This window comes from Megascapheus bottae, chromosome 6 (assembly GCF_031878675.1).
Source record: "Megascapheus bottae isolate mThoBot1 chromosome 6, mThoBot2.hap1, whole genome shotgun sequence".
In the NCBI taxonomy this organism is placed as follows: Eukaryota; Metazoa; Chordata; class Mammalia; order Rodentia; family Geomyidae; genus Megascapheus; species Megascapheus bottae.
This window is the reverse complement of record NC_143514.1, coordinates 54,506,805-54,628,700: the sequence shown is the minus strand read 5'-3', so window position 1 is coordinate 54,628,700 and position 121,896 is coordinate 54,506,805. Positions and strand designations below refer to the sequence as shown.

At 47.2% G+C, this 121,896-nt stretch overlaps 6 protein-coding genes across 10 annotated transcripts; 5 read left to right on the top strand and 1 right to left on the bottom strand.

Annotated features, from left to right (window-relative positions):
* The first annotated feature begins 448 nt into the window (after nucleotides 1-448).
* Nucleotides 449-19,525, top strand: Rad54l (RAD54 like). The gene is made up of 18 exons (XM_090334931.1): nucleotides 449-555; nucleotides 655-741; nucleotides 1,587-1,706; nucleotides 3,147-3,207; nucleotides 3,840-3,975; nucleotides 4,621-4,690; nucleotides 4,791-5,079; nucleotides 5,725-5,849; nucleotides 9,317-9,467; nucleotides 10,931-11,057; nucleotides 12,606-12,680; nucleotides 12,820-12,950; nucleotides 13,470-13,580; nucleotides 14,151-14,274; nucleotides 14,593-14,671; nucleotides 14,967-15,146; nucleotides 19,024-19,187; nucleotides 19,279-19,525. The coding sequence occupies exons 1-18, from the start codon at nucleotides 553-555 to the stop codon at nucleotides 19,487-19,489; spliced, it is 2,244 nt and encodes a 747-aa protein (XP_090191057.1). The 5' UTR covers nucleotides 449-552; the 3' UTR covers nucleotides 19,490-19,525.
* Nucleotides 19,526-19,609: 84 nt separating this feature from the next.
* On the bottom strand, nucleotides 19,610-40,728 carry Lrrc41 (leucine rich repeat containing 41). 3 transcript variants are annotated; one of them, XM_090334927.1, is made up of 10 exons: nucleotides 40,233-40,728; nucleotides 34,115-34,201; nucleotides 32,756-32,826; nucleotides 28,206-29,349; nucleotides 23,263-23,523; nucleotides 21,902-22,066; nucleotides 21,719-21,817; nucleotides 20,674-20,796; nucleotides 20,409-20,484; nucleotides 19,610-20,296 (listed from the first exon to the last, which is right to left on the bottom strand). In XM_090334927.1, the coding sequence occupies exons 1-10, from the start codon at nucleotides 40,429-40,431 to the stop codon at nucleotides 20,077-20,079; spliced, it is 2,445 nt and encodes an 814-aa protein (XP_090191053.1). In that variant the 5' UTR covers nucleotides 40,432-40,728; the 3' UTR covers nucleotides 19,610-20,076. The 3 variants fall into 3 exon arrangements, with proteins under 3 accessions (XP_090191053.1, XP_090191056.1, XP_090191054.1); XM_090334930.1 differs by lacking the exon at nucleotides 40,233-40,728 and adding an exon at nucleotides 39,795-40,116; XM_090334928.1 differs by lacking the exon at nucleotides 40,233-40,728 and adding an exon at nucleotides 38,186-38,724.
* A 37-nt stretch (nucleotides 40,729-40,765) lies between these two features.
* On the top strand, nucleotides 40,766-52,294 carry Uqcrh (ubiquinol-cytochrome c reductase hinge protein). Its single transcript, XM_090334932.1, has 4 exons — nucleotides 40,766-40,926; nucleotides 45,321-45,347; nucleotides 47,235-47,393; nucleotides 52,091-52,294. The coding sequence occupies exons 1-4, from the start codon at nucleotides 40,873-40,875 to the stop codon at nucleotides 52,121-52,123; spliced, it is 273 nt and encodes a 90-aa protein (XP_090191058.1). The 5' UTR covers nucleotides 40,766-40,872; the 3' UTR covers nucleotides 52,124-52,294.
* Nucleotides 52,295-56,830: 4,536 nt separating this feature from the next.
* Nsun4 (NOP2/Sun RNA methyltransferase 4) lies at nucleotides 56,831-75,112 on the top strand. 3 transcript variants are annotated; one of them, XM_090334924.1, is made up of 6 exons: nucleotides 56,831-56,959; nucleotides 62,581-62,915; nucleotides 66,145-66,299; nucleotides 68,741-68,901; nucleotides 72,471-72,595; nucleotides 74,500-75,112. In XM_090334924.1, the coding sequence occupies exons 1-6, from the start codon at nucleotides 56,867-56,869 to the stop codon at nucleotides 74,774-74,776; spliced, it is 1,146 nt and encodes a 381-aa protein (XP_090191050.1). In that variant the 5' UTR covers nucleotides 56,831-56,866; the 3' UTR covers nucleotides 74,777-75,112. The 3 variants fall into 3 exon arrangements, with proteins under 3 accessions (XP_090191050.1, XP_090191052.1, XP_090191051.1); XM_090334926.1 differs by lacking the exon at nucleotides 56,831-56,959 and adding an exon at nucleotides 58,031-58,111; XM_090334925.1 differs by lacking the exon at nucleotides 56,831-56,959 and adding an exon at nucleotides 60,713-60,801.
* Nucleotides 57,762-60,622, top strand: LOC150061893 (sperm head and tail associated protein-like). Its single transcript, XM_090333642.1, has one exon. It carries the CDS (start codon nucleotides 57,762-57,764, stop codon nucleotides 60,612-60,614), a length of 2,853 nt encoding a protein of 950 aa, XP_090189768.1. The 3' UTR covers nucleotides 60,615-60,622.
* A 13,068-nt stretch (nucleotides 75,113-88,180) lies between the features above and the next one.
* Nucleotides 88,181-102,798, top strand: Faah (fatty acid amide hydrolase). Its single transcript, XM_090334923.1, has 15 exons — nucleotides 88,181-88,436; nucleotides 93,866-93,979; nucleotides 95,220-95,354; nucleotides 95,545-95,678; nucleotides 95,781-95,987; nucleotides 96,207-96,247; nucleotides 96,458-96,582; nucleotides 97,978-98,103; nucleotides 98,545-98,642; nucleotides 99,968-100,067; nucleotides 100,356-100,396; nucleotides 101,113-101,152; nucleotides 101,596-101,704; nucleotides 102,122-102,267; nucleotides 102,415-102,798. The coding sequence occupies exons 1-15, from the start codon at nucleotides 88,245-88,247 to the stop codon at nucleotides 102,607-102,609; spliced, it is 1,803 nt and encodes a 600-aa protein (XP_090191049.1). The 5' UTR covers nucleotides 88,181-88,244; the 3' UTR covers nucleotides 102,610-102,798.
* The last annotated feature ends 19,098 nt before the right edge of the window (nucleotides 102,799-121,896 follow it).

Genomic DNA, 121,896 nt, shown 5'->3' with positions numbered 1-121,896 from the left:
GCTGTTAACGCGCGCTCTGGGACCTGGAAGGTCGGGCCACCTGCGCGGCTCCTCGCCCACCTCGCCGTTCTCTTCAGTCTCCGCGGAGTGTCTTCTTCCAGCTCGGGTCTCGCACTGGTTCTTGCTGGGTCTCGGCGTCACCCCTTTCTGTGCAGGCCTGCCATCCTGCCCTCCGCACTCCTGCCCAAGGTAGTCTCATTCCTCTCTGGGTGGCACCGCTCCGCCCTCCGCCCCGCCGTTCCCCTGGCCCTCCCGTTCGTCCTGGCGGCGCCCCTCCCCGCCCCGGATGTGTTCGCCCCTCTTCTCAGACCCTTCCTCTGTTCCCGGGCTTCTCTGACAGTGAAAGGGCCACTGAGATCCCCACAGTTGGAACCCAAACTCCAGTCCCCGGCGGAGTCCCCTCCTCTCAAGTCCCCCTCTTTCTTTAGGCCGCCGTCTCACGAGTAGAGCAGGTCCCGCCCTGTCAGGCCCTGCTCCCGCCTTCCCCGCTGCTGTGTGCGCCTTTCACGCTTGGCTGATGGGTACTTGACATCTTATGTTCCCGGGCCCAGGATGGTAAGAGTGGGTGAGACCGGGAGTAGCCCCGGGCCTATGGATGATGGAACCCGGCTGCAGGAATTCCGCGATACTCAGGCTCCACTTTCTTCTTTGCAGAGGAGGAGCTTAGCTCCTAGCCGACTGGCCAGGAGGAAACCGGACGGCAGGTCCTCTGATGATGAAGACTGGCATCCTGAAGTAGCGGTGAGGACCTGAGGCCGGAAGGAAGGGTGGATATAGAGTTATTGGGTAACAGCTCTTTGTTATGTTCAGTGTACCTTTACTCATTGGTTTATTTTTATATTCAGTCGGGGTCTCCCTGGATAACGCAGGCCAGCCTGGGCCTCCCCTGTGATGGAATTACAGGTGTACATGACTGATTAATTGGAGATAAGAGTCTCTTGGCTTTGTATTGCCCAGCCTGGCTTTGAACCACGACCCTCAGATCTCAGTCTCCTTGAGTAGCTAGGATTACAGGTGTGAGCTACTGTTCCCGGCTTAGTTTCTTTACTTAAATTTTATTGCAAAGGTGATGTACTGAGGGGTTATAGTTACATAAGTCAGGTAATGAGCACATTTCTTTGTGAACAGTATCACCCCCGTCTGGCCCCCCCCCCAGGTTGTATAATTAATTTCCAACATAGTGTCTAGTGAATTGGTTCGCCCTTTATCCTACTGTTTCTGTGCTTCCCCTAGTCCTCCTATAAACTTAAACACAAGACAGAGGGTACAGAAATAAAAACAGTGACAGGGCCCTAGAGTGTGGCTTAGTGGTAAAGTGCTCGCCTAGCATGCATGAAGCCCCGGGTTCAATTCCTTGGTCCCACATATTCAGAAAAACTGGAACTGGTTCTGTGGCTTAAGTGGTACAGCACTAGCCTTGAGAATGCTCAAAGACAGTGCCTAAGCCCTGAGTTCAAGCCCCAGGACTGGCAAAAAAAATAAATAGAGCCAGTAACTAACAGTAATAATCTAAAGGGGGAAAAAATAGCAGCAAGCCTCTGTGGTTTTCCAGATGTATTGTTGAAACGTACCCATTTTTCTCCTAGACTCCTAAGAAACGGAAATCCAGCAGTGAGGCCCAGATTCAAGAATGTTTCCTGTCCCCTTATCGGAAACCGTTAACTCAGCTAGCCAATCGACCACCCTATCTGGACAGCAGTCAGCATGTAAGTGAGAACCACGTGTAGGTCCTGTTCTCCTGCTTTGGTGGACTTCCTAGAGGCTCTATTTTCTCATAGTTACTAGCTCATTAACATCTGCTGTGATTGCTGGGAGATGTATCTCTCTTGTCTCTCCCCTGAAGCTCTCCCTTCTTTGTCTCTGTGTGGGTACCAGGTCTAAGAAAAATATGGTAGAGGAAAGAGGAGGCCACGGCAGGATGTTAGAACGAAGATCCTCATGCCAGCTCTGTCTGTCTCTGTTTTTGGCTTTATGGAGTGCTAGTGTTCCATAGTTTTCCTGTGTTTCCTCTAGTTACCATGATAGGTTCTGTGTGCTATATTATCTCCTACTCTTTTTTTTTTTTTCCTGTATGAGGGCTTGGTATTAGGGCCTTCAACTCATGGCTTGGTCTTTTCCCATATAACTGGTACTCTATTACTTGAACCATACCACTGACTCCGGTTCTGTGTGGCTTAACTGGAGATTCTACCCAGACTGGCTCCAAACCACAATTCTCAGATTTCAGCCTCCTGAACATCTTGGATTACAGGTTTGAGACACTGGTACCCAGTATACTCCAAAGATTTTCCACCAAATTTTCCTTTTTTTTTTCTTTTTTATGGCCAGTCCTGGGGCTTGAACTAAGGGCATGAGTACTGTCCTTGGGGGCTTTCTCAAGGCTAGAGCTCTACCACTTGGGCCACAGTACCATTTCCAGCTTTTTCTATGTATGTGGTACCAAGGAATTGAACCCGGGTCTTCGTGCATGCTAGGCAAGCACTCTATCACTAGGCCAACCCCCTGGCCTGTCCTTTTTTCTTTTTTTAGTTGGTTGTGGGGTTTGAACTCTTCAGCTCAAGGCTAGCTCTCTACTACTTAAGCCACAGCACCACTTCCAGTTTTCTGGTGGTTAATTGGAGATAAGAGTCTCATGAGGCCGGGAGTTTTGAGGTATGTTCAGGAGATGTAGTTCTACAGGGTGGTTGAACTCAGACATCAGCATTTCCTGTTAATACTGATTGAGTAGGTAAAAATGGCATCTTTGATTTTTTTTTTTTTAAATATTTGTGGGGCTTGAACTCAGGGCCTGAGCATTGTCGTTGGGTTTTCTCATGGCTAGAGCTCTCCCACTTGAGCCATAGCACCACTTCTGGCTTTTGCCAGAACCCAGGTCTTCGTACATGCTATGTAAGTACTCTACCAGTAGGCCAAACTCCCAGCCCTGGTCCTTGATTCTTAAGGTGTTGTAGGGAAAAGCTAGATGTCCTCATTGCCAAGGTCTTCATGAGCAAATGATTTCTAGGCCTTGTGATTGACTATGGCTGTGCACTTCTGAGCTTAGGTATTATAGAAGAAAGCTTGTATAAAACCTAATGTGGATGGATAAGAACATAGTTCTATAATATCTCTGATCAGTCCTGAATTCTGTTTCTTTTTCTTTTTAGGAAGCATTTATTCGCAGCATTTTGTCAAAGCCTTTCAAAGTTCCTATCCCAAATTATCAAGGTAAAATGGAAACTTCAGTTTTTGAATCAGTAATGTGAGTATGCCTGGATATAGACCTCTGCTTTTTATAAAGACAAGTTAGCTTGGAATTCAAGATCTCTGTCCAGTGTGGCTGTGCTGGAGGTGACCCTTCTGAGATGTAATATATATATATATATATTTTTTTTTTCTGTGTATGTGGTACTGAGGAATCGAACCCAGGGCTTCATGCATGCTAAGGTAAACACTCTACCACACGCTTCCAGCCCTATATTAATCTTAAGAGTTACCAAGACGCGGGTCTGGAGTTTGGTCTAGTGGTAGCGTGCTTGCCTTAGCATGCATGATGACCCAGGTTCAATTCCTCAGTACCACATACATAGAAAAAGCTGGAAGTGGTTCTGTGGCTCAAGTGGTAGAGCTCTAGCCTTGAGGAAAACCCAAGGACAGTGTTCAGGCCCTGAGTTCAATCCCCAGGACGAGGGTAGGTGTGGGGGAAGAGTTACCAAGACAAGCTATTCATTATGTTGGTGGAGTGTTCTAAGAGGGAAGGTCACATGGGAGCTCAGGGTATGTGAAGGATAGGCGTATGAACTTCCTGCTGGAGCTCCAAAAAACAGAGACTTCTTTGATAATTGGTTGCTGATTTCCAGGTCCCCTGGGTTCTCGAGCATTGGGCCTGAAAAGAGCTGGGGTCCGCCGGGCCCTCCATGACCCTCTGGAGGAAGGGGCCTTGGTTCTGTATGAGCCTCCCGCACTGAGTGCCCATGACCAGTTGAAGCTTGACAAGTATGTACACTGGATTTTTCCTGGGCTGCGCCTTAGAGAAATGAGGGTATTTGGTATTTGGTAGGATTTCTCTTTGGGTAGGTATAATAAGTTGCTGTGATATGAGCAAGAGTAGGTGGTTAGGAAGCGTATGTAGTAATGTCAAGTTTGTGGGTTTCCTAGCCCCCTCCTACTGTGCTCGTTTGGGTGGGGGAAATGGTTGAGGGGGAATCTGTCACCCTTACCTAATTCTTCTTTTTTGGGTCTGTTCTGGGGCTTGAACTTAGGGCCTGGGTGCTGTCCCTGACCTCTTTTTGCTCAAGGCTAGCTCTCTACCTCTTTAAGTCACAACACTGCTTCTGGTTTTCTAGTAATTAGTTGGAGATGTGTCTCGCAGATTTTCCTGTGTAGACTGTCTTTGAACTGCAAACTTCAGATCTTAGCATCTTGAGTAGCTAGGATTACAGGCATGAGCCACCAGCACCCAGAACCCTTACCTAATTCTTAGAACAGGGTCATGCTGTGGTTTGATTACTAGGCTAAGAAGATTCTGTTTGGGGGCAGCTACCTCTGTAAGCTCTGGATCAGCAAGACACTGCTTACTGAAGTTATAATCTCGCCCTATCTAAGTAATATGGGTTTTGTCCTTTTGCTGTGTTTTCTCAGGGAAAAACTCCCTGTCCATGTGGTTGTTGATCCTATTCTCAGTAAGGTTTTGCGACCGCATCAGAGAGAGGTGAGAGTCAGGGGAATGAGGTTGGCTTGGGCTAAGTGTGGGAACTGCCATTCTTGAGGCAGTGAAGGGCCAAAGTAGAGTGAATGCTGTTCCTCCGCAGGGAGTGAAGTTCCTGTGGGAGTGTGTCACCAGTCGGCGTATCCCTGGCAGTCATGGCTGCATCATGGCTGATGAGATGGGCCTGGGGAAGACGCTGCAGTGCATCACGTTGATGTGGACACTTCTGCGCCAGAGTCCAGATTGCAAGCCAGAAATTGACAAAGCAGTGGTGGTCTCACCCTCCAGCCTGGTGAAGAACTGGTACAATGAGGTTGGGAAATGGCTTGGAGGGAGGATCCAACCTCTGGCCATTGATGGAGGATCCAAAGATGAGATAGATCGAAAGCTGGGTATGTAACTTTAACAAAGATGGCTACACTTCCTCCTCTCCCCTCTCCCCCTCTCTCCTTTTCCCTTGCCCCTCCCCATTTCTAATTCTTCTTCTTCTGCCTCCTCCTCCTCTTCCTCTTCCTCTTCTCCTTCCCCTCCTCCTCCTTCTCCTTCTCCTTCTCCTCCTCCTCCTCCTCCTCCTCCTCTTCCTTCTCCTCCTTTTCCTTCTCCTCCTTCTCCTCCTTCTCCTCCTTCTCCTTCTTCTCCTCCTTCATCTCCTTCTGGGGGGGGGTGTAGGGGGATGGGTCATAGGGCTTGAATTCCGAATGGGTGCTGTCCCTAAGCTCTTCAGCTCAAGGCTACTGCCCTACCTTTCAGCCAAGCCCTACTTCTGGTTAATTGGAGATAAGATTCTCATGGACTTCAGTGCCTGGGCTGGCTTTGAACTGAGATCCTCAGATCTCATCCTTCTGAGTAGCTAGGATTAGTCATGAGCCACCTATCCCGGCTTTGGCCTGTTATTTATATTCTTAGTTAGTGTCAAGGTAATTCAGGAATAAAAGAAAATTCCCATTGAAAATATACTTTCAGACTATCTTAAAGAGTTGTCAAACTTTTTTTTTTTTTTGGTAAGTTGTTCTGACTTTGCCACTTTTCTTTTGTAGAAGGATTTATGAACCAGCGTGGAGCTAAAGTTCCTTCTCCCATCCTCATCATTTCCTATGAGACCTTTCGCCTTCACGTCGGAGTCCTTCAGAAAGGCAATGTTGGACTGGTCATATGTGATGAGGTACTTGGCTGAGCACAGGCTGTTAGATTTGTCAGTCATTGAGCATGACCATCACAGGGCTATGCTAGTCACTGGGCAATGTTGAAGGCAGAGCAGGCTGTCTTGGAGTATATAGTAAAGAGTACTTCCACAAAGTCTGCCAAAGAGAATTGAAAGTAGAACTCTGAGGAGAATGGGGTGCTGTGAGCCTAATGGTTTCATCCTTCTAGGTAGTATTCCCTAAACCAAAGAAGGAACTTGAAGGATGGGAGGGATTTGAATGTGTGAAGAGACATGGCACCTGTTTAGTCTGTGCCACTTACCAGTAGTATAATATTGGAAATAGGTTCTTTAACCACTTGAGCTTAAGCCTCTTATACATGAGGAAGTGAGTGATAATCCTTACCTCACAAGATTATTGTGGGGTTCAGTGAAGTAATTGGGGAAAGTTCTTATCCCAGTGCCTGATGTATCATAAGTCTTGGTAAGTTAGTGCTGGCTGGAGGTATTTGCTTGAACAAGAGCCCGTTACCTAGATGGTGGGGGTACCTTTGTAGATCCCAACTTTTGGGAGGCTCAGGTAGGAGAATTTTGGGTTCAGGCCAGCCTAGGCTACAAAGGGAGATCCAGTCTTAGAACAAAAGAAAAGCTACAAATTGTCCTTTGTTTTTCTTTCTGGGATGAAGGGAAAGGGTGGTATTTACATTAGGGCCTTTTCTGTTGTGTATGAATGATAGTATAGATACTAGTTACTTTAAAAGTAGTGAGTGAGGATGGCTGGGGAAAAGATAGGATCTTAGAGCCAGGTGGTGTTGGCTCATGCCTTGAATCCTAGCTACTGGGGATCTTTGATCTGAGATCACAGTTCAAAGCCAGCCTGGGCAGGAAAGTTGGTGAGACTTTTCTCCAGTTAACTAATAAAAAACTGGGAGTGGGGGGTCCAGGAGTTTGGCCTAGTGGTAGAGTGCTTGCCTAGCATGCACAAAGACCCAGGTTCGATTCCTCAGTATCATATACATAGAAAAAAGCCAGAAGTGGTGTTGTGGCCCAAGTGATAGAGCTCTAGCCTTGAGAAAGCTTAGCCCTGAGTTTAAGACTCAGATTTAGCACCCCCTTCTCTCCCCACCCTCCTCCGTAAAAAAGTCTCATGGTCTTTTCTACTTAGGCAAATTTTAACCATGATCCACAGATCTCAGCCTTTTGAGTAGCTAATATTCCAGCTGTCAGCCTCCAGAACCCTGTTTATGACAGCTTATTTCCTGGCCACATTTGATTTGCTGAAATGTAAGTTTGTGTTTTAAGTCTGTGAAGAGTGGTGGCACAAACTGTTTAGAACCATATTCACTGGTCAAAGCTATGGTTGGCTTACCCTTCCAGAAAGGCTCGTGGGGATAGTGTAGCTTCCTGGTTCATTCACAAAATTATTCCTCAAACACCTGCTAGGTGTCACACCCTCAGGGTTCTGTGGTTCTTTTCTTTCAAGGAACTTCCATTTAAAGGACCCAAAATTTTGATGACCACTAAAAGTTAAAATTCTGTATTTTGTTGATTAATCTTTAGTAGCAACCTTTAGATGAACTTCTATTTAGCTTCCATTCATCTACTATTCACTGAGCACTGAAATTATAAAGGACAGTCTAATATGGTCTCTGCTTTAATAAGTTCATATCAGGTAGGTGCTAGTGACTCACTCCTGTAATCCTATCTACTCAGGAGGTTGAGATTTGAGATTTGAGGATTGCGGTTCAAAGCCAGCCTGTGCAGGAAAGTCTGTAAGACTCTTTATTTCCAATTAACCACCAAAAAACTGAAAGTGGAGCTGTGGCTGTAAGTGGTAAAACTCTAGCCTTGAGCACAAAGAGCTTAAGGACAGTGCCCTGGGTCTGAGTTCAAGCCCCATAACAATAAAAAAAATTAAAACAACAACAACAACAAAAAAAACCCCAGTTCATACCTAGTTGAGGTAAAGCACAGTTGAAGATGATTAGTATGCATAGCAGTGGGTGAGAGGCAGAATAGAAAGGCAACCAGATTTCCAAGTCTACAGTTCAAATGATGAGTTCAAATGATGTCTCTGCTGACTCTCTACCAGTATGATTTTAGTTTCTTGTTTATCCCTCCCAGTCTCAGTTTCTCTATCTTTTAAATGAGCATTGTAATTCTCCATTTGTTGTGTGAATTTCATACAAGAGTCTGTAAGTAAAGTACTTATTATTATAGCACCTGCCACATTAAATGATTCACTAAGTAGCGGCATTATGCATCATATGTACATAGTACTGTAGGAGCACAGAGGTGAATGGCCAGCAGCCTAGGATCATTGAAGAAGGCTTTGCAGTGTGGGAGGGGGACACGTTTGAAGAATCTGCCTGTGAAAGAGGACACTAGGCAGAAGAATGGCCTGGAGTGCTCAGAGACAGGGCCCAGGCCCAGAGCACAAGCCCCATGACTGACAAAGAAAGAAAGGAAGAAAGAAAGGAAGGAAGGAAGGAAGAAATTGGTGAGAAAGTAATAGTTTACTGTGATCATCTGAACTTAGCAAGGATTTAGTTGACCTAATGAGATGGGGCGAGGTTATGAAGCGTCTGTGTTTAACTGCTTTGTCAAAGGCTGTCCTGGGGGAGCAAGGTTTATTTGTTTGTTCATAGTCTCACTGGTGGCTAGGTTTTGTGTGGCTTATCTAATACAGAGTTAGGCAGAACTGGATGTAGAAAGGACACAGGCCTGACTGTCCATGTATTTTTGTTGTTGTTTGTTTGTTTGTTTTTGCCAGTCCTGGGGCTTGAGCTCAGGGCCTAGCATTGTCCTTGGGCTTTCTCAAGGCTAGTGGTCTGTCATTTGAGCCACAGCACCACTTCCAGCTTTTTCTGTGTATGTGATACCAAGGAATTGAACTTTGGTCTTCGTGCATGCTAGGCAAACACTCTACCACTAGGCCAAATTCCTGGCCTTTCATGTAGTTTTTCTAGGAAAGAGGGGAGGAGATAGATTACCTGAACATTTTGAGAGAAGTCACAGAGAAATGTGAGCCAAAAGGGTATGGGGAGAAGAGGTAGTAGAGAAGAGAAGAGAGCGCTTTAGACACACTGGCTGTGTGGATTCTGGTGGACTGAGATGCCTAGCTAGTCTCATTTATACTGATGGCTTAGGAAAGGCCTGTGAATTTAAGAAGGTACCTGGGTCAGAAGGTGTTGGCTAGTAGAGAGGCGAAGACTCCTGAAAACCCAAATCTGTAACAGGCTAGGTGAGCTACTAAGGCTGTAGCAGTTGAGGAGAAAAAGAGTGCTTTATAGATACAGCACTGGTCTGGAAATTTAAGGTCTATCTTGTGACTCTGCTATTTCTCTTCAAGCAAATGGGTGAGTATGCTTCCCCCTCCCTGACTAGGTCCCAAGGCTTCAGGACCTGTAATGTTCTATCTATATCAGACCTTATGGCCACTTAAAGATGTCACATAATATCCTGAGTGAGATTTCATTCCCTTACAGGGACACAGGCTCAAGAACTCTGAGAATCAAACTTACCAGGCTTTGGATAGCTTGAATACTAGTAGGCGGGTGCTCATCTCTGGAACCCCTATCCAGAATGATTTGCTTGAATATTTCAGCTTGGTACATTTTGTAAATTCTGGCATCCTAGGTAAGAATCTAGTCTGCCTGCTTCCTGCTTGCCTGTCTGCTTGCCTACCTTCCCCTTCCTCTCTCTCCCTTTCTGTTTGTCTGTTCGCTTTATTTTATTTTTTGTTCGGACCTGAACCATGATCCTCAATCTCAGCCTCCTGAGTAGCAAGGATTATAGGCCTGAGGCACCATGCCCAGCAGGAGAGTTTTGAATTTGGGGTCACTTGGGCCACATAGGCATTATAGCAAGACTGTCTCAAAGCCATTAAAATCTAGCCTAACTTTATTTTATTTTGATCTTTTATTTTTTTATTTTTTACCAGTCCTGAGGTTTGAACCCAGGGTCTTGGAACTGTCATTGGGCACTAGAACTCTACCATTTGAGCCACACACCACTTCTGGCTTTTTCTAAGGAATTGAACCTAGAGCTTCCTGAAACTAGGCAAGTACTCTACCACTAGGCCACACTCCTGGCCCTCTAGTTTATTTTTCTGTGCTACCACTGGAACTTGAATCAAGACATTTTGCTCTCACTTGGCTTTTTTTTGGGGGGGGGTCAGGGTGGAGGTGGTGCAGCTTGAACTTTGGGCCTGGGCATTGTCCCTGAGCTCTTCAGCTCAAGGCTAGCACTCTGCCACTTGAGCCACAGCACCACTTCTGGTTTTTTGGAGGTTAATTGGAGATAAGAGACTTTTTGAGCCCGGGCTAGCTTTGAATCGAGATCCTCAGATCTCAGCCTCCTGAGTAGCTAGGATTACGGGGCGTGAGCCACTGGCACCTGGCTTGAACTCAGGGCCTGTGTGCTGACCTTGAGTTTTTTTTGTGGATCATGGGGGTTGAACTTGGCCTGAGCACTGTCCCTGAGCTCTTCAGCTCAAGGCTACCTACCTACCCTTGAGCCACAGCCCCACTTCCTATTTTTCTGAAGGTTAATTGGAGATAAGACCTTTGTAATGCCCAGGCTGGTTTTGAAATGCGATGCTTAGATCTCAAGCTTCCTGAGTAGCTAGGGTAACAGGCCTGCCTGCGTGCGTGCGTGACCTCACTGAGCAAGCTTCATTTATCTTTTTTGCTTACAGCAGATGCTCTAATTTTGGAGACAAGATCTCACTGTGTGGCTCAGGCTGTCCTTCAACACATGATTCAGTCATCTGAGCCATTTGAGTGCTCTGATCAGAGGCATATGCCACCAGGTCCATGACCACCAGCATTTTTTATCTTTTTGATTGGATTATTTGCTTCATTTATATTTCTTGTTATTGTTTTTATATTTTGGCTTTAATCTACGTTTCACTATATTGCCTTTCAAACTTTCACTACTTTGACATGTTTCTGATCCTTTACACAGAATTACCTGTATTTTGTTCAGCTTTATAGTTTTGGGGAGAAAAGTTTGTCTGTGACAAGATGGTCTATATTACTAGCAGTGGGAAAATCCTTCCTTTTCACATGCTTTAATGTCCTGTTCTGTGCTGTGTTCAGGGACTGCCCATGAGTTCAAGAAGCACTTCGAGTTGCCAATACTGAAGAGTCGAGATGCAGCTGCCAGTGAGGCAGACAGGCAGCTGGGAGAGGAGCGGCTTCGGGAGCTTATTGGCATTGTGAATAGGTAATAGCCCTGAGTAAAATCATTTGAATTGCCTCATGTGAGACCAGCCCTTTCAGGGATGAATCTGTCTTGAATCTTCCAAGACTGGAGTTCTAGGGGAAGGAAGAAGTCTTGGAGGCAAAGTCCCCACTTTCTGACGTGGGCCCTGTGTTTTGGTTTTAGTCTGTTTACCAATCTGCTGAAGAACCTCCTGTCTGGTGAGTTAGATTGTCCCAGTAAATATTCGATGGAACATTATTCGAGTCCTGCTGCCCTTCCCAACTTCTTAGCTCTATCATCGTCCTCCTCCTAATTTTAGATGGCAAGAAGGGATTTAGTGTGTTCTTAGAAATTACTTTATCGGGTCCTCCATATCTTTCCTGCCCACCTAGGAGGTCAGGGTTTACTATCATTGAGCCTGGTTGCCCTGTGGTGGCAGGGATCTGTGGAACGTTCCTCAGGACCTAGTACTTTTTTATTTTGGGGGGCTTGAATTCTGGACCTGGACGCTGTTCCTGAGCTCTTCAGCTCAAGGCTAGTCTACCACCTGAGCCACTAAATTGGAGATAATAGTCTCACTGATTTTTGTGCTTGGGATGGCTTTGAAATGTGATCCTCTGATCTCAGCTTCCTGAGTAGCTAGGTTATAGAGGTGAGCCACTGCTCCTGGCCTAGGACGTAGTACTTTGTAGAGTACTTTTCTGAGCTTCAGGTTCACTGGAACATCTCAGCCTTCTCTTGAAGACTGCTAGCCTGTTGAAGGGAGAGAAAAGTTGTCAATCTAAACTAGATTGTTTGGAAGGTCTTCATTCCCATAATTAAAATCCTGATGAAGATACTTTTGCCATAGGGATGAGGGGTCTCTGACATTTTGTTGTGTTGTGTTGTGTTGAATTTTATTTCATTTTATTTTTATGTCAGTGGTGTGTCTTAAACTCAGGGCCTGGACAATGTCCCTGAGCCTTTTCACTTAAGGCTGAAGCTCTGCCACTTGAGCCACATCTCCACTTCCAACTTTTTGTTGGTTAATTAGAGATAAGAATCTCAGACTTTCCTGTCTGGGCTGACTTTGAAATAGAATCCTTAAATCTCAGCTTTCTGAGTCACTAGGATTGCAGGTGTGAGCCACTGATGCCCAACTCAAGGGTCTCTGGCCTTTTACTAACAAGCCAATCTCTTCTCTCTTCTCTTCTCTTCTCTTCTCTTCTCTTCTCTTCTCTTCTCTTCTCTTCCTCCCTCCCTCCTTCCCCCCCCCCCCCCCCTTTTTAAACTGCTTTTGAGCTTGAACTCTGGGCCTGGGTGCTGCCCCTGAGCTTCTTTTACTCAAGGCCTAGTGTTCTGTCACTTAATCTACAGCACCACTTCTGGCTTTTTCTGAGTGGTTCATTGGAGATAAGAGTCTCATGGACTTTCCTGACTGGGCTGGCTTTGAATTGCAATCCTCAGATCTCAGCCTCCTGAGTAACGAGATGAGCCAATCATAAGTCCTTTCAATTATAGTTTATTTGTTTTTTTCCCCCCAATAGGAAGGACAGCAGTTTTACTAGCCTTTTGTTCCATTTTCTCTAGGTGTCTCATACGGAGGACATCTGATATACTTTCTAAATATCTGCCAGTGAAGATTGAACAAGTGGTTTGTTGCAGGTACAGAGCTCAACTGAAGGGTGTGTAGTAAGTAGAGAGAAGTTTAGTTCCTGAAGCATAGCTGTATTTCAAGATATTCTCGGTGGAAAAAGAAGTATGGTCCAGCTTTCTCATTGACCCAGCTGCCTTTTGTTTTCAGATTGACACCCCTTCAAGCTGAATTATACAAGAGATTTTTGAGACAAGCTAAGCCGGCAGAAGAACTGCATGAGGGCAAGATGAATGTATCTTCACTTTCTTCCATTACCTCATTGAAGAAGCTTTGTAATCGTGAGTTGGACCCATATCCTGGTATCCTCCAGGAGAGTGAACAAGGGAGGGTAGGGTTCTCTGGATAGTTCAGTGACCTTCATTTGAATGTGGCTAGAGATTCATGAAGACCACATGTAATTCCAGCTCTCACCAAGGCAGGAATTCTGCATTTAGACTATAAATTAGATACTTGGCTTTGGAAAATTTGTCTTGTCCTCTCCTCAGCCTATTCTTGATGCTTAGACTATATAGGGACTGTGAATGTAATTCCTTGCATTGCTCACCTGCTTATATTGTTGGGCAGGAGGGAACGTCCCAAACATTGACTCTGGTATAGCTTCCTTGTTGGGAGAACAAGATTGTCCATTCATGTTCCCAGAAGGACTTGGTTGCATTGTTTTGGAACTCTGGAGGGAGGAAGCCAAGTGAGTCTGGTGCTGAGGAATGCTTTCTGAGCCAGGCGTCTGGAGATAGTTCTAGTGAGCATTGAAGGGTCAACTTCAGAAGTAAACTAATGTTTGCTGTTTTTCCCCCCAGACCCAGCTCTAATCTATGACAAGTGTGTGGCAGAGGAGGATGGCTTTGAGGGTGCATTGGACATCTTCCCCCCTGGTTATAGCTCTAAGGCTGTAGAGCCACAGCTGTCAGGTGAGTCCTCCCCACCAGTATTAGGTGTCCTCTAAAGGAACAATGAGAGGAGGGTATGAAATGACATTTTTGTGTGCTAAAGCTACTCTGTATCAAGACAATTTGCTAGATGTTGATGGCATAATCTTAGCTATTCAGGAGGTGGTTTAAAACCCACCTAAGAGCCCATGAAACTCCTGTTTCCAGTTAATTAGCAAAAAGCATGGCTGGGGGCTGGTAGTTTGGCCTAGTGGTAGAATGCTTGCTTAGCATGCATGGAGACCCGGGGTTTAATTCCTTGGTACCATAAACACAGAAAAAGCCAGAAAGTGGTACTATGGCTCACGAAGGTACTAGGGCGCTAGCCTTGACCCTAAGGACAGTGCTCAGGCCCTGAGTTCAAGCCCCAGGGCTGTCAAAAAAAAAAAAGGACTGGAGGTATGGCTCAAGTGGTAGAGTCCCAGTTGTGGGCAAGAAAGCCAAGTGAGAGCACAAAGCACTGTGCTCAAACCCATGAAATGGAAATAGCAAAGAGCCCCAAAACAACAGCAACAAAACCACAAAGAGACTGGTGACGGCTGTTCTTCCCAGGTAAGATGCTCGTTCTGGATTACATTCTGGCAGTGACCCGAAGCTGCGGCAGTGACAAAGTAGTGCTGGTGTCTAATTATACCCAGACATTGGATCTCTTTGAGAAGCTCTGCCGGGTCCGAAGGTAAGGAAGAGCCTAACCCTGCCAGCAAAGGGATGTGCCTCCAGTAGTACTGTAGGAAGATTAGCTATTCTGCTTGCCAAGCTATGGATACATGAAAGACTTTTGTGAAGAGGCCTCTTTCCTTATTGCTGTCATTGTCCTAGATCCGTCTTTAAGCATGGTGCCTCCTAGTCCTTCAGGTACTCTCACAGGACAGAGTTCTGGACCTTAGCTCCTGGATCTTTCCTTAGGGCTCAGGCATTATCTATCTGGTTCCTTCAATAGACTTGACTCCAGCTGGTCCTTTCTTCTTGGATCTTGATCTTTTGTCTTCTTCAGGTATCTGTATGTCCGCCTGGATGGCACAATGTCCATTAAGAAGCGAGCTAAAGTTGTGGAGCGCTTCAACAGTCCATCGGTAAATATATATCCTGGCCCCCCCACCACAAGTAGAGTCACATCAGCATTAAGGATCGGCAGACTCTGTGAGGGGACTCTGCTTCAGTTTTATTTTTTGGGTGTGATGTGGTGAGGTAGGCTGGTTGATGATGGTTGTGGGAATTTGGCAATTTGGCGTGTAGTTAGACAAACCATGGTCCTCACAATTGGTCTGAGTGTGGTATAGTAGGATGAGAAAGGAGGTGGCTAAGTTGAGCAAGAGCCAGTTTGGGCTGTAACATAGGTTCTTTTTCTTCTCCTTCCTTTCTTTCCAGAGCCCTGATTTTGTATTCATGCTAAGCAGCAAAGCTGGAGGCTGTGGCCTTAATCTCATCGGGGCTAACCGGCTGGTCATGTTTGACCCTGACTGGAACCCAGCTAATGATGAACAGGCCATGGCCAGGGTTTGGCGTGATGGTCAAAAGAAGACTTGCTATATTTACCGCCTACTGAGTGTAAGGATGGTGAAGTGGTCAAATGGAATGGGTCTCTTCTGGACTACCTTGAACTATTTTTCACTATTTCCTTTGAGCTTATCTGCTTTTATCAGTGACCACACTGTGGGCCTATTCTTGAGCTGTTTCTCCTGTTCTCCCTGCTCCCTCCACCAGATTCTTCCAAATGCTCTTATTGTGCTGTCTAAATGCTTGTTCAAATTCTTTTCACTTTGTACCTACTTTCCTTTTGTATCCAATTTCTGCTGTACATTTCTCACATCCATGTCCTGTGGAACTAAGAAATGGAAGTGGCATGCTTGAGACCATGTATTGTGTGTGTGTGTGTGTGTGTGTGTGTGTGTGTGTGTGTGTGTGTGTGTGTGTGTGTGTGTGTGTGATTTTGTAGCTGCTGTCTTCTTTCATTTCTTTTTTTTTTTTTTTTCTATTTTTTTAAAATGTCTATTGTGGGGCTTGAACTTAGGGCCTGGGCACTATTCCTGAGCTTTTTTGTTCAAACCTAGCACTCTGGGTCAGGAGTGTGGCCTAGTGGTAGAATGCTTGCCTAACATGCATGAAACCCTGGGTTCAATTTCTGTTATTTTTTATTTTTATTTTTTTATTTTTGTGGGTTATGGGGCTTGAACTAGGCTGGGTGCTGTCCCTGAGCTCTTCAGCTCAATAGTACCACTCTATCCTTGAGCCAAGCCCCACTTCCCTTTTCTAGAGGTTAATTGGAGATAAGAGTCTCAGGTCCTTTTTGTGCCTGGCTGGCTTTGAACCTTGATCCTCAGATCTCAGCCTGCTGAGTAGCTAGGATTGCAGGCATGAGCCACCGCTCCCGGTCCTGGGTTCAATTTCTTGGTACCACATATGGAGAAGTGGTGCTGTGCTCATGCTAGCCTTGAGAAAGCCCAACAACAATGCCCAGGCACTGGGTGTGGCCAAAAAAAAAAAAAAAAAAAAGCGAGCACTCTACTGCTTTGAGCTGTCTGGTAAGTTAAGTGGAGACAAAAATTCTCATGAACTTTTCTGCCCAACCTGGGTTTGAACCATGATCCTCAGATCTCAACTTTCTGAGTAGCTAGGATTATAGGCATGAGCCACCGGTGCTCAGCTTTTTTTTTCTCTTTAAAGCTGATAGCAAAGCTTGAACTCAAGGACTCTCATGTCCTCGCTCAGTTTTTTCACTCATGACTATTCCTTTACCACGTGGAGCCACATTGCCAGTTTGGGAGTTTTGCTGGTTAATTGGAGATGGAGTCTCAGACATTGTGCTTAGCTTGGCTTTGAACTATAGTCTTCATAGCCAATGAGTTGGGCAGTAACTGTTTTCATTTCTTTCCCAAATCTGTGAATGGAATTGATGGAGGCCTATGCCATTTTTCTAACACTTGTAACTTTCATGCTAATGACCTAACTTCTCCTCATCCAATTTTTACTCTGAAAGCTATGCTGTGGAACTTATTGGTCTACCAAACTTAAACTATTATTCTATTTCTATAGGATAATACCCCTGATTTTCCTTTCCTATCTCAGAGGATGAGAAATCTGTTTTTCTCTGAGGCTTATTCTTCTAGGTCTCTCAATCCCTTCCCATTTTTTGGTTTTTTTTTTGTGGGGGTAAGGGTGTCAGTCATGGAGCTTGAACTCAGGGCCTGGGTGGGCGTTGTTCCTGAGCTTTTCACTCAAGGCTAGTGCTCTACCATTTTGAGCCACAGCTCCACCTCTGGTTTTCTGGTGGCTAATTGGATATGAGCCTCATGAATTTTACTGCCTGGGCTGGCTCTGAACTACAGTCTTCAGTTCTCAGTCTCTTGAGTAGCTAGAATTATAGGCATGAGCCACCAGGGCCTGGCCCATCTTTTGTTTTAGCTGATCAACTTCTCATTTGTTCAAGTTGCTCCCATCTTAAAAATAAAAGAATTATTTTGTTCTTTTGGTAGTATTAGAGTTTGAAGTTATGGCCTATGCTTGCTAGGCAGGCATTCTGCCATGAAGCCACACATAATCAAAAACAAAACAAATTTTCAACTCTTCATTCTATTGCTTTCTTTTGTGTGTGTGTGTGTGTGTGTGTGTATTGCCAGTTTTGGGGCTCTAACTCAGAGCCTAGGCACTGTCCTTGGATACTTTTTGCTCAAGGCTAGTTCCTTGCCACCTGAGGCACAGGTCTACTTCTGGCTTTTTCTGAGTATGTGGTACCAAGGAATCAGACCCATGGTGTTGTGCTTGCTAGGCAAGGACTCTACCACTAGGCTATGTTCCTGGCTCCTGATATGTCCTTAATGTAACTCTCTTCTCCATCTCCTAAGGTCACAGTCATATTTCATTTGACTATTATAAGCAGCTACTTAATTCTATATCTTTTTTTTTTTTTTTTGCCAGTTCTGGGGCTTGAACTCAGGGCCTCAGCACTGTTCTTGTTTTCCCTCAAGGCTAGCACTCTACCACTTCCAGCTTTTGTGTGTGTGTGGGGGGGGTCATGGGGCTTGAACTCAGCCTGGGAGCTTTCCCTGACTCTTCGCTCAAGGATACTGCCCTACCTCTGGGCCTGGGCATTGTTCTTGAGCTCTTCAGCTCAAGGCTCTACCACCCTACCCTTGAGCCAACCCCCACTTACTGTTTTCTAGGTATTAATTGGAGAGAAGAGTCTCAGAAACTTTTGTGCCTGGGCTGGCTATGAACCTTGATCCTCAGATCTCAGTATTCCTCTATTCTTTAGTTAGCTTGAACTTCATTTCTTATTTCTTGGGGTGCATGTGGGGGGAATGATATTTCATTATGTTGTCCAGGTTGGCCTCAAGTTCCACGCGTGCACACGCACATGTGTGTGTGCTTGTGCATGTTCACGCCAGAGCCGGTTCTGGGGCTTGAACTTGGCCTTGGAGCTATCCTTAAGCTTCTTTTTCTCAAGGCTAATGCTCTACTACTTGAGCCACAGGGCCACTTCTGGCTTTTTCTGTGGATGTGGTACCCGAGGAATTGAACCCAGGGCTTCTTGCATGCTAAGGCAAGCACTCTACCACTAAGCCACACTAGCTCCCTGTTCTGAGCCCTACCCCTGGACCTGGATGTTGGTCCCTGAGCTCTTGATAAGATTCTCATGTTCTTGTTCTTTAGTACCCAGGCTGGCTTTGAACTGTGATCCTCAGATCTCAGCCTCCTGAGTAGCTAGGATTATAGGCGTGAGCCACCACCCAGCTCTCTTCTGGCTTTTTCTATGTATGTGGCACTGAGGAATTGAACCCTGGACTTGGTGCCTGCTAGGCAAGCACGCACTCTACCTCTGGACCAAACTCCCAGCCCTGCTCTGAAATTCTTGATCTCAAGCAAGTCTCAATTGTTTCATCCTCCTGAATAATTTAACTTTTCATAGTCCTCAAAAATAAACTTGACTTTTGTTCCTATGCTGGGAATGCTTTTAAGAATGAGCTCACGAATAATTTACTTTTAGGCTTTCACCACTATTCTACTCTAAATTCTGTTTGTGGGCTCCTAGATATCCTGTGCAAAATTTTCTCATTGTTTCTTTTATTTTGCGTATATATCTATTTTCCACTCGTATGTGACTTCAAGGATGAGGGGTCATATTTGATTTTTCCTTGCATCCTAATGCATCAAGTAGATAATCAAATGATTATTAAGGGAAGAAGATTTAGACTTGGTAAGAGGGTCTGAAGATATTGATGACAACCTCAGTTCATCTTAAGAGAGTAAGCCAGGTCTTGAGATTCTTCACTGGTAAATAGCCTAGGTGGGCAGACATGCCCGTCATGTTTCTAGGATCCAGATGGGGAATGGGCCTTAGCTGTGTGGTTGTAGTCAACTCCTGGGTTACCCTAGACTGCCTGTATGGGGATTATGAATGCTAGATCCCTCTACCCAACTCCCCTAGGCAGGAACAATTGAGGAGAAGATCCTCCAACGGCAGAGTCACAAGAAGGCACTGAGCAGCTGTGTGGTGGATGAAGAACAGGATGTAGAGCGCCACTTCTCTCTGGGTGAATTGAAGGAGCTGTTTACTCTGGATGAGGCCAGCCTCAGTGACACACATGACAGGTGGGGAGTGCCATGCCATTCATTATCTTTGAGCTACTTGGCACAATGCTGAAATGGGATCAGTAGTGACCAATCTGTCCTCTAACTCCAGGCTGCACTGCCGACGATGTGTCAACAACCGCCAGGTCTGGCCACCCCCTGATGGTTCTGACTGCACTTCAGACCTGGCTCAGTGGAACCATAGTACAGACAAGCGGGGGCTCCAGGACGAGGTACTCAAGGCTGCCTGGGATGCTGCCTCCACTGCCATCACTTTTGTCTTTCACCAGCGATCTCATGAGGAGCAGCGGGGCCTCCACTGATAACCAGCGGGTCTCTGGTGTCGCTTGTTAGAAGATGGATACAGTGAAAAGGGGCTTTCAACCCTACACAGCCCTGCTGGATTTTGTTCTCTGGGAGAAAAACCATCAGGAAGGGCTGCATGATGTTTGCCCAAAATTTATTTTATAAGAAAACTTTTTTGGTTAAAAAAAAAGAAAAGAATAAAGGTATGAAAGGAACTGAGACCTGGGAGCAGAGTGGTAAGCCCAAGAGGAAAGAGGCCTGGCAGCACTCCTACACTGTCTAAAGCGTGGGTCCTTGCTTGAGGAGGAAAAGCAGGAACCCTAGGGCAGGGGGAGGGGATTGTCCTCGGTGAAAGTGATGATGACCAACGTCCTGGCCCAGGGTTCCCAGAGTATTGAATAAGGGGCCCAAAGGCTCCAAACCCAGGTGTGGGAATGCCTCTGCAGGGCCCCATCAAGGCATCCAGGACCTCAGTGCAAGGGAAGATGAAAAAAAGACAAAAAGTGACAGAAAGAACGATAGGCAGTTGGGGATTCTGGGCAGCCCATGCCTCAGCTCCTGCAAGCTGATGGTACTGAGCATGGTTCTATGAGGTATGGGCCCCTCACATGGTGCTGACATAATCTGCAAAGGCCTGGGATGAGTCCCATGAGTCGCTAACCACGTGGCATGTAGCCCGAAGCCGCCGGATTGCTTCCCTGGCTGTGACTGCATCCTGGTCCAGCCAGTTCTGGAAAAGACGCAGGTGACCAAAGGCTCCTCGGCCCCAGCGCTCCAGCCGCTTGGCAAATTCCAGAAGCCCATCTGGCTTGATACAATTGGAACTAAGTAGGAGTGAGATAGATCATTAGATAGGCAAGTCGCCACTTATATATCCCTCTAGTTCCATCCCTTGTCCACCTTCCCTCCCCGCTCCACCTCTATCTCCCAATGTACCTGATGTCCAACTGACAGAGAGAAGAGGAAGAGTCTTCTGAGAAAACATCTGCCAGGGCCAGTAGACCAGCATTCCCTGGAGAGAAGGGGCGAGTGTCCATTACCTTCACTCAAGGAACAACACTGAGAAGAAGCCCTCAGGTCCTGGAGCCCTAGTCCACTATATTCCAGCCCCCAAGTCCCCAAAGGAGAGGTCTTTACCCACTAAGTTTCTATGTCAAATGCCTGGCTCCTTCCCTCTCCCTCCCCAGGGTCTGGCCCCCACCCAGGCGGTTCCCTGGCAGCCGAAGGCCTTTCAGTGTGGAGTTGCCCTTCATAGCAGCAACCATCTCAGGCAGGAATTGGGCTGGGCGCTTCTCAAACAGACGGCAGAAGGAAAAGGTAATCTCTGTCAAGAGAAATAAGAGTAAGTGCTGATGGCTGCCTTATGATTACTCTTACCTCATCTGACCTAGGAGACCCTAGCAAGGTATGTGAGCATTTTGTAGAGGCTCAAAAGAAAAGAGCAATCTGTTCAAGATGAACTAAATCAGTTCAAACGAGGAAGCTGAGTGCTGGTGACTCACACCTGTAATCATTAATCAGTAGGCTGAGATCTGAGGATTGAGGTTCAAAGGCAGCCCAGGCAGGAAAGAGCATGAGACTCTTCTCCAATAAACCACCAGAAAACTGGAAGTAGTGCTGTGGCTGAAAAGTGGTAGAACACTAGCCTTAAGTGAAAGAACTCAGGGACAGCTCCCAGCCCTTGAGTTCAAGCCCTATAATTGAGCACACTTCTTCCGCCGCCCCCCGCCAAGGGGGAGGAAAAAAAGTTCAAATGAGGAATTGAGCCCTGAATGCTCACTGGGAAGTGGACAATTTTCATTAAATTCTCTCCATTGATAAAATCTGACCCCTGCCACATCCTGGTAGAAAAGACTTATGGCTCAAGGCTCAAGTAGCAGAACTCACTTGCACTCTGAAAACTTAAGAAAATAGGACATTTAGAAGGAAGGTTGCATGGGGCCGGGAGTTTGGCCTAGTGGTAGAGTGCTTGCCTAGCATGCACGAAGACCCGGGTTCGATTCCTCAGTACCACATGCATAGAAAAAAGCCAGAAATGGTGCTGAGGCTCAAGTGGTAGAGTTCTAACCTTGAGAAAGTCCAAGGACAGTGCTCAGGCCCTGAGCTCAAGCCACGACTGACCAAAAAAAAAAAAAAAAAAAGAAGGAAGGTTGCTGAAGTCCTATCTTTTGTAGATGATACAAGGACCAAGAAAAGCAGTAGTTTGCTCTCTTGGTGGCAGAGGAGGTTCTGGATTGGGAACTTACCTTGAAGAGTCAGATTCTGTAGCAAAAAGAGCACCTCACTCTGACAGTCAGCCAAGTTCATGTCATGGAAGCTCAGCCTTTTCAGGGCTACGTTATACTCTGAAAAGAAGGTAGATGCCCCTTAGTTTTCTCCCAGAAAGGAATGCTAGATCCATATGTACCCTTCTTCATCTAGTTCCTTACCTTTGAGTGTCTGCAACACAAGCCCAAAATCCTGGGGGGAAGCAAAGGTGGCACTATCCAGAGACAGCTGCTGCAGAGAACCTGAGGCCTTCAGAACAGAGCAGAGCAGAGGGGCTGGCTGGGCTCCTCGTGGAAATCCCATCTCCAGCTGTTCCAGGCAGTTCTCTGAACAGGCAGAAAATCTTTTAGCTGGCCCATAATAGGTTTCAGCCTCAGGGGTACACTTAGAAAATCATTTAAAGAGTTGAGAATGTAGCTCAATGGTATAGTGCTTTCATGGGATATTTAAGGCCCTAGGTTCAATACCCAGCCTTATCAAAAAGAAGAGATTATTTCTTCTGAGTTTTTTTGTTTGTTTTTTGGGGGTTGGGGTGGGGTAATGAGGCTAGAACTCTGGCCTGGGCGCTGTCCCTGAGCTCTTCAGCTCAAGGCTACCACCCTACCCTTGAGCCACAGCCCCACTTCCTGTTTTCTAGAGATTAATTGGATATAAGAGTCTCCGGGCTTTGTATTGCCCAGGCTGGCTTTGAGCCTTGATACTCAGATCTCAGTCTCCTGAATAGCTAGGATTACAGGCATGAGTCACTGCGCCTGGCTTTGTTTTTTCTTTTTGCCAGTCCTCAGGCTTGAATTCAGGGCCTGGGCACTGTCCTGGGACTTTCTCACTTTCTCTATCACTTAAGCCACAGCACAACTTCCAGCTTTTTCTGTGTATGTGGTACCAGGCAATCAAACTCAGGATTTTGTGCATGCTAGGCAAGCACTCTACCAGTAGGCCACACTCTTGGCCACTCTTTAAAGAGTTTTTAAACAAGACATTATCAAATCTAATAGGGTGTGCATAGTGGTAGGATATAAGATGTAGGAAATAGGACATGCACCAAGGATTGAATCTAAAGTGTGTGTGTGTGCCTGCTGGTACTGGGGCTTGAACTCTGGGCCTGAGCACTATCCTGAGCTGTTCACTCAAGGCTGGTGCTCTACCGCTTGAGGCATAGCTCTACTGGTTTTCTGTTGGTTAATTAGAGATAAGAAACTCACAGACTTTCCAGTCTGGGCTGGATCCTAAGAACTCAGCCTGAATAGCCAGGATTACAGGTGAGTTACTGGCACCTGGCTTGTTCTTTGACTTGAGTGATACCCCACATCTCAGCCCCAGTGCCATTCTTGATTTAGACTCTTTTTCTGGAGACTAAGCTGCCATGACCACTCTACTGAGTTGGCAATCTGTTCAGTCCAGGATTATTCTAACAGTCTAAAGGGGGAACATAATACAGATTAGCCCATTAATGTAAAGTAGTCCCCTACTTGGTTCACAATTGTACTGTAGTATGTATATGTGCACACAGTGCTTCCCTCACCTGGTATCTCCTCATCCCCAATTATGTGGCTAGGGGACCCAGCATTCCCCGGCACAGCAGGGTTGTCTCTCTGGCTTGGGTGGTCAACACGAATAGAGAGGACCCGCAGCAGGGGCAGGGCTCGAACAATGGCACGTGTCAGTTCCAGGATGGGCAATGGTGAGAACAGGTCGCTGAGATGCAGGGCACGGAGACGGCATCCAACCTGGCCTGACAGGGCCCGCAGGCTATCTAACAGGCGGAAGATGTTAGAGCCCAAGCCTATGGCAAACAAAAGTTTAAATCAGTCACGAGCAAGTTTTTAGCAGGGGTAACATTGAGAAAGAACTTCAGATGTTTGTACTGACTACTATTAAGTAAAGCTTTAGATCTGACTTTTTTTTTTATATGATTTGACTTCTTATTCATTTATGTTTTACTCATTTGTTTTGTCCTCGAGTAACCAGCAAATTGACACCTACATACTGGGCTATGCCCTCAAGAAGCATCAGTCAAGGCATAGCTATAGGATGTGGCAGGCAGCATGCTATTAGTAGCAGAATGCTAGGCACAGAGAGCAGTTCTGTTTACTTTCCAAAAGAGGTAGAGCCTTGAAGGAAATGTCAGATAATAAAGGGTAGGGTAACAGAACCAAAGTTCTGAAAGTTAGTTTGAAGAGCTTAATTTTGTAAGTCATGTGGATAACCTGTTAAATGGAGTGAGTGTTATGACACATCCAGTAGGGAAAGCTTTACAAGAGTCATTGGGTGGGAATGAGCTAGAAGAGGACCATTTCTCATCTGGGAATTTGGCTCACTTGGTAAAAGTTTGTGGCTAGTATGAAACAGTTCTGGGGTTTGGTCCTCACCTCAGATAAAACATTAAAAAACATCTGGAAAGGTTGTGGTAATTACTGCCACAGGTAAATTATCTTCCCCTGGGTTATACAGAAATTAATTCAACTAAAATACACAGGATCTCCCAAATATGTACATATTCTTGTCTATGTAGTCTAATAAAACATAGAACTATGAGCTGGGTGCTGGTGGCCCACACCTGCAATCCTAGCTACTCAGAGGCTGACATCTGATTGCCATTCAAAGCCAGCCCAGGTAGGAAAGGCCATGAAACTCTTATAACCAGTTAAGCACCAAAGAAGCTGGAAGCAGAGCTGTGGCTCACATGGTAGAGTGCTAACCTTGAGCAAAAAAAGCTCAAGAACAGCTCCTAGGCCCTGAGTTCAAGCCCTAGAACTGACCCCTCCCCCTAATGTGGAGTAGAAAGTAGAGGTGTAGCCCAAATGGCTACAGTGCCAGTCTTGAGCAAATGAGAGTATAAGATCCTGAGTTCAAGCCCCAGTACAAACACACATGTGCACACACATATACTTTTTTTTTTTGGTGGGGGGGCAGTCCTAGTGCTTGAACTCAGAGCCTGAGCACTGTCCTTGGGCTTTCTCAGGGCTAGAGTTCTACTACTTGAGCCACAGTACCTCTTGTGGCTTTTTCTGTTTGTGATATCAAGGAACTGAACCCGGGTCTTCGTGCATGCTAGGCAAGCACTCTACCACTAGGCCAACTCCCAGTCCACACTAATACTTTTTAAAAAGTGGGATTAAAAATGTAAAATGTGATAGGAACCAAGGAAGCAAAATAGAACGGAATTACAAAAACAGGCACCTAACATCTGATTTAGCAAAGGCTTTCCAGTTGGATCCTGAAGAATATAAAGGAGGGTGAGTGCTTGCCTAACATGCATGAAGACCCGGGTTTGATTCCTTGGTACCATATATATATATATAAGCAGAAGTGGTGCTGTGGCTCAAGTGGTAGAGCTATAACCTTGAGAAAGCCTCAAGGACAGTGCTCAGGCCCAGGACTGGAAAAAAAAGGGTGGTGGTGGTGAGGGGAAGCCAGGCATGGTGGCTCACGTCAGTTATCCTAGCTACTCAGGAGGTTGAGATCTGAGGATTAAGGTTCAAAACCAGCCTGGGCACAAAAGGACCTGAGACTTTTATCTCCAATTAACCGCTAGAAAAGAGAAGTGGGGCTTGGCTCAAAGGTAGGGCAGTAGCATTGAGCTGAAGAGCTCAGGGACAGCACCCAGGCTGAGTTCAAGTCCCATGCTCATAATAAATAAATGAAAGAAAAGAAGTAGAGGGACAGGAGCATGGCCTAGTGGTAGAGTGCTTGCCTTAGCATCCATGAAGCCCTAGGTTCAATTCCTCCATCCCACATACACAGAAAAAGCTGTAAGTGGTGCTGTGGCTCAAGTGATAGAGCGCTAGAGTTGGGGAAAGCCAAAGGACAGTGCTCAGGCCCTGAGTTCAAGCTGCAGGGCTGGCAGGAAAAAAAAAAAAGAAGAATATAAAGGAGAGGCTGGGAATATGGCTGAATGGTAGAGAGAGTGCTTGCCTAGCATGCATGAAGCCCTGGATTTAAGTCCTCAGTACCACATAAACAGAAAAAGCTGGAGGTGGTGCTATGGCTCAAGTGGTAGAGCACTAGCCTTGAACAAAAGCAGCTTAGGGACAGTGCCCAGGCCCTAAGTTCAAGCCCCAGGACTGGCCAAAAAAAAAGTGTGGTGGGGGGGGGCTAGAAGCTGTATATATAGAGGCCTAGAGGAGAAAGTGATAGGTTCAAAATAGAAAAAAAAATGCCTAGTATATAAAGGGAGACCTGATAAAAGGATGAGGGTGACATTTAAGATAACATGTATAGAAGTGAACAGGAATGAAAGCGTGATTGTGCATGGGACAGGTGGGCTATAAATTAGGCTGGCTTGAAATGTACAGTGAGATCTTCACATAGGGTGAAGGAAGCCACAGTAAGAATGTTGACATTTGTGTTTGAAAGAGAAATGGTAGTCTGAATTAAGGATATGGAGATAGAAATAACTGGGTTTAAGATAGGACATGATAACCAAATGCATTTGGAGGAGTGACAATTACATGAGTACAAGGAGTTCTGGGTTGGATGGGGTGATGTCTAGTAATCTGCTGGCTAAAATGGAGTCTGGAAGTTCAGAAGATTTGGGTAAATATTATAGAATGGGCTGTCTTTAGCATAGCCAGCCACTGAAGCCACAGGAATGGATGAAAATACCCAGGAAAAGTATGTAAAGTGGAAGAAACAACAGAAGGCAGAAACAATGTTCAGAGAGAGGAATCCAATTTCTAATTCTCACAGGAACAGATGAAGGTATGCACTGTATCTAGTAACATGCACCTTGGAAGCCTAAGTCCCTCTGTAGGGTGAGAGTGCAAAGGCTGAAGTGGGCTGTGTGGAGTTGGTGCAGATGACTTACATTTGTGAATAGACAGAGGGAGGTGGTATTTTTGACCTGTTTTAATTTTTAATGATAAGAGACAGTGGAAAGAATGGAGGTAGTGTACATTTTAAAAGTTTGGATTCTAGGGCTGGGAGTGTGGTTTAGTGGTAGAGTACATGCCTAGGATGCATGAAGCCCTGGGTTTGATTCCTCAGTACCACATAAACAGGAAAAGCCAGGATTGGTACTGTGGCTCAAGTGGTACAGTGCTAGCCTTAGCAAAACAAACTCACAGTGCCCAGGCCTTGAGGTCAAGCCCCATGACAAAAAAAAAAAAAAAATGGTATGGCTAGGTGTTGGTGGTCTGTCATCCTAGCTGCCCAAGAGGCTGAGTTCTGAAAATCATGGTTTGAAGCCACCCCAGGCAGGAAAGTCTTTTATCTCCAAGTAAGTAAGTACCACATACACACAAAGTACAGATTCTGGGGCTGGGAGTTTGGCCTAGTGGTAGAGTGCTTGCCTAGCATGCACGAAGACCTGGGTTCGATTCCTCGGTACCACATACACAGAAAAAAAGCCAGAAGTGGTGCTGAGGCTCAAGTGGTAGAGCTCTAGCCTTGAGAAAGTCCAAGGATAGGGCTCAGGCCCTGAGCTCAAGCCCAGGACTGGCAAAAAAAAAAAAAAAAAAGTACAGATTCTGGAGGAGTCAAGTTATATTGGTTTGAATCCTGCCTCTACCAGGTATCCTAGGCAAGTCACTTGATCACCTATGATTGTTGCAGACTTACTATACTGAGACTACTTAAAATGTCAGATACTCTCATATGTATGCAAAGTTATTATTTCCATAAGAAAGTAGGAGGCATGGATCAAGAGCACAGGGAAAAGAGCCTTAGACTGTGAAGAAAAAGAATGAATATAGTAGAGTTTATTGGCTGGCTGAAGGAATTTTCTTTTTGCAGTAGGAGGTGAAGCCATCTGGTAAGAAATCAAAGGGGTTGAAACTGGTCAAATAGGAATAGGAGCTGATGTTGGAAACAGGCCTTCTGGGGTTGATGACCCTGAATGAGTAGTAGGCACCATTCACATTAGCTGTGTGATTTTTCCTGTAGCAGTGCTTAGCAACCTAAGCAGATTGCTTCATTTAGCCGAGCATAAAAGCAGGTGGGAAAGAACTGAAGACTGCCTTGGTGTTTTGATATTCTGACTTTGATGTTTTATCCCATACCTTGTCTGGACAGCTGATTTGGCTGGTGGGATCTAATTCTACCTGTGGCTTACTTGTCCTCATGTTGTTTCTTATATCCATCCATCTGATGATTCTTTTTTGGTGTCGCTACTGGGGCTTGAACCTAGGGTCTCTCATTCTTGCTTAGCCTTTTCTACTCAAAGCTGGCAGTTTACCACGTAAGCCACATCTCTACTTCTGGAGTTAACTGTGGGTGTGCCTTGCAGAATTTTCTGCCTGGGCTGGCTTTGAACCCAGATCCTCAGATCTCAGACTCCTGAGTAGCTAGGATTACAGGTAGGGGTAGGGTTGTAGTTGTGTGTGTGTGTATGTGTGTGTGTGTGCGTGCGTACTTGCTCATGCATGTGTGTGTACAAATCTATGGGGCACAAAAGAGCCCATCCCCAGCTTCCTGAGTGTGGTTGGGAGGGCCAAACTCAACCCCACCCCCACACCAGGTTCTCACCATTGTAGGAGAGCGTAAGGCTCTCTAGAGATACCCAGGAGCTCAGCAGATGGCATAGTGTCAGAGCTGCCTCTGTAGAAAGAGGAACTGTGAATAGCTCCAAGGTAGAGATGCTTCGGAATCGTTGGGATGCTTCTAGTGCTGGAAGCCCCAGGCAACTGGGATCTGATCCATCCAAAGCTCCACAGGCCACCTCCCCGATCTCCATCTCTTCACCATCCTCCTTCTCTCCGGCCACAATAAAAACAAAGTCATATAGGTCTTCAGACTCTGTACCAGACCCCTGTCGGGTACGAGCACTCTTCTTCCCTGTAGCCCGTTTGAAACGCTTTAAGGGCTTGGGTTGTGGAGCTGAGTTAGCTGGAGCCCGTTTAGATGAGGATGTGGAAGAGGAGGCAGAGGCAGAAGAGGTGGCAGCTGGAGCCGAGGATGGCCGTTTGGTACCAGACCCCTCCTGAGAGGTGGCTGGCGGCTCTGGCTCCCTCTTAGGATCGGTCCCACCTACTGCCAGGCTCTCTTGTGTGCTGCGACGTGTTACCCGAGTGGCAGGTGCAGCCCTGGGCATCTGCTTGACTTCACTCTTCCGCCGGGTGGCCATCAGGGCTGCAGCACATCGCTCAGCAGCATCCCTGCGAGGCCTACGTGAGCCCAGCAAGAGAGATCCTTCATCTCGAGATGGCGCCCGACCTCGGGAGGCCTCTCCACAGAGGCGGCAAGGCAGGTTAGCAGGACCTGGCTGCCAAAACCCAGCACTCATGGTAAGAATAAGGATGAACAGGGCTGACTCGGGCACAGGCCAAGAGTATAGGGACACTTGGCTGACAGCCCCATGGTGAATGAGCTGGTGTAACAGCTGCCGAAGGGACTGCTGAGCAGCCACATCAGAGAACAGCAGGTGGCGAAACTTGAGGGTGTGCAGACAACTGGCCAGGGTCTCCAGAACCCTGCGGTTGGGCTCAGCCACCAGCTCCGTGGCACCCTGCAACATGTTGCAGATGGTGAGCTGCCGGACATGACGGGAGCTATGCAGAAGAGGTGAGAAGCGCTGGTCACAGAGACGTTTGTCAGAAGACACATCAATGGTCCCACGTAGTACATGGGAAAAAAAGGCCTCCATAAATTTGGCTCGCCAACAAGTCACGCTCTAAAACAGAGAACATGCCAGAACCATGACACCAAGTACTACCTGGAAAATCCCAATTTCCTTCCAATTGCAAATTACTGAGTCAGGCAATTTTTTGGGGGGGAGGAGGGGGAGTCATGGGGCTTGAACTCAGTCTGAGCACTGTCCCTGAGCTCTTCAGCTCAAGGCTACCGCCCTACCCTTGAACCAAGCCCCACTTCTCGTTTTCTAGATTTTAACTGGAGATAAGAGTTTCAGGTCTTTTTGTGCCTGGGCTGGCTTTGAACCTTGATCCTCAGATCTCAGCCTCTTGAGTAGCTAGGATTACAGGTCTGAACCACTGTGCATGCCCAGTGAACAGGTCTTTCTTATCACAACTACATTAGAAATTTCTGGACACCAGAAACCAAACCTTAAGATTTGTTTTCTCCAAAGCAAATTATTTGCTTTAATGGACATAGGACTTTATCAGACTATTCTGAGTTCTAACTATTTAAGAGTTCTAACTGCAATTGATTTCAACCTTGGATGCATAAAAGAATTTAGAACTTTTTTCCTTTCCCTTTTTTTTGGCCAGATCTGGGATGTGAACTCAGGACTAGCACTGTCCCTGAGCTACTTATGCACAAGTCTAGCACTCTACCATTTGAGTCACAACACTTCTGGCCTTTTCTGTTTATATGGTAATGAGGACTCAAACCCATGGCTACATGGGTATTAGGCAAGCACTCTATCACCCAGCCCTTTTTTTCTTAAAATTCATATGCCAGGTATCCAGACTTGATACTGTGACATCTAAGGCAAGGTCCAGGCATCTTTAATTTTTTTTTTTACTTTCTCCCTGATGACTTTGATGTTTTTATCAGAAGTTAAGAAGTAATAGTACATAACTGAAAAGGACACCTTCACACAAAGGAGGCACCAGGCTCCAGAGTTAAGAGGGCTCAGGTTACGAAGACCACATACAAAGAAAAAATGCCGAAAGTGGTGCTGAGGCTCAAGTGGTAGAGGAGCTCTGGCATTGAGAAAGTCCAAAGACAGTGTTCAGGCTCTAAGCTCAAGCCCAGGACTGGCAAAACAAAAAACAACAAAAACTAAAAAACAAAAAACCAATCCACCTATCTGTAAATTCATCTTTTACTAAAGTGTAGTGCAAAGACTATTGACTTCAATACTGGTCCCAGTTCTGCCACTTTGCTGTGGACATTTTGTTCTGTTTTGTTTTTCGTTAGTTGTGGGGCTTGAACTCAGGGGCCTGGGTGCCTTCCCTGAGCCCTTACTCAGAGCTAGTGCTCTATCACTTTGAAGCACAGATCCACTTCTGGTTTTCTTGTGGTTAACTGGGGATAAGAATCTCATGGACTTTCCTGCCTGGGCTGGTTCTGACCCATAATCCTCAGAGCTCAGCCTCTTGAGTAGCTAGGATTACAGCTGGGAGCCACTAGCACCTGGCTTGCTATGGACATGTGTAGATATCTATTTTATAGGATTTGAAAATCAAATTAAGAGCAAGTTAAAGGCCTTTGAAACAAAGGCAGAAGGGGTCTAAGATTACCTGAGAGAGCCAGGAGTTTGGCCTAGTGGTAGAGTGCTTGCCTGGCATACATGAAGACCCGGATTTGATTCCTTGGTACCACATACATAGAAAAAGCCAGAAGCACTGTTATGGCTCAAGTGGTAGAGCACTATCCTTGAGAAAGCCCAAGGACTATGCTCAGGACCTGAGTTTAAGCCCCAGGATTGGCAAAAAAAAAAAAAAAAACTAGTAAGATTACCTAAGATTATAAAGTTACAACCTTACTCTATGGTCCTTCTCCATTTTTAATACTAGAGTCACACTCAATTTATACCTGACCTCTTTTTTTTTTTTTTTTTGCCAGTCTTGGAGCTTGAACTCAGAGCCTAGGCACTGGATTTTTCTGTGTACGGTTCTAAGGAATTGAACCCATGGCTTTGTGCATGCTAGCCTAGTGGTAGAGTGCTTGCCTAGCATGCCCAAAGCCATGGGTTCAATTCCTTGGAATTGGAGATAAGATTCTCAAGTTCTTGTTCTTTAGTGCTCAGCTTCCTGAGTAGCTAGGATTACAGATGTGAGCCATTGTGCCTGGTTTTTTTTTTTTCTTCTGTCAGTCCCAGGCTTGAGCTCTGGGCCTGAGCACTGAGCTTTCTCAAGGCTGGAGCTCTACCACTTGAGACAGAGCACCACTTCCATTTTTTTTTTTCTATGTATGCGGTACCAAGGAATGGAACCCAGATTTTCACACATGCTAGGCAATCACTGTACCACTAAGCCAAACTTCTGGCCAACCACAATTTTTAAGAGTTCAAAAATGTTTACATTTAGATTCTCAAAAATATATCTTTCTTTAGCTTTTACTCCACTCCTTTTTTCATGTGACAACCATTCAACTATTTCAAGATAATTAATGTTTCCCAAATTGTCTCTTTTCAGGAATATCTATCTTCCAGATATGACTCATGTGATATGGCTTTGACTTCTTTTTCTATGGTCTAAGGATAGATAGAGTACCACTGCCAGACCCCACAAGACTATTGTTCCTATTGTCCTTCAGCCTCTGTTATATTTACATCAGTTCACATAACTCAGGGGACAGTTATTATGAGTAACTTCAGCACATTGTTGAGTAAACCCCTTTTATCTTTTCTATATAAGCTGCTGCTAAGCCAGACCCCTCTATTTCCTACTCCAAAGTACTTCATTTAGAATTTTTGGAATTGGCGAAAAGATGGTTTGGTTAGTTAATTTATTTATTTCCTTCTTTCTTTCTCTTCCCCTCCCTTTTTTTTTTGCCAGTCCTGGGGCTTGAACTCAGGGCCCGATCATTGTCCTTGGGATTTCCTCTACCACTTGAGCCACAGCACCACTTCCGTGTTTTTTCCATGTATGTGGTACCGAGGTGGGACTTAACAAGGCCTGAGTGCTGTTCCTTAGCTCTTTCACTCAAGGCTAGTGCTTTATCACTTTGAACTACAGCACCACTTCCAGTTTTTTGGTGGTTAATTGAAGATAAGAATCTCACAGATTTTTTTTGCCTGGGCTGGCTCTGAATCATGATCCTCAGATCTCAGCTCCTTAGTACCTAGAACAGGTGTGAGCCACCAGTGCCTGGCTTGATTCTGTTAATTTCATTTGTTAGATTGAGCATTGCACCAACTCTGCCCAGAAGTCTAAGAATCCTGGCTCTTCCATCCATTGAGATCATTGCTTCTTTGTTTTGTGTCCTATTCAAATATGATGAACAGCATGACAAACACCCACAACCTTGCGACAAGCTTTCTTAGCCCTGCTCCCAAATCCATCCCACCTCTGCCTCAACACTTTACTAGCTGCCAGCTTGTGTATATGTGCTATCTGCATTCACTTGTGCAGACTTAGGCTATAGTACTACCTGGCATCTTAACTTACTTCCAGACTGGAAGGCCTTGTCTTCATCAGTTCATCCCATAGTCGGCGCCAAATAGCCTGGGTAGAGAGACCTGTAGGAAGAAATATCATACTTACTTGGCAGCTTGCTGGCTGCCACGAGTGAAGCACATCAGCCTTTCATGATGTCTTCTGGCTTCACAAGAGCAACATGGCACAGGGATTAGAACACTAGCTCTAAAGACACTGTGTAGATTTGAATATCAGCATAGTAGACTCTAGCTGTGTGATCTTGGGTAAGTTATTTATCTATACTTGAAAGTTTTCCTTTGTAATATGTATACTTAACAACAGCTGTTTCATAAGTTGGTAAAAAAATTAAATAAGTAAATTATTCCCTCTGGGTAAAGTATGTAGGATAACACTTGGCACATGAGGGCTGGATAAATGTTAGCTGTTAACACATGTATCCAAAGAGGGGAGGCAGCTTGGTGAAAGAAAAACTAAGGGAGTCAGTTGTAGGTTCTATTGGCTTTGCTATTAATTCTATAACTTTTATCAGAATAGCAGGGATCACATATATGCTTTGTATTTTACATTGCAGAGAGTTGTACAAGAAAGTAGGTATTACCCAGGTGCTGGTGGTTCACACTTGTAATTCTAGCTACCCAGGAAGCTGAGGACCACGGTTCAAAGCCAGCCCAGGAAGGAAAGGCCATAAGACTCTTATCTTCTGTTAACCACCAAAAAAGGCCGGAAGTGGCTCAAAAGGTAGAGCATTAGCCTTGAGTAAAAAGGAGCTTAGGGATAGTACCCAGGCCCAGAGTTCAAGCTCCGAGGACTGGCAAAAAAAAAAAAAAGGCTACATTTTTCTTTTTTTTTTTTTCTACCACTAGGTCAAACTCCAGGCCCCAAGGCTACATTTTTCTTTTGTGAGTACAATCCCCACCCCCCCCCCTCTCTCTCTTCCTCCTTCCCTCCCTGCCCCCCCTCTTTCTCTCTCTCCCTCTCCCCGCCCCCTTTCTCTCCAATCGTGGGGCTTGAACTCAGGGCCTAGGCACTGTCCTTGAGTTTTCTCAAGGCTACTCTCTACCACTTGAGCCACTGCACCACTTTTTAGCTTTTTCTGCATATGTATCAAGAAATCGAACCCAGGGCTTTGTGCATACTAGGCAAGCACTCTACCACTAGGCCACACACCCGGCCCATGAATACAATGTATCTTGATCAATATTATAAGCCTATCATTCTTCTCTCCCGTGTATCTTTCCCATTCAAACCCTCAAGAAAGGCTACTTTTTGAAAAGCACAAAGTTCTATGTGGGTATCATTTATAATATTTACCTGAAGAACTCAGTGTCTTTTTCATAACCACTGATTAAGAGACAGAAAGATACTTACCTTTCTTGAGGGCAGTTTCCTCAATTCTCTCCAAGTAATATATATTGAGCAGAGGTAAGATGCTTTGAAGTATTGGTCCTGGGAGAGCTACAAAGAACAAACACAGTTTATTTTCCTACTTCCCCAGGGTTCCAAGCATTATTTATTCGATTGGAAAAGAAAACAGAAGGGTAGCCATCTCATTTGACAAATGAAACCTGGAACAGCTAACTTAGGTCTCTTCTAAACTCTTGTCCTTTACCTTAGCAATCAGTTACAGGTAGAATTTCAAGAGCAAGGATAACAAAACAAGCTGCTCCTAAATGAGTGGCAGCTGGTCAGTTCATAATCACATTGAATGAACCATTCTGAATATAAAGGTATGATCAGATATGAGTCTTCTTCATAATCTGTGTTAATTTAAGCTTTTTCTCTGCCTCCTATACTTCAGCTACACTAGGCTATTTTTTTTTTTTTTTTTTTTTTTTTTTTTGCCAGTCCTGGGCTTGAGCTTAGGGCCTGAGCATTGTTCTTGGGCTTTTCTCAAGGCTAGCACTCTGCCACTTGAGCCACAATACCACCCCAGGCTTCTTCTATGTAGGTGGTACTGAGGAATCAAACCTGGGTCTTCGTGCATGCTAGGCAGGCACTCTACCAGTAGGCCAAACTCCCGGCCCACTAAGCCATTTTTTTTTTTAATGTATCTGCTGTTTTTTTTGTGTGCTGTTCTCAACAAGAATGCCCTGTACCTTCAGCATATTAGCTACTCAACTTTCAACAATCATAGCCATTTAATTAAGCCTTTCCTGAATTCCTTTCCACTCTTTCAAACTGAGCACTTCCATTCTTTGAGCCACTGATATATCCTGAACATAGTATTTCTTATAAAAAATAGTAACAATTAGTCCAGAAAGTTGAACCTGTAAATTCCCTGCTACTTGGGAGGACAGAGGTTCAAGGAAAGCCCTTGAGTTTTTTGTTCAAGGCAAAAAATTAGCAGGACACCATAACAACCAATAAGCCACAGCATCGTGGTGTGTGCCTATAATCCTGTCCTCAAGGGAGGTTCAAGGATCAAGGTCCAGCCTGTGAGGGCAAAAAAAGACCTTGTCTGAAAAATGAAGGAAAAAGGGTGGAGGGGATGGTTTAAGTGTGAGAGCACTAGTTAAAATATACATACTTGAAATTCACTGTATCTTTTTTTTCCCCCAGTCCTGGGACTTGAACTCAGGGCCTAGGCACCATCATTGGACTTTCTCAAAGCTAGTGCTCTACCACTTGAGCCACAGCACCACTTCTGCCTTTTTTTTTTGTATTTGGTAGTGAGGAATCGAACCCAGGGATTTATGCATGCTAGGCAAGCACTCTACCACTAGGCCACACTCCCTGCTTAAATTCACTATATATTCTTTATTTTATTTATTTTGTCGGTCAAGGGACGTGAACTCCGGGCCTTGTGCTGTCTCTGAGCTCTTCAGCTCAAGGCAACTGCCCTACCCCTTGAGCCACAGTGCTACTTCTGGTTTTCTGGTGATTAATTGGAGATAAGAGTCTCAGCGAACTTTTTAGTACCTGGGCTGGCTTTAAACTATGATCCTCAGATCTTAGCCTCCTGAGTAGCTAGGATTGCAAGTGTAAGCCACTGCACCCAGCTAAATTCACTATATCTTAAAACCAGATTTTGCCAACCTCTGTAGTTCTGAAAGGGATTACAGTAAGCTAAAGGGTTGAACAAATCTAGGTGAGATCTTGATTGTTCATTTAGTGAAGTGTAAATTCTTGAACAAACTTGACCTCTTTAATCTGTTTCCTTCATTTTAAAATGGAGACAGAAAGGTGATGGTACTGGGGCTTGAACCCAGGGCCAGGGCGCTTTCCCTTAGCCTTTTCTCTTTTTCTTTCATTTGTGTTCAGGACTTGGGGTCTGTTTCTTAGCATTTCTGTTCAAGCCTGGGATTCTAGCACATAGGCCACAGCTCCTCATCCAGCCTTTTGCTAGTCAACGGAAGCTAAGAGTCTCATGGTCTTTCCTGATGGGGCTGACTCCATCCCACGATCCTCAGATCTTAGCTACTGGTGCCTGACTTCCACAATCTACTTTTTTGTTTGTTTGTTTATTGTGGGTATGGGGCTTGGACTCTGGGCCTGGCACTGTCCCAGAGCTTTTCAGCTCAGGGCTACTGCCCTATCCCTGGGCCTAGGATTTGTCCCTAAGCTCTTCAGCTCAAGGCTACAGCCCTACAGTGGGAGCCACAGCCCCAGTTCCCCTTTTGTAGAAATTAATTGGAAATAAGAGTCTCAGGGTTTTTAGTGCCCAGGCTGACTCTAAACCTCAATCCTCAGATATCAGCCTCCTGAATTGCTAGGATTACAGGCAGGAGCTAATGCATCCAGCTACACAATCAACTTTTATCTTTACTTGTGGAATAACTGTATAATTTAGTATGATTCTTTCAATAAGCAGTGAATATACCTGTTGAATGAAAGTACTAATTCCCTGTCCCATTATGGTAATATAGCTATCTCATCTATCATCTAGGCTAACTGCTTTCTTCAACCTCTGATTCTCCTAACTCTGAATCCTGCTCTTGGTGATAATACTTCCTTCCTTAAAACCCTTCAAAGGCTTTCTATTACATTCAAGATGGAGTTTAAACTCTACATCATATTTGAAGTATAATTTATTCTATTGGATAATTCTCATGATTTTCTCTCCTCCATTTACTTACACAAATTATTTACTAGTCTTCTACCTCCAGGAAGTTGTTGCCCCAGAATACCATTCTTAGCAGTCTTACTTGACTTCTAAAAAGGCCTACTTTCTTTTCTGTGCTGGTCCTGGGGCTTGCTTTCTTTCTTGGCTTTTTCTTTTCAAAGCTGGCACTCTATAACTTGAGCCATATTTCCACTTCCAGCTTTTTGCTGGTTAATTGGAGATAAGAGTCCCAAGATTGCTGGGAGTTTGGCTTAGTGGTATGAGTGCTAGCTTAACATGCATGAAGACTCAGGTTCGATTCCTCCGTACCACATATATAGAAAAAAGGTGGAAATGGTGCTATGGCTCAAGTGGTAGGGCTCTAGCCTTGAGAAAAGCCCAAGGGCAGTGCTCAGGTCTGGAGCTCAAGGCCCAGGATTGGCAAAAAAAAAAGTCCCAAGAGTGCCTTAAAATCTCTTTCCTCAGATCTCAGCTACCTGAGTAGCTAGGATTATAGGTGTGAGCTACCTGAGCTCAGTTTTAAAAAGCCTTACCTGATTCTGCCTTTTCTTTTCTTTTTTTTTAATGGATCATGGGGCTTGAACTCTGCCTGGGAGCTGTCCCTGAGCTCTTCAACTCAAGGCTACCACCCTACCCTTGAGCTAAGCCCCACTTTCTGTTTCCTAGGGGTTAATTGTTGATGAGAATCTCAAGTTCTTTGTGCCCAGGCTGGCTTTGAACCTTCATCCTCAGATCTCAGCCTCCTGAGTGGCTAGGATTACAGGCATGAGCCACCATGCCAGCTGATTCTGCCTGGTATAGGCCCACAGGATTTTCCCTCCTAGTCTTTTTTTCTGCCAGTCCTGGGGCTTGAGTTCAAGCCCTGAGCTAGAGCTCACGAATTGAATCACAACACCACTTCCAACTTTTTTCTACGTATGTGGTACTGGGAAATTGAACCTGGGTCTTCTTGAAAGCTAGGCAAGCACTCTACCACTAGGCCAAACTCCCTGACCCCTCCTAGTCTTTTGTTTGTTTATTGTGGGGCTTGAACTCTGGGCCTGGGTGCTGTCCCAGAGCTCTTCAACTCAAGGCTATGGTCTGCCCCTAGAGCCACAGCACCACTTCCTGTTTTCTGGTGGTTAATTGGAGATGAGTCTCATGGGATTTTTGTGCCCAGGCTGGCTTTGAACCTTGATCTTCACATCTTAGCCTCCTGGGAAGCTAGGAGTACAGGCGTGAGCCCTCTTAGTCTTTTATCCTGGCTAAGGGCTTAGCCAGGAATAATGGTAGCAGAAGGGACAGTAGAAATAGAGGAGAATAAAGGAGATTAAATAAATTGTTGATTATTCCACTGAGAAGAGGTAACACAGAAAGAAGCTCCCTCAGGGCCTTACCCTTTCCCTTCATCTGTTACACTTAGTCTAGGAATTCTTGCCTCCTCTTACACACAAAATATGTTTTTTGTTTCTCCATTCTTCTGAAGCCAAGTTTTTCCCTGATTCCTTCCAATCCCTACTTTTCTTAAATATTTTATAGAATTGGGGCTCTTCTTCCCTTCTAGCCAGGATTAGCATCTCAAAAGCTTCAGGCAAATACAGCCATACCTTCTATGTCTTCTACATTCCCAAGAAGCTCAGCTTGAGAGCCTTTCCTCCCATTCCCCATAGGTCAGCCTGACCTGTTTCTTCCTAGCTGTGAGGCAAAGGGCTTCTAAGATCTGATGTCTACATTGAGCCTGAGAAGTTCTAATGTTCTCTTTTCTCACTATATGAAAGCACTTAAGTCTCCTCAGTACAGGTGTCCTACTACCACTACCAAAGGCCTCCTCATTTTGTTCAGGCCTTCAAGGCCTTGGGGCTTACTCCGGGGCCCTAACCTTCCAACCCCCCCCTCCTCATGGTGTAACATCCCCTTCCCCCACTGGCCAAGTGTGCTTACACACATGTCCTCACTCCAGACGTGACCAAGGCCTTCCTCCGGGCAGATTCCCTCCCTCATTCCAGCTGAGGCCTCCTGGTGGAACACCCTCCCCCACACACTTCAAGGCCAAGGCCAGGAGCCTCCTCTCCAGCCACCTCCCTCCTCTCTCAGCTTCTCCCCTACCTCGGACTGTGATGTCCTCACTCAACTTCACCATAGCTCTGCACCCCACCCAGCAGTCTGTCAGTCCCCCAAGCAGTCCGGCCTGCTTTCTCCTTTCAAAATTTTACACTGTCAGTCCTTCAGGTCCTGGGCCCTTTCCCTCATCAACTGCCAGACTATCATAGTACCCACCCTACTGGTGGGCCTTCCTGGGCCCCCTTCGGCAGCAGGCCTCCCTGCCTCCGTAACCAGCCCACTCAACTCGAGCCCAGCAGCACAACTACTGGCTTCACCCTTTGGGGTCCCCCTAGCGCCCCAGGCCGCCCGCCTTGGCCGATCAGCCCATCCACTAAGGTCTAGCCCTGCCTTGACGGCCGCACTTAGGCCTGGGGCCTCCGTCCACTGGCTTTCGGACCAAGGCCTCTTCGCAAGGCCTCTTCCTCTCGACGCGCCCCCTAACGCTCCCGCCCCTCAGTCTGCGACCCTCGGACCATCGCCTGGCGGCCCTTCCCACCAGCCCGTTGCTCCAGCCTTCCTGGCTTGCTGAACAGCTCCCGGCCCTTCCACTGGCTCTCCGCCCTTCCTCCCGCTCCGGCCCGGTCCGAACCGACGGTCCGGTCCGTGGACCCCCGGCGCCCCCTGCTCTGCGGGGAGCTCCGTCGCTCAGTTAGCTGGGCAGCCCACCGGGGCCCCGATGGCCATCGTCGGTGCGCTCCGGTCAGCTCTGGTCCGTCAGGCAGGCCGCGGCGACCGGAGCCGCTGGGCCCGTCCCCCAGCCCCCTTCCACTGCGCGGCAGACCTCGGTCCCACCCCGCCCATCGGCCGGGTCCCCCCGGAGTCTCGGCACCCCGGGTGTGTCCAGCAGAGCTGGGAGGCCCCGACCGTCGGTCCGTTTGGGTGGCCCCGGGCCTGGCCTCTTACCCGCACCACAGAGGCTGCCTGTCTCGGCCCCTGGCCCGGGGCAGCCAGGGCGGCCGGGCCAGCCCTACCCGTCGGTTCGACATTGGAGACCGCTCGGTCCGGCCCGGCCCGGCTGACTGTCAGCTCGGTGCCCGCGGCCCGGGCCTGCCAGTCCGGCCTCTGTCGCCCGGGCCCTGCCTACTTTGCCCTAAATCCGGCGCCCTGGCCTCGCCCCCCGCGCCCCCCGGCCGGGCCGCGGGGCTGGTCCCCCTCGCTCGTTAGCCCTGGGTCTCTGTCCAGCCCTGTCAGTCATGGAATTCATGCCCCGGCCCAACAATCTGGCTGGCAGTGCCTGGGGCCGGGCCTTGCCCCGGGCCTCTCGGCCTCGCCCCCCGCGCCCCCTGGCCGCTGGGCCGCCCCCGCTCGTTGTCAGAGGTAGCCCCTCACCCCGAGACTTACCCCACACCCCGCTCTCCAGAACCCCCATATGGGCGCTCACCGCCCGCCCGCACAGCTCGAACAGGGCGGGGGGAGCGCTAGGGCCCGAGGCCGAGCTCTTCGCTGGCGCCGCCTCCCGGGACGTGGCCTCCATGGTCGTTGCCGCCGCTACCTCACAGAACCAGCAACTCCGGGCGCGCCAGGCCTCGGGCGCCGCCATCTTGGGGAGGTGCGCGAGCCCGAGGGTGGCACTCGCGGGCCGCCATCTTGAAAAGGTCAGCGGTTAGGAGGGTTCCATTGAGCCGTGGAGGTGGGACGCGTGACTCCCGCTCCCGGGGTGCCGACCGAGTTGGCGTGATGGCCCACGCTGCGAGGAACTGCCGCGGGAATCGAGCATGTCCGTCGACCCGTGCGGGGCTGGGGCCGCTGCCTCGGAGTTTCCTCGCGAAGCCCTCGCGGGTGCGAGCCCCGGCCCCCCTGCCCTCTGCTGCCCGCGGGTAGTACGCGCCGATCCGCGCGCGTGTTCGGGACCTCGCCGCGGATGCCGCACTTCCTGCCCGGGCGCCGGATATCCGCCGCGTGACCCTGGCGAGTCCTTGTTCCTCAGGTGGGGTGGCTGCGGTGGAAGTTTGTGGTGCGGAGTCCAGAACCGTTGCTAGACATGGGACGCGAGGACGAGCGAGGGCTGGCGGCGGGATCCGGAGATCCCAAAAAGGTAGGGCTCGTCGGCCCGGCGCCCCGGAGGCCCGGGACTCGGCCGGTGATTCCAGCCCAGGGGAAACCTCGGGGGCCTCGGCTCGCCCGCTCCGTGAGTGGGAAGAAGGCTTGATGGGAGCGCAGAAATAGAATCTGCATTTTCAGGCAGGTGGTCAGAGGTCCGGATGTGCCGGCTTCGAGGAACCAGCAGACCAAGACAGCCCTCACCCCAGCCCGCGCCGACAAGCCCCAGGACCTCGGGGGGAAGGGGGTGGAATTGTGTCCCCCGGGTCAGTGTAGGAGAAGGATTCTGCCGTATGAATCCTTTCTTAAACCTGAGCGCAGATGTAACGATAACAGATGCAGCCTGCTGCTCCCAGCGTTTTATGTCTGCTAGTACGTTTAAGTACACATTACAAGACGATGAATTTTTGGTCGCTAGTAGTACAGATGTGGCAACATAGGTTAAGTATCTTTAAGGGCACATAGCTAACACAACCGTGCAGCTACTAAGGAGCCTGGTTTGATAGCCAGGACTATCGCCCTCAGTGCTACACAAGTTTATACAGGTCAGACCATGGTGTGGATCAAGTGGTGGAGCTCATGGGGAGGTCCTGAATTCAATACTTAGCATTGCAAATAATTAATAATAATAGAAAAAAATCACTAAGGTCTGGGACCTGGCTCAAGTGGTAGTGTCTGCCTTGCAAGCACAATGTCCTTACTTCAATCCTCAGTACAAAAAAAAAATGCTTGCGAGGTAGAGATGGGAGGATCACAGTTTGAGGGCAGGTTAGCCAAAAAGCCAGGTGTCATGATGGCATGCTGGTTATTTTAGAGACAAGAGTCTTATGTTCTGTAGTAGCTGGCTTCAAACTTGGAATTGTCTTGCCTCAGCCTTCCAAATGCTGGGATTACAGGTGTATACCCAGAGACTTTCAATAATGACTCGACAATAATCTCTTCTTTCTTCCTTTCTTTTTTCTTTTCTTTCTTTCTTTTTTTCTTTTTGGGTGGTCATGGGGTTTGAACTCTGCCTGGATGCTGTCCCTGAGCTCCCCACTTCCCGTTTTCTAGAGGTTATTTGGAGATAAGAGTTTCAGGTCCTTTTGTGCCTGGGCTGGCTTTGAACCTTGATCCTCAGATTTCAGCCTCCCCAGTAACTAGGGGAGCCACCCTGCACCTGGCTCAGAATAATCTCTTTAAGAGGAAGTTATCCCAAGTTAGGGATTAGTAATTATTGGACACTTTCTGATTTAGATTCAAACTGTCAGATATTCATGTGGGACTTATAGAACTTAGAGTTTCTTATTCAACATACTAGTTAATTTTACCATTGCTACAAATAGCTAAATTTAGTCCTTATATCCCAAACCAAGCTAGGGGGGGAATGGATTTTCCTTAGACTCTTGAACTTGAATTTGAAATATGAAAATGGTCAAACCTGATCTCTTCTTAGGCATGCACACAGTCTTAGATTTTGTTTGCTTTCATGGGAAGCAATGTAAAAAAATTTCCGCGGGCCGGGAGTTTGGCCTAGTGGTTAAAGTGCTTGCCTAGCATGCACAAAGACCCGGGTTCGATTCCTCAGTACCACATACATAGAAAAAAGCCAGAAGTGGTGCTGAGGCTCAAGTGGTAGAGCTCTAGCCTTGAGAAAGTCCAAGGACAGTGCTCAGGCCCTGAGCTCAAGCCCAGGACTGGCCAAAAAAAAAAAACTTTCCGCATAGGAGCCAGACATTGATGGCTCATGCCTGTAATCCTAGATATAAGAGGCTTAGATCTGAGGACTGTGGTTCAAACCCAGCTCAGGCAGGAAACGGATCTTCAGTTAACCGCCAGAAAACCAGAAGTGGTACTGTGGCTCAAAGTAGTAGAGCGCTAGACTTGTGTAGAATTCTGAGCTGAGGGACTAACTAAGGCCCTGAGTTCAAGTAGTGCCCAACTTGGCAAGGTTTCTCAAAACCTTTTAAAAATTAATTTAAGCTGGGCACTGGTAGTTCATATGTATAATTCTAGCTACTTAGAAAGCAGAGATATGGGCCAGACCTGTGACTCATGCTTATAATCCTAGCTGCCCAGGATGCTGAGATCTGAAGATCTCAATTCAAAGCCAGTTCCAAGCCAGCCAGGCATGAAAGTCCCTGAAACTCTTATCTCCAAAACCACCTGAAGACCGGAAGTGGTGCTGTAGTTCAGGCCCAATGACTGACAAAGAGAAAAGCTGAAGCTGCGTGCAGTGGCTTACACCTGTAATCCTAACCTTGAGCTTTCTCAAGGCTAGCACTCTACCTTTAGCCTCAGCACTTCTGGCTTTTTCTAAGTATGTGGTACCAAGGAATCTTCATGCATGCTAGGCAAGCACTCTACCACTAGGTCAGTTCCTGGCTTTTTTTTTTGGTGGGTCATGGGGCTTGAACTCGGCATGGGCACTGTCCCTGAGATCTTCAGCTCAAGGCTACCTCCCTATCCCTGGGCCTAGAGGTTGTCCCTGAGCTATTCTCTTCAAGGCTACTGCCCAATCCTTAAGCCAAGCCCCACTTCCCATTTTTTTCTAGAGGTTAATTAGAGATATGAGTTGCAGATTCTTTTGTGCCCGGGCTGGCTTTGAACCTTGATCCTCAGATCTCAGCCTCCAGAGTAGGTAGGATTACAGGCTTGAGCCACCACGCCCTGTCCAGCTTTTTTTTTTTTTTTTTTTTTTAAATTAATGGTTCTGTGGTTTGAGCTCAGGGCTTCACTGTTGTTAGGCAGACTATGCCATTTGAGCAAGAGCTCTTTTATTGCTCATTATTTTCCTTGTAGGGTCTTGTGTTTTTGCCTAGGGCAGGCTTTAGATCTTTCTAGAGCCTTCTATGTACCTGGGATCACAGACAGTAAGCAGTCTCAACAAGACAAAACGAAAACAAACAAAAAATTATCAGCTATAGTTCCTTAAAAGAGACACAGCACAGTGTGCAGTGTACATTAGTAGAAGAAAGGAATAGAGGAAAGACTTAGCTTCTGTGGAAGAAACAGTGAGGCATGATAAACTTAATTTTTGTAATCTCTAGCTTAGGGCTGTGCTATTTGGCTTTGGGCAATTTTGGCAAATAGTGGTCAGGATGTGAGACTTACATTGGTTAGCTGATTCCCTAGGTCACACATAAAGGTATATGGTCTTTCTTTTTCTTTTTTCTTTTTTGCCAGTCCTGGGCTTGAGCTCAAGGACTGAGCACTGTCCTTGGACTTTCTCAAGGCTAGAGCTCTACCACTTGAACCTCAGCACCACTTCCGACTTTTTTCTATGTATGTGGTACCGAGGAATCGAACCTAGGTCCTCATGCATGCTAGGCAAGCACTCTACCACTAGGCCAAACTCCTGGTCTGTGGTCTTTTTTTCTTCTTTTTTATTTTATTGTCAGGGTGATGTGCAGAGGGGTTACAGTTACATACATGAGGTAGTGAGTACATTTCTTGTTGGACATTGTTTACCCCTCCCATGTTTTTGTTGTTGTTGTGGGACTTGAATTTTGGGCTTGGGCTCTGTCTCTGAGCTCTTCAGTTCAATTGTGCTCTACCACATTGAACTACTGCACCACTTCCTGTTTTCTGGTGCTTAATTGGAGATAAAAGTTTCATGGATTTTCAGGCCCTGCTGGGTTGGCTTTTTGAACCTGGATCTCAGATTTCAGCCTCCCACCGGCCCCCAGCTACCCCTCATATATATATATGTATATATACATGTATATGTATATGTATATGTATATATTCCTCCCCACCCAGTACTGGGGCTTGATTGGGGGACCTGAGCTCTGTCCTTGAACTTTCTCAAGGCTAGTGCTCTACCACTTCTGGCTTTTTCTGTGTATGTGGTTCTGAGGAATTGAACCCAGGTCTTCATGAATGCTAGACAAGCACTCTACCACTAGGTCAAACTGCCAGGAACCCCTCCCCCTGCCATGTTTTTCTCCCACGTTCCTTCACCCTTCCCCTCAGGTATATGGTCTTTAAATAAATTGATCTTTTTTTTTTTTTTTTTTTTTTTTTTTTTCCTGCCAGTCCTGGGGCAAGAACTCAGGGTCTGAGCACTGTCCTTAGGCTTTTTCAAGGCTAGAATTCTACCACTTTGGCCACTGCACTACTTCTGACCTTTTCTATGTATGTGGTACCAAGGAATCCAACTTCAGTCTTTGTGCATATTAGGAAAGCACTCTCCCAGTAGGCCAAACTCCTGGCCCACGAAATCAATCTTGTATGACCTCCTAAAATCAGTTAGTTCTGGGAAATCGTGCTTATTGGTTCCAAGACTGGCCAGGCTCCTAAGATGTCACAATACCATAAAAATACAGAGTGAAGTAACATGACATCAGTATCACTGGAAAGAAACTATGTCTTAAAATTTTTGCTGACATTTTTTTTTTGCTTTTGTAGGAAGAAGAAGAAGAGGTGGAATTAGTGGTAAGTATTGTCCCAGGTTTGGAACCATCTAAGTAAAAACAGGATATTTAGGCATCTTGAAATTAAGGTAATTTTAAGGAATATCTACTGAACAGCTTGGAGAAAATGAGAGTGGGAAAACCCTTTAATGTTTCTTGAGCAGTGGAATATTTGGATGTGTGGCCCTGGAAAGTTATGTCTGTCCTGTATTTTAGAGATTTTGTAGTCAGGGATCATACAAAATTTTGATGGCCTGACATTCATTCGCCTGGTGTTGATAGTTTAATAAAGAATACTGGAAAGACCAGGCACTGGTAGTTGGTAGTGTTAATTCAGGAGGCTAAGATTTGGAGAATTGGGGTTCAAAGGTAGCTCAAGTGGAAAAGACTTTTAAGTCTCCATCTCCAGTTAATCATGAAAGACTAGGCTATCTAGGTGCTGATGGCTCATGCCTGTAATACGAGCCTCTCAAAGGCTGAGATCTGAGGATCATGGTTTGAAGACAGCCTGAGTAGGAAAGTAAAGCTGTAAAGCTGTGGTTCAAGTAGTGGCATACTAGCTCCTTGAGCAAAAAAAAGCTCAGGACAGCACCCAGGCCCATAGTTCAAGCCCCAGGACTGGCATTAAAAAAGTAAAAACAAAAACAAAAACAGGCACTGTGGCTCATTTCTATAATCCTAATTGCTCAGCAGGCTGAGATCTAAAGATTATGATTCCCAGGCTGCCTGGGAAGGAAATTTCATGACTTTTTTTTCTTTTTTTTTTTTTTTTTTTTTGCCAGTCCTGGGCTTGAGCTCAGGGCCTGAGCACTGTCCTTGGACTTTCTCAAAGCTAGAGCTCTACCACTTGAGCCTCAGCACCATTTCTGGCTTTTTTCTATGTATGCGGTACCAAGGAATTGAACCCGGGTCTTCATGCATGCTAGGCAAGCACTCTACCACTAGGCCAAACTCCCGGCCAATTTCATGACTCTTATCTCCAATTAACCACCCCTTCCAAAACAGCAACAAGGGAAGTAGAAGTGTGGTTCAAGTGGTAGAGCACCAGCCTTGAGCACAATGAAACTTGGAGCTAGTGCCCAGTCCCTAAGTTCAAGCCCCAGGACTGGTGAACATACATGCACACAAAAATAGAGGTATGGTTCAAGTAGTAGAGTGCTAGCCTTGAACAAAAGAAGCTCAGGGGGGAAGGGTAAGGGGAGCAAAAACATGAGAAGGAATGTCAACGTTCAAGAAGTAATGTACCCATTACCTGACAAATGTAACTGTAACCCCTCTATGCATTACCCTGACAAAAAAGTACAATTAAAAAAAAAAAAGAAGCAGCAGCAGCAGCTTAGAGAAGGGTGAGGTGGCTCACACCGGTAATCCTAGCTACTCAGGAGGCTGAGATCTGAGATGGAGGTTCAAAGCCAGCCTGGGTGCACTAAAGAAAGTGAGACTCTTATCTCCAATTAATTACTAGAAAATGGGAAACGGGGCTGTGGCTTAGGGGTAGACTGGTAGCTTTGAGCTGAAGAGCTCAGGACAGCACTCAGGACCAGAGTTCAAGCCCCATGACCCCCCCACACACACAAAAAAACCAAAACAAAACTCGGTACAGTTCTCAGGCCCCGAGTTCAAGCCCCCAGGACTGGCAAGAAGGAAAAAAAAGAAGTAATGCCTCCAATAGACTTACTTTAAGTTTGGCCAGCCAGTTTTCCTTTACCACTGTGTTTTTCAGATAGGACTGAGTCTTTTAGTATATATGGGCAACCTTGGCAAGCAGTAGTATGAAGCTTTTCCTAGCTGCTTAGAATCAGAATTAAATGAGAGACTCCATTCTGCCAGGTTAGGTAGTCATATGGCTTTGGTATATATATATTTAGTGGATCTCCCCCAAAGCATCTGTTTTCTGTTTCTCTTTCAGGATCCCCTAACAACAGTGAGAGAACAATGTGAGCAGCTGGAAAAATGTGCAAAGGCCAAGGAACGTCTAGAGGCCTGCGATGCGCGTGTATCTCGCTCAAAGACAGAAGAGGATTGCACAGAGGAGCTCTTTGACTTCTTGCATGCAAGGGACCACTGTGTAAGTGAAATTGAAGCAGGCTGTGTCAGGAGGGACAGTACTCACAGAGAGAGGCATGTGACGTTTGGTGCTAACAGGCTTTCCATGTGTGGGCCAGGCTCATTTGTAACCATAGTGCTGGACATTTTAATTACATAATCTCTACCACTAGGCCAAATCCTACCTAGTCCTTAACACCACTTCCTTTGTAGGTAGATACCATCTCTATTTTACAGATAGAAGCCAACACTTGATACTGTTAAACAGTTGGGAAAATGAATTTTGTACTTTTGTGTGTGGAGCTAGGAATTTAGGGCCTTGTGTATGCTAGGCAAGTGCTCTATACAACTTTGGATTGCATGAGACCCTGAGTTCAAACTCTAGTACCTCTAAAAGAAAAGTGGGGGTGGGTGAGGAGGGAACAAACCAAGAATAGACCCTAAAAACAACCTTGACAGGGTATCTAGTAAATGTATGAGAAGGTATTTAGTATGGCTTATAAGAGTGCTTTCCCTAGCCAGGAACCAGTGGGTCATTCCTATAATCCTAACTATTCAGCAGGCTAAAATTTGAAGCTCTTAGTTTGAAACCAAGCCCAGCAAGAAAATCTGTAGGATTTATATCCAATTAATAACACACACAAAAATAAATAAATAAATAAATAAATAAAAAGCTGGAAGTAGAGCTGTGGCTCAAGTGGCAAAAGTGCTAATTCTGAGCATAAAAAGTTCAAGGAGAGCACCCAGGTCCCAAGTTCAAGCCCCAGTAATTACACCAAAGTAAGAAAGTACTTTCGTAATAAGTAGGGCTCTGGGTGTGACCCCCAGTGTTAGAAGAGGGTGGGTAGATAAATGTTGGAGAGGATACAGAGAAACGGGAAATCCTACATGGTTGGGGGGAATATTGTAAATTGGCATAGTCACTGTAGAAAATGGTTTGGTAGTTCTTTAAAAACATGATGCTGGGTATAATGACATGCACTGGGACGCCTAGCTACTTGGGAGTCTGCAGAAGGATCACTTGAACCAGGAATTTGGTATCAGATTGTGCCATATTGTGAATAAAGTGTTCATCAGTTCATAACATGAACATAAAATGAATGTCATTATTCATAACAGGTAGAAGGTGGAAATAATTCAGGGATCCATCTGTGAATGAGCAAATAAAAAGTGTTAAATGCATATAATAGAATATTACTCAGGGGGCCGGGAGTTTGGCCTAGCGGTAGAGTCCTTCCCTAGCATGCACAAAGACCCGGGTTCGATTCCTCGGTACTACATACATAGAAAAAAGCCAAAAGTAGTGGTGTGGTTCACATGGTAGAGTGCTAACCTTGAGAAAAGCCCAAGGGCAATGCTTAGGCCCTGAGTTGAAGCCCCAAGACTGGCAGAACAACAACAAAAACAAAATAGAATATTACTCAGCATTAAAAAGGAAGATTTGGGACTGGGGGCGTGGCCCAGTGGTAGAGTGCTTGCCTAGCATGCATGATGCCCTAGGTTCGATTCCTTGGTACCACATACACAGAAAAAGCTGGAAGTGGTGATGTGGCTCAGATTGTAGAGTGCTAGTCTTGAGAAACCCCAAGGATAGTGCCCAGGCCCTGAATTCAAGCCCCAAGACTCATTGGAAAAAAAAAAGGGGGGGGGGGGAAGTAGAGTGATAGCCTTGAACTGAAAAGCTCAGGAACGGTACCTAGAGATCAAGCCCTACAACCAACCAAAAAAAAAAACAAAAGAAAAATAAGACAATCTGACACATGTTACAATACAGATGAAGCTTGTAGACATTATATTGAATGAAATGGTTTAGTCAGAATGGACAAATACTTTATTCTTTTTTTTTTTTTTTGCCAGTCCTGGGGCTTGAACTCTGGGCCTGAGCTCTGTTCTTGGACTTTTTCCTCAAGGCTAGTGTTCTGCTACTTGAGCCACCAGCACCATTTCTGGCTTTTCTATACATGTGGTACTGAGGAATTGAACCTAGGTCTTCATGCATGCTAGGCAAGCACTCTACCACTACACCAAACTCCTTGCCCCTCTTTTTTTTTTTTTTTTTTTGCCAGTCCTGGGCTTGAGCTCAGGGCCTGAGCACTGTTCTTGGACTTTATCAAGGCTAGAGCTCTACCACTTGAGCCTCAGCACCACTTCCGGCTTTTTTCTATGTATGTGATGCCAAGGAATCGAACCCGGGCCTTTGTGCATGCTAGGCAGGCACTTTAACCACTAGGCCAAACTCCTGGCCCTGCCCCTCTTTTTTTTTTTTTTGGGGGGGGGGGGGGCGAGTCATGGAGCTTGACCTCTTGGCCTGGGCTCTGCGCCGGTGAGCCATTCAGCTCAAGGTTAACACTCTACCACTTGGAGCCACAAGTGCTACTTCTGGTTTTCTGGTGGTAAAGAGTCTTTTGGACTTTTGTGTTAGGACTAGCTTTGAACCATAATCCTCAGATCTTAGCCTCCCAAATAGCTAGGATTACTAGTGTGAGCTATAGGCACCGGCTTTATTATTCTATTTTAATGAGGTATTTTGGGTAATCACATACAAGACAAAGTAGAATAGTAGTAATCAGGAACTAGTGTGGGGAAGAAATGGAGAGTTGTTTCAAGACTAGGAGTTACTTTAGTTTTGTGTGTGTGTGTGTGTGTGTGTGTGTGTGTGTGTGTGTGTGTGTGTGTTTTGGTCATGGGGCTTGAACTCTGGGTTGGGGCTCTGTCCCTGAGCTCTTCAGTCTTTAGTTTTTTTTCTAGCTCAGTTTTTTTGATTCTCAGAACCTTGTGCTGGCTTAGGTGGTACTCTACTATTGGAGCTATGAACCATTCCTCCTGCCTTGCTTTATGTTGGTTGTTTTGGAGACAGCATCTTTTAGACTTTTCTGCCCAAGCTATCCTTGAACTATGATCCTCAGCTTCTTAAATAGCTAGGATCTGTAATCCTAGCATCCAGCAGGAAGTTAAATAATTATTAAACTGTAATATATGTAACCTCAAGATGACATTCTCTGACCCCCTCATAGCTGAAACTTCCACATCCTCCCCTCACATACTTTCCCCTATTTTCCTTACAATATTTACCATTACCATAAGTTGCACTGACCAGGTATGGTGGCACACCCCTGTAATCCTAGCATTCAACAGACTGAGGTATTAGAATCATGAGTATAGGGTCAGCCTGTACTACAGAAGTGAAAAATCTAAATATGAAAAACAAATTTAAAAACCTAAACTTATTCACTACATTTTCTTTTTTCTTTTTGAAAACAATTGTTATTATAGAGGTGATATGCAGAAGGGTTACAGTTAACATAAATCAGGTAATAAGTAAATTTCTTTTTGGACAATGTCATCCTTTTTTTGGTGGGGAGGGATGAGTTGTGGGGCTTGAACTCAGGGCCTGGGCACTGAACCTCTTTATGCTTAAAGCTAGCGCTCTACCACTTGAGCCACAGTGCTATTTCTGGTTTTTGAGTGGTTAATTGGAGCTAAGAGTCTCACATGGACTTTTGTGCCTGGCCTGGCTTTGAACTGCGATCCTAAGACTTCAGCCTCCTGGGTAGCTAATTACAGTCATATACCACTGGCATGTGGCTCTATATTTCTTAAGAAACAGATATTGTCACATTTATAGCTATAGCTCTCATAGCATTTAGAACAATACCTGGCAATAGTAGATGTTCTATACATGTTTTTTGAAGTTATGTTTAATATTACTATCACTCTTGGGAGGTATAAGTTTCTATGGGAATTTAAGAGTGATACATTTTTATTTTAAATTTTTGATTTTTTGTTGCTTGTGGGGCCTGGGCGTTCTCTCTGGTGCTCTACCATTTTCATTTCTTTTTTTTTTTTTCCTACCAGTCCACTGCTGGTTTTCTGGTGGTTAATTGTAGATAAGAGTCCCATAAAGGGGCCAGGAGTTTGGCCTAGTGGTAGAGTGCTAGCCTAGCATGCATGAAGACCCAGGTTCAATTCCTCAGTATCACATGTATAGAAAAGCCAGAAATGGTGCTGGTGGCTCAAGTAGCAGAGCACTAGCCTTGAGGAAAAAGCCCAAGGACAGTGCTCAGGCCCAGAGTTCAAGCCCCAGGACTGGCCAAAAGAAAAAGAGAGAGAGGGCCAGGAGTTTGGCTTAGTGGTTGAGTGCCTGCCTAGCATGCATGAAGACCCGGGTTCAATTCCTCAGTACCACATACATAGAAAAAAGCCAGAAGTGGTGCTGAGGCTCAAGTGGTAGAGCTCAAGCCTTGAGAAAGTCCAAGGATAGTGCTCAGGCCCTGAGGCTCAACCCTGGGACTGGCAAAAAAAAAAAAAAAAAAAAGAAAGAGAGAGAGAGTCCCATAAACTTCCCTGACTGGGCTAGGTTTGAACTGTGATCCTCCAATTTCCACCTCCTAAGGAGCTAGGATTACAGGTGTGAGCCCCCAGTGCCTGCCAGGAGGGACATATTTGTGTGATGTTAGGGGTTTATTTAGCGAAAGCTTAAAAAAAAAATGACATGTAACTTCCAAAGGAGGAATAAATAATGGAAAACATGGGAGAGATCTAGATAACAGGAACAGACTCGTATAACTAAGAGAAGCTCATGAGGGCCCATGGACACGCATGAGTAAGAAGGGGTGTAGTAAGAGGCAGGTACTGGTCATTGGTTCAGGTCATGAAGGACCTTGGTAACTATGATAATTAAAACTGAATTGATGACATCCATTTCTTTTTCATATCTAGGTGGCCACCAGACTCTTTAACAGCTTGAAGTAAATTTGCGGACTCACCCAGACTATGAAATGGATATCAGGATATTTCCTTGTGGTTTTGAACTTGTCATTTCTAATGTGTATAACTATAAATTCCTGTGGACTTTGGATTTTGGTTTAGGAGCATCTATGTAATTGTCAGTGATATATCTTAATAAAGTCCTATGATCTGCTAGCCTGCTGCCTATCTTTTCTTTTTTTTATTCTTTTAATGTTTTTGCAGTACTGCATACTGAACTTAGGATCTCACTAATGCTAGATGTTTTAACACTGAGTTACATCTCGATGCTTTTATTTTGAGACAAGGTTGTGTGTGTGTGTGTGTGTGTGTGTGTGTGTGTGCGCACGTGCACGTGTATGGGCGTGTGTGCCTGCGCCTGTGTGTGCCTGCGTGCACACACACATGCTGGTCCTGGGCCTTGAACTCAGGGCATAGTTGCTTTTGTTCTCAAGACTAGCACTCTACCACTTGAGCCACAGCTCCACTTCCAACTTTATGCTCGTATATTGGAGATAAGAGTCTACAAACTTGGAGCTGTGGCTCAAAGTGGTAGAGTGCAAGCCTTGAGCAAAAGAACTCAGAGACAGTGCCCAGGTTCAACAGACCAAAACAACGAAAGAAAGTGCCTCACAGGCTTTCCTGTTGAGGCTGGCTTTGAATCATGATCCTCAGATCTCAGCCTCCTGAGTAGCTAGAATAACCGGTGTGAGCCACCAGCACCCAGTGAGAAGGTCTTATTGCGTCTTTTGACAATGAACTCTCGAGACTTTTCTGCCCATCCTTGCCTCAAACTATAATTCTCCAGATCTCAAGCCTCCTGAATAGCTAGCCCTACAGGTATGTAGCATTCAGTATGATTCCTTTAGTTGACTTTTTTCCTTTTTTTTTTTTTTTTTTGCCAGTCCTGGGCTTGAGCTCAGGGTCTGAGCAATGTCCCTGGACTTTCTCAAGGCTAGAGCTCTACCTCTTGAGCCTCAGCACCATTTTCTATGTATGTGGTACTGAGGAACCCAGGTCTTCGTGCATGCTAGGTAAGTACTCTATCACTAGGCTAAACTCCTGGCCCTCTTTCTTTTTTTTTTTGTGGTTCCTTGAACCCACAGTCTCATGGATATTGGGGAAGAGCTATCCCACTTAGCTGTATCACTTATCACTCAAAAGTGTATGTCTTGGGCAGGAGTGTGGCCTAGTGGTAGAGTGCATGTCTAGCATGCATGAAGGCCCATGTTTGATTCCTTGGTACCACATACATAGAAAAAGTCAGAAGTGGTGCTGTGGCTCAAGAAAACCCAAGGACAGAGCTCAGGCCCTGTATTTAAGCCCCAAGACTGGCTAAAAAAATAAAATAAAATAAAAAAAGTATGTCTTAGCCAGGTGCAGTGGCTCACACCTGTAATTCTAACTGCTCAGGAGGCTGAGATCTAAGGATTGAGGTTCAAAGCCAGCCTGGGCACTAAAGTCTGTATGACTCATCACCAGTTAACCACCAGAAATCCAGAAGTGGCGCTGTGACTCAAAAGGTATTATGGTATCCTTGAGCTGCAGAACTCAAGGACAGCACCCAGGTCCAGAGTTCAGGTCCCACGACCAACCAAAAAAATGTATGTCTTAGTGATATATATATAGATCATCCTTGACAATCACAATTTACAAGAATTGTTCAATATTAAATGCCTAATTCAAACAAAAGTGTAATCTCAAAAGATTTTTGGGTCAGTTTTCTGGTTCTACACAATAAGTTTCCTATTTATTTATTTATTTTTTTATTTTTTTTGCCAGTCCTGGGCTTGAGCTTAGGGCCTGAGCACTGTCCTTGGACTTTCTCAAGGCTAGAGCTCTACCGCTTGAGCCTCAGCACCATTTCTGGCTTTTATCTATGTATGTGGTACTGAGGAATCGAACCCGGGTCTTCATGCATGCTAGGCAAGCACTTTAACCACTAGGCCAAACTCCCGGCCCCCCTATTTATTTTTAAAAACATTTTTGGTGGTTCTGAGATTCGAATTCAGGCCCTTGTGCTTGCTAGGAAGGTGTTTTACTACTTGAAACACACATTCAGTCTTTTTTGTATTTCTTGGTGAGGGGGCAGTCCTGGGGACTGAACTCAGGGACTGAGCACTGTCCTTGGGCTTTCCTCAAGGATAGTGCTCCACCACTTGGGCCGCAGTACCACTTCCACCTTTTTTATGTATGTGGTACCAAGGAATCGAACCCAGGACTTTGTGCATGCTAGGCAAGTACTCCCACTAGGCCAAAATCCCCGCCCCACATTCAGTCTTTTTAGCTTTAGTTATTAGTTTCTGGGCTGAGTCTTACATTTTTTGTGCCTGAACCAAGATTTTCCAAACTTAGGCCTCTTAGGTAGCCGAAATCACAGGCATATATCACCACATCTAGCTTATTGGTTGAGATGAGATGGGGATTTTGCTGAGTTTTTGCTTGCACTGAGAACCATAGTTCTAGTCTCTGTAGTAGCTGGGATTGCAGGTGCAAGCCACCATGCCCAGCCTAATTTTCGTTTTGTTCAGGCTTGAACTCAGGGCTAGCACTTGTCCTTAAGCTTGCTCTCTCCCTCTGTCTCTGTCTCTGTCTCTGTCTCTCTGTCTCTGTCTCTCTCTGTCTCTGTCTCTGTCTCTCTCTGTCTCTCTCTCTCTCTCTCTCTCTCTCTCTCTCTCTCTCTCTCTCTCTCTCTCTCTCTCTCTCTCTCTCTCTCTCTCTCTCTCCCTCTCTCTCTCTCTCTCTTTGGTCAGTTACGGGGGTTAAACTCTGTGCTTGGGTATTGTCCCTGACCTCTTCAGCTCAAGGATAGCGCTTTATCATTTGAGTCACAGCGCCACTTCCAATTTTCTGGTGGTCAATTGGAGATGAGTCTCATGGACTTTAGTACCCAAGCTGGTTTTGAACCACAATCCTCAGATCTCAGCCTTCTGAGTAGTTAGGATTACGTGCATGAGCCACTGGTGCCAGGCCTTGTCCTTGAGCTTTCTCAAGGCTAGCATTCTACCCTTGAGCTGCAGCACCATTTCTGGCCTTTTCTGGGAGTGTGTAATACTAAGGAATTGAAACCAGGGGTTTGTGCATGCTAGGCACACACTAGGCCTTACTTCCAGCCCTTCATGGGCTTTTCTGCCCAGGCTGACTTTGAACTATGATCTTTAGCTCTTAGCCTCCTGAGTAGCTGAGTGTTTGTGTGTGTGTGTATGTACATGTGTGCAGGTTCTGGGTCTTGAATGCATTGCTGGGCACTATTCCTGAGCTTTTTTGCTCAAAGTTACACTCTACCACTTGAGCTACACTAGTGTGGGAGTCTCATGAATTTTCCTCTGGGCTGGCTTTGAACTGTGATGCAAAGATCTCAGACACTTGAGTAGTTAGGATGATAGGTATGAACCACCAATGCCTAGCATATGTACTATTTTTAAATTGCTTTTATTATTTTGGGTGGTACTGGGGTTTGAACCCTAGGCTTAGGTATTTATTACTTGAGCCAAGCCTCCAGTCAGTTCTTAAATCAGTTATTTGAACCCCAGGTTTTGCATATGCTAGGTACATACTCTTCTACTTATGCTCCCTCTTCTTACGCTACTTTGCATAGGGTCAGTTAGTCATATAATTCTCATAAGTGGAATCCATACTATTTTCTCGGTCCTCACTGCTACTTCACTCGGACCATCCTCATCTTTAACCTGGTCTTGCCCTACTCCTGTGAAAGTCACTGCTGGTTACTTAAAAAATTGTTTATGTAATCACATCCTTCTCTTCACTGTAATCCTAATGATGAATTAAGTGTTGTGTGGCCTAAAGCTTATACAATTTGAGAGACTCAGGAAGAAAAAAAAAATACTGAGTCTTGAAACATGTAAATGACAGGTCCTGAAGCTTAAGCTTATTTAAGTTTAATTCCATTTGTAAATCTGCCTCAGCCTAAAGTTCGGTCTGATTTTCCTCTTTCTCAATATACTTGCTGTAATTTTTGCCTAGAAGGCTTTCTGTCCATTTTTCTTCCTAGCTTGAGTATGAGTTTGCCCTGAACTCAGGACCTAGGTGCTGTCTTTTAGTTTGTTCACCCAAGGCTAGCGCTGTAATACTTGGGCCACAGCTCCACTTCTGGGTTTTTGGTGGTTAACTGGAGATTAGTGTCTTAGGGACTTCCTTGTCTGAGCTGACTTGAGGGGGAGAGAGAGTGTGCCAGTCCTAGGTCCAGGGTGCTGTCCCTGAGCTTTTGTGCTCAAGGCCAGTGCTCTACCCCTTGAGCCCACAGCTCCACTCCCGACTTTTTTTAGTGGCTAACTGGAGAAAAGAGTGTCACAGATTAGTCTGCCTGGGCTGGCTTTGAACTGTGATCCTCAGGTCTCAGCCTCCAGAGTGAGGAGGGTAACGGGGAGAACCCGCGGCGCAGGACCCCAGCCCATTTCTTCAGTACTCGATCACTAGCTGTCAGTCCTCTCCAGCCACCCTTCCAACTGGGTCAGAGGCTTCTTTGGAGCCCCTCGCCCTTCTCCAGGCCTCCGAGGGGAGCCGGCAGGCTGCGGGCCAGGTCGCTCCCCTTCCAGCCAAGCTCCTTCCTCTCCATCCCCAGCCCACTGAGAGACCCCGGAGGGCCGCCCTAGGGGCGGAGTCTGGGGCCGGGATCGACTCCACCCCGTCCCCGGCTCCGCCTCCGCGGGCTCCACGTCCGGAGAGGCCCCGGAACCCGCGCGTCCGCCGCCGAGCTTCCCGGTGGAGTTACCGGCGGCGCACACCGTCATGGCGGCTCCGGTGTGGAGGGCTGCTCGCCAGCTGCTGAGGCGTGTGGGCTTCGCGCCAGTCCCGCGGAGACATCGGCATAAAAAGAAATGGGTAATGGGGTCGGGAGGAGAGGGGAGGGCGCGCGGAGGGCGAACGTCAGCCCTGGCATGCAGTTCCCTGCCTCGGCGGCTCGCCCCATCCGCAGCCGCTTCGGGAGGGAGCGCCGTTCCCGCAGCTCGTCCGGCCCGGCCTCGGCGGCGCTGCGGTCCCCGGAGCTCCGGGTCCTGCCCTTCGGCTGTATATGCCGCCTGTTGGCTTTTCTATATATTATATTATAGACAACGATAGATATGCGTGCACTCCCGTCCATATGTGTATGTGTACACGCGCGCACACATGCGCACACACATGCGCACACACACACACACTCACACACACGGCTCCGCCCCCTGACGTGACGTCGTCCCCAGAGCTCACGAACACGCGCACACACACATACACACACACACACACACACACACACACACACTTCGCTCCGCCCCCTTGACGTGACGTCCCTAGAGCTCACACACACTTGGCTCCGCCCCTGGCGTGACGTCATCCCCAGAGCTCACACACTCTTGGCTCCGCCCTCTGACGTGACGTCGTCCCCAGAGCTCACACACACGCTTGGCTCCGCCCTCTAACGTGACGTCCCCAGAGCTCACACATACACTTGGCTCCGCCCCCTAACGTGACGTCGTCCCCAGAGCTCATACACACACTTGGCTCCACCCCCTAACGTGACGTCGTCCCCAGAGCTCACACACACTTGGCTCCGCCCCCTGACGTGACGTGGTCCCCAGAGCTCACACACACGCTTGGCTCCGCCCCCTAACGTGACGTCGTCCCCAGAGCGCTCTTTCTTTCCGTTATGTCCCTGCCTGGTGTTCTTTCCTCGTGCCCATCTTCCCCCCCACCCCCCCACCACTACCCCTTCTCGTCGCTCCCTCCTCCTCTCCCTCTTCCTCTCCCTCTCCTTCCCCTTCCCCCTTTTCCTCTCCTCCCTCCCATGACCTCTTCCCCTCCTTTTCTTGTTGAATTTTCAACCCAGGCATCCTCACCCCATGAACAATGTAACATAGCCTGTCCTCCTGGGGTTCCCTTGCCCTGCGAGAAAGAATTCAACCCTGTTCTCACCATCAAGTTACCTCTGTCTACCGGGAAAGAGTTCAGCGACTACCTTACCCATCCTGTCGGCCTTTCCTCAAAGACCTGCAAAAGGTGCAAGGAGCCCCTTCACCCCAGAGAACCTTACTCTTGCTCCACTTCTCCCTGCCTACCCAGACGGATCCCCTCTCCACCCGTTCCCTCCCCACCCTCAGGGAGATGTTCTTTTGAACCCTTCTCCCCACTCCTTGGAAGGCTCTACTGCCAAGAACCTAGCATGTCAGGTTCATTACCTCAGAGTCCTTGTTCTGACCGGCGTAACCTCCTGGGGTCACCCAGTGTCCCTCAGCAGAGTGCTTATTGCAGCTGGATTAGCCCCCCACAACCACAGCAAACTTTTCTTCGAGGCCCTGGCTTTGACCAGCGCACTTTCCTGTGTTACTGTGGTTCAGTGATTCCACCTCCTCTCACTCAGCAGCCCCCAGTAACTAGCCTGGCTACCTCTCCTCAGCAGCCCCCAGTAACCAGCCCGGTTACCTCTCCTCAGCTCGTTCATGTGCCCTTGGAAACTGGTCCAATTGTTTCACCTCCCTTAACTCAGGAGACCCAGGGAACTCCTCTTTCACCTACTCTTCCTCCTAAGCCCCCAGTAACTGTGCTCACATTTTCACCTCCTCTTGTTCATCAGGTAGTGGAAACTAGACCTGTCATCTCTTCAGCGGTTTCTCACAGGGTTTTGAAAACTGGGTCTGTGATCTCCCCTATGCTCCCTCAGTGGTCACCAGGGAGAGGTTACACTGATCCTCTTCTTTCCTCAGTGTCTTCACCACCTAATGGCAACATTTACCACGGCTCACTTCCATCTCCAGACTCTGATGAACCCAGTCAACAACTTGACAGGCCCTTCGGAAAAAATTGTGGCTCTTCACTTCCTTCTCAGGCAGGCAAGCCTGGCTTTCCCAGCTCAGTTCAGGATAGCACTTTTCATTACTCCCATCTTTCCTCAGAGTCTCACTTATCTGTCCCTGGGAACACTTACTGTGCTATCAATGTGTCCTCTGAGAGTTCTCATTCTCCTACCTCATCCCAGGCCCAGGCTCCCAGGAAGCCTTGCTTTGAGCCCCTTGTCTCCTGGGAAGGTGGTGGAAACTCTTACCTCTTACTAACCCCAAGCACTGTGATTTCTGTTCCCCCCTGTCCCTCAGAACCATCTCTTTCTCACTGCCCTTATCCTGCGCTCTACTTCCCTTCGCCCTTGGGCAACCAGTTTATAGCCCCACCTCAGTCTCCCCCTCAGAGAAGCTATAAGGAACCTCCTTTAACTAACCCAGTACTCCCCCAAGTGAACTCTCCCAAATTCTCAGAGTTAAGACAGCCACGCGTTCTCCACAAATGTAACTCCCTAACTAACATTCCTCAGCACACCACTCCTGCCCAGACCAAGCCCCACATGGTCTACATCTCTCCTCTCACTTCCTCCCAACCTTCTGGTGGTTCTGATCCTTCTTGTATTCAGCCGTCCACCACAGCTCCTTCAAACAGTTGCCCCAAAGAGTCTTCCCCTAAAGTTACCTTAGTACCCACTGTGGTACCTGGAATCATCAAAACTGTTGTCCCCAGCTCTCTTCCTCACCGCCTCCCACAGGATCCTGCCTTACCAAGTCATTATGCTAAATATAGTCCCCAAGTCCAAGTCCCATCTGTAGTTCCCCCCTGCAGTACCCGTCACTTCTCTGTGGTTCCTTCCACCTCCCAACCGAACCCACTTCCTGGTTCCCTTAGTCACCCTGTAGGCTCCCCTCATAACCTCCCTGCAGTACCCCCCTGTTGCACATATGGTGTTCCCAGAGGCCCACCCCTACTCCACTGCAAGCCTTTGGTGCCTCCGTGTTCAACCCATATTTATTCTTTTATCCCTCTAAGAACACCCTTTGACCCCCATTGTTTACCCATTGTCCCCCGAACTCGACCCTGCTCAAATAATGTTCCTTGTGACCTTCCTACCTATTCTGTGGCCTCTCAGGGGCCCTGTAAAGAATCTCCTCAGGCCCCCCACAGCTGCCCTTTGCCTTCAACTAAGACTTCCATCTGTAGCACTAATCCCAGCGGCAGTTCAACAGTCATCAGTGTTATCAGTGACTGTGAAAGTACTGTGAGCACGAGCAAACTTCAGAACTCCGAGAGAAACCAGAATCAGAATAAAAGTCCCAGACATGGCAAGAGCCCCCACCGTAACAAAAGTCGGAGCCGAAGCAGTAGTCCTCAACAAAAAATTATTGAGATCCGGAGTCGTATTCCCCAGGGTAGTACTCATCAGGACCATAGTGACAATCTTCACCATCACAGAGATCGGAAGCAGAGCAAGAGTCCTCACAGTAGAAAGGGCAAGAGTCCTCACCACAAAAGACAAAGCCATAAGAAGAGTCCCCACCATAGAAGCAACAGTCATGGTCAGAGTAAGAGTCCCCAAACTGCAAAGGAGTGTCAGTGCCAAAATCCTGAGCAGGACAAAAATTCAGACCAGAATACGGCCTTGGACAATAGCAAGATGTCTGAGAATAGCAAGCATTGCAGATGCAGTGACCAAGACCTTTCTGTTTGTGAAGATCTCAGCTGAAATCTTCCTTTCCTTTTTAATCTACCTTTATGCTCTTCAGATCCTATTTATGGTCCCTCAATGCTATCCCCATAGCAGTCCTGTTTTGATTTACACTGAAGGGTCTATGATTATTCCTGGGGTCTGAGAATTTGCCCCAAACAACTTTCAGTCCTGTGATTTGGAGCATTATGGTGCATGATCACAGGTAAGTTACCTTTACCCTCGTCTTGCCATCATATGGAGAGGGTTTATTTTGTTGTTGTTTTGGGGTATTGTAGAGCTAGTAGACATGAGCAGTTTGAGGGAAATAGAATTGGACAGATGAAAACATTTTTGTTGGTCTGTTTGTTTGTGTCAGTCCTGGGGTTTGAGCTCAGGTCGCTGAGCGCTTTTGCTCAAGGCTAGTACTCGTGAGCCACAGAGGCACCTCCAGCCTTTTCAGTATATATGGTACTGAGGAATCAAAACCAGGGCGTCCTGCATGCTAGGCAAGCACTCTACCACTAAACCCCATTTCCGTCCCAAGTTTTGTTTTGTTTTTGTCAGTTCTCTGTGCCTGGGCACTGTCTCTGATCTTCTTTTGCTCCAGGCTGATTCTCTCCCATTTCCAGCTTTCTCTGAGTAGTTTACTGGAGACGAGAGTCTCGTGGACATTTCTGTCTGGGCTGGTTTCCAACCACAATTCTCAGATCTCAGCTTCCTTGGTAGCTGCTGGCACCTGACTGTTTTTGTTTTTGTTTTTTTTTTAAACCAGTTCTGGGACTTGAACTCAGGGCCTGAGCACTGTCCGTGGGCCTTTTTTCTCAAGGCTAGTGGTCTACCACTTGAGCCATAGCACCACTTCCAGCTTTTTCTATGTAGGTGGCACCAAAGAATTGAACCACAATCTTCGTTCATGCTAGATAAGCCAAGCGCTCTACTGCTAAGCCACACCCCCGGCCCTGTTCTTTCTTGCTTTCTTTTTTTTTTTTTTTTGCTAGTCATAGTTCTGGGACTTGAACTCAGGGCCTGAGCACTGTCCTTGGGTTTTCTCAAGGCTAGAGTTCTATCACTTGTACCACAGCACCACTTCTGGCTATTTTCTATGTATATGGTACCAAAGAATTGAACCCAGGTCTTCGGGCATGCTAGGCAAGCACTCTACCACTAGGCCAAACTCCCAGCCCCCTGTTTCTTTGTTTTTAAACCCCAAACTTTCTCAGGTCTTCCATAGTTTCTTCCACACTTCTATAGACTCTCCTTAAGTGTCCTCCCTTGTGCTCCCATTTTTCTTAAATTCCTCTATTCCCATCCTTGCAATGCTTGGTGTTGAGCCTGGGGCATTTTTTTTTTTTTTTTGCCAGTCCTGGGCTTGAGCTCAGGGCCTGAGCACTGTCCTTGGACTTTCTCAAGGCTAGAGCTCTACCACTTGAGCCTCAGCACCACTTCTAGCTTTTTTCTATGTATGTGGTACCAAGGAATCGAACCTGGGTCTTCATGCATGCTAGGCAAGCACTTTAACCACTAGGCCAAACTCCCGGCCTAGATAAGCAGTCTTAACACTGAGCTGCAGCTAGTTCAAGGCTCAGACCTCCCCTTCCCCCTCTCCCTCTTCCCTCCTTTTCCTGCTTTTCTTCCTTTTACTCCTCTTCCTCCTCTTTTTTCTCTTCTTTCTTCAGATAGTTTCTCAGTATTTAACCCAGCTGGTTTCACACTTACCATGTAGGGGCAACTGGTCTATCTATAATTCTCCTTCTGCCTCCCAAATGTCATCTCATGTAGCTGTACACTCCCTCATTGATGACCCCTCCCTATGTGGTTACAGTGAACAGTGCAGCTTTCACAATCCCGAACTTCTTCCACAGGCAGAAACAATATGCAGAGGGAGGAGTTTGGCTAGGTGAATTTGTGTTTACCCCTGCATCTGGAGGTATTGAGGGGAGCCAGATAGTAGGAGATCAAAGCAAGACTGGGAAGATCAATAAACCTACCTTTACTCTTCTAGGCTGCTACAGAACCCAAATTCCCTGCAAGTCATCTGGCTCTACAGAACTTTGATATGACCTACAGTGTGCAGTTTGGGCCTCTTTGGCCATCAATCCGTGTCAGTCTCCTCTCAGAGCCGAAGTATGGTGCACTGGTCAATAACTTTGCTGACTGGGGTAATGTGAGAACTATGCTGAAGCAGCTGAGTGCCAGAGACTTTGTGAATGAAGCCATCTCCCATCAGGAACTAGCGCCTGAGAGTGGCCACTCCACAACCCCATCTCCAGCCTGCAGCCCAAATCTCCAGTGCTTCACTTTTGCCAGAGGAGATGTCAGACGCTTCCCTCCTGCCAGGTACTATCTGGACCTATGTCTGGGCTGTCTTCAGTGCTTACTTGAAGGGTATTTGTAGGGTTGTAGCTCCTGTCCTTTGTAATAGGAATCGTAAGAATTGCTGGTATTCAAGTATGCTTATCGAAACCAGGGATTTCTCTAGGTGTGTTACATGTAATCACCATTTCTTTGTCAATAACCTGATAAAATAGGTAAAATCACTCTTGCATTTGAGGAGAAACTGAGACACAAAGAAATGAAGGTATTTACTTACTTTAAAGCCATCAGAGAGTAGTGATGCAGTTTGTAGTTAGACCCAGATGTCAGTAGTGGAGCTTGAACTCTGGGCTTGGGAGCTGTCTCTGACTTCTCAAGGCTAATTCTGGCTAATTCTGTACCACTTGAACCACAGCGCCACTTAGAACTTGTCCTTTCTGTCCTTCCTTCCTTCCCTCTTCCCTTCCTTCCTTCCTCCTTCCTTTTTTTTTGTTGTTGGTCACAGGGCTTGAACTCAGGGCCTGGGCACTGTCCCTGATCTTTTCAGCTCCAGGCTACTACCCTACCCCTTGAGCTACAGCCCCACTTCCCATTTTCTAGTGATTAACTGGAGATAAGAGTCTTGTGTTCTTTAGTGCCTTGTGCTGGCTTTGAACTGCGATCCTCAGATCTCAGCTTCCCAAGTTGCTAGGATTACACGCATGAGCCAACATGCTGGGCACTTTTTTTTTTTTTTTTTTGCCAGTCCTGGGCTTGAGCTCAGGGCCTGAGCACTGTCCTTGGACTTTCTCAAGGCTAGAGCTCTACCACTTGAGCCACAGCACCACTTCCGGCTTTTTCTATGTATATGTGGTACCGAGGAATCAAACCTTCGTCTTTGTGCATGCTAGGCAAGCACTCCACCACTAGGCCAAACTCCCGCCTTTTTTTTTTTTAATCATTGGTATGCATTTTTTGTGTGTGTACTTTACTGTCAGTATAATATATAGATAGCTTACAGTTTCATTCATCAGTTAATGGGGCCATTACTTCTCTAACCTTGATACCCCTTCTCATGTTTTTGTACTCCTTTCCCTCCCCTTACCCCCTCACTTTCTGCCTGTTCTGCTCTACCATTTTCTGATCAGCCACTGTACCCTCTGTAGTCAAATGCATATATTATTCACAATTTTTGTTTTTTTGTCAGTCCTGGAACTTGAACTCAGGGCCTAGGCACTGTTTCTGAGCCTTTGTGCTCCAGGCTAGTACTCTACCACTTGAGCCACAGCACTACTTCCAGCCTTTTCTGTTCATGTGATACTGAGGACTGGAACCCGGGGCTTCATGCATGCTAGGCAAAAGCAAGCACTCTAAGCTAAACCACATTCTCAGCCCATGTTCACAGCTCTTTAAATATATTTTTTTCCTTTTTTCCCTCACAGCCATCTATCTAAGAAAACAGGACAAGTAATCTCTTGGTACTAAAGAACCTTTTCTTTTTGCTGGTTCTGGGGCTTGAACTCTGTTTGGGCCCTGACTCTAAGCTTCTTTGGCTTTAGGCAAGTGCTCTATCTACTGAGCCACAAAGTTACTTCTGGCTCTTTTGAGTAGTTTATTAGAGGTAAAAATCTCATGGACTTTCTTACCCAGGCTGGCTTTGAACTGTGATCCTCAGATCTTAGCCTCCTGAGTAGCTAGGATTATAGGCATGAGCTGCATGAAGGTCCATGTTTGATTCCTTGGTACCAGATACATAGAAAAAGCTGGAAGTGGTGCTGTGGCTCAAGTGGTAGAGCCCAAGGACAGTGCTCACGCCTTGAGTCCAAGACCCCCAAGACTGGCAAAAAAAAAAAAAAAAGTTTGAGTCCGCCCTGGGCCACACAGTAAGATAGTGGAGAGGGAAAGGGAAAGGGAGAGTGAGAAGGAAAGGAAGAGGAAGAGAGAGCTATCACTCAATTTGTAACCAACATTGAGGGAAAGATTTAGATAGGAATCCATTGATCATTGAAAGACTGATTTGTTGTATAAATATACCAGATCTTTTTGTGTGTGTGTGTGCGTGTGTGCTGGTCTTGGTGCTTGAACTCTGGGCCTGGGCATCATCCCTGATCTTTTTTTGCTCAAGGCTAGTATTCTACCCCTTGGAGTTACAGCCTACTTCCTGCTTTTTCCGTGACTAATTGGAGGTAAGAGAATCACAGACTTTTCTGCTCAGGCTGGCTTCTAACAGTGCTCCTCAGATTTCAGCCTCCTGAGTAGATAGGACTACAGGTGTGCACCATAGACTGTGTGCTTATTGTACCAGATATTTAAGTGCCCAGTTGACAGGGGGTATATAGACTCTTAGAGAATTTCTAGTTTAGTGAGAAAGATAACTGTTAAAAAATGTATACTGGTCATGTTGGTACATGTCTGTAACCCCAGCTATTTAGGAGGTAGAGATGAGGAAAGCCTTAGTTTTAGGCAAGCCCTGGCAAAAAGTTAGTGAGATTTCCGCCCGCCCCCCCCCCCCACACCAATCTGCCCAACCTGAACAAAACAGAGCATGATGATTCAAGTCTGTAATCCTAGCTAACTGGGAGGCAAAGGTAGGAAGACTGACTTTGAGGCCAGCCCTGGGGGAAAAAGCAAGATATTATCTGAAAAATAACTAAAACAACAACAAAAAAAGAAAAACAAAGTTGGGGTATGACTCAAATAGTAGTCATTGCCTAACAAATATGAGGCTCTAAGTTGAAACCAAAACCAAAACAAAAAACTATTGACAGTTGTTTTAAGAGTTACAAAAGTACAAGATTCCATGAGGTCTTTCTGTGTGTGTGTGTGTGTGTATGTGTACGTGCCCGTGTGAGGGTGTACTAGTACTGGGGCTTGAACTCAGGCCTGGGCTTTGTTTCTTGGATTTTTTGCTCAAGGCTGACACTCTATCACTTGCGCCCCACCTCCACTGTTAGATTTTTTTCTACTTAATTGGGGGGAAAAATAGTCTCATGGATTCTTGACTTTGAAACTTGATCTTCAAATCTCAGCCTTGTGAGCAGTTAGGATTATAGGCATGGTATTGAGGTTTGAACCTAGGTCCTTAAGCTTAGTAGGCAAAGAGAGTACATCATTTGAGCCACACTCCAGGTTCTTTTTGCTTTCATTATTTTGGGATAGTCTCAGGTTTTGCCAAGGCTTGCCTCTGCTTCCCAAACAGCTAGAATTATAGGCATGTCCTATTACACCTTGCATGACCTGGCATTTGACAGTAAACTAGTCTCCTTTCTTCCAGACCTGGCAGTTCGGGTGTCTTGGACTATTACCTGATGGATGCTTCCTCCTTGCTGCCTGTCCTGGCTCTCGGTTTACAGCCTGGGGACACTGTGCTTGACCTGTGCGCAGCCCCTGGGGGAAAGACACTAGCATTACTTCAGACTGGCTGTTGTCGTAAGTTGGGGAGCTGGTATGTTGGACAAAGATCACTGTCCACTTCACTTAGGATATTTTGAATGTGATGAGCTTTCAGGTTGCAAGGTCAGAGGGGTAATTGTGCTTGCTAGGTGCATTTATTTTTTTGTTGTTTATTTGTAATTATTTCTTCCTTCACTGTCATTTATCAAGAAAAATTGCTGACGAGGCCTCTGAAATCTGATTAAAGCAGGGTTCTGCTAAATCAGTCATGTGATTCTTCTCACCTTTCCCCATCTGTTTATGTCTCTTCAGATCAAATTTCATTTCCTTGGCTTACCAGCTAAAAGAAAACAGTAAGATCTTGCTGTAGCTACTATGTATTGCTTTATCTATCACTCTTCCCCAAGCTTTATGAGCCTCAGCCACATCCTGCTATTCTGTTTCCTGAATAAACCTTTGCTCACATTATATTCTCTCTCAAGAATTCCTCCACCCCACCCTAGGTGGTTTGTCTACAACCCTTTATCTTTCAAGCCTCAGCTCGAGTACGCCACCTCCAGTAAGTTTTTCCTCATAGTCTCTACTGGCTGGTTCAGAAATAATGCCTTTCTCCTGGGCTTCCCCTCAGCTAACAGCCTTGCTTCAGAGCTTTCCTGGATGTGTGTATTTTCACTCTTTAGGATTATCAAGTAATCCTGGAGGACTAGCCCAAGTCTTATGTATCTCAGTAGCATGGACCAGCCATGACATTTTTACGTTAGCCATTTACCATCTCATATCCTACCTTAAAACAGAAATGTTTCTCCTTGGCACCTTGAGAAACAGCCACAAGGTGCCGTGAGTTTTTTCAACTGAAACTCAGCCAAACTTCTCTATGTTCTGGTAGAACCCTTGATGAGCCACACTGCAGCCCTATTTTGCTTTAGTTTCATATATAATTTTTTTTTTTTTTTGCCAATCATGGGCTTGAGCTCAGGGCCTGAGCACTGTCCTTGGACTTTCTCAAGGTTAGAGCTCTACCACTTGAGCCTCAGCACCACTTCAGGCTTTTTTCTATGTATGTGGTACCTAGGAATCGAACCCGGGTCTTCATGCATGCTAGGCAAGCACTTTAACCACTAGGCCAAACTCCCGGCCGTGTATATATATATATATATATAATTTTTTTTAGGGGGTGGTCCCTGTCTTGGGCCTTGAACTCAGGGCCTGACCACTGTCTCTGAGCTTTTTTGTTCAAGGTTAGTGCTCTACTTGGGACATAGCTCCACTTAATGGGTTGTTTTTAGTAGTTTATTGGAGATGAAAGTCTCATGGACTTTCCTGCCCAACAGGGCATCCAACCACAATCCTTAGGCATGAGCCACTGGTGCCCAGTGAGGGAATAAATTCTAAGTGAGTAATCTGTAGTATCTACCAAAGATGAAGAGAGCCATGTACTTCAATACTAGTTGCGGGGTAGTGGGGCATACATTTGTAGTCCTAGCTAATGAGGAGGCTGAGGCAGTGTCACTTGAGCCTAGGTGTATGAAGCCAGTTTAGGCAGCATAGCAAGACTGTCTCAGAAACCAAAAAGCTAGGCATGGTGATACACAGCTGTTATCTCAGCACTTGGGAAGCTGAGAGTGAGTTCATGGCCAGCATAAGCTATGAGATTCTGTCTTAAAATAAGGTGATGGGGCAGGGTGGGGGAATGAATGGGAAAGGAATAGGGAGAGGACATGTTTTCTTAGAAATACTCTTTTTTTTTTTTTTTTGGTCAGTCCTGGGCTTGAACTCAGGACCTGAGCACTGTCCTTGGACATTTTTTGCTCAAGGCTAGTGCTCTGCCACCTGAGCCACAGTACCACTATCAACTTTTTCTGTGTATGTAGTACTGAGGAATCAAACCCACTGCTAGGCAAGCACTCTACCACTAGGTGCAGAAATAAATACTGTTTCTTTTGTTTTTTTTTTTTAGGGAGTCATGGGGCTTGAATTTGGCCTGGGTGCTGTCCTTGATCTCCTTAGCTCAAGGCTACTACCCTATCCCTGGGCCTGCACATTGTCCCTGAGCTCTTCAGCTCAAGGTTATTACCCTATCCTTGAGCCAAACCCCATTTCCTATTTTCTAGAGTCTCAGGTCCTTTTGTGCCTGGGCTGGTTTGGCTTTGAACGTTTGAACCGTGATCCTCAGATCTCAGCCTCCTGAGTAGCTAGGATTACAGGGGTGAGCCACCAGCTGGCTAATAAATACTATTTCTTAATCTGCTTGCCTCTGTCCCTCCCTTTCTCCCTCCCTCCCTTCCTCCTTTCCTATATAGGTCAGTATTTGCCCTTGCCAGTCTTTATTCAGAGTAACTCATTTCAGTGCCATGAACATAAGAAATGAGCACTCTCCCTGAGGACTGCATGGACTAGGTGTATCTGAGTCTTATCATCACCATTGCAGGTGAGATGTTCTGCTGGTTCAGGGGTCTCAATTACCTTTATTTCTGCAGGTAGTGTTGCTGCCAACGATCTCTCCACTTCCCGAACAGGCAGACTACAGGAGGTCCTTCACAGTTATGTGCCTCGAGAATTCAGGGAAGAGAATCGAGTTCGAGTCACCTCATGGGATGGCAGGAAGTGGGGAGAACTAGAGGGGGACACCTATGACCGGGTGAGTGATTCCAGACTTAGGACATCTATTGAGATAAATGTGACCTCTATCCTGGCCTTGGGCTCCAAGGGGGTAAGATCCATTCCCTGTTTTGAGCATGTAGAGATGCTTCTGGACGTGGCCAGTTCTCCATGCATAATTTTGGGAAAAAAAATACCTAGGTGCAGAATTCTCAGTTTCTCCTCTCTGTGTGTGTGTGTGTCTGTGTGTGTGTGTGTGTGTGTGTGTGTGTGTCTGTGTCTGTGTGTGTGTGTGTGTGTCTTTGTTTAATTTTATACTAAATCTGGTGTTTGAACTCAGGGCCTCAGGTTCTTGTCTAACTTTTTTACTTAAGGTTGGTGCTCTACTAATTAAAGCAGAAGTCCACCTCTGGCTTTTTGCTGGTTAGTTGGAGATAAGCATCTCACAGGCTTTTCTGCATTGGCTAGCTTAAAACCTATCTTCATATGTCTTAGCCTTTTGAGTAGTTCAGATTGCAGGTATGAGCCACTAAACACCCTGCCACAGCTTTCTATTTCTATTGAGTTCTGTTACTAAGGATATATACACCCATTTTTGGTTACTCCTTTGTTTATCCCTTTAGATTTACCATTATTGAATCACTTGTTTTAAATATTTGTGTTGTTGTCATCAGGAGACTTGAACTCTGGGCCCGGGCATTGTTCCTGAGCTCTTCAGCTCAAGACTACTACCCTAGAGCCACAGTGCCACTTCCTGCTTTCCAGTGATTAATTGGAGATAAGAGTCTCACAGACTTTTTAGTGCCTGGTCTGGCTTTGACCCCCAATCCTCAGATCTCAGCCTCCTGAGTAGGTAGGATTACAGGCGTGAGCCACTAACTTGGTTGACTTTGTGTCTCACTTTTCAAATCTCAGCTTCCTATATACGTGAGCCACCAGCACTCTCAAGAAATAGTTATTTTTTTCCTAGCAGGCCTCAATCGGGATCTTCTTTTCTCTGCCTCCCAAGTAGCTGGGGTTATAGACACTAGCTACTGTGCCTAGCTTTGTTTTCCTCAAGGCTAAACTTGAAACTTTTTATTATGAGCTACATATAGCACTATCATGTTATAAGGAAATTTTTGTTTAGTGATACTTCTTTAGGGTTTGGTGATACTAGAGTTTGAACTCAGAGCCTACACTTGCTACACATGCTCTCTACCACCTGAGCTATATCCCCAGCCCTTTCAGCTTTTTGGTTATTTTTTTGAATAGGATTTTACTTTTATGCTCAGACATCTGTCGATCTTGATCTTCCTACTTACTCCTCCCTATCTACTTTTCCTGATTAGCTTGAATGACAAGATTTTGCCACCACACCTAGCTTGTCTTGCTGTAGATAGGATCTGAGTATTCTTTGCTTGGGTTGACAAACCATGATCCTTACTCATTGCTCCAGCTGTTTTTCTCATCTTCTCCTGCCAGTCCTGGGTCTTGAACCCAGGGCCTGGGCACTATCTCTGAGCTTCTTTAGCTCAAGGCACTCTACCATTTGAGTCACAGTACTACTTCCAGCTTTTTCTGTTTATGTGGCACCAAGGATCAAACGCAGGGCTTCATGCATATAGGCAAGCACTATACCACTAAGCCGCATTTCCAGCCCTTCTCTGTCTCCCTCCCTCCCTCCCTCCCTCCCTCCCTCCCTCCCTCCCTCCCTTCTCTCTCATTCTCCTTTCTCCTCATTTTCCCCCCTTCCTCCCTCTCTTTGGTGGTCCTGGGATTTGAACTCAGGGCATAGAACTTAGTATGTAATAATAATTTTTAGTATGGAATCTACGTAGTTTATTATGACACTATATAAAGTGACAGTGATTTTTTTTTTTGGCCTTGTAGATTAGATACTAATGAGGACTGGCATACATTATCATTACTAGATTATGTTTATATTTTGTTTCAATGTTAGGGGCTCTTAGTTTATTCCAGCTGTACTTCTTTTGTGAGGTGTGTGTGTGTGTGTGTGTGTGTGTGTGTGTGTGTGTGTGTATGTATGTGTGTACACGTACGTACTAGTACTAGTACGAGAGCTTAAACTCAGAGCCTGGACACAGTCCCTTAGCTTTTTTACTCAAGCTTTTTTTCACTCTACCACAGATAGACAGACCGAGCCACTGATCTATTTCCTGCTTTTGGGTAGTTCATTGGAGATAAAACTCCCCTGGACTTCCCTGCCCATGCTGGCTTTGAATCATGATACTTAGATCTTACTCTCTTAAGTAACTAAGATTACAGGCCTGAGCCACTAGCACCTGGATGACTCTGCCTTTTTGGGGGGTTGGTCGTGGGGCTTGAAATCAGGGCCTAGGTGCTGTCCAATTTTGACTTTTTGAAACATATATAGAAGAGTATTTTTAATTTTTTTTGGCCTATTTCTAGTGCCTAGAAAGTATGCTCTTAATAAGTGAGTGAGTTTAGAATCCTAATCCTAATGTCAACTATTGAGTGTTGTATCATCTGCAAATTGAATCTTTTTAAATTAAATAGCTAAGGAAAGAGCACTAAACCACTAAGATTTCTTTCTAGGTTGATAGCAATTCTTTAATTGTAGTTATTTGTGTGTAGAGGTTTTTACTTTTTGACCAGCCACATATATTCCTAAATATACTATTTTTCTCCTTACTAATTCACAGTTAAAATGAAAAACGTAGTCAAGTAGTCTGCAGTGGTAGAAGGAATATTCCATAGATCATTGTAGACCAGTGTCCTAAAATAGTTCTGACCTAGGCAAGACTAGCCTGTGCCCAGGTGTTAGTGACTCCATACCTGTAATCCTAGCTACTCAGGAGGCTGAAACCTGAGGATTACAGTTTGAAGCCAGCTAGGCAAGAAAGTCCAAAGAGACTCCTATCTCCAACTAACCATCCGCCCCCCAAAAAAGCCAGAAGTGGAGCTATGGCTCAACTGATAGAGCCTTGAGCAAAAAAGCTCAGGACAGCCAACATTTGTAACTTTTGTAGACTAGAAAGGTACTTTGGTATTATAAAAGTAAAAAAGTGATTGTGATAAAGGCTAAGAATAACTATGTTACAGTACTGTAAAAATATAGGTAACCACTTAATCTTAACAATAAAAAAAAATGACTCCAGAAGGAGAAATCACTGCCTCGAGTTTCTTCTCCCCATTAAAATAGAGCTTCCATTTTTGTGTACTTGTACCAGTCCTCAGGCTTGAATGCAGGGCCTAGACACTATCCCCAAGTTTTTGTGCACAAGGCTAGAGCTCTACCATTTGAGCCATAATTCCACTTCAGGCTTTTTGGTGGTTAATTGGAGACAAGGGTCTTATGGATTTTCCTGCCCCAGCTGGCTTTGAACCTCAGTCCTCATGTCTCAGCTTCCTGAGGAGCTAGGATTACAACATTTGCATTTGAATACTTAGTTGGAGGAGAGAATATATTTCTCAAATTTCTTGTTTCTGAGTCATACCATGGGACTAATTTCTAGCTTATAGAAATAAATGAAGTGTTGTATATAACTTCAAAAAACAAAAAACAAGAAGTGCAGAACAGACCTACATCCACACAAAAAAGAACCTTTAAAGAGCTTTAATACTTTCCTTTAACACTCTGGGCAGGTGCTGGTCGATGTGCCCTGTACCACAGACCGCCACTCCCTTCACAATGACGAGAACAACATCTTTCAGCGGTCAAGGAAGAAGGAGCGGCAAATGTTGCCTATGTTGCAGATGCAGCTTCTGGCGTGAGTAATAGAGTTGTAAAAATCTTAGAACCTGGGGCCAGGAGTGTGGCCTAGTGGTAGAATGCTTGCCTAGCATGGATGAAGGCCAGAGTTTGATTCCTTAAGGAATGCCCAAGGACAGTGCTCGGGCCCTGAGTTTATGCCCTAGGACTGGCAAAAAAAAAAAAAAAATCTTAGAACTTCATGACAGAGTGCTCTAGGAGGCTAGCAACCTGGGAGATAGAGTACTGGTAGAGAACTGGAATGTTTGCCTAGAAAGGTTTTTTGACTGGAGATCTGCCTGGAAGAGAAAGATTTCATGGGAAGGTTCTTTTCTCTTTTTTTTTTTTTTTTGTTGGTTGTGGGGCTTGAACTTTGGGCCTGGGCACTGTCCCTGAGCTCTTCAGCTCAAGGCTACCACCCTACCAAGAGCCACAGTCCACTTCCCATTTTCTGGTGATTAATTGTAGATAAGAGTCTCAAGGATTTTAGTGCCTGGGCTGGCTTTGAACCTTGATCCTCAGATCTCAGCCTCCTGAGTAGCTAGGATTACAAGTGTGAGCCACCACACTCGGCTTTTTCTTTTCTTTTCTTTACCTGTCAAGGCTAGCACTTGACTACTTGAGCCACAACACCATTTCCGGCTTTTTCTTGAGTATGTGGTACTGAGGACTTGAACCCAGGGCTTCGTGCGTGGTAGGAAAGCACTCTACCGTTAGGCTATGTTCCTAGCCCTTGGAAGGTCATTTTCTAGTCAATCTTTGACTCAGATTCTTTTACCCTTAGTACCAGTCATTTGCCAGTGTTTAAAAATAACTACTACAAGGTATGGTGATGTTCACATGTAGCCCCAGCTACTTGGGAAATTGATACAGGGTGCAGTTTGAGCATAGAAGCTTGGGGCTAGCTCAGGTAACATTATAAGACTCTGTCTCTTAGAAAAAAAGAAACGGGCTAGGAGCACATTCCTAATGGTAGAGTGCTTGCCTAACGTGCATGAAGCCCTGGGTTTGATTCCCCAGTACCATATACATAAAAAAGGCCAGAAGTAGCACTGTATCTCAAGTGGTAGATTGCTAACCTTGAGCACAGAGAGGCTCAGGGACAGAATCCAGGCCCAGAGTTCAAGCCCCAGGACTGGCAAGGCAAAAAAAAAAAAAGCTGGGCGAGGTGGCTTATGCCTGTAATCCTAGTTACTCAGGAGGCTGAGATCTGAGGATCAAGGTTCAAAGCCAGCCGGGGCACAAAAGGACCTAAAACTCTTATCTCCATCTAACCTCCAGAAAATGGGAAGTGGGGCTTGGCTCAAGGGTAGGGCCATATCCTAGAGCTGATAAGCTCTGGGACAATGCCCAGGCTGAGTTCAAGCCCCATGACCCACCAAAAAAAAAAAAAAAAAAAAAGTAAAGAAAACAAAGAAATAAAGAAGGAAAGAAAACAGAAAGCTAACAACAAATACTGAGGTCAGGACTTTGTAGGGCTAGTGTGAGGATTCAATTAATAGCCTGCATCAGATTTTAATCCATAGCCAGAATCAAGGCTCAAGGAATCAAAGAAGGCCTTCTATATCTGGTACAGTGTTATACACCTGTAATCCCTACAGGTTTGAGACTGAGGCAGATGAATTTGAGTTCAAGGCCAGCCTGGGATAGCATGACCCTGTCAAAGAAAAAAAAAAAAAGGAAAAGAAAGAAAAGAAAAAAAGCAAAGAAGGCCTCCTGAAAAAGAGCCTGTGGACTGAAGCAGGAGTTCCCTGTGCCTGGAGAATAACTTTTCAGGCAGTGTCGTCCTGGAAAGGACTGAGGAGACCGTCTAATCTGGCTGTCCACATGGCTGTCCTGCCCATGTTCCCAGCCCCCAACATTGTTGTTCTTCTACTGCAGGGAAGCTCACTAGTTGTTTTCTTTTTCTCTCTCTGGTTTCAGGGCTGGACTCCTTGCCACCAGACCAGGAGGCCATGTTGTCTATTCCACGTGCTCACTCTCCCACTTACAGAATGAGTATGTAGTGCAAGGCGCCATTGAGCTTCTGGACAATCAATATAACATAAAGGTTCAGGTAGAAGACATGTCTCACTTCCAAAAGCTTTTCATGGACACATTCTATTTCTTCCCTTCCTGCCAGGTTGGGGAACTGGTAATACCAAACCTCATGGCCAATTTTGGCCCTATGTACTTCTGCAAAATGTGTAGACTGACGTAGCCTCACCTGTGCCTGAAGTAGGAAGACAAAGGATATATTCTTGGTGGCACTGCAAACAGACCTGTGGCAGAGATGTACTCTGAGTCCTGTCTCTATGCTGTTCATGTTTTCCTACAGATGATTTTAAGCAGTAGGAAATGGAAAGTTTTCCTGCTGTCCAATTGTGAAATATTAGCAGGTTTTTAAACTTACACTCCCACCCCTACCTCGAAGTCTGTACTGAAAATTCCAGTTCCATTAGGGGTTTACAAGGAGAAACCAGTGAACATGTTCACACTTTAAGATGTAAACTTGGTAAGAAGCATGTAGTCAATAAAATCATTGAAGTACCATTGAGCTGAGGCTATGGTTGGGTGCTTCATGTCAGTCCAAGTATTATAGTTCTGTTTATATCAGCTATAGCTGGTGAGCAATCATTCAAGGTGCCCAAGCCCAGGATCTCAGACTGGGTAAAGGCTTCTGGTTACATACAAAGCAATGTCACCTGATCAGCTGGCAGATCCAGTAAGCCTTCCTACTTCTTCATGTAGCCCAGGATCTAATTAAAGGATCAAGTAACTAAAAATGTTAATATAGTACATGCTAATCTTCTTACTTGGAGAAAGCTCCTCTGAGCTGAATGATTCTAGCCATTACCTTTTGTGAAATGGCTGGAAATCTTCTGCTAAAGAGAGGTCATATTTTGTGGATTTGTTTCTTCATTTAGCCAAAAATACTCCATGAATTTTTTTTTTTGTCTGTCATGGGACTTGAACTCTGAGCTTTGGCGCTGTCCCTGAGCTCTTTAGCACAAGGCTACTGCCCTACCCCTTGAGCAACAGCGCCACTTTGGTTTTCTGGTGGTTAATTGGAGATAAGAGTCTCATGGACTTTTTAGTGCCCAGGCTGGCTTTGAATTGTGATCCTCAGGTTTCAGCCTCCCGAGTTGCTAGAATTACAGGCGTGAGCCACTGCGCCTGGCTCCATGAACTTTTTTAAATGTTTAAATTTTTTTGTTGTTGGTTGTGGGGCTCGAACTCAGGGCCTGTGTGCTGTCTCTTTTTCTCTTTTGCTCCAAGATAGCACCCTACCACTTTGAGCCACAGCACTACCTCTGGTTTTGTTGTGGTTAGCTGGAGATACGATTTTCTGGAGATGGTTAACTGGAGGTGGACTTTCTTGTCTGGGTTGGCTTTGAACTGAGATTCTCAGATCTCAGTCTCCTGAGTAGCTGTGATTACAGGTGTGAGCCACTAGCACCCAGCATCCTATCAACTCTTAAATGACATATAGCTAGATAACTAATAGATATATAGCAGTTGGGATTGTGGTCCTAATCCTTTTTTTTTTTTTTTTAATGCCAGTACTATGGCTTGATCTTGGCACCAGGCCAAGATTAGGGCACCTTTTTATTAGTTTTTTCACTCAAGGCAAGCACTCTACAACTTGAGCCACGCCTCCACTTCTAACTTTTTGCTGATTAATCGGAGATAAGAATCTCATAAGTTTTCCGCCTGGCCAGGCTTTGAACTGTGATCTTCAGATTTCAGCCTCCTCCTGTGAGCAGCTAGGATTACATGTGAGCTGCCAGCATCCAGCTACGATGATCTTGTTGAGAGAAAACTCCCTTCCCTCCCCCCCCAGTGCTGGGGCTTGAACTCAGGGCCTAGGTACTGTGCTTGGACACTTTCTGCCACTTGAGCCACAGCACCACTTCCAGCTTTTTCTGAGTACATAGTTCGATGAATTAAACCTGGAGCTTTATGCAGATAGGCAAGCAATCTACCACTAGGCTATGCTCCTGGCTTAAGAGAAAACTTTCTTTTTTGTTTTTGTTTTTTTGCCAGTTGTGGGGCTTGAACTCAGGGCCTGTGCTCTACCACTTGAACCACAGTACCACTTCCAGCTTTTTTCTGTGTGTGTGGTACTAAGGAATTGAACCCGGGTCTTCATGCATGCTAGGCAAGCACTCTACCACTCGGCCAAACTCCTGGCCCAGAGAAAACTTATTAACCTACTTACATATTATATAATCCATTAGTTTTAATTGAATAAATTTTGATAATTAGATGTAATTGTGTAGCCATGATCACCATTAAGATATAGAAAATAGGGCCAAGAGTTTGGCCAAGTGGAAGAGTGCTTGCCTAGCATGCACACCAGCTTGATTCCTTGGTACCACATATATAGAAAAAAGCTGGAAGTGGTGCTGAGGCTCAAATGATAGAGCTCTAGCCTTGAGAAAAGTCCAAGGACAGTGCTCAGGCCCTGAGCCCAAGCCCAGGACTGGCAAAAAAAAAAAGATACAGAAAATAAACTGGATGTAGTAAGGTAGATCTGTAATCTCTGCTCTGAAGAGAAGTAAGAGGACAGTGAGTTCAAGACCAGTTTGGGCTATATAGCAAAACTCTGAAAACACTGTGCAACTCCCACACACAGAAAAAGTAGAAAATAATTCCATGTCCCAAAAAATTACCTTGTATTCTTTTTTTTTTTTTGCTTGAGCTCAGAGCCTGATCACTGTCCTTGGGTTTTTCTCAAGGCTAGAGCTCTACCACTTGAGCCACAGCACCACTTCTGGCTTTTTTTCTATGTATGTGTTACCAAGGAATCAAACCTGGGTCTTTGTGCATGCTAAGCAAGCACTCTACCACTAGGCCAAACTCCTGGCCCTTACCTTGTATTCTTCGTACTCAATTTCCTTCCCCCATTTCTGGTCCCAAGCAAACACTATAGTTCTGTGTACGGTAGAATTTCCTGTTGTAAAAGACAAGAGTTTATTTATATTTAGATTTTGAAAGCTTTACCTGTATCCCTGGGCATCTGGCTAATTTTTCACTCTTAGCAAAGAGAAGGGCATTGTGATTTATATGAGAATCTAAAGGTTCTCTGGTGTTTTTGTCTTTCAGGGTCAATTTACTGAGGATTTGTAAATGGTCTAACTAGTTATGCGTGTCTGGTTTGATTACGTGGTCTAGAGACCTAACCAAAGTCATCTTAGTTCTTCCAGCCCCAGGAACAATAATCATATGACCCATGCTGTGGGAATGACCTCAGTCAAGACCTGCCTAATTGCTGATCCACAGAATATTCACCAAATAACCCAGTGATTGCTTTCAAGCCATTCAGTATTAGAAGTAACTAATAAGTAAATTTAAATTTATGTGTGGCAGCTCAGTTTACCATGCATAGGCCTAGGTTCAATTCCCAGCACCACAGGAAAAACAAAACAGAACAAAAAACACCTCCACACCCTAAGCCTGACATTCATCTGCTTACAATTTTTCATTCTCTGTGTGGACTGCAGGCTCAAATTCAAACTCTTTCCTGAGTCTAGCTTGTTGTTTGTTTCATCCCTATTGTACTACCTTGTGCCTTTGACTCATAATTTTGCCTCTGACTCACAGCACGGTGGTTTTCTCTGTTTGTTAACCTTTCCCCTCAAAGCGCCCCCCCCCTCCACCCCCACTATCTCCCTTCCTCACTGGTACAAGAACTTGAACTCAGGGCCTGGGTGCTGACCCTTAGCTTTCTAGCTGCAATATAAGAGTGAGAATGGTTGTGAATACAAAGCTGGACAAGCAAGGAGAAGCCACTACACAGCCTTACAGACTGTAGTAGAGAATGAGTATTTCATCCAGTTATTGGAAGCCATTTATGGAGGAGAGAGAGAGAGAGGGGAGAGGGGAGAGTTTTGTTGACAGTCCTAGGGCTTGAACTCAGGGCCTGGGTACTGTCCTTGGGCTTTCCTCAAGGCTAGAGCTCTACCACTTGGGCCACAGTACCACTTCTGGCTTTTTCTATGTATGTGGTACCGAGGAATCAAAGCCAGGTCTTCGTGCATGCTAGGTAAGCACTCTACTACTAGGCCAACTTCCAGCCCTTTATTGGAGTTTTAATCTGTATAATGAGTTGGTGGGACTCCCATTGGGAGTATGAGCAAACTACTTAGCTATAAGCTGCTCAGACCACATTTTGAGGTGACACATTTGGTCATATTGACAGACTCAGTTGCAGTCTGAAGGGTGACCCAGATGGAAAGGAAATGAGGGAGCTGGGAAGGTGGCTTAGTAGTAGGATTACTTGCCTAGCATGCAGGAAGCCTGGGGCTCAATTCCACAGTCTACATAAACAAAAAAAGCCACTTCCTTGGAGCTGTGGCTAACGTAGCAGAGTGCTAGCCCTAAGCACAAAGAAGCTCAGGGACAGAGCCCAGACCTTGAGTTCAAGCCCCAGGACTGGCCCAAAAAAAAAAAGGGGGGGGGGAAGTGGCAAGTCTCATTCTGGGAGAACTGGTAGAATTATGCCTAGTAAAGGGGAGACTTAAGGAAAAAAGGTATTTTCTTTAGATAGGACTGTTTTAGGTAGGGGACAATACTTGTTTTGAGTGTCCCTAAGGAAAGCCAAGGCTAGCCCTTAGTTACAGTGAGTAAAGATTACAGGTTAACATGAGAAAAGTTTAAACAGGTCAGGAATTTGGCCTAGTGGTAGAGTGCTTGCCTAGCATGCATGAAGACCCGGGTTCGATTTCGCAGTACCACATGCATAGAAAGAAGCCAGAAGTGGTGCTGAGACTCAAGTAGTAGAGCTCTAGCCTTGAGAAAGTCCAAGGACAGTGCCCTGAGCTCAAGCCCAGGATTAGCAAAAAAAAAAAAAAAAAAAAAGAGAAAGAGAGAGAGAGAGAGAGAAGTTTAGACAGCAGATATGGATCAGTGGTAGAGCATATTTGCCAGTGCTGGGTCTTGAACTCAGGATCTAAAGATTGAAGTCAGCTTGGGTAGAGAAACCTGAAAGATTCTTATCCCCAATTAACCATCAAAAAGCAAGTTCAAGCCCCAGGACTGGCAAAAAAAAAAGAAAAAAGCCACAAAAAGCAAGAAGTGTTGACGGGAATTTGGCCTAGTGGTAGAGTACTTGCCTAGCATGCACCAAGACTTAGGTTCGATTCCTGGGTACCACATACATAGAAAAAAAGCCAGCAATGATGCTGTGGCTCAAGTGGTAGAGCTGTAGCCTTGAGAAACCCTAAGGACTACGCTTAGGCCCTGAGCTCAAGCCCCAGGACTGGCAAAAAAATAGAGGCAAGAAGTGGAGGTATGCATCAACTTAATGGAATAGTGCTTTAGGCTTCAAGTTTTGAAATCTTTGTCTTGCAGCATACTTTCTACTATGTTATAACTCACAAGACTGAGCAAATAGAGTCCCTATGTTTTGGCCTTCCCAGCCTTGGAACTATCTTTTCTTCATAAGTTTTTCAGACTATAATAATCTGTTATACCAATACAAAATGAACTAGACAATTTATAATTTATATGAACTAGACAAACTAATAAGTAAAGTAATGGTAGATGGTCACCTTAAAAAGTAATAATGGAGCAGTGGCTCACGCCTGTAATCCTAGCTACTCAGAAGACTGAGATCTAAGGATCGTGGTTCAAAGCCAGCTCAGGCACGAAAGTCTGTGAGACTCTCACCTCCAATTAACCACCAGAAAACAGAAAGTGGGGCTGTGACTCAAGGGGTAGGGAAGTAGCCTTGAGTTGAGAAGCTCAGGGACAATGACCAGGCCTCAGAGTTCAAGTCTTAAGACCCATTTTTTTTTTTTTTTTTTTTTTGCCAGTTGGGGCTTGGACTCAGGGCCTGAGCACTGTCCTTGGGCTTTCTCAAGGCTAGAGCTCTACCACTTAAGCCTCAGCACCACTTCTGGCTTTTTTTCTATGTATGTGGTACTGAGGAATTGAACCTGGGTCTTCGTGCATGCTAGGCAAGCACTCTACCACCGGGCCAAACTCCTGGCCCAAGACCCATTTTTAAAAAAAAAAGTAATAATGGGGGTCTGGTAATGTGGCTTAGTGGTAGAGTGCTTGCCTAGCACAAATGAAGCTCTAGGTTCAATTCCTCAGTACCATATAAACAGAAAAAACCTGAAGTGTTACTGTGGCTCAAGTGATAGAGCGCTACTAGCCTTGGGCCACAAAAGGAGTCCAGGGACAATGCCCAAACCCTGAGTTCAAGCCCCAGGTCTGGCAAAAAACTAAAACCCTCACAAACAACCCAGAGAGTCCTGCGACAAATATATCACTGATAGTAGTTTTTGTTTTCTTGGAAGATTGAATAACTGACTCTAAGCCTCTTTGGAACAGACACAAACTGAAGGTGATTGTCGCCTCTCAATAAGCCCTTATCTTACCCACTCCACAGGCTCCAGTGATGCTCTGTTCTGCCTTGAAGGATAGTTCCCTGTTACTGCACTTCTTGAACAGCGTTTACGAATGGTCTCACGTTTCATTTTTCCAATCATCTGTGACATGCAAGCTAGCAGTGCTGAAGTTTGGTCCTAGGTAGCCCTTTGGCACACAGATAAAGCCCTAAATAAAGTAGATGCCCCTTACCAGTTACCCTAGAGCTGGAGATGAGTGTGAAAGGCAGGAGGAGCCTGAGCTCAGATTAGCATAGATATGGTTTCTGTTTTGTGACCTGCCACTTCTCAGTTAGATGCCAGTATGGGTAAGTCACTTCCTTTTTCTGAGCCGTAAGATCCAAGTGTAGAATGTTCCTAGAAGTACTATATAAACTATAGAACCCATAGATAGTGTTCGTAAAAATGATCAATTAGGTGTTTTGATCTTGTATCCTCAGTTTCCTCATCTGTAAAATGGGAACAAAAGTAGTTCCTACATCATAGGGCTGTTAGAAACGTCTGCGATATGATTAACCTGTGAAACTGCTCAGTGAAGGCTGACGTCTTCTCTGAAGCCTGAAGTATAAGATAGGACACACAGGAGACACCCGTTGCTGCCAGAATTCAAGACTGGGTCTTGGTGTATGGAGGATACTGGAATGAAAGAGGGAGGGGGGTAATATTAGTCAGGGGGAGAGAGTGGTTCAGTAGGCTTGGCTGTGGTCTTTTGTGAGGTCCTGGGCTCTTTACAACATAAGGAAGAAGGGGGCAGAGGTTGCCTGCAGTGCTGAGGATGGCCTTGTTGCCTCTTTTTGAGTCCTTGGCATGTGGTGTTGCTGAGAAGCCTGCCGTATGTCTGACACTATAGGTAGTGGGCAGTAGGAAGGAGCCAGATTTACACTTCCAGGACCACAGAGCCAGCTGTTTGGTTACACTTTGAGATCTTGCTGTAACTACTCTTTGCTGCTTCTAGTTATGCCTGGAAAGCTTCTCAAATGAACCTCAGCTGATTCCATGTATCTGTGTATATGCAAATAGATGTGTTTGCATTTATTGTGTTGACTTTGGGACTTTTATTATTCCCAGAAATGTTAAATTTGTCACAGGCTTTTGCTGCAGCTATTGAGATGATTATGTGATTTTTATCCTTTATGTACTGAATTACATTGATTGCAGTGCTGGAGATTGAGTCCAGGCCTTGGACATGCTAAGCAAGTGCTCTATCACTGAGCTACATCCCTAATACAGTTTTTTTTTTGTCATGGTTTCCTTATGTAGCTCAGGCTAGCCTCCAACTCTTCATCCTCTTGCCTCAGCTTCCTAAGTGTTGAAATTACAACATAATGATACCATGCCTGGCTTTGTGTTGTTTATCAAACTGGCATTTAACTGCATATATTGTATGTAATTAAAGTGTTATAAGAATACACATATGGCCAGAAGTTTGGTCTAGTGGTAGAGTGCTTCCCTAGCATGCATGAAGACCCGGGCTCAGTTCCTTGGTACCACATACATAGAAAAAAAGCCAGAAGTGATGCTGAGGCTCAAGTGGTAGAGCTCTAGCCTTGAGAAAGCCCAGGGACAGTGCTCAGACCCTGAGCTCAAGCCCAGGACTGGCAAAAAAAAAAAAAAAAAAGAATACACATGTAACAAAAAGACATACCAATTATGTAAGTTGCTCTTAGTGAAGAAGGGATGAGACTGGGAAGCAAAAAGAAAACAATAAGATATATCATGGAGGGCCTGGGAGCATGGTCTGGTGGTAGAGTACTCTCCTAGCATGCACGAAGCCCTGGGTTCGATTCCTCGGTTCTACATACACAGAAAAACCCAGAGGTGGTGTTGTGGCTCAGGTGGTAGAGCTTTAGCCTTGAGAAAGCCCAAGGACAGTGCTCAGACCCTGAGTTCAAGACCCACGACTGGCAAAAAGAAAAAAAAGATGCATCATGGTAAGATGACAAGCCAAGTAAAACACTCAGAGGGGTTGGAATAACTCCACAATTTGAACCCTGACTACAGGTTTGTACAGAGTATTAGTAAGCAAGTGTAGATAGGGAGGAGGATGTAGGAAATAGTGCAGACAGTGTGATGACAGAAGCTATTGGCCAAGCTCATTCAGCCTTCATAATAGTTAAAACCGATTACAACAGTGGCTGGTTTGCTTCTCCCTGAAGGAGAAGGGGTTATTTCAGGTTTCTAGGCCTTATGTCAGCCAGACCAGGTTCCTGGACAGATTCAGTAAGAGAGGTTAGTGGATCCCTGATGATTATGTACTGGGAATTGAGGAATGAAGGAATGCTGAGCAAGCAAACTATTGTCAATTGAGGGTGGTGTATATTTCTGAGTTGTCACTGGCTGTCTCCCAGCAGGCCTAGCTCCTGATCCAAAGGGGCCCGACTAATCCAGAGAGGGAAAGTAATTTAAGAAGTAGGCTGGTAGGGGGCGGGGAGTTTGGCCTGGTGGAGTGCTTCCCTACCATGCACAAAGACCCGGGTTTGATTCCTCGGTATCACATACATAGATAAAAGCTGGAAGTGGTGCTGTGGCTCAAGTGGTAGAGCTCTAGTCTTGAGAAAAGTCCAATGACAGTTCTTAGGCCCTGAGTTCAAGACCCACGACTAGCAAAAAAAAAAAAGCCAGAAATGGTGCTGTGGTTCAAGTGGAAGAGCTCTAGCCTTGAGAAAGCCCAAGGACAATGTTCAGGCCCTGAGTTCAAGGCCCAGGACTGGCAAAAAAAAAAAAAAAAGTAGGCTAGTAGGCAGAGACTCCCTATCCTTCTCTATTTTTATCCTATTTATCTATCCCTTACGTGACCAGAGTCATTCAGTTCCTTTCTGTTCTGTTCTTCTCAAGCCTTGCAACACTCAGCGGTTACCCTTCCCATACTAGGGTATGGTAAAGAGTATTTTTCTAGACTTGCAGCAGGACTGTTAACTGTATTTATTGAAGGAGGCTGAGGAAGCCTCCAAAGTTGCAGTTGTCCTTGGCTGAAGTAATGCAGTCCTATGACTGTCGTCAAAACCTCTTCCTGCTTGAACCTTCTCCAGCACTCCCGAGGAACACCGTGGCTTCCTCTGGTGTCTTGAACTGCCTCTCCTTTTTAAAAAAGATTATTGCTGGGTGTGGTGGCTTACGCCTGTAATCCTAGCTACTCAGGAGGATGAGATCTGAGGATGTTCAAAGCCAGCACTAAAAAATATTAGACTCTTATCTCCAGTTAACCACTAGAAAAGGGAAGTGGGGCTGTAGCTCAAGGGGTAGGGCAGTAGCCTTGAGCTGAAGAGCTCAGGGACAAAGCCCAGAATCAGAGTTCAAGCCCCTTGACCCACCAAAGTGGGGGGAAAAGAAAAGATGATTTACTTAGTTGGAGTTTTTGTTTTGGTGTTTTAGAAGGTCGTGAGGCTTGAACTCTGGGCCTGGGCGCTGTCCTTGAGCTCTTCAACTCAAGGTTACCACCTTACTCCTTGAGCCACAGTTCCACTTCTGATTTTCTAGTGGTTAATTGGAGATAAGAGTCTCACACTGTTTTTAGTGCCCAGGCTGGCTTTGAACCACGATCTCAGATCTCAGCCTCCGGAGTAGCTAGGATTATAGGTGTGAGCTAAGTACTGAGCAATAATCATCTTTTTTTTAAAAAGGAGAAGCAGTTCAAGACACAAGGGAAAACCATGGCGTTCCTTAAAGAAGTGCTGGAGAAGGTAATCCTAGCTGCTCCCAAGGCTGAGATCTGAGGATTGTGATTTGAAGCCAGCCTGGGAAGGGCAGGAAAGTCTATGAGACTCTTCGTTTTCAATTAAGTCCCAGAAAACCAAAGTGGGTTGTTGCTGAAAAGTGGTAGAGTGCTAGCCTTGAACAATAATGCTTAGGGATAGTGCCCAAGCCCCACAAACAAACAAAAGCATGTTAGGGAATATCTGTATCTGTATATTGCTGTGTGTGTGTGTGTGTGTGTGTGTGTGTGTGTGTGTGTGTGTGTGTGTGTGTGTGTGGAGTATGGAAGCATCAGGAATTAGAAGCCAGGAACAGTGTGTTCAAAGACACAAAATAATAATAGAACCCGAGTGTTTAAAGAAGGCTGGAAAGTAGATCGGGGTCTTCATATTGATAACCTTCCAGAGCTGTCAAATACTGATCTTTATCCCAGAATTCGTGTTCCTCCAAACTTGTAGAAGCAGATGTGGACATCTGATAGGTCTATGAGTTCTATCTCTCATAGATGTCCTTATTTGTGACAGAAGTTACGAGTGTGATCTTGACAGCTAGAACAAAACACAGGGAACCTTCAGGTTTTGCAGCTGTTCAGGCTGTTAGTATAATAACATTAGATTCAGAGAGGACAGCTCCTCCAGACTTTGTTTCTTAAAAGGCTGTACTTAGTAGAGCCCCAGGAATCACACAGGTCCCAGAACTAAAGAGCTGAGGACAAGAGGCCAAATGAAAGGATGCAGGAGGTTCATGGCAGGCAGCCCTGGAACCTGTGGGAATACAGTCCCAGGAAGGACGCTGAGGTAATTCTGGTAGGGTAGATTCATTTTAAATAACACCAGTCTTTGGGGGCCGGGAGTTTGGCCTAGTGGTAGAGTGCTTGCCTAGCATGCACGAAGACCCGGGTTCCATTCCTAGGGTACATAGAAAAAGCCGGAAGTGGTGCTGAAGCTCAAGTGGTAGAGTTCTAGCCTTGAGAAAAAAAAAAAAAAGTTCAAGGACAGTGCTCAGGCACTGAGCTCAAGCCCAGGACTGGCAAAACACAAAACAACAAAAAAAGTCTTTGTTGTCCCCCATTCTTGGACTTGAACTCTGGTTCTGGGCACTGGTCCTGAGCTTTTATGTGCAAAGCTAGTGCTTTATCTCTTGAGCTACAGCTTTAGTTATTTATTTTTTTGTAGTATTTAATGGTGGCTCATGCTTGTCATTTTAGCTACTCAGAAGGCTGAGATCTGAGGATCGTGGTTCAAAGCCAGCTCGGGGAACAAAAATGTCTGTAGAACTCTTATCTCTAACCACCAGAAAACTGGAAGTGGTGCTGTGGCTCCAGGGGTAGGGTGGTAGCTTTGAGCTGAAGAACTCAGAGACAATGCTCAGCAGACCCAGAGTTCAAGTCCTACAACTGACAAAAAAAAAAATTCATGGACTTTCTTGCCAGGGCTGACTTCATCTCCTAACATCTCAGTCTCCCAAGTAGCTAGAACTACAGGCTTGAATCACCAATATCTGCCACATTTTATTTAATGATACTGTCCTTGCTGAACACCAGGCAGTGTTCAAAATACTTCACTAGCATTAACTCATTTAATTCTATGGTAATATAATAGTACAAAAATAGCCCCATTTTTACAGTTAAGACCATAGTAGTAAATGATAGACTCCACTGTTTTAAATTATGGGAGGAACAAATATATCATATATAAACAATCAGGGAAAGAAGAAAAACATTTTAAGATGAGGTGTGGCTTTCCAAGCTAATGACAGCAGCTTTTTTTTTTTTTTTTGGTCAGTTGTGGAGCTTGAACTCAGCCTGGGCACCATCCCTGAGTTTTTCAGCTGAAGGCTAGTATTCTACAGAGTAGAGTACAAAGCCACAGCACTGTTTTGGTTTTCTGGTGGTTAACTGGAGATAAGAGTCTCATGGACTTTCGTGCCCTGGCTAGCACCTTGATCCTCAGATCTCAGTCTCCTGAGTAGCTAGGATTACAAGTATGAAGCCACAGGCACCCCACCTTTTCCTTTTTGTAGTACTGAGGATTCAACTCATGGCCTTATGAATACTCTACCACTTGAGCCATGCATGCTCTTAGCCCTGGGAATTAACAGTTAACTTTAACAGTTAACTTTGTCTGTGGCAGACACAAAGATACACAGCAGGCAGCAAGGATTGAGTCTGAAGGTTTCTCTCTTTGTTTTTTGAAATGGGGACCTGAACTTGGTATCTGATGCTTTTGCTTATTGGCTGATTCTCTACCACCTGAGCCACATCTCCATTACCAGAATTGACTTTTTTGCCAGTCCTGGGGCTTGAACTCAAGGCCTAGACACTGTCCTTGAGCTTCTTTTGCTCAAGATTAGCACTTAATGAGCCACAGCACCACTTCTGGATTTTTCTGTTTATATGGTACTGAGGAAGTATCAGTTATATCTGATAAATAGTAAGTGGTAGGTATATCAATTAGCTATTATTTTGTAACAAACCAATCCTCAAACTTTTTCTTTTCTTTCTTTTTTTTTTTTTTTTTGTGAGTCCTGGTACTTGAACTCAGGGCTTGGGCTCTGTCCCTGATCCTGTCTGTGCTCTCTACCACTTGAGCCACAGAGCCATTTCTGGCTTTTCCTGTGATTTAATTGGAGATAAGAGTCTTACATGCTGGGGCCCTTAGTGGCTCAGGCTTGTAATCCTGGCTACTCAGGAGGCTGAGATCTGAGGATCCTGGGTCAAAGCCAGTCTGGGCAAAAAGTCTGTAAAACAGGAAGTAGCGCTGTGACTCAAGTGCTAGAGCACTAGCCTTGAGCTGAAGAGCTCAGGCCCAGAGATCAAGCCCCAAGACCCACAAAATAGACCTTCCTGCCCAGGCCGGCTTTGAACCTCAATCCTCAGATCTCAGCCTCCTGAGTAGCTAGGATTGACAGGTGTGCGCGCCATGATCTGGCTCCGAGAGACTCTGTATCTCCAATGAACCACCAGAAAACCAGAAGTGGCGCTGCAGCCCAAAGAGATAGAGCGGGGAGGGGGGGTGGGGAGGACCTTGAGCTACAGATAGAAAGTCAGAGACAGAGCCCAGGCCCTCCCCCACCCCCGCCCAAACAAGCGAACACATCTGTAGAGGTCAACGAGGTCCTTGAGCCTAGTCAGTCCCTGGGGGGTGGGGGCGCAGCTGGGGTGTCCTTCTCGGCGGCCGTCGGCTGGGTCTCTGCCTGGAGGGAGATGGGAACTATGGGGGTGCACCGGGGTGGGCATGGGGGTGGGCGTTGCCAGGGTTGATTGAGCCTGGCACTTGCCACTCAGGCGGTGCCCCTTTCCCGCTGCTCCAGGGTGCGGGGGTGGAGGGGTGAGCCCAGCAGGGTGCGGGGGTGGGGAAAGGGAGCCTTGACCTTGACAGTTGCAGGCAGCCCGCGGCGGCAGCTGGCGTGGCGGCCGCTGCTGGGCAACGGCGCGCTCCCGCGCGGGCGCGCGCCGCCCCTCCCCGCCCCTCCCCGCGGCGGGCTCAGGATCCTGGGCGGTCCAGGCCGGGTTTTGCGGCGGAGCGGGCGAGCTCGCGCGTGTGGACTCCTCTGCGCGTCTTCGCCTGCCGGCAGCAGTCGGCGCGGCCCCAGACCATGCTGGCCGAGGCGTGGGCCGCGCTGTCCGGGCCGTCCGCGGCCGCCCTGCTCTGCTGCCTGGTGGCGGTGGTCCTGGCGCTGCGCTGGTCCGGGCGGAGGGCGGCGCGGGGCGCGGTGGCCCGGGCTCGGCGGAGGCAGCGGGCGGGCCTGGAGACCATGGACAAGGCGGCGCAGCGCTTCCGGCTCCAGGTGACCGCGGGCAGGGTGGACGTAGGTTCGGGGACCTGGGGTAGCGGCGCTTTCCGTCGTCGCCCCGGCGCACGGCGGGCGGGCGGCACAGGTGTACGCGGGTCCCCACCTTCGCCCTTCCCATCCCTGCCGAAGGCCATTTCTCATTCTGAGCCCGATTTGCCCCCCTCCTCCCCGCTCCCTCCCGGGAGGAGGAAGCCAAACCCGGCCGGGGCTCTGGCCGGACCGGATCCAAGTGGACCTTTGCTCTGAGCCAACCAATTTCCATCACCATCAGATCGCTGTAACGCGAATCTGAGAACCAATGGGATGCGGGTGTCGACTTCGAGTTGAGGACTTTGGAATCACTTTAGGACTTCGGAATTATACCCTGGGGCGTCGGGAGAGCTTATTAATATGCACGCCAGGATCTTAAGAAGGTGCCAGAGACTGGCTCCGGTGCACGGGGTGGTATTGAAAAAGCCTGTCTAGAATGGAAACCTTCCCAGTTTCTGCCTGCTCAGGCTGTGAAGTCCAACACCCCACAAAGCCCTCCCACCAGCAAGTTGTGTTCTAGCCTTTTTCTGGGTGATCTCTCAACAAGCTTTGCTTTTTTTGCTTGAGCTGTCTTGGACCGTGCGCGCGCGCGTGCGTGCGTGCGTGCGTGTGTGTGTGTGTGTGTGTGTGTGTGTGTGTGTGTGTGTGTGTGTGTGTGTGTGTGTGTCTGTCTGTGTGTCTGGGAGTGGAGGAGGAAAAACTAGGGGAGCCAGAGAAAGTCTGTAGATGCTCTCCCTTCAGGAGGGTGAAACACTAGCCAGTTAGAAGCCAAATGCGGAACAGAGGTTTGCTCCTATAGATATTTATAAGATATGACAGGTGGGAAGACTTCCTCCATGATGGGGCCAGCAGGAATCAGAAGAGTATTCCTAGATGAGAGGCAGGAAGTGGCTTCATTGAAAATTGCATGTAACAGGTACTCAGCATCAGCAAGTGATTTTTCAAGTTGAGGCAGAGCTGGAACTAGAACTCAGTCCCCAGTGGGACTCCATAACTGAATGCAGGGGAGAGAGATTAGGGAGAATATATCGTCAATGCCAGGCCTAGTTTGTGCCTGTAATTGTTCATATTTATTCCACAGCATCCCTAAGGCTTATTGACCAACCAATTGATTGGCTGATTGATTTGAACAAACAAACAAACAACATGTTTGGCTCACCCTAGCTACTCAAGAGAATGAGATCTGAGGATCAAAGTTCAAAGTCAGCCAGGGCACTAAAGAACCTTAAAGAATGTTAAGAGTCTTATCTCCAATTAACCACTAGAAAACTGGAAGTGGTGCTGTGGCTCCAGGGGTAGGGTGGTAGCCTTGAGCTGAAGAGCTTAGGGACAGTGCCCAGGCCCAGAGTTCAAGCCCCACAACTGACAAAAAACAAAACAAAATAAAAAAGCCACCAGGCACTGGTGGCTTATTCCTGATCTCAGGAGGCTAAGATCAGAGGATCACAGTTTGAAGCCAGCCTGGGCAAAAAAGTGCCTGTGAACCTTAACCTCCAGTAAACTACTCAAAACGCTGGAAGTGGTACTGTGGCTCAAATGGTAGAATGCTAGCCTTAAGCACAAAGAGGCTCAGGGACCAGCAAAAATCAAAAACCCAAAACAACAAAAGGATTACAGGGGTCCCCCACTTCTTTGGCTGAGCTTTGGCTCAGGGGTCCTTGTGATGGTCCTTCAGCTGCTCCCCCATATCCTTCCTTTGTAGCCATCTGAGTTCTGCAAGTTTCCATCTCAGCATGGGGTTGAGCACAGCAATCTGCCTGGAAGGAATCTTTGTTGCAAGAAATCCGCATGGTAGGAGGGAAGATTGATGGAAGGATAGATCTTCCTGCATTTCATCACTCTGAATCAGCAGGGTTTTCCCTCTGGACTAATTGCCCCCTTTTTTAAGACTTGAATTTTCTCTGGTGGATGCTTTAGCTCTAAAACACAGAAAGCTTTCTGGGCGCTGATGCCACACCTACAAACCTAGCTACTCAAGAGGCTGAGATCTGAAGATCACCAGAAAAGCTGAAAGCAGACCTTGTAGCTCAAGTGGTAGAGTGATAGCCTTGAGCAAAAAAAAAGAGGAAGATAAGACCTGAGCCTGTCATAGCAGCTTTTCTTCTGGGACTGTATCAGCTCAGTCCTGAATACCGAGAGGGCATGAGAAAGGAGGACCTTGATGCTAGAAGCATATAAGAGTATGTAGTACAGTCCTCTCCCCACCCCAGATGCTGGACACAGCTGGGGAAAGGGAGGGGTGACACACCCTGAGCACCTGAGTCACCACAAAAATGGCTCACCTCCGATGGTCTGAAGCAACTCCAGAATGAGATGTGGTGCTGATAACTCCTTCCTGCTGTCAACCATGGATGCTTATCTGTAACAACCAAGAGGAAACTCCCACTCAGTTCAGGCAGAAGAGGGTTTATTGAGAGAGGGAGTGGGCTGGGCAGGGGAGGGAGGGTCTGTGCAAAGTGGAGCCTGAACAAGATGGAGGCAGGCCGAGCAAGAGGGTTTATGGCAAGGGGAGAAGATTATATAGGGGGCAGGGAGTGTGGTGACAGCAGATGGTAAGGTGACCTCAGTGAGGACCTCCCACTACCCCCAGACATGCCAGTTGCCTGGGCTACAGGTACTTGGCAGGGACTTCTAGGCTGCACCAGAAGAAAACCAAGGGAAGGGGCCATGTGTCTCCAGCAGACCCAACAGTTAGTTTCCCCAGATTGCAGGCAGAGACTTGAGGTAATGGAGTCTTGAGGTAATGGAGTCTTGAGGATGGGAGAGATGCCTCAGAATGCTGCTTCTGCCTCTGTGCCTTTGCACATGTGGTTTTGTTGCAGCCGGATGCCTTTTTCATCTCATGAGCTCCCTTGGTAGAGATCCGATGCTACTTCCTTTGACTTTGCCTTTGGCTCTAGCAGGAAAGGCATTCAAGAGGGGCAGGGCCTGGACAATACTGCAGTTAAATTTCTTGTGTGTTCTAGGAGAAAGGGATGAGCCTGGGTGAAGGTCTTGATTGAGAGATGGTTATTTTCCTGAGCTATTCTGAGGGCTTGGTGCCTGACTGGATACATGTAGGGGGGAGAAGGAGGCACCAGGACTCAACTCTTACCTGGATATCTGCAGAGAGGACATGCAACTGTTTGGGGGAGGTGCTGAGTAAGCTGAGAAGAAGAGCCGTTGAAAGTGGAGCAGGTGATAGCAGCTTCTGTGAGCTGTGTCACTGGGCTCACTTCGTGTGTCAGGTTGGCTACAGGATCAGGTGTTGGGTATGTGGAGAGCGTGGAGAGAGTCAGGGTATTTGGAGGGACTGGGGAGAAGGAATGGAGAGGGAAGTCTCACAGGACCCCAGACAAACTTTTCACATCTGGCTGTTCCTTCATGGCTGAAATATGTCACCTCTTCAGATGCATTAAAAAAAAAAAAGTCAGGTTTCACATTCTTACTCAGCTTTTTCCTTTCCTGGCTGGCACTCCACCACTTGAGTTACATCTCCATTTCTTGCTTTTTTTTTTTTTTTTGTCATGGGACTTGAGCTCTGGGCTGGGACGTTATCCCTGAGCTGTTCTGCTCAAAGTTACCACCCTACCCCTTGAGTCACAGCCCCACTTCCCATTTTCTAGTGATTGCTTGGAGATAAGAGTATCCAGCTCCGGCTGGTTTTGAACCTGGATCCTCACATCTCAGCCTCCTGAGTAGCAAGGATTACAGAACTGATCCAACATGTCTAGCTGTTATTTCTTGCTTTTTGCTGGTTAATGGGTTATTAAAGATTTGTGCAGCTGGGCTGGCTTTGAACTGTGATTCTCAGATCTCAGTCTCTTGAATAGTTAGGATTATGGGTTATTATTTTTGCATCTTTTTTTTTTTGGTTGTTTTGGTTGTGGACTTGAACTCTGGGCCTCCACGATGATTCCTGAGCTCTTCAGCTCAAGGCTACTGCCCTACCCCCTGGAGCCACAGAACCACTTCCTTTTTTAAAAAAACAAAACAGGGTTTCCAGGTAGACCCGGAACTTGCAATCCTTTGCCTCAGTTTCCCAAGTGCTGAGATCTACTGCTCCTCTAAGGCAGTGTCCTCATGTCCACCACAGCAGCTCAGCTGCGATCTCACCTTACCACGACCTATGACTAGCTTGTTTATTTGCTTGAATGCTGGTTGTCTGAATTCAGGGACCTTTTCTTCTTGCTTACTTCTGAATGCCATGTATTCGGAATGGCACATTTGCTGACAGACTAAATGACTGAAGTCAAAGTTAGCAGTGGAGAAGCATGAAAGAAACCGGCAGAGTATAACATCTGATGCTGTGCCATCAGTACCTCTGAATGCCTTTGTGAGCCCTGGAGAGAGAAAGAGAGTTAAGTATCTGTTGGATCTGACAGCAGAAAGTCTCTGAGACCTTGGCAGCAGTAGGGAGGTTGGACTAAGCAGTGGGAACTGTCACTCAGTCTTCACGAATTGGTCCAGTACTCTTGGGGAGGAGACAGCTAGGTGTTTGCACATCAGGGCCTCACCCCAGAGGCCTGGAGCCTAGGAGGCCTGGCAGGCAGGGTATGGGATGCCCACCTCCCTCCGAGAGCCGTTCCTACAACCCTGCCCAGACGTGGCATCTAATGAGGACCCTGCCCGAATACTTTCTTGTCTTTACCCTGTCTTGAACTCTGCGCCTGGCGCTGTCCCTGAGCTCTTCAGCACAAGGCTAGTGCTCTACTACTTGAGCCACAGCACCACTACGGGTTTTCTGCATGCGTGTCAGCAGAGTGAATGTATACATTCTCCCTTTGGGCTATGGCTGTAGCACATCCCTGCAGGGGTTGAGTGCAGGTGGATGGTGACTCACAGGCTGTGCAGGGGGGCAGAGCCCTTGCCCCTTCCTAGTGTGGGGCAAGGTACTAAATCTCTGTTTATTTGTTTCTGGAAGTCATAGTATACTTTGATCAAAACATGGAAGACAGCCAGGCATGGTGGTGCAGGCCTATAATCCCAGCTATGTGGGAGGCTGAGACAGGAGAATCTTGAGTTTAAGGCCAGCCTTAATGGAGACCTAATCTTAAAAAACAAACACAAGTGCCTCCTCCTTACAGTGCCTGGCATGGCAGGCAGCAGAGATGGAGGTTGGTTGCAGTGCTGCAATAATCAGCCTTCCCCTCTCCAGTCCCTGCTGCATGCCCTGCACACCTCTAGTGAGCTTGCAGAGGTGACATCTGCACCAGCCAGGGACTGCAAGGGTCTGCCCAGGCTGGGTTCTGTCTCTGCTGTCAGATTTGTGGGCATATCTGTCATGGGTTGGCATGTGGCAGAGAGCATCTACTTGGTAAGTGTGGGGACTGAGGGATATGGGCTACATATGTCTGCAGCAGGCATGGGGTCACTTGGGGAGCTGGGGAGTGATTGGAATGTGTTCCCTACAGAACCCAGACCTGGACTCAGAAGCGCTGCTGGCCCTGCCTCTGCCTCAACTGGTACAGAAGTTAAGCAGTGGGGAGGTGTCCCCTGAGGCGGCCCTCTTCACCTATATAGGAAAGGTAAGGCCCTTGGCCAGCCCACTCCCATCCCCACTTCCTCCTCCTCTTTGTACAGGCTGCTGGACAAAGGAGGCCTGCTTTAAGGCCATGTTGGGACCACAATGCCAAGGAGAAAAGGAGCCAGAGCAGTGTGTGTGTGTGTGCGTATGTGTGTGATTGTGGATCGAACCCAGAGTCCTCTGCATGCTAGAAAAGCACTTTACCACTGAAATACATGATTGTTGCGGTTGGTGTTGCTTCAATTATTATTTTCTCTATGTAGCCCAGGCTGGCCTCAAATTCAATATACTCCTACTTCAGCCTCTTAAGTGCTAGGATTACAAGCACAAAATACTATGCCTAGGAATTTTTATTTTAACCTCAGTTTATTAAGGAAAAGAGCTGGTACTAGTAGCTTATATGTAATACTAGCTACTCAGGAGGCTAAAATCTGAGGATCGAGGTAGGAAGTCAGGCTGGACAGGAAAGTACGTGAAATTCTTTTTTTTTTTTTTTTTTGACAATCCTAGGGTTTGAACTCAGGGCCTGAGCACTGTCCTTGGGCTTTTTCCTTAAAGCTAGCGCTCTACCACTTGAGCCACAGCACCAGTTGCAGTTTTTCTATGTATGTGGTACCAAGGAATGTTTGTGCATGCTAGGCAGGCACTCTACCTCTAGGCCAAACTCCCAGCCTCTAAATCTAGTTGTTTTTTTTTTTGTCAATTGTGATGCTCGAACTCTGGGCCTAGGTGCTGTCCCTGGTGGTTAATTGGAGATAAGAATCTCATGGACTTTAGTGCCTGGGCTGGCTTTGAATCAAGATCCTAAGATCTCATCCTCCTGAGTAGCAGGATTACAGGTGTAATCCCACGCCTGGCTGAAATTCTTTTTTTTCTTTTTCTTTTAATTTTATTTTGTTGTCAGGATGATGTATAGAGGGGTTACAGTTACATTTATCAGGTAGTGAGTACATTATTTGAACCCTGGTACTCCTTCCCATATTTTTATTCCACTTTCCCTTCCGCCACCTCCTATAGCCAGAAGTGAAGCTGTGGTTCAAACAATAGAACATTAGTCCTGAACCAAAAAGCTCAGGGACAGTGCCCAGGCCCTGAGTTTGAGCCAGGATAAGCAAAAGAGGGAGGGAGAGAGGGTGGGAGGAAGGAGGGAGGGAGGAAGGGGGGAACAGGAAGAAGAAAGGAAGAGGAGGAGGAGGAGGAGCCAGCTTTACTCTTCTTGCATGTACTTCTCCTTCTCATAGGCCTGGGAGGTGAACAAAGAAACCAACTGTGTGACCTCTTATCTGGCTGACTGTGAGACCCAGCTGTCCAGGGCTCCACGGCAGGGTCTGCTCTATGGGGTTCCCGTGAGCCTGAAGGAGTGCTTCCACTACAAGGTATTCCCTGCTCTGTACAGGGCTCCATGCCTCCTCTCTCCTTATAGCCAGCTTTGTGTCTGGGGTTACTTGGGGCCCTCAGAGGAAACAGCAGGTCCTGAGGTCTTGATAGGGGATCGGGTGGGCCCAGGCAGCTGAAGGGCTCCTGCCTGACTGGCTGTGTCCTCTTGGTGTCCTCCCTTCCTCCCAGGGTCAGAACTCCACGCTGGGATTGAGCCTGCACGAGGGGATGCCGGCAGAATGTGACAGCGTGGTGGTGCAGGTGCTGAAGCTGCAGGGCGCCGTGCCCTTTGTGCACACCAATGTCCCCCAGTCTATGTTCAGGTTGGGTCTCGGGTTGGGCCTCTGCAAGGTAGTAGGGGGGAGGGTAGATAGTGGGCATCTGAGCTGGTATGACCTGGACTGACCTGTTTCTGCTTCCTCCAGCTATGACTGCAGTAACCCCCTCTTTGGTCAGACCACGAACCCATGGAAGTCCTCCAAGAGCCCAGGTGGTTCGTCAGGGGGTGAGGGAGCTCTCATTGGGTCTGGAGGCTCCCCACTTGGCTTAGGTACTGACATTGGAGGCAGCATCCGCTTCCCTTCATCCTTCTGTGGCATCTGTGGCCTCAAGCCTACTGGAAATCGCCTCAGGTATGGTGGGTTTAGGAAGCTTCTGAGCCCCTTGCTGAGTGGTCTTGGCCTAGCCTCCAGCCTCTCTGGGCTGCAGGGTTGGATGGGAGGAAGCGTTGGCAGCCTCAGTCACACTGGGTTCCTAGTTCCCAGTGCTGGGAGTTTTGAGCTGCTCCATGGGCTTGGCGTGGGCAGCGGGAGGCCACTTCCTGTTTCCAATATCTTGTGTTTCTCATCTAGCAAGAGTGGCCTGAAGGGCTGTGTCTATGGACAGGAGGCAGGTGAGCTCCATGGTGCCCACTGTCTGTGCTGGAGGAGGGTGGGGGTTGTCCTGATCCACCGCTGCCCCTGCTTCTCCAGTGGGCAGTGTCTGATGACCAGGCGACTCTTCGTTTTAAACTCCTGAGCTTTGACCCAGCTCTCACTCAGACCCAGCCTGAGAATCCACTGCAGTCAGCTGACTCTTCTTGCCCCCATTTCCTGCCCCACAGTGAAGCTCTCCGTGGGTCCCATGGCCAGGGATGTGGAGAGCCTGGCACTGTGCATGCGAGCCCTGCTATGTGAGGACATGTTCCGTTTGGATCCCACTGTGCCACCCCTGCCCTTCAGGGAAGAGGTGAGCAGGGATGAGTGTGGCCAAAGCGATAAACTGGAAACCCAGGCTGTGTGGGCAGGCCCCAGGACCTAGTCTCTCCCTAGGATCTGAAGCAAGGTTCAGCTGCTATATCACAGTTTGCCACCAGGTAGCAGCCTTGTCTGGATTTGGAAATCAGCTTTCCAGCCTTGCCACTGGAAAGTCGGAAACCATTTCCAGTCTGAGAGCTCCTTGGGAGAGAAGCCCAGTACCTTGGCTGTGTTTGTCCCTAAGTCATTAGCAGCCTTGATTACAGTATTTCTGTACATTTCTCCAGCAGTAGGATGCTTAGCACACAGGCTGAGTGAGTGGTGGGCAAAGTGCTGGCTCCCAAAGTATCACAGAGACAGCCTATTGTTCAGACCAAGTTGAGGTGAGGGAGTCTTCCCTGGACCAGAACCTAAGCAGGTCCCCTGCCTTAGAGAGCAGGGAACAGTGGGGCCTAGTGAAGACATGTCTTTTAATGTGAGTGTTGGCTGGGGTTAGCTAAAAATCATCATCTAATAGTCAGGGATTGGGGACGCAGAAAGATAAGGATCTGGAGGTGTGAGATTCAGAGTCCTGGGATGTCATTGTCCATGCATGGATGCTTTCCACAGAAGCATTGAAGCCTGTTCAAGCATCAAGGAAGTTTACCGTATGTGTAAAGTGTGTGGCAAAAGGCACATTAGATGGACCCAGACTAGAACAGGTGTCACACTAGTGTGGCCTGTGAATTGCATGATACAAGCTCTAATTTCTAGTCTGGTGTTTCTTTTTTCCTGTGCTTGCTTTTTGGCTTTCCCCCACAAATCCACCTTGAAGGGGCCGAGGAGAGTAGGCCTGAGGTTCCTGGTGGGTGGGGTAGGTGGGCAGATTGGGATGGAGTGGTCTTTTCCTCCTCAACAGATTAGACACTGCAGCCTGAACTCCTTTCTTCTCAAGAGGGAGGAGAGGAGGGAGGAGGTCCCAGTCCAGAGATTTGGACCAGTTTGTCATAGGGACAAGGCAGGTAATGAACTTCAGCTCAGGAGATAGGATGCCTGAGTTCAGACCTAACCTCGTTACTCTGTTGAATGCCTGGTCAGATCCTATTCACACTCTGGGCTCTATGTAGCCTCAGTTTCTCTCTATGTAGCCTCAGTTTCTTCTTATGACCAATGGGGATCTTTTTCCCTTCCCACTACCTCACTGTGAAGGTGTTTTATGAAAGAGTCCTGGCCTTGGTTGTGGTCCATTTTGGGGGAGAATGGTGCCCGAGGGATCTGGGTTACCGCCTTGCAGCTATGATTGAGGCTAAGCAGCATTTCTGTCTCTAGGAGCTCTTCCTAGGCCATCCTCTGCTAACTTAGCCCTGCTCTGCCCTGCCCTCCCCCTGTCTCTTGTGTTTGCTCCCAGATCTACAAGAGCTCCCGGCCACTGCGAGTGGGATACTATGAGACTGACAACTATACCATGCCTAGCCCAGCCATGAAGCGGGCCTTGCTAGAGACCAAGAAGAGCCTTGAAGCAGCTGGCCACACGGTATGGCTGTGTGGGTTCAAAGTCCTGGCATCTCCTCTCTTCTAGGAAGAAGCTACTTCCTCCCAGCCCCTCCCTGTTCTAATCATTTGTGATGAAAACTGTGGCCTGATGGACCAGCACACAGAGGGATGATAAGGAATATCCGGGCGAGTAGAGGGTAGAGAACTCAGCCTGCACTAAGTGGCATGTCAACACTGCATTTAGTGGGGGCTGTACTGCCACAAACAGCAGGTCCCAGGCTCCTAAGACTGTGGGACAGCTTTGTGTGTGATTCCACTATCACTTGTGAGGGCCATTTTCCCAGCGTTTTTCATAGCTCAGCAAAGCTGCCTTTGTGACTCTCTTGAGAGTGGGCAGGGTAGGTCCAATCCATACTCAGGGCCATCAGGGCAGCATGAAGCCCCGCACTCACCAGGTCTTTACACCTCTTAATCCCTGCAGCTGGTTCCCTTCTTGCCAAACAACATTCCCCATGCTCTGGAGACCCTGGCGACAGGTGGGCTATTCAGCGATGGAGGCCATACCTTCCTGCAGAACTTGTGAGTGCTGGTGGGCTTCAGGGTATGTGATGGGAGCAGAAGTGGCCTAGACCTGGAGAAAACATGTACCTGCTGGGATGGGCCTTAATCACAGCCTTCAGGGTGCTGACATCACTCTTCCAGTGATACAAGTTAGTCCTGGAGATCCTTACCAGGGAGACTTTGGGAAGGTGCCAGCCCAATGGAAGGCTGGATTGCACATTCCTAGCCCCACTTGAGCTGAATTTATTTGTGTGTTTTCTTCTGTCTAGAAATATCCAGGATCAAGGCAGGGGAATGGGACATAGGTATCAGGCCGTGGCCCTGGCTCTGTCTGGTCTGAGCCAAATCTTTCTTTTTGAACAGGACCTCAGTTTTCTCTTCTGTGAAGAGGGCAGGTCAAAGACTTTTGTTGAGGGATTTTCCAGACCTCATGTTTAGAGAAGCTGGGTGTTTGGAACTTTTTTTCCCCTTAGTCCTGGGGCTTGAGCTCAGGCCCTAGGCACTATCCCTGAGCTTTTTTTGCACTCTACCACTTGAACTACAAGCTCTGCTTTCAGCTTTTTTTTAGTGGTTAGTTTGAGATAAGAGTCTCATGACTTACCTGCCTGGGCTGGCTTTGTGATCCTCAGATCTCAGCCTCCTGAGTAGCTAGGATTACAAATGTGAACATCAGCGCCCAGCACCTTTAGCTGCTTTTAGTCATCAAAGGGACAGAGATCAGGCTTGTAAAGGTGCCTTTTAGGGGTGTATCTGGCTAGCTGAACTTGTGTCTCTCAGGCCATAGACCTACTTCCTCTAACTGACTTCGGGGCAGCCTTGTTCCATCAAGGGCCCAGCCTGTGGTATCCCCAGCTGCCATGTGTGGTGGCTTCAGTGGAGGTGGCTATCTCTCACACTGCCTTGGGAATGAGGCCCAGAAATGGTCACCTGCAATCTCCTCTGGGATCTTGAGGCAGACACACAACTGGCAGCCCCCTCTTGACTGTCTCTTGAGCCCACAGGCTGGCATGAGTGCCAACTGGAACTTACCCAATGTGAAGCCTACACAGGGAGGTACTGTCCTCAGTCCTTAAGTCTCTGAGCTGGTCCTGATGGGGAGGGAGACCCTGAGTGGCACCTTGGGGCCTCCAGGAAGTAGAGATCAGGCATTCCAAGGATGTAAACAAAGCCTGTGTTGGAAGTAGGCCAACAGAGGTGCTGGGGGCCAGCCCTTACTGGGGTCTTGTGACAGAGCAGGGGGAGGGACAGAAAGGAGTTGGAGAATAGGGAGCGGGGTGCAGTGCTGAGCAGGAAACTAGGAGGTTTGGGGTGAGAGCACCTCCACTTGCTCTTTTGTCTTCTAGCAAAGGTGATTTTGTGGACTCCTGCTTGGGGGACTTGATCTTAGTTCTGAAACTGCCCATATGGCTTAAAGGGTTTCTGTCCTTCCTGCTGAAGCCTGTGGTAAGTGAACAAGCTACTTGAGGGGCTGGGCTGGGTACAGGCTGGAGGGCCCCTCATGCTGTGATACCTCATAGCCTGTGGCTCTTTCCTGCCTCCCCTGCCCTCTCAGATTAGGTTGGCTTGTCTTCTTCTCTCCACTTCTTTCTATTGCTCTTCTCCCCATCCCCTACAGTTTTCAGATAGCCTGCTTGCCAAAAGGGGTATATCCTGGGCCCTGGGGGACACAGGAGAAGGTGCGGGTGGCTAGCTGTACCCCAAGTCACTGATCCGGTGTCTGTTCCGGTGCAGCTCCCACGGGTGGCAGCCTTTCTCAGCAGCATGAGACCTCGGTGAGTATCTCCAGTGCCCAGACGCCTGGCCTTATCTTTCCCCAGCCATTCTGAGCTCTGGTGGTTTGTGTCAGGAAAATCCCCGGGGGAAGGTAGTTTCTGAAGTAGACGTTATTCAGGCAGGGGGCAACCTCTTTGGCCTCGGGTGGAACCTTAATGATGTCTTCGTAGAGTGCAGGTCTGGCTGGAAAGCAAGAGTTTAAGGAGTGAAGAAAATGGGAGACGTTGGGTTGCAGGCATAGCTAAAATGGTAAAGTTCTTGCCTTGCAAGTGCAAGGCTCTGAGTTCAATCCCCAGTATCACCAAGATGGGAGACAAGATGGGGGCAGAAAGTAATGGTCAGGAAGGAGTTGGCCTGGGCTGAGGTGGCGAGGATGCTGGACACAGGGGAAACATGCAAGACTTTTAGGGATCTGAACTCAACTATGCTGTTCTGTCTGCTCCTTTGTGACTCAGGTGGAAGCAGGGTACAAATGACCTCATTCTCAGGCCAGCATCCCCTGAGTAGCATAGGGTCAGGCCCTGTCTAGTACCGCCTCTACTGTGGAGCCACTAGGTGACTTGGCCTGAGTCTCTCTGTGTTTCTTATGTGAACTTCTTGCTCTCTCAGCATTCCAGTGGGGTGGAGGGCGGTCTGGAAGTGATGAGAGTAGAGTGCATGACACTGCTAATCCCCTGTGGCTGTGGTCGCTGGTGACCCTTCTCCCTCTGCCTAGGTCCGCTGCAAAGCTCTGGGAATTGCAACATGAGATCAAGGTGAGGTCTGAGCCCCTACAGGAGGACTGGGCAGAGTGTGAAAGTTGGAGTTCATTTTTCTTTTTCTTTTTTTTTTTTTTTGTCCTTGCTTTCACTGGTATCCTGGGTGGCCTGCCATCTCTCTCCCCCACTCTGGATCAGTGCTTGGTTCTGGCACTCATTTACTTCAGGATCTGTCTTTAAGGGCTGAGTTAGCACAGCTCCTGCCCAGGGCATCTCTGTCCCTGTGGAGCTACCTATGGCCATGCAGTAGTACATGGCTCCCTTTTGGCAGGAAGTCCACTTGTGGTGTAGGTGGAAGGTGATTACAATGATGCTCCTTGAAAGTGATGCTGCCTTCCTGCCCCGAGGATCTCCATTCCTTGGGCTGGTAGCAGATACTAGGGCCATAGCCACCCAGCCACTGCTCCTGCACTGGACATGGTGGGTGTCCCCTCCCTCAGGTCTACCGCAGCTCCGTGATCACTCAGTGGAGAGCACTGGACCTGGATGTGCTGCTCACCCCCATGCTCGGCCCTGCTCTGGACCTGAACGCTCCAGGCAGAGCCACAGGTGAGACCTCAGACACTCCTGACCCTTCTTTTCTGTGAGTTATGCTCATGCCTGGTGGAGTTGCTTAGTAGAGGAGAAGGAGCCCACCCCTGGGGGAGCACCAAGCATGTTGGGCAGGGTGAGGGGCCGCATCACAGAGTAGTGGGCCACAAAGATGAGATGGTAGATACTGGGGTGTCCTGGGAGGGAGGCCCTATTCAAATCGAGGATCTTGAATTAGAGAGTCTGTAGTCTAATTCTGTAGTAAGCCAAGAGAAAAAGAACATTCCAGGTGATGAAGGCACAGGGTAAGTATCAGCAGATCTTTCAGGGTTCCTGGGCTTGGACACTCAGATCTCAACCTGGGGAGTGGGTCTTTCTGTCTGCATGGGCATGGCCAGTGGCAGAGATGGCTGCAGCTGCAGGGCTGTGTTGCAGGGGCTGTCAGCTACACCATGCTGTACAACTGCCTGGATTTCCCTGCGGGGGTGGTTCCGGTTACCACGGTGACAGCCAAGGATGAGGCCCAGATGGAACACTATCAGGGATACTTTGGAGATATCTGGGACAAGATTCTGAAGAAGGTAAGCTTGCTCACCTTCCAGCTCTCTACCTGCCTGCTCCCCGGCCCCACTCCGCTGTCATGTGCGGGCCTCACCCGTCTTACAGCAATCCCCAAACCTGCTCTGTGCCTCCAGTTCTCAGTCCCTTGCCCTCTGTGTCCCCTACAGGCCATGAGGAAGAGCGTAGGGCTCCCTGTTTCTGTGCAGTGCGTGGCTCTGCCTTGGCAAGAAGAAATGTGTCTGCGGTTCATGCGGGAGGTGGAGCAGCTGATGACCCCGGAAAAGCGTCTGTCCCCAGGAACGCCTGCTTGCCTGGCTTCAGGTGACCTGGAGTCCATCCACTCCATAGTCCAGCCTAGTTAGAGCACATTGCCACCCCACAAGGAAATGTTCAGTGTGGGGAAAGACTTCCATGCCCATCACCCTGACCCCCTCTCCCCAAATTCTGGACCTTGTACCCATTTCTAGTCCCCTTTCTGCCATGGTCCCCTACCCTGTGTGACAGCCATCCCCTATGGGCTAAGGCCCACCAACAGTGAAGAAACAGTTCCATGTTTGTGCACTTTCTGGATGCCGGGGGGCGGGGCTGTTGGGAGCAGTGCTCTTTTCTTGCTGTCCTTGGTCTTCCTTCCTTGATTTGCTCATTTTCTCTGCCAACAATGCCCCTTTCTGCTTTTTCACCACATAACCCATTGATGCCCAGCTTAGATCTTCCTCCAGAAGGTCTGCTGTCTGCTTTAGGCTGTTTCCTCCAGCTGGCAGTTTGTGTGGTGCTACCTGAGCACACTTACTCTTCTCAATGGCTATATCTTTGTTCTTTGTGAACAGAAAAGGGTCAGGGAAGTGCCTGAGTTGGGCTAGGGGTGGGAGTGGTTCAGAGTGAAGCTTTGAATCGGCCCTGCTGGTTCTAAGCTGGTGCTGTTGGACAGAGGAGCCTACCAGCTTAGGAGGAGAGTGGGAGAAAGGCAGTCATCTGACAGAGTCTCACAGAGTCCACTGAGCCTGGATTGCACTGGGAAGGCATCCTGAAGGAGAAGGACCTGTGTTGAGTCTAGAAAATTCCTAGAGAATGAGATAAGGGATTAAAAAAAAAGACATTCCAAGAAGGGTCAGTTTGCCCAGAAATTATGGTAATGGCAAGGAGGTGGAACTGGCAGAGTGTAGAAGTAGAAATACAGGAGAGGCCAGATCTAGATGAACCTGAACTCTTGTCTCACAGGAGATGAGGGCATTTGCAGGGCCATGCACATTGGAGGAGTGGAGCCTAGAGAAGGATTAGGACATTGCTCCAGGATTTGTAATCTATGGAGAGGGACCTGAGACAGTTGGTCAAGATGGAGAGGGGTTGTTTGGAATGGTTTTGGATTGGGAGATGAACTATCTTAGTCCTGTCCGGTCTGTCAGTTAACCTCTCACTGGACTGCATTGCCTAGTGGGTGAAAGGAAGCTAGTCTGTCATGGGCTTTGAGGGTTTATTGTACCCCTTTAAGTCTCTGAGGAGCTAGTAATATGTTAGGACCTAAGCCCTGGCTCTGCGTGGCCTGCTTTACTTGTTCTTTTTCTTTCATTGGCTATGGGGCCTGGGGCGTTGTCCCTGAGCTCTTCAGCTCAAGGATAGCACTGGACCACTTTGAGCCACAGCACCACTTCTGGTTTTCTGGTGGTTAATTGGAGATGAGTCTCATGGACTTTCCTGCCCAGGCTGGCTTCAAACTGAGATTCTCAGATCTCAGCTTCCTGAGTAGCTAGGATTACATTTTTATAGAACAGCCTGATTTTCCTTCTCCAGAAGCTCTGTGCCCTCTGGGAAGCGGTTTTCCCTCCCACTATGTGCCTAGCGGTACTGACTGTGTCTAGGAGGAGCTGGCCTCAGGCAGACACCTCAGCTAGGACAAGAGCATCACAGATGACCATAGGACCAGGCCTCATTTTCTCCCTGCTGTCCTCACTCTGCTCCACCTCCAGCTATGTCCCTGACGGGGACACCTGCAATAGAGAGAAACACATCACACTCCATCTCTAGTTCTCCCCATCCCTCTTCTGCCCTTCACCGTGTGCACTGACATCCATACTTTATGGAAGAAGAAACAGAGCGACAGAGGGGAGGGCCTGTCAGGCACACAGCCTGGATGTGAGGTGACAGAAAGGGAAGTGCCGGGTTGTCACCTTATTTCTGCAGGAAACAGGGTGTGAAGGCAGCCAGAGTCTGGCCTGCTTGGTGTTGGGCTGCTCCCTGGAGCATGGGCCTTCTCCTGTGGGGGTCTCACTCATGGGGGTGGGTGGACACTTGAGGGGTGAGGTGGCACTGCCCACATGTGAATAAATATCAAAATAAATACTCATCTATCCTTTGATTTCTGCTGCCGTTGTATGCCAGTTCTGGGGCTCAAACTCAGGGCCTGAGCGCTGTTCCTGAACGTTCGTTGCTGACTGGAGATCCTGACTTTGGAACAGTTAGATGAGACAACTTTGCCCTCACTCTTCCTGGGTGCTGTTGTGTAACTTTGCCTCCTGTTCTATAGGCCCACCTGCTGTCTGTGCTGGCATCCTCCTTCTCCTGCTCTGTTTCTCTTTCAGCTCCTGATATCCTTGTGCTTTCAACATGGACCTATGGGGTCCTTCATTTCTTGACTGGTTCATTGTTTCAGCCCTTAGAGCTTCAGCATGGCCACATCCACCTCTCTGCAGAGTCAAAGTGGAGATCAGTGTGAACCAATCCTGGCTCCCAACCTGGGCCAGGCTGACACTGGCAAACACACCTGCCTCCTGGTGATCAGAGCTGGAGGGAAGGACAGACAAGGTACCCAGTGCTGCTGCAGGGAAGAATGTGTAGCTGGGCCACTTGTCTTATGCAGACACTGCACCACGAGTTTTCTTTTCTTTTCTTTTCTTTTCTTTTTTTTTGCCAGTCCTGGGCTTGAGCTTAGGGCCTGAGCACTGTCCTTGGGCTTTCTCAAGGCTAGAGCTCTACCACTTGAGCCTCAGCACCACTTCCGGCTTTTTTCTATGTATGTGGTACCGAGGAATCGAACCCGGGTATTCGTGCATGCTAGGCAAGCACTTTAACCACTAGGCCAAACTCCCGGCCACTGCACGAGTTTTCTAACAGGGCTCCCTATTTCCATTTTCCTCACCAGTCCCCAGATCCATTCTTCACACAGTTCTTTGTAGTCTGATCTTCCAATAGTGTAAGTCAGATTGAGTTACTTCTTTTTTAAGACCTTGCAAGAGTCACCATCAGCCTCATAAAATCAATTTCCTCCTTATATCATACAAACCTGTGGGATGTAGTTCTTGCCTGCCTCTCTGGCTTCGTGTTAGGGGTCTCATTCTCACATTCCCTGTGCTCTAGCCACATGAGCATCTTTGGTTTCTTGATTATCTCAAGATGGTCCTCTATTTTTTGTTCATTTTTATTTTTTCTCAGGTGGCTTGGTCTCAGAGCCTAGGTGCTGTCCCTGAGCTCTCACTCAAGACTAGTGCTCTACCATGTAAGCCACAGCACCACTTCTGGTTTTCTGGTGGTTAATTGGAGATAAGTGTCTCATGGACTTTAGTGCCTGGGCTAGCTTTGAACCATGATCTCAGCCTCCTGAGTAGCTAGGATTACAGGCATGAGCCACCATTGCCTGGCTTCCCTAAGCAAAAGATTGCTCAAGGCTAGTACTCTACCACCTAAGCCACAATGCCACTTCTAGCCTTTTCTGTTTGTGAGGAATTGAACCCAGGGCTTCATTCATGCTAGGCAAGCATTCCATCACTAAGCCATATTCCCGGCCCCCTACCCTTGAACTTTTTGCTCAAGGCTAGTGCTCTACCATTTGAGCCATAGTTCCACTTCCGGTTTTCTGGTGGCTAATTGGGGATAAGATTCTCACAGATTTTCTTGCTCAGGCTGGCTTGGAACCTCAATCCTTAGATTTCAGCCTCCTGAGAGATGGCAGCTGTACTTTTTATACATGAACCTATTTTGGCCTTTCTTGGTCACTTTTTCTTAAAATTCTCCATAGGGAGTATCTCAGGCTGTCCCTAGTCCTCCCCACCCTTTTTTGTGGATCATGGAGCTTGAATTTGGCCTGGGCACCGTTCCTGAGCTCTTTGGCTCAAAACTACTGCCCTACCCTTGAACCAAGCCCCACTTCCCATTTTCTAGAGGTTAATTGGAGATAAGAATCTCAGGTCCTTTTGTGCCAAGCTGGCTTTGAACCTTGATCCTCAGAAATCAGCCTCCTGAGTAGCTAGGATTACAGGCGTGAGTCACTGTGCCCAGCTCCTCCACCCTTTTTGCATTTATCTGATCTACTGCTATGATTTTGATTCATGCCCATAAGGTCAAATATCTTTCAGTCTCTAGCCAACCTAGAACATTTTCCTCACCTATGGGTCCCCTCCACTTACTTTACCCATACTTTCAAATCTTCTTTGCCTCTCTCTCTCTATCTCTCTGTGCCATAAACATATTGAATTCCTCACACAGTATGCATCAAGTTAACCAAGCAAAAATAGCTCCTACTTGAACTCTTGCTTTACCAGAAAATGCATAATTATCTCCCAAACATGCCATAAGTACAATAAAGTGAAGTCTTGGGTATGTTGACAATAAACCCAGTGAGACCCAATAGGACTTGGAATGAGCATGTGAACAAGGTTATCAAGGAATGCTTCCTATAAGAGAAGACATCTAAACTAAGGACCACATTGTCACAGAAGTCAAGGCATGGCTATCGTTTTTATTTTTTTCCTAATATGACTTTTTTTTTTTGCTAGTCCTGGGGCTTGAACTCAGGGCCTGCTCACTGTCCTTAGGGTTTCTCAAGGCTATTACTCTACTACTTGAGTCACAGCAGTACTTTTTCTGTATATGTGGTACTGGGGAATCAAACTAAAGGCTTCATGCATGCTAGGCAAGCACTCTATCACTAGGCTATGCTCCCAGCCCCTGGCTATGTTTTTAGAGGGGAAGACACAATAGCTTCAAATGCTCAAGAAGCTTTTGGGGTGATCTGGGCCCAAGGAAGATTGGATTAGGTGGAGGAGAGGGTAGAACTTAAGGATGTTGGATGGGGAAGCAAACACTAGAATCAGTTGCCATGGAAATAGGTTGGAGATGATCCTTTCCCTGAAGATGGACAGTCTTAGTGGAAGAGGTGCATGGAGCAGGGACAGGTAAAGGCATGAATGGGAGGTTCCACCCACAATTGAAGAATTTCCAGGCTCCCATCATCTGTCAGACACTTTGCCAAAGATCCTTGTATGAATGAAATTTCTAGGGAGGGAAACGAAATGGTTACGCAGACAAGTTACTTTCTAATCCTAAGTGTGATGAAGTCTGATCAGGGGATGTGGTAGCAGGCACGTGCAAACCAAGGAACAGTAAAATGGCAGTACCTAGGTGCTATGGGATGTGGGGCAGCTGCCACATGGGCCAGAGAGCTGGGGGCATCTAGAGATAGCTAATAGCCTGTGGAAATGGAGCAGGACTAGTGAAAAAGGAAGGAAAAACATACCCCCCCCCCCCAAGACAGCAGATAGAAGGATGAGAAGGAAGGTCATGAAGGCAGAAACAGCCTGGGGTTTGCTATGTGGATTGGGGGATAGGACAGCCCCTCTCTGGACTTTGGCCTCCCCAGCTGCTGAAGAAAGGGAGGGCTCATGCTATCTTCATGTCCCAGGCTTTACTTAACTCCTTCTGGGAGTCCCAGGGGTGGGGGTCGGGGTTAGTGCCCGAAGTGCCGTCCCCATACTCGGGAGGTCTGGAGCGTCCTCTGCTGTCCCCTGGATGGTGATTGATGGCCCCAATGGGCGGTTTCTCTGCCCAAGCTGCTGCAGTTACTGAGAACATGTATTAATATTAATTGGGGCTAATTAGTTGGATAAATCAATCTGCCCCCAGAGAGCAGCTGCCCCTCCCTGGTTGATGAGGAGGAAGCCTGGGCTAATGGGGTCGCTGTGGCGAATCAGCATGATAGAGGGGGTGTCTGTGCGCATGTGGAGGTCCCATCTGTGGACAGTGGCAGCTTAGGTGCTTTTGCGGTGACGGAGGGTCTGCTTGTGTAAGCCTCCTGCTGATGTTTCATTGTTTTGTGGTTGGGTGTGTGTCAGGTGGTGTGTGCCCCCGGCTGTGTGTGCATGTGTGTTATTGCTAGGTGGAGTGCATGCATCCTGATATGTGTGGCTGAGTGGGTACATGTGAGGCTGTGTGTTTGATACATGGGGACAGTTGGTTCTGTGTGGGTCTGGGCATCTGGTTGGTACATATGTGGGCATCTGAGATCTAAAGCTACCAGCTGGGTCCCCAGTGTGGGAGGGCAATCTGGTCGGCTGGAGAAGTGGAGGGGGCTGAGAGTGATATCACCCACTGGATGCTACCTGCAGGCTTCTTGTCTGTTTGGACCTTGTTCACTCCTCAGCAAAGCCTTATAGGCTGCCATGACAGGTGTCCAGCTTTCTCTCTAGGGGAGGAGAAAGACAGAACCAAAGGTCAAACCCTCATAGAACTCAAGCTAACCAACAGGGTTCTCAGTTCAGTTCAGCAAAATTTCATAGAACTCAGTCAACCCAGGATGAGGCTCTTGTAAGTCTTCTCTTGTGCTGGACCCTGGGGGCCAAGGCATTGTAAAGATGCATCTGAGCCTTAACCAGGCACCAGTGGCTCATACCTGTGATCCGAGCTACTCAGGAGGCTGAGATCTGAGGATTAAAGTTTGAAACCAGCCAAGGCAGGAAAGTCTAGAGACTCTTTCCTTCAATCAAGCACCAAAAAAGCCAGACATGGAGCTGTGGTTCAAGTGGTAGAGCACTTGCCTTGACCAAAAAAGCTCAAGACAGTGCCCAGGCCCTGAGCTTCAGTCTCAGGATTGGCACCACCAAAAAGAAAAAGTAACTCCAACATTTTACTCAGACTTGTCAGAATTTCCTAGTATAGCCAGCCGCTGGTGGCTCATGCCTGTTATCCTATTTACTTAGGAGGCTGAGATCTAAAGACTGAGGAGATTGAGGTTCAAAGCCAACCCGGGCAAGAAAGTCTAAGAGAATCTTATCTCCAATTAACCACCAAAAGAACCCAGAAGTGGAGCTGTGGCTCAAGGCGGTAGAGAATGCTAGCCTTAAGAAGAAAACAGGTCCAGGCCCTAAGTTCAAGCCCTGTGACCTGAAAAAAAGAAAAAAAAGAATTTCCCAGTCTAAGTGGGATGTGGTGGTAGAGACATAGCTGCAGAAGCCATGGTGGAGGTGAGTGTAGCAGATACCTGTATAGCCTTGGGACTTGGCAGCGGTGTAGGGGTCTGCCCTGGGTGGCGTGAACACTACAGAGGAGGCTTGGCAGAGAGGTGAAGTTTGAGCAGGGCCTTGCAGGATCTGTAGGGTTTTTTGTTGTTGTTTTGTTTTGTTTTGTTTTCAAAAAGAAGAGGAACAAAAAGCAGTAGAAAGAGGGAGAAGCCTGAGAGGAGGCAGCATCGTATAGCATACAGAAAATCTGTAGTGGAACTTGCTGCTCACTGGACTGATTGCTCATGACAATTTGCTCCCAGGATTCTAGCCAGGAAGCTGTGGGCATCTCACATGGAACATGGCTACCCTGAAACTTGATGGGTTTTCTGATATTAAGCCCACTGAACACCACTTTTGCAAGTAGTAAACTAGCAAACACTTCAAAGTATATTTTGTTTCACGAACTATTGAAGGGAGGCCGTGCAACTGAGGGTGGACAAGTGCACACGTCCATAAGCTGTGGGAACAGGTAGGAGGGGTGGACCCAGCAGTCTGCATCTCGGGAGTCAGGATTGCTGTCTGATCTCACATCTCAGCCAAAGACGCCAAGGGTCGACTCCTGAGGGTAAGAAGAGGTGATGAACTCCAGGTAAAGTCACCTCCGGCTTCATTTCTCTTGCTTCTTTCAGCTTTGATAGCAGCAATCCAATCTATGGTCAGACCCTGAAACTTCTGAACTTCAAGAAGACATCTGAGAGCTCCTCAGGAGGTGAGGAAGCTTCGCTGGAAGAGGAGTTTCTTTCTAGGCAGGGATCCTGGCATAGACCTTAGCAACTGCATAGCAACTAGCATTTGTGGATCTGGGGCTGTCCTTGGTTATTATTTTTTTTTTTTGGTGAGATGGAATTTGAACTCAAGACCTCACATTTGCTGGGCAGGCACTCTCTAATTCTTGAATCACTCTTCCAGTTTCTTTTGGCACTGGTTTCTTTTGAGACAACACCTTACTTTATGCACCAACTGATCTGGACTGTGAGCCTCCTATTTATGCTTCCTCACCTTGCTGTGGGTGATGGGCACGTCACTGAACCTATCCATTGTGTTTTTCCTGTAGCTAGGATGAGTGGTACATACCATTGCTCCCAGCTATTTGTTGAAATGGGGTCTTACAACCATTTTTTTAGGGAGTCATGGGCTAGCCTTAAATCATGATTCTCCATCACTGCCTCCTAAGTAGCTAAGATTACAGGCTAGGGACACTGTGCCTCAGGCTGCCTCTGATTGCTTCAGGGTGTGTGTGTGTGTGTGTGTGTGTGTGTGTGTGTGTGTGTGTGTGTGTGTGTGTGTGTGTGTGTGTGTGTGTGTGTGTGTGTGTGTGTGTGTGTGTGTGTGTGTGTGTGCGCGCGCATGCGCATGTGCGCATGTGCACCTAGCCTAGCCTAGCTTAGCCTAGCAGGAACTAGGGCTAGGGGAGTAAAGGTGCCTGCTCTACCCATCCATTTTCATTCATCCAGATATGTAGGAGAGTAGGTGAAGGTTAGAGGTGAAATAATCCCTGCCCTAGCCAGTCAAACATATGTGGCAGTGGAATGGAGCTTCTACTCATTAATTTATCAGCTCATTAATTCGTTCATCTATACAGCTACCCATCCACCTATTCTTTTCCTGTTTCTTTATTTCTTCCACACATTATCTCACTATCCAGCTGACCATCCATGCAGTCACCATTTCAGTCTCTATCCATCAATCAATTTCATCTTGCACCTACTATTCACTTAACACACTTTGATTGAAGATGTACCCTGTGTCACGCACAGTTCTAGCTGCTACATCAGTGAACAAAATGGACAAATAGTCCAGCTCTTGAAAACTTGCAAGCATTCTTTTTTTCATTTATTCATACATTCCTCCATCCATCGTTCCATCCTCCCACTCATCTATCCAACTATTAATCTACACTTAAATCCATCCATGCATTCATTCACCCTTCTACCTACCCAATTTTGTTAATCCTTACATGCATGTATACATTTACCTACCTTTCAACCCCACTCTGTAAACTCCCACGGTGGTCTCTGTACTGGGGACACAAAATATGAGACTCTAGCCCTTTCTAGACTCTTAGACACCAAAATAGCTTCATCAAAAAGTAATTAATTGTAGTGGATGGGGAGCACAAAATGGAGAGACCAAAGGTGAGAAAAATGCAACAGTGGTACTCACTAGACACTGTGTTGAAAATGGATGAAGATGGGAGGGGAAAACTGGGAGAGAGCAAAGGAAGGGATGATGTTATTCAAAATAGAAATGTACTATTTGTCTGACTAGGTAGCTGTAACCCCTCTGTACATCACCTTTATAAATAACAATGAAAAAAGTGATTATAGCTTAACAAAGGGTCAAAGATATAAGAACTCACAAAATTAAGCTAACATTTTATTTAACAGATATTCATTATAAACCTATGTTTAATGGATATTTATTACAAGCCTATTAGGGATGGAGCTCACTTACATAGTATTTTCCTAGTACAAAACCTTGAGTTCAAATCCTAGCAGCACAAAAGAAAAGGAAAGTACCTGCGTACTTTAGACTTTAAGAGGCAGGGTAAGGATAAGAGATGGGCAGAATTCCTGAAGGAGAAAACATTTGACCAACCTTCCTTCTTTCCTTTCTTCCTTCCTTTCTTCCATAATACCAGGAATTGTGATTCAGGGCCTCCCCCTTGTTGGGCAAATGCTCTCTGCTCCTTGAGCTGCATCCCGGTCTTTGAGCATGGTTTGGAAGAATGGACCAGCAGAGATAGCATGTAGAAGGCAGCTTACTTGGCCTGGAGCAGTACACATGGATGGAAGGACTATGAAGGGAAGCTGTGGAAACTGATCATTTAGACCCCTGAAGGACAAATAGATCAGACTCTGATGTGGGAAGCAGAGTCACAGAAGGGCTGAAGCAACTCCTATTTCTGTGTGCTGGCCCAGGGAGTCGTCAAATAGAGTATATTCCAGACCATCTTTGTATATTGGTTCTTTAAAACCATGCTCAAAGACCGGGGCTGTGACTCAGACAGGAGAGAGCCCTTACCTAGTAAGCAGGGGTCCATGCACAGGTTCTGGTGTCAGAGGTGCTGCTCAGGGAAAGATCAAACCCAGTTCCAACCCCAGAGGAGCTGTCTTTTCAGTTTACATTGCACTGCCCACCAGCACCATCTGGGAGTCTCGTACACAGGCTGAATCTTCCTGCCACCACTATTTGTGTAGCCTAGGAAAAGCCACCTACCTGTCTGCCACCTCAGTTTCTTTATCTGTACACAGGAGAAGAGTCTGGATCTCAGTTTCCTCATCAGGAAAATGGAACTCAAAATAACTACTGAGGAGTTGTGCTGAAGGTTAGTTACATTAAAAAAGAGAGTGAAGCAATTCATTTCATGCCTTGTATGGAAGAAATAGTCACCAATGGCTGTGATTACTAATTTGTCTTCAGGATTTAAAACAACAATCTAGACTTTGCAGAAAGAGAGAGAGAGAGAGAGAGAGAGAGAGAGAGAGAGAGAGAGAGAGAGAGAGAGAGAGAGAGAGAGAGAGAGAGAGAGGGGGAGGGAGGGAGGGAGGGAGGGAGGGAGAGAAGAGAGAGAGAGAGAGAGAGAGAGAGAGAGAGAGAGAGAGAGAGAGAGAGAGAAGAAAGGAGAGAGGAGAGAGAAAGAGAGGCGCCTGTATCAGAGTCAAACATTAAGTGACTTACTATTTTTGGAAATTGATTTTAGTGGAAATGACTTCTGGAACTGCTGAATTGAATTCTGAGAAAATAACAATAATGACATTATATAATGTGTCTTGAGCTCTAGGACAGAGTACTTCCCTAAGAGCTGCTCAAAAGAGTTGTATATCTATGAAATCATAACATCCCATATCAGACTTGTGAGGTTTTGCAAATGAGGAAATGGAGAGGTTGGACCAAAGCAACAGTCATTGTAGTGAACGATCCAGGATCTGACCTAGGATCAAGCTCTAGAGACAAAGTAGTTAAAAGTTTGTATGTTAGGGTCAAGTAATAAGAACAAGTTTGAATTCCTATACTATGCTTTGATTTCAAGGGAGGGACTCAGGCTCAGACCTGTGTTTCTGAGCTGGTGTTTGGCCATAGTGGAGGAATTTACTATGGAGAAATGTATTCAGGCTCGGGGCCAGGGGTTTGTACATTTTTCTTGCCATAAACATTTAGTGGATGCTTGTTCACACACACACACACACACACACACACACACACACACACACACACACACACTGAATTATTATAGTCAGCATTTGATTATGGGAGCAAATCTTACATCCAGATAAACCCATCAAGATACTCTCAAGTTTTCACTGGAAGATGAAGAAGCCTAGAACCTGAGAAGAAGGCTACAACTATTTACTTAATATAGACTGGGGATGAAACGTGTGGACTAAGACACAACCTAGGCCAGCACCTGCTACAGAAACCTGAGCAGTATGAGAGGCGAAGAGGGCCGGGCAAAGTGTCTGTGAGCCAGAAGCAGGCTGGGTTCTCAAATTTTCTCTCCTGTAGGCTGCGAGAGAATGTGTGGGACTTCTTTCCTTTCTTTCTCTTTTCTTTTTTTGTCAGGCATGGGGCTTGAACTCTGTGCCTTGGCATTGTCCTTGAGCTCTTCAGCTCAAAGTTACTGCCCTACCCCTTAAGCCACAGCCATACTTCCTATTTTTCTAGGGATTGACTGGAGATAAGAGTCTCACATTTTTTAGTACCCGGGCTGGCTTTGAACCAGGATCCTTAGGTCTCAGCCTCCTGAGTAGCTAGGATTACAGGCATGAGCCACCATGCCCAGCGATCTGTGGGGCTTCTGATGCAGTAGGTCAATTTGCTGTATGAAGAAGAGTTGTGTTCTGGTTTGTGAGGGAGGTGAAGACCTTGCTCAAGAACTAGAGTAGAGCCTGCGAGTGAATGCTTGCTGCACACGTGCCAGTCCCTGGCTTGGATCCCTAGCGCTGTAAAAATAAGACAGAATACTTGAAGAAACCTAAGTGACAGACCATCCTCCTGGAGACCTTCTTAGATCTGCTCTGTGCCTTACGTGGCTTCCTTCTCAGAGACACTATATGGCGTTGTGCTCTTGCAATACCACCAGAGCGCTCAACTCATGGACTCTCAAGTTTGTCCCCAAATGGGAAGAGAAGGGGGAGGGGCTCAGGAAACATTTTCCTTGTGATCTCTGTAGCCTCTGGGTGACCTTCTGTTCCTTTGCTCTTCTCTAGTTCAGTCCATCAGATGCCATTCCAAATTGCAGCAGTAAGGAAACAGCCCTCAGTGAGAGGCTGGAGACCTAGGTTCAGGTCTTGGCTCTGCTACTTGCTTGCTGTGAATTGCTGCAGTCATTCCCTGTGCCTGGATTAGTTTTCTTATTTGAAAACTTAGGGGATTCGTTTTGATAAGGCCCAGGGTATCTGCCATCTTGATTATTCTATAAGCTATAACTCGTAGGTATTGTCTAAGAACATGCTGTGACTCGTACTGGTAGACTGAGGGAGGGAATCCATTCAGAGCAGACCCCGGGTGAGGTCCCAGACACTTCACTCACAGTCTAGCGCTTTTCCCACAAAGTGTAATCCTTTGGCTTGTCTGTTGTTCAGTGCCTCCCTAGAATCCTCCACAGCCTCAGCCAAGGTCCCGCCACAGCTCTGCCTTCTATCCCATTGTCACCAGGTACCTTTCTCTTCTGCCTTTGTGCGTGTGCCCGTGCTTTTCCCCTTTCCTTGAATATCATTACTGTCTTCTCTGCCCTTCAAGGTCAGTGTCAAAAGCCACTTTCTCTAGGAAGGCTTTCTTGATCATTCTTTTTTCTTCCTTTCTTTCTTTCTTTCTTTCTTTCTTTCTTTCTTTCTTTCTTTCTTTCTTTCTTCCTTCCCTTCTTTTCTTTTCTTTCTTTCTTCTTTGTTTGTTTGTTTGTGTGTATGTGTTGCCAGTCCTGGGTCTTGAACTCAGGGTTTGGGCACTGCCCTTGCGTTCTTGGGCTTTATCAAGGCTAGAGCTCTACCACTTGAGCCACAGCACCACTTGTGGCTTTTCTATGTATGTGGTACCAAGGAATCAAACCCAGGTCTTTGTGCATGCTAGGCAAACACTCTACCACTAGACCAAATTCCCAGCCCCTGGGATTGGCTTTGAGCAGTGATTTCAACCTCCTGAGTAGCTAGGATTACAGGTATGAGCCACCAGCTCCTGGTTGATCTTAACTTTTTAAAAAATAAGACTTCAAGAACCAGGTGCGGTGGCTCATGCCTGTAATCCTAGCTACTCAGGAGGCTGAGATCTAAGGATCAAGGTTCAAAGCCATCCCAGGCACAAAAGGACCTGAGACTCTTTATCTCCAGTTAAGCTCTAGAAAATGGGAAGTGGGGCTTGACTCAAGGGTAGGGCGGTAGCCTTGAGCTGAAGAGCTCAGGGACAGTGACCAGGCTGAGTGCAAGCACCATGACTAACAAAAAAATAAAAATAAGACTTCAAGATGATGAGCACGGGAATCATACCAGAAGATCAGTCTCAACTCATGATACCGCTTGGATATCCTGGTGCAAGCGGGGAAAGGCCGTCCCTGGCCTCGTGTGGCTTCCTTTGCTCTCCTGCACTAACAGAGATCTCTGCTGGAGGACTCTCAAAGATTTCTCCTTGGATGGGGTTAATAGGGCTTGTGCCCTCTTCTCCCTGCCTTAGGATCCTGGAGAAGTGCCGGCTACTTCTTCCTGCTTCCCACTGAGAGCTACTGCCAGTCTGGAAACCAGGGGGCAGCATTGAGCTGCACACAGACCATTCTCACGCTTGCCTTCTATCCTCAGACTCGCTCTCCTCGAACTTTACCAGTTCAGTCCTCACCACCATTGTACAGATGGGGGAAACTGGCTGTGGAAGGACAGAGAGAAAAGCCAGGGGCTTTGCTTTTGGGTTAAATGCATGCAGATGTTAAGATAGAGGGGATGGAATTCTCTTTGGGGGATGAATGAAAATGTCAGGGAATTGGACAGCCCAGAGCAGCATAAGGGCTGAGTAAATGGGAATTCTGTCTTGGAGCCTGACCTCTCTCACTGATACTTGGGGTCCACCAGCTCCTTCTTCCCCATGCAGCCCCAGCACCTTCCCTAACCTCTGACTCCTGACTCACACTGTCATTATGTGAAATCTCTCCTGGTGTCTTCTAAGGGCAGAACTCCACCCTGAAGGGGTCTCTCTGAGGTATGTGGGGGGGGGGCTGGGAGAGAGGATCTTCTCACTCCTATCCCTTCCATCATGGGGAGGAGGACGGCCGGCTTGCTGGGCACTGGTGGATCACACCTGCAATCCTAGCTACTCAGGAAGCTGAGATCTGAGGACTGAGGTTCGAAGTCAGCAAGGACAGAAAAATCTGTGTACTCGTCTCCAATTAACCAGCAAAATCAAACCATTTAAGTCAATTACATTCAGATATGGAGGGGATAGCTCAAATGATGAAGCGCCAACTTTGGGGTGGGGTGGGGACAAAAAGCTAAGGGAGGGAGTTCTGGCCCTGAGTTCAAGCCCCAGCGAGTGCATGCGTGTGCGCGCACACACATACACACACATACACACACACAGTTGCCCACACACTTGCACTCACACACTCACTTTCACACACACACACACACACACACACACACACACACTCACGGCTTGGTCTGAGCACAGGGAGCCTCGGTGTGGCTCTGCCCCCGGTGACCTTGAGCAGGCTTCCCAGCTCCTGTACACATCCATCAGAGGTGCTAAAGACTCGTGGGGAGGGGGGACACGACTCGGAAGGTGAGGGGCCTGCAGGGGGGCCCCGGAGGTGCTTCGGGTAGAGCACAGGGTAGAGCGATAGGGCGGGCAGGGTGGTGGGTGCAACTTTCCGGGGCGACGCGGACTTCTGCAACCACAAGGCTGAGGCCCGCGCCGGGGCCTTCGGGGAAGAAGGCGGAGGATTACTGCGGGCCGTGCCTCCGTTTCCCCGCCGGCCCGGGGTGGTGGAGTCCTTCCCTCCGCGCCCGCACCGCGCCGAGTCCCCGCCCGGCAGGCGGACCCGGGCGGCGGCGCCCCGGGCCCCGCGGACCCCGCCGGCCACCGCGCGGACGCAGCCGGGCCGGGGCCCCGCTCGCTCGCTCGCTCGCACGGCGCCGCGCCGCCCCGCCCGGCCGCCCGCCCGCCCGCCGCGCCTCCCCGGGCGCCCGCATTAAAGCGCATATGCAAGCCATGAATTATCAACTGAAAGGAGTCAATTACCGGCTCTAAAAACGAGTGTCTGCGCCCGGAGCGCCCCGGGCCATCCGCCTATTTACCGAGCGATTCCCCCCGCCCGGCTGGGGAGGGAGAGACGGAGAAACCCGGCCCGAGACCCGGAGCGCGAGAGACGGGGGCCGAGGGCCAGAGACCCCGAGCAGGGAGACGGGGTGGGGGGGAGGGGGCGGGGGGGGGGAGAGGGGGCCCGCGGGGCCTCCAGATCGCGGTTCCCCCTCCCTGGGTGCCGGGGTAAGGATCGGGGCAATGGAAAGCGGGGGCCCTGGAGGGTTGGGGGGCAGAGTCCAGCTCAGGGGGTGGCGGTTTCCAGGTCCGCCGAGCCAGCCTGGGACCACCCGGGGAGGCAGGAGGAGGCGTTGTCCAGGGTGGAGGTGAGAAAAGGGGGGCGGGGTGGGGGACGGGTGACGAGCCTGACGTGGGGGTGTCCAGACGGCTCCTGGACGTCGAGGGAAGGCAGAACCAGCTCCAGGCTGGCCGCTTACAAGCGCCCGTCTTGAAAGCTGCCCTTCGCACCTGTTCCTGGGCCTCCCCCCAAATTCTTCACCTGCCTCAAGGCAGCACGAACCCCATTCGGTTCCTTGATCCAGGCTTCTCCAGCAGGCCGCGGGCGCCATCAAGCCAGGGCCTTGTGCAGCTTGCTTATCTGGTAAAATTTGCTGAATGGAGGAAGGAATGAGCCCGGGGCTGGGGGAGGCTTTGGCCTGGAAAGAGGCAGTGACCAGGATTTGAAGGTGGGTAGGCCAGAGTGACACTCCCATACTGATCCGGTGGAAAACTTCCAGCAAGCATGGTGAGGTCTAACAAATGAGACCTTGCTATAAACCAAGAGAGGAGAATGGGGACAGCAGTAGTGAGAAGGTTATGGGGAGAGGGATTCGGAGGCCCAGTATCATTAAATCTGCAGTCACTGCAGAGCCCCACAAGACCCCTGAAACCCTAGTCCTAGGAGACAGTGGGGGCAGGCAATCTCAAGAAACTGAGAAGGGAGCAAACTTGCATGGGGACAAGGGAAGAAGGCTCAGCTTGGACTGAAATCAGCCTTTCTCTTCCAGTTTGTGACATCAGACAATGTTAAACTTCTGAGCCTCGGGCTCCTTTAGTTTTTGTTTATTTTTTCTAAGTCAAGGTCTCTCTATATAGCCCAAGCTCGCTTCCAACTCCCTGTGTATCCTAGGCGGGCTTTGAACTCCTGCTTCAGTCTCGGCGATCTTCCTGCCTCAGCTTCCTGAGGGCTGGGATTACCGGTGTGAGTCATCAGGCCTGATTTTATCAAATGGCTCTGGCGCTGTCCACTTTCCATAACTGTCCTTGTGAAAACTTTCCTGCAATCCCACATCTCATCCCCACAAACTGAACCTGATCTGTCTGGGAGACCCACGCAGGGGCTACCCTCACTACCATGTTGGCCACAGCCTCTGTCCAGGCCAAAGTCCTGTCTAGCTCACTTCTTCCTTCACTCATCTATACAACACTGTCTCCCTAAGGACACCCTGCCTAAAGCAAGAATTAAAAGAGCTCCTATTGTGGGTTTCGATTTGCAAAGGATCTGTAAGCTTCCCTGCACCCCAGAGCCTCCTAGCTTTGACCAGCGTCTTCTCCACCCCCACACCCTGTTCTTCTCCATCCTTCCACTTTGCCGAGTCCAGGTCTATAGTGGGGTTGGGAAAGTGGAGCACAGACTAGCAGGGCAGCGTAGGTCCAGCAGGGCCAGGCCCCTGGAGTCCTGTTCCTGCCATGGCGTAGGCCTGGCGTCCAGTTCGACGAGCCTGCTGCCCTGCCATGCCATTAGTGAGCAGCCAGAGGGGGTGTCTGTAAGCACCAACGCTGGGGTTCCTGCAGCCGCGTGCCTATTAGTAGTTGGTGGCTTCATGGTGATTTATTGGGGCTTCTTCATTTCCCCTTGGTCTGCTATAAACATATTTATACCACCGGAGTGACCGATAAATTTCCCTTATGAATCCTGTTATCTCCCCTATTAACCATCAGTCACCTTTTATGCGGCCACAATAGGCCAGGCCAGGGCACGGGGGCTGGGTGGAGAGGCCTGCAGCCCACAGGCCCAGTGAACTCTTCACCTCCCCCACTGCTCCCCAGATAGGACAGCCACTGCTGTCTTTAGGATGAGAACAGACTGGCCAGAGGGGATGGAGACAGGCTTGGAAATGTGGTTTTCTTCAGGGTCTCAGAATGGGAAGTCCCTCTAGGGGCTAACCTGAGTCTCTCCTCCTATAGCTCCGGCTTCACCTCTTTTAAGTAAACAGGATTGTCCTGCAGAAGCTGTTGCTGCTACTGTTTTTTCTGTCCCTCCCTCAGCTCTCAACCTCATCCCTTTAAGGATAGCCGAGAACCAAGACGCAGTTCAGTGTGCTTTTAGAGAAACCTGATGCCTGCAGAATTTGCTGGGCACCATCCTCCATGCCAGTCACTTTGCATACAAGCTTCCATCAGCTCCTCATCACAGCACTGGAGCCAGACATTTATCACCCCATACACCAGAAAATAAGGAAACCAGGCCTGCAGACTTTCAATAAAGAGATCAAGGTCATCCAGCCAAGGGTGAAGCTGGGCTTTGGGGTTTTTCTGCCACTAAATTTGGTACTTCTATTATTGTAGTATACATACAGTCTCTTCAAACATCCTGGGCTGAGAGAGGTGCACCTTTGCAAGTTCAGGAGGGTTCTAGGGAGAGAACAGGGAGAATGGGGAGGTGGGCCTTAGTGGAGGGTTGGTAATGGTAATGGTAAGCAGGCAGGCTGTGGAATGAGGAGTTATCTCTTTTTCTTCATAGCCAGGGACACATGGACACTGTTAAATCAGGCCTTAAGCTGCTGGAGGGATTGGGACAAGGTTTCCAAGATCCCTAAGGTGCCTGGCAATGTTCAGTCACATCTGAAAGGACAAGGGGCTTGGTCCGTGTTTGGGGCCCAGGCTAGCACACCAGGGCCTGGCTCAGACCTGCTCAGCTGATGTCCTGGGGTGGAGCCCTACCAGTCTCTAGGCTTTGGCCTTTGGGTGGGACAGAGGCCTCTACCTTTTGAGTAACTGGTTCAGCGGCTCCCTTGGGAGACAGCTGTATGAATGTGTCAGGAGGATACCTGGGGAGTCCTATTTCTTCCAAATTGACCCACGAAGCTGGCTGGAACTGCTGAAAGTCCTTTTGGGGTTCAGGTGACCCACACTCTTTAGTGGAGAAAAGTCTCCAGATCAAGCTGTACTCCTCAGCCTGGCATTATTTCCATAGCTCAGTGAGGTTAGACATAGGTGGGTGTATTTATTTCCATTTTACAGATAGGAAACTGAGGTCTAGAGAAGGAAAAAGGATCCGGGTTAAGGTTTGTGACTGGGAGAGGACTGGACAGTTTGAGAACAGAATGGGGATCCAGTGGATATAGTCTGCTGGGTCCGGTGGAGGTTGGGGTCTGGCTCTCTCTGAAGGATGGCTCATTACTCCTTCCCCCAGCACCGCTGTCCTGAGTGGTATGGGGACTACGGGAGTTTAACATTCTCCTAATTAACATTCTAACAAGAGGATGGGAGAGGTTATTCACCTGACTGCCATGGTCAGAGAGAGCAGGTTACAAACTAGTCCACTAGCACCTAGATAAGACAGGAGGGCTCATGCAGGGAGGGATGAACTCTGTGTCCGGGCCCTGCTTGTTCACTGACCAGTTGTGCATGTCTGTTTCCAAAGTGTGTCTGAGCCTTCCTGGGCTTCCTCCCTTACAAAATTTCCAGCTCCCTGCTACCTTGTGCTAAGGGAACACCCTTCTATCTTAGGCTGGAGCCCCTGAGTAGACAGCACAGCCAGCCAGCGGCTCTGGATCACTGCTGATTCTCCACAGGGCTTGCACAGCTCCCTCTCCTTCCAGCTGCTGTCTTGTTTGGCTATCTGTCTGCCTTTGTCTGTGGTCTGGCACCTCCCTTCTCCCAAGCTCCATTCTCTCTGCAAGGCTAGTCTCCCTTGGATTGGGGGGGGGGGGGTAGAGCTTTCAGTACCCCCTCCTGCCCTCTTCTCTTCTCTCTCTCTCTCTCCCTCTCTCTCTGTCATTTTCAATGTCATAAATTTCCACATCTCTCTCCTCCACTCAGCTATTACCTGCGCCTCTGTCGTCACCGGGCAGCGCTCTGGCTCCCAGATGGGCTAGG

Bases quoted from the DNA above. Each gene is read 5' to 3' on its own strand.
- Rad54l (XM_090334931.1), top strand. The intron at 13,581-14,150 runs GTGAGTCCTCCC...TGTTCTTCCCAG, and splicing joins TGTAGAGCCACAGCTGTCAG to GTAAGATGCTCGTTCTGGAT. The intron at 15,147-19,023 runs GTAAGGATGGTG...CAACTCCCCTAG, and splicing joins ATATTTACCGCCTACTGAGT to GCAGGAACAATTGAGGAGAA.
- Lrrc41 (XM_090334927.1), bottom strand. From the start codon at position 40,431: ATGGCGGCGCCCGAGGCCTGGCGCGCCCGGAGTTGCTGGTTCTGTGAG. The intron at 34,202-40,232 runs GTAAGTCTCGGG...TGTTCTTTGTAG, and splicing joins TCTGGAGAGCGGGGTGTGGG to CTCTCCCAGGACCAATACTT. The intron at 22,067-23,262 runs GTGAGGGAAGCA...CTGCCTGTTCAG, and splicing joins TGGGGATGAGGAGATACCAG to AGAACTGCCTGGAACAGCTG.
- Uqcrh (XM_090334932.1), top strand. From the start codon at position 40,873: ATGGGACGCGAGGACGAGCGAGGGCTGGCGGCGGGATCCGGAGATCCC. The intron at 40,927-45,320 runs GTAGGGCTCGTC...TTGCTTTTGTAG, and splicing joins GATCCGGAGATCCCAAAAAG to GAAGAAGAAGAAGAGGTGGA. The intron at 45,348-47,234 runs GTAAGTATTGTC...TTTCTCTTTCAG, and splicing joins AAGAAGAGGTGGAATTAGTG to GATCCCCTAACAACAGTGAG.
- Nsun4 (XM_090334924.1), top strand. From the start codon at position 56,867: ATGGCGGCTCCGGTGTGGAGGGCTGCTCGCCAGCTGCTGAGGCGTGTG. The intron at 68,902-72,470 runs GTGAGTGATTCC...CACTCTGGGCAG, and splicing joins AGGGGGACACCTATGACCGG to GTGCTGGTCGATGTGCCCTG. The intron at 72,596-74,499 runs GTGAGTAATAGA...CTCTGGTTTCAG, and splicing joins TTGCAGATGCAGCTTCTGGC to GGCTGGACTCCTTGCCACCA.
- LOC150061893 (XM_090333642.1), top strand. From the start codon at position 57,762: ATGTCCCTGCCTGGTGTTCTTTCCTCGTGCCCATCTTCCCCCCCACCC.
- Faah (XM_090334923.1), top strand. From the start codon at position 88,245: ATGCTGGCCGAGGCGTGGGCCGCGCTGTCCGGGCCGTCCGCGGCCGCC. The intron at 88,437-93,865 runs GTGACCGCGGGC...TGTTCCCTACAG, and splicing joins CGCAGCGCTTCCGGCTCCAG to AACCCAGACCTGGACTCAGA. The intron at 102,268-102,414 runs GTAAGCTTGCTC...TGTCCCCTACAG, and splicing joins GGGACAAGATTCTGAAGAAG to GCCATGAGGAAGAGCGTAGG.